At 38.6% G+C, this 144,179-nt stretch overlaps 8 protein-coding genes across 11 annotated transcripts; 5 read left to right on the top strand and 3 right to left on the bottom strand.

The window, feature by feature from the left end:
• The first annotated feature begins 44,621 nt into the window (after positions 1–44,621).
• LOC114349559 (synaptic vesicle glycoprotein 2A-like) lies at positions 44,622–59,981 on the top strand. Its single transcript, XM_028299972.1, has 12 exons — positions 44,622–44,655; positions 47,199–47,280; positions 47,642–47,721; positions 48,371–48,533; positions 48,935–49,056; positions 50,837–50,935; positions 51,965–52,078; positions 54,602–54,744; positions 55,306–55,447; positions 57,289–57,445; positions 58,450–58,577; positions 59,875–59,981. The coding sequence occupies exons 1-12, from the start codon at positions 44,622–44,624 to the stop codon at positions 59,952–59,954; spliced, it is 1,344 nt and encodes a 447-aa protein (XP_028155773.1). The 3' UTR covers positions 59,955–59,981.
• A 1,798-nt stretch (positions 59,982–61,779) lies between these two features.
• LOC114349558 (uncharacterized) lies at positions 61,780–80,770 on the top strand. The gene is made up of 9 exons (XM_028299971.1): positions 61,780–61,843; positions 65,355–65,522; positions 66,309–66,448; positions 67,062–67,201; positions 75,347–75,458; positions 76,018–76,159; positions 77,956–78,112; positions 78,821–78,948; positions 80,703–80,770. The coding sequence occupies exons 1-9, from the start codon at positions 61,780–61,782 to the stop codon at positions 80,768–80,770; spliced, it is 1,119 nt and encodes a 372-aa protein (XP_028155772.1).
• A 1,641-nt stretch (positions 80,771–82,411) lies between these two features.
• Positions 82,412–99,320, top strand: LOC114349557 (synaptic vesicle glycoprotein 2B). The gene is made up of 10 exons (XM_028299970.1): positions 82,412–82,605; positions 87,865–88,023; positions 90,335–90,497; positions 93,743–93,864; positions 94,325–94,566; positions 95,205–95,353; positions 96,068–96,179; positions 96,882–97,165; positions 98,155–98,282; positions 99,247–99,320. The coding sequence occupies exons 1-10, from the start codon at positions 82,542–82,544 to the stop codon at positions 99,318–99,320; spliced, it is 1,497 nt and encodes a 498-aa protein (XP_028155771.1). The 5' UTR covers positions 82,412–82,541.
• A 1,390-nt stretch (positions 99,321–100,710) lies between these two features.
• On the top strand, positions 100,711–111,409 carry LOC114349556 (solute carrier family 22 member 5-like). The gene is made up of 8 exons (XM_028299969.1): positions 100,711–100,847; positions 104,159–104,280; positions 104,866–105,107; positions 105,838–105,986; positions 106,727–106,838; positions 107,585–107,868; positions 108,415–108,542; positions 109,015–111,409. Exons 1-8 carry the CDS (start codon positions 100,711–100,713, stop codon positions 109,077–109,079), a joined length of 1,239 nt encoding a protein of 412 aa, XP_028155770.1. The 3' UTR covers positions 109,080–111,409.
• Positions 111,410–115,059: 3,650 nt separating this feature from the next.
• LOC114366794 (uncharacterized) lies at positions 115,060–120,638 on the bottom strand. 2 transcript variants are annotated; one of them, XM_028323771.1, is made up of 5 exons: positions 119,842–120,638; positions 117,129–119,490; positions 116,817–117,052; positions 116,144–116,655; positions 115,060–115,779 (listed from the first exon to the last, which is right to left on the bottom strand). In XM_028323771.1, exons 2-5 carry the CDS (start codon positions 119,483–119,485, stop codon positions 115,447–115,449), a joined length of 3,438 nt encoding a protein of 1,145 aa, XP_028179572.1. In that variant the 5' UTR covers positions 119,486–119,490; positions 119,842–120,638; the 3' UTR covers positions 115,060–115,446. The 2 variants fall into 2 exon arrangements, with proteins under 2 accessions (XP_028179572.1, XP_028179573.1); XM_028323772.1 differs by having other exon boundaries at positions 120,117–120,638.
• A 100-nt stretch (positions 120,639–120,738) lies between these two features.
• l(2)k14505 (ATP synthase mitochondrial F1 complex assembly factor 2 homolog l(2)k14505) lies at positions 120,739–123,408 on the bottom strand. Its single transcript, XM_028323779.1, has 6 exons — positions 123,146–123,408; positions 122,462–122,655; positions 121,812–121,922; positions 121,418–121,598; positions 121,094–121,209; positions 120,739–120,908 (listed from the first exon to the last, which is right to left on the bottom strand). The coding sequence occupies exons 1-6, from the start codon at positions 123,234–123,236 to the stop codon at positions 120,756–120,758; spliced, it is 846 nt and encodes a 281-aa protein (XP_028179580.1). The 5' UTR covers positions 123,237–123,408; the 3' UTR covers positions 120,739–120,755.
• A 161-nt stretch (positions 123,409–123,569) lies between these two features.
• Positions 123,570–127,036, top strand: Maf1 (repressor of RNA polymerase III transcription Maf1). The gene is made up of 4 exons (XM_028323778.1): positions 123,570–124,283; positions 124,454–124,574; positions 124,673–124,950; positions 125,024–127,036. Exons 1-4 carry the CDS (start codon positions 124,078–124,080, stop codon positions 125,085–125,087), a joined length of 669 nt encoding a protein of 222 aa, XP_028179579.1. The 5' UTR covers positions 123,570–124,077; the 3' UTR covers positions 125,088–127,036.
• A 2,237-nt stretch (positions 127,037–129,273) lies between these two features.
• Positions 129,274–135,524, bottom strand: Pcif1 (Phosphorylated CTD-interacting factor 1). 3 transcript variants are annotated; one of them, XM_028323774.1, is made up of 8 exons: positions 135,142–135,524; positions 134,068–135,052; positions 132,942–133,082; positions 132,493–132,669; positions 131,430–131,698; positions 130,657–130,867; positions 130,500–130,558; positions 129,274–129,603 (listed from the first exon to the last, which is right to left on the bottom strand). In XM_028323774.1, exons 2-8 carry the CDS (start codon positions 134,995–134,997, stop codon positions 129,384–129,386), a joined length of 2,007 nt encoding a protein of 668 aa, XP_028179575.1. In that variant the 5' UTR covers positions 134,998–135,052; positions 135,142–135,524; the 3' UTR covers positions 129,274–129,383. The 3 variants fall into 3 exon arrangements, with proteins under 3 accessions (XP_028179575.1, XP_028179574.1, XP_028179576.1); XM_028323773.1 differs by having other exon boundaries at positions 134,068–135,103; positions 135,142–135,523; XM_028323775.1 differs by having other exon boundaries at positions 134,068–135,103; positions 135,300–135,523.
• Between the last annotated feature and the right edge of the window lie 8,655 nt (positions 135,525–144,179).

Below are 144,179 nucleotides of genomic sequence, written 5' to 3'. Positions count from 1 at the left end.
CACCGCAATCAGCCCCCTTCCCCCCACTGCCCACCTGATTACAGGAATATACGGGAGGGGGCCGTAAACAGAGCTTTTACGTTATAGTTCTAGATTGTTTGAATGTTATGTAAGTACGATAACAGTTTTGAAAAAAAAACCTACGATATTATTCCGCACGTAGACGCGTTTTGCTACGCGCTACGAAGCGCCGTTCGTAGCTCGTAGTCATAGCGCACATAAGCGAAGCTCGAAGCTCGTTGCGTTATTCGAAACTACCTAGTTGCATCGAAATGGTTTAATAAACTTTTGATATTTTATATTTCAAAATGTCCTTCTTCATATAGTTTTAGATAGAGATAGATTTCACAGATATAGGTGTAGGTACATGTACCCACTTTATCATGATATACTAATTATGACGTCCACTCCTAAACCACTTTATGTAGATAAAATTAATATGTTTCATAATAAGTTGTGGAAAACGGTGTAACGCAAGAAAAGTTCAAAAAGCTTGTATTCATAAAATAATTGTTTCATTGTACTCATTTAATAATTTCCTGTTTCAACGAAAACTTGTTCGACGAATATCAAACTCACCCTTCCGTAAAATGGTTTAAAATTCGTCATATCCGATTGGGCTCCAGCCGGCGGCGCCCCCTGGCGGGTAAATAAAGTCCGTTGAAATCAGCGGCTCTGCGATAAGCCTGGATCCGCGCGGATCCACAGATTAGCGCGGGGATTTTTAACATAGCCAATGCGCTAAGCAGTGGGCTCATCTTTTACACACGGTTTACTGATTTAACATGCTTCAATAAACCATTTTAGCGGGGAGAGCCGCTACCTTTCCCATGTTCCGGTATATCTGTTTTCTTTCAGGTTACTGTACAAACCAATTTCTGTCACTTTAGTCTGCTGATTTTTCTGTATCTGTACACCATTTATTTATTTATTTATATTTGGGAAACAAACAATTTTGATATTCAGACAAATAATCACCATAGGTATATTGATTAGCTCTGTGATCATAAGACACACTTTTTTCCATTTGTCCTCTTAGTGAGAATCTAAGTGCAGCATTACATTTCTTTCAGACAGTAGATAGTCGTCGCGCACATCGTCACGCCTACGCACGTCGCGTAGAACGTACATACACACATAGCTTTTTATAGTAAACGTACTTTCTACATTAGAGTTCTATTATGATCTAGGCGTTTCCAAATTCGTGACGGCCGCTTTTTACGATTATGTACCGCGCTACAAACAGATTTTATTTGCGCCCTATACAGTGTGAGTCACGTTAAAGTGTACATATGAAAATAGATGAAACTAGACCTATTTTTATCGACAAAAAAGAGGTTTAAATTTTTTTGAGATTTTTTTTTTATTTTTTATAGAATTTTTTTTCTACCAATTACTTATTGTAAAGAAAACGTAATAACTTTTAAATTAAGCGGTATATCCTGATAAAATAAAAACAGTAATAATGCTAAATAACAGGCAATACTAAAAAAATACATAAAATACACAAAAAATGCCAACAAATAATAAAAAATGATACTTTTTGAAAAAAATCTGCTTAAAAATTCGTGTTTTTTTGGTTATTTGATAAATTTCTCCAAAAAATGCCCCTATAACAGGTGGTTTTTATTATTTTGTATCATTCTCTATCGTATTACCTTTGTAAAACCAAAAATCGCATGTCTCTATCCCTATCACAACATTTGCTATGATCGTTTGAACTAAGCCTCTCCGGGCGCGCCATTCAACGCTTCGTTAACAACGAAACTGAAAATGGCTCTAGATTTGTAATTTTGATAAAGACAAGTTAGATTTCAAGTGAAAACAAAAGATTTCGAAGTAACATAAGCATTTTAGTTAAAATTAAAATTGTCCCTACCTGTAGAGGAGAATAATGTTGTGATAGGCCTTTGTTCAAACTATCATAGCAAATGTTGTGATAGGGATAGAGACATGCAATTTTTGGTTTTACAAAGGTAATGCGATAGAGAATAATACAAAACAATAAAAACCACCAGTTATAGGGGCATTTTTTGGATAAATTTATCAAATAACCACAAAAACACGAATTTTTAAGCAGATTTTTTTCAAAAATTATCATTTTTTATTATTTGTTGGCCTTTTTTGTGTATTTTATGTTCTTTTTTAGTATTGCCTGTTATTTAGCATTATTACTGTTTTTATTTTATCAGGATATACCGCTTAGTTTAAAAGTTATTACGTTTTCTTTACAATAAGTAATTGGAAGAAAAAAAATTCTATAAATTTTTTTAAAAAAATCTCAATACATTTTTGACCTCTTTTTTGTCGATAAAAATAGGTCTAGTTTCATCTATTTTCATATGTACACTTTAACGTGACTCACACTGTATTTGGGGACAATCACGAAAACAAGTATCACGAAGTCAATCACTGGTAGTTCAGATAAAAAAAAAATTCATATTTGATAAACCTTCGGTTGCCTCGGTGGTTAAGTAAGGTATCCATTGTTTATAGTGCATCATTCATTTCATTATAACTTTCACAAAGGAATAATTATTAACTATAGTTTCTTTCGCTTATACCTAATACTTAGTAATATAAAACACTGACGTCTTATAATCTATCCTTGACTAAATGCGTTGCATATGCATAGCTGCAGTGTATAAAAGTCCAGCTAAACAAAGAAGCAGAGCGTTGTAGCTAAAATAAGTGTTGTACCCACAAACATGTTACAGAATTAGATCGATACGAGTCAGGCGCCTTTACTCGCAACATCTACCCGATCCGATATTTTGATGTTATCTTCTCTAATCCTAATGGAGTAAAAATGGCGGCGCAATGCAGGCGATATTAGCCGCACATCTCCTGCGGGATTAGTCGGCGGGATCCCGGATGCGGGCTCCCGCAGCTGTGGCTTAATATCTTGCGTTTAACATCTTGAGCCGGGAAGCTCTAGTCATTATTCAGTACCTACCCACAGATAGACTTATAGCATAATGTACACGATCCTTAATAAGGCATTGTTATTAACTTGCCTTATCTGTATTATTTTTCCGTTCCGTTCTGAATTCAGACCAAAGATTACATTGATATGGATTTTCATTCTGTAAAGTTGTATTTTGGGGCAGTGAGTGCAAGAAAATGTATAATACGAATGTATACTGTCTAGTGCAGGCATAGTACGTAGTCTAGCCACGATGTACATCGGTGGTCAATTTCAGATTAGCGTTTTATTTCTTTCGTAGGAGCTCGTTTACAAACACGCCTTGTGGCAAAAACACGCTACACTCAATGCGATACGCGTGAGCCTGCGACACTTCGAGGGAACACGCGCGCACGCGTTCGGTTTATTGAGGCGCGAAATGCGGCGCGTGTGCCGAAACGAGCATAAAACGCGTCAACGTCACGATAAATCTAAAAGAGCCCTGAATAATTTATTAAAGGTACAGGACTTTACGGGCATAACTTTGAACAATTTGAAGGTACTTGATATATGTAGGTTCAAAGACAACAATGTAGGCAGCTGAAATACTTACTATTATAACAAAATGAAGCAAAGCAACCACAAGAATGCTCTCACTAGCTCACACGGGGTCCCAGCATTATTCGCAATACAAATAAGAACTTGTGCTCGAATTACCTAATTTTAGCCTCACTGTGCCCTTTGATGTTATCTAGTGTTTCATCCATTACATAATATTGCGCTTAGTCGTCGTTAGTTTCTCATTTCTGAAAGCCTGGACTTATGTTTGTTAGTGTTAAAGGCGAGTCTATTTAAAGCTGCCGTGGGCATTCATATTTATTCAAAATTCAACATTCACAGCTCTACACTTCAATTAACTAAAAAGTTAACTGAAAGAAAGATAGCGATTTTAGTTGATGCTGCTGCCTATTTTCTAGAAATCGGTTTTTAGATACAGTACGAGTAGGTACTCGGTATGAATGTAGAGTCGTTATCGAGCGGTGGAAAAATCCATTTACCACAACTGTGCGATTTCCAAATAAAGTATTTATAGGCGGCACATTCGGTTTAGTGCCGCATCTATCTAAATGTAGCTGTCACTGCGCGCCCGGGCCCGCGCGTAAACATTTGAAGGGTAAGAAGAGCCGTACGCGACACAGCGCAGAAGAAATCATTCTTACACTTTTATTGCCCGCAGCTTTGTTGGAAATTGCATGGTTTTGCTAAGAGAATCAAACCTTCTGATGGACTTTCTAAAAGATGGACTTTGTTCAGGTAGCTGTCTTCCAGACCGTAATGCCGAATGCGCACAAACTTATTTAAAGCTTAGCGGCTTCAGGGAAGCTAAACCTGTAAAAGTATACTAAACGCCACTACACTAGTCATCATGGTGCAAAAATATGAAGTGAACTGTGGGAGCTTTTCCCGTGTGCGTTATAAACGCGAACATAGCCTTTGATATTCTGCAAAAATCTGGTTGTCAGCTACAATACACTCGACTGTCTGTCTTCCCCGCCCTGTGCCCGCAGCCCTTCGCAATTTATCACCCGCGGTTAGGGTCGGCAGCGGTTTATGTGCGATCCGCCGCGATTCCGCGCCGACGCGTGCGACGAGCGCATTAACTCTGGGAATGAATACATGCTTTTATTTGTTCGGGAACACGGCGCGGTAATACGTGTAAAGCCTCACATTCGGTACCTATGTCGATGGAATCTCTGTTTGTACTGAAGGAAAGTCTCTTTATGGCTTTTGTAGGATATTATTCGTGACGCCAAACTAACACATGAGCCATAAACTACGAGTACAAGTTACCAAAGTACGCCTTCACTACATTTTACGCCATAAAAGTTAATTTCTCTATAACTTCAGAAAGAGTAAGTCCAACAGGGGATTATTTAACCTTGTTGCATTTAAAAATATTGTTTGCCTTCAAGATTCCCGGTCGATCTTCATTATTTAAAACAGCTTAGTTATTAAAAAGAACGGACCGCTGTAAAGCGGGAGCTGAGGAAAAATTGTAGAGCTAGTTTTGCATACTAATGCCAGCAGACAGGTCGTTTAAAATGCAAATCCAAGCGGCGGCTATTTTTAATTTTTACGATACACGGACACGACATGCAGTAGGGCTGCCAGAAACAATTAATGTCTTGGCCGAACAAATTATAATCCGGACACTGTTAAAGTGTAGCAATTTTAAACCATTTTAATTGTAAAGACTTTTGTAATAAAATATGCTAAGTTTCTGAATAGATTATACATCATTTGGTTTTTAAAATGCTCTCTTACATGTCTCGGTACGTTTTTAACATTAACCCTACTACTTCTATGTCGAGAAAAGTAGCGCAAGACAAGTCTATAATGTGGTGTACTACGAGATGACTCGACAAAAAACCAACCATGTTGTCTAGTGCCTCGTAACACATGGAATGTACTTCCCTTCTTGGAGAACATGACAATAGGTGGGTTGACTGGCGCCTATTTATTGTTTTATTTATGTTTCCGAGATCCGGCGCGTGGCAGCCCCGGCCGATTCTTTGTTGCGTCGATCGCTACCCGGTTGTTACGCTCCGCTTGGAACATTTATATTACACGGGAGTGACGTACTGCTGCTTGTTTGTTTATGTTAGGCGTTGGCCAGTTATGAGGACTTTGATTTTACTCGTATGTCATTCAAGTTACACGATATTGTAGGTGCAGATGCAATTAGTTTGAAATTCAGATTTTTCAGATCTTGTAGGTTTTTATTTTTTGCAATCTAATTTAGGTTGTTGTATTCTAGAGCAAAATAGGAAAATGTATTTTTACAGTTTTTTTCAGTCGTACTTACTTCGATCGTGAAACGAAAATCCGAATCGTGGCGGCTTTAACCAATAGCTGAGCAATGAATAAATAAAGATCTTCACTTCACTTAATGATATGTCCAATAAATTTCCACATCCAACCTTCATCTCGCCGTGACCCAGTTCCTGGCGGAGGGCCCTTCGCGTCGATGCCACCGTGCTGTCGTCCGAGGGCTCTCAATCATCCACTCGAGACCGACCTCTGTCTAAGACAAAAAGAAAATGGAAACTGCAACTCAAATGTTACTTAAGGTGATGTTAGAGATGAAGCTTTTAGGAAAGTTTCACTTTTAGTGTTTGAAAAAGAGAAAGAAAGTAATAAAACTAAACTCTCTTTTTTGGACGTCGATCCATTTAATCAGACAAAGCACATAATACTGAACAGTTTCATTAGAACAAAATGACGCATCAATATTAATAAAGTCGCAATAGGCCCCGTGCTCGGTCCCAAACGAGGAAAGTTGTATGATCCGCGCAGGACGTTTTACTGCCCAAGTTAGCGCCCGCGCCGGCTGGCCGGCATTCGCCACGGTTAGGGTTCCACAATTTAGAACTCTGCCATGCATAAAAATACTTATTATGAGGAGGTGTGCTTACGCCTGTTTGTAAAGACATTGAGATTATTGAGACAAAAAGCTTGTAATTCCTACTAAACTAAACCAGGGACTAAGAAGTAGGTACCTACCACAGAAGCAAATAGAATAAGATGTTCTTCAAGTTACTTTTGAATTCAATTCAGGGGAATGTTTGCTCAAGAAATATTTTCCAAAATAACTATCCCAATCTCGCACACAGAATACGGAATAGCCTTCGACTCACACTTGGCTGTGACTGGTTCTATATTAAATCCGTGCGATGTTTTTTCTAGCTCGGTACGTGCCCGTGCCGACCACGTTTTATGAACTTTCTCCCTTGTTCTTTTAATATCAGTTTCGTGTTTGTAGTTTATGAATATTGAAGTCGCGTACCGAAGCTTCCAAATATTCAAAAGGAAAAATGATATTTGACAAAGTTAGATGAAATAGATTTTTATGTGAACACAAAATGTTTCCCCCTTACTAGGTACGTCGTGTTTATGGACTTTACTAGATTATTCTTTATGTAACCAGGGAGTGTAATATGCATGAATACTTAAAATTGGCTTGGCAGTCAGTGAGCAAAAAGAAGCAGCCAGCCCTTCGTCATTTTAATACGACGTGACAGCACGTCACCACACTCCACGCCACTGCGTCACGCTCGCGCCCGTTGTTTGCCCATGGCTTTGGTTTTAATTACTTTTTAACTTTTATGTCAACTTGGACTTCGTTTAAAGTTATTCATTATATTAAAAGCAACATCAATCATAATCAGAATAAACTTAGTTTTATAGAAGAGCAAAGAGAAAGAAAGTTAATTTATTTATGCATACAATGCTTAATGAAACTTAAAATACAATATATCTAAATAGCATGACTCTAAATAATCATGGTTTGCATTTGAATGTTTTATTAGTTCTCTTGGAAATTCAGCGAATTCGCCCGGCAGCGCTAACAGCAGTAACAGCGCAGCAAACTATTTGTTTGGGAAACAATTTGCATTAGTTTCCCTGACAGCCGAATGGGATGGCCAGATGAACCGACTGATAGCACCAGGGTTGTCTCCTTTACATAGGTTTATTTTATCCTTTCTATTCAAGATAAAACTAAACTGTAATACCGATAGTAATAACGTTAACTTGCCATCACGTTTTATATTAAGTAGTAGTAAGTAAATATTACCAAACCTAATAAATAAAGATAATTAATTAGCTTCCTAAATATATAATCGCAGACTTGGTGAAAAAACTAAGCTAACCTATGATTTAGGTTTCGTTTCGATTTCACTGTCGATCAAACTGTCAAATCACATTACTAAAAGTGGTAACCAAATGTAGTAGTGTAAATGTCAACAATTAGCTTACTAGAACCGTGAGTAAAAGCATATTTTAAGTTTTACACAATAAAATTAGTGCTTGGAAACCCTACTCTCCTATCGCTGATACTGTAACATTATTCATAGCTAATTTGAATTCACTAAGGGCCAAATTGTTTATTCATTCGTTTATTAATGATGCTCTCTGTGAAACGATAAAGGTAATGACGGGCCATGTTCTTCTATGTAAATATACGTTTACATTATTCGTAGAATTTGAATGGAAAAAAACCTAATTTCTTACTTACGCTAACTGAGAAAATGTAATTTCGTTCTTTACCCACTTTTCTCGTAATAAAGGTACAAGGTAAATAATTTAATAGACCCAGAAACATTTCTCGCAAACATTTTTGCTATTTTATTTTTTTGCCTGAAGATAATATGCTTCTTAGACTAAAAGCCCGTTTAATTCGTTTTCAGGTAGCGACTTGACCTCAGATTATGTAATTACATGATTTTAGTAACTCTATTCTATAGTTGTCTCTGTTAACTCTAGTCTCATTCCATTATTGCTTTTTAGAAATATAAGCCCTAGATTTGGACTACTGCAATTTATTTAAGAAAATAATTTTATTTTCGAAATGTATTGCTGAGTCATCCTCTCGGAGCTCAATTTTACCTTACAACGGAATTATTTTATTTAAAAAAACTTGCTTTTCTCATCTTTTCTGCTGCGCCAATGGACTATCCAAGTACACCATTTTGCGCGATTCCCCGACATCTACTCGGGATGTAAGGCCATCGCCTTGGTACAGTGTCCAGCTGAAGGAATCCTAAAGTACCTTATCAGTTATACAATAAGGTTGAAATCGAAGAGGCGGTTGACTCTGAGGGCGACTGTAACAGGGTGGGGCAATATGATCCGTGATTTACCCCGGCTACGAAGTTGGATTTGTTAGCTACAAGTGGGGCCAAAGTTTGATAAGCTCAGCGAGGCTTGAGATATATTCGTGTCGTGTGTGATATTTCCAAATTGGTGCACACTCTGAACTGTCAAACTCGATGTAGGTGTATTTTTATTTTGGTAAAAAACATTACAGGTAATAATAATGATATACGAGTACCTACTTGTTAAACTAGTATTTTAATTTCTTTGATGCGAGTACTTAGGTATTATCAAGTGGTTGTGAGAAAAAGGTCCTTTGAAACCTAACACCTCATCAATAAACTAAGGAATCAGCTTTGGATCCTATGCATTCTCAACAAAGGAAGATCACCCGTGAGGTCGGTCACTCGTCTGTAGAAGTTCCATTAGTTGCGAGCATTAGGCATGCATACTCCACGCCACATGGGGCCCGCGCGCGACGTCATTACCCCATCATTAGCGCGGGCGGTGCGGCCGCACTGTTAGCGACTGAAAAACTAGTTTACCAACGGAAAATACACGCTAATATTTAAAAAAAAACCTAAAATTCACCCTAATGATTTCAATTGTAATGTTTAAGGAGACACACATTTTTTTTTTCAGTTGAAAAAATTGAATTATGAAACTACCTACTAGAGTTAGAAGAACACGACATGGATATTCGTGTTCAAAAACATACATACAAGCTACTTACCAAAAATATTTCATTAACCTTAAATCATTTGGCCATTTATTCAATTAAATTCCCATGAATAAGTACCTACCATTTCTTCATTTCATTTGAAAGTAATTTACTAATGTAGGTTTGAAACAGAATTATAGATAAGAAGCCGATCACAAAATTGCCGGTAATGGGCTAATTATGTTATTTAGCGCAATTACTGCCGTGAACGCTTCATTCGGGAACCGAACCTACTGTATTATGTACAGCACATTACGAGCCATTAACTTGATGGTACGGTTTAGTAGGTACTTATCTACCTACATTTATTTCTAACGGTTTTAAAATATTATGTTTAGTAAATAATATTTTATATTGTTCTTACAATGCAATGCTGCGAGCTATGTCGGTTACTTTGGTTCTCCTGCGGATCTCCTAATTTCTGACTCGATCACGCAGGGAAACTCCAAGCATGGCCCGCTCCATCGCCCTTTGAGTGACCTTGAGCCTTCTTATGAGACCCATAGTAAGCGACCGGCCCATTGATGCAGGCAGCGCAGGACCGTGCATTGTGGAAAACCTTGGAGGAGGCCTTTGTCCAGCAGTGGACGTCATTTGGCTGAAACGAACGAACGAACGAACGATTGTTCTTACACACAATATCTAAAAAGTTTAATACCAAAAACTTTTAACACATATGGTGTAATTCTGATTATAAATTTTAAGAGTTCGAGAGGCAGATTTCGTAAAAATAAGGTTATTTTCTATGGTAAGTTTTTATCTCATACGAGTATGCAGACAGTGCGGCCGAACCCAAAACCAAATAGCGAGTGAGGCATACTGCGCCTGACCCATTTCCTCTGAGAGGCGTTTGCCAAGGGCCTCCAACATGGCGGACTTTTAAGCTGGCCCGTGATAATAATTATAAGTTCTCATGACGCCTAACTGCACAGTTCCCATCCCATCCCATGTCCCATGACATACCTACGTTCTTTACCTTTAAAAGTTTGGTCTATTTTCATGAAATTAAAACATAAATACTTAGATATTAAAGAGCTCAATAAAGTTGATATAACTTTGCTTCCCCAACTTCAGAGTCTTTGCAAGATACTACGTTTATATTCCAGGTGATTTCATCCCCAAAGATAATTGAATTGAAACTTGCGCACTTTGTTACAGGTTTATAATAATAATAATAATATCAACATGTATGGAAGTGAGCACACCCCCCGCGCAAGTGCGCACGAGTGCACGTAAAAACGTTAGCTCCGTACAAATTATTTATTTNATAAAAAACTTTCGGGAGAGTTGTTTTTCTCGCGAAAATATTTCTTAGGGCGTTAATTGCGGTTGGTAATTGCAAAACACGGCACAAAGATGTGGGCGAATTACTTTTATAATTTAATTAAGGCCGCCGGTTCAGCCTTTGTTCCCGCCGTCGCGACCCGCCGGAAATAATTTACATATTACCGGTTACAGTACATGTACAGCCTGGCTGTACCAACCAGCTCTCTTGAAACACATTTCATTAGGCATTTACAATCTTCACAAGCAATGATCCTTGGTCTCACTTAAAGTCTTAAATACTTTTAACTGTTTAAGTAATTATATGGCCCTTTGAAATTCTTTGACCACTTGCGAGATTATCATAATATCTGGGTTTTTACTTCGTTTCCGACAATAAGTGAATGACAGTAAGATAAGAATATCACATTATCTAATTATCATTATTTTATACTCAACATACTCATTATCTCTTTAGCATAAAATACACTCGCGAGCAAAACTATGGAATCACTTACATGAAGTTGTTTCCACGCGAACTTGTGTACTAACGAATTTGTTAGGAACAAAAAAAGTGGCACCATTTTGAAGATTAAACTTTTATCTTTGAACTGATACCAAATTCATTTAAATCACACCAGTATTTAAAAAGATATCCCGGCTGATGTGAAGAAGTAACGAAAAAGACATGTATGAACTGTTTGATACGTCGCGAGTTGCGGCCTATTTACCCCCTATAAAAGCACGCGTTTTTAGATTTTTGCTTTCACACGTTGATTCATACACATCTCCGCTNGATAAAAATGTAGTGGTGTATTGCTACATACCTTTGTCTGTGGGCTGAAGATGTGGATCACACTCCCGCTTCCGATGTGTAATAATAACCAATCGAAGACTTGTTCAAGTATGTATTTCTCTCCCCCCGCGCAAGTGCGCACGAGTGCACGTAAAAACGTTAGCTCCGTACAAATTATTTATTTCCCATAGTCAAAAGTGCCAATTTGGGTGTAAAAACCGGTTAAATATAGTGCAAAAGACAAAATACGCCCAGTGAACTAATTTCCAACTCTCTAAGTGACTAAATAGTGAGTGAAATAACGAAATCAAAATACCAAAATCGCCAAGTAAACAATTAACTTCGAGTGTCGTTTTGTGTGACTAACGGCCGAATACTGAAACACTACTCAAATCTGTCACGCAGCTGACGGGCTCCTAAATTTAAGTATCCTTCAATTTTAAATGGTATTCTCAAACGCCACTCAACGGATTTGAAGCCGTGATCAGCTAAGCAGCTCTCAAATGTTTACCTACTGGCAACATTTACCAAAAAAAAGTATGTTTTCATTTACACAAATGATAACTTTACGTTTTTTATCCATTACACGCAGCATCGTTTGGTTATGTATTGTCTTTTATGGAAATATACTCAATCAACTTAACATAGAACAGTTTATTTTTAGTTTCTATTTTATATAAATCTCGTTTTATCATATAAAAAAATTAAAGCTTGCATTTTTATTTAATTAAAAAAATAATTTTAAAGGTGATACTTTTTATTGTTGAAATCCATTAAGTAGCGATCGTGGACCGAAAACGTAACCACAATTGACATTTATCATTGTTGACAGAGTATCAAATTGACAAATCAACAACTCTTGGAAATGCTGCTATGCGATGTCCCCATATACCTCAGAAATAGGCATGTTTATGTAAAGCGATTTCATAGGAGCTATTTTGGTTGTTACTTTGTGCACTAGTACGATGCACAGTTGGCTGTTCGATGTGGAAGATATCACCTAGTACACGTTCATAACTTCCCGTTGCGTAGAACAGTAGGGTTATAATAAGTATTTGGTCCAGTGGTTGTATGGCGTTTGGTGAGGGGTTTCAAAGAGCTTCCAAATTATGAATCCAGAAACAACACCGTTTCTTTAGAGACCCGAATCCATCATCAGGACCCTGGGCATCATCTAGCACTAAAGTGCTCGAAAAGACAAATCCAACGAACCCAAGTTCGATGCGATTCCGCCGTTTCGTTTAAGAGTTCCTATGGTCACCTCTTGACTCCATCATCAACTCAGCTAAATGGTCGGCGGTATAGCCAACAACCTGTTTAGAACTCTTTTAAGGATTTCTCCACAATCACCCCCATTCTCATATTCACATTTCGAGATGAATTAATGTAAGCAAATCGAATCCGCTGGGTGAACTAGATGGGCGAAGTTGAAGATCTCTACTTACACTTGGCCTGCGGAAGAATATGGAGAAAACAAAGCTTATGTCCAATGTCCATGTTGCGCCCTACCCAGTTTCGGTTGGGAGCTCAATTCTCGAGATTGTTGACAAGTATGTCTACCTCGGTCAAACGATTCAGCTGGGTAGGTCCAATTTCGAGAAAGAGGTCAATCGTCGAATCCAACTCGGCTGGGCAGCGTTTGGGAAACGACGCAACATCTTTTAGTCCAAAATACCTCAGTGCCTGAAGACTAAGGTCTACAACCAATGTGTATTACCAGTGATGACTTATGGTTCGGAAACGTGGCCTCTCACTATATGCCTTATACAGAAGCTCAAATTGCACAGCGTGCTATGGAGAGGGCTATGCTCGGTGTTTCTTTACGAGATCGAATCAGAAATGAGGAGATCCGTAAACGAACTAAAGTCGCTGACATAGCCCGACGGATTAGCAAGCTGAAGTGGCAATGGGCAGGGCACATAGTACGCAGAACTGACGGCCGATGGGGCAGCAAGGTTCTGGAGTGACATGCAATAAATAATTTGAATTTGGAGTGGAGGCCGCGTACCGGAAAACGCAGCGTGGGACGTCCACCCACAAGGTGGACCGATAACATCATAAAGGTAGCAGGAAGGCGCTGGACGCAGGTCGCTACCAACCAGGCATGAAAAGCATTGGGGAGGCCTTGCAGCAGTGGACGTCCTATGGCTGAGATGATGATGATGATGACTTACACTTGCAAGGGATATTTGCCGATTTAGCTGCTCTTTAAAACTCAGCGATATGGTGTTTCAGAATCAGCGTCTCGTATAAAACTCACTGGCCGACTAGCGAATTCACTTACGCATGCGGCATAACGCGTTATTGTGCGACGAAGTGCGGGTGCGTTCAATCAAAACTTCGCTTGTTTTGCATCCATGATGCATTCAGTAGATATTTTGGTTTATGATTTTATGATAAAATTTTTTGGGGTAAAATATTCGAAAAAACCGGATTTCAAAGTCAAAATCCGGATTTTTTTATAGCTTCAAAATCCGGATTTTTCAGATATTTTCGAATTTCGAATAATCCGGATTGCAATCTCTAGTACTGTATCACGCGCACAAGTGATAGGTTGTCAACTGATCTCTGTCACGTTAGAAGTAATATGGTAGACGTCAGCAGTGTGACGGTGAGTCAGTGAATCGTGCATACGGCACTCATAAAGGTGATATACAAGTACAGCGTGTCCATAATCATCAATTTCTCGACATTGCAACCAATCTGTGCTTGATTCTGAAAACAACTAAGAATCAGTATTGTCAGACAAACCAAAAAAAAAAAAAAATTCATACAATTTAACAAGCATAAACAAAAGAGATTCGATCCAAACATAAACATAAAAGAGATAAACGAAATAACAGACCTCAAATTCTTAGGTGTATCAATTGACGAAAATCTAGACTGGAAAAAGCATATAGTTAGCGTCTGTGTTCGAGTCAATAGGTTTGTATATGCCCTTAGACAAGTGAAAAACGTTACTTCTAGAAGAACCGCCATTATGTCCTACCATGCCTACATTGAATCCATCCTTCGATACGGGGTTATTCTATGGGGTAACAGTACAAACAAAAATATGGTATTTATAGCACAAAAAAGGTGTATCAGAGCCATATGTGGAATTTCTCCTCGCGAGTCCTGCAGGCCACTATTTAAAAGCCTCGGACTACTGCCATTCCCATGCCTGTATATTTATGAAGTAGCAATTTTCGTACACAAAAATCCGGAGCTCTTTCAAAAAGCGGGTAATTTTCATCTTAGATATCCCCATAGACTGATATTAAGTGATATACCAAAATCAACAAAGTATGGGAAAAGCTGTATTTGTATGTGTGTTCGAATCTATAATAAAATTCCAAATGAATTTAAACTGCTCACTATTAATTTGTTTAAGAATAGACTATATAAATGGCTAAACCAACATAGCTTCTATGACATGAAGGATTTCTTTGCGACATATATATGAAAGTGCCAGATATGAAACTTCAGCATCCGATGGCTCAAATCATACATAACAAAAGACACACACAGTATATCAATATTTTTATGGTCCCATAAAATGCAACGGTCAGTTGAACTGACCGAGTATTGTGTATTTGAACTGGCCGTACTTATCCAGGCTGTGGCCGCGGGAAGTTTAAAAAGAACGAGTCATTGTCGTGTCGGCGCGCTGCGGTAACGCGAGCCTTTCAGCATGCAAGATAGATCACTTATCGCGGACCCCTCTTTATTGCACGTAATAGTTCACCAGAACTATAAAGGCTATAGTTTAAAGCTTCAACTGACAGACAAATAACTTCAGCGGGGAAAACAATCTGACTCTAATTTGAAAACTGTAATAACGACGAAAGAATACAGAACACGAATCATGAATATAACTTTATTTTAACCCTCTCTATTATACGAAGCGAATTAAACTCTGTGAAAATATGGGTTTATTGAATGGTGGATTTATACTTGACATCATCAGGTTTTTTACAGTTCATACCTACGAAAATTACGGGCAACTTATTTCTGATGGGCACTTCTTTTTCAACATAAGTTTAATTTTTCTTTAACATCCTGTATTTGCGTAACCCAAAGGGGGTTTTGAAACATTACGACAATGGTTAAGTACCTATATTTTTGTGTAAGGGATAACACTTTTATCACGGATATATTTTATGAAGAACTTTTATGATAAATAAAAAGGAAATAGGTTTAAATGACCATAATGGGCATATTGTCAGCGTTTACTTTTATATTTCCTACTGACGCCTGAACAAAGCGATATGAATCCTTTCAGCCCTTTTTATTTCTATTAAACCGGTTTGGGTAATAAAAAAGATATATTAACTTCACCTTTTTGATAGGTACCTACCTAAAAACTAATAATAGACAGGTATAATACAAATTCTGCGCATAAATACTTAATGTTTGCGAAAAAATTATATTATCGTAATCTATCCTTTCTTTGTTCATCAATTTAATATCTTCACTAAACAAACTCTCAGTGAATAACTATGATGTAATTGAAAGTTACTTTAACCGGTAACCGGTAAGTGGCAGCTATCAGCTGCAAGATAAATATAAGTTACCTATTGTAGCTTATGGTATGCAATGTGATCTTTTACGCTCTTTGCCCATAAAAAGCTTAGCAACACGCAAAAAAGTCGCGGTCAGCGGAAACCTTCTGTTCTTACTTCTTAGCTCTTCTTTTACACGGGCTCTAATAATATTTTATTTGCCTCAAATAAAGTAAAACGCCAGAGGCAATATAAACATAGACGCGATAGGTTTACGAGGCATTCGGATATTATAGAGTTTTTACGAGGCCCGTCGGTTGGCCGTTACAGGGAAACGATCTTCATTTAGCGGCACTAACTTTATCGATAGTAAAGATGCGTTTAGCGGCAAATAAACCACTCTCGATGATTGTATCCCATTAAATAGTAATTCATTTCGACGGTCTAAAAGCTCTCACCATCGTAATAAAATGGTTCGATCAGGAAAACCACGTTTTCAAAATGATGAGGTTAAAACTCTTCATCTTCTTAATAAAAGTACTTTTACCATTTTCACACACTGTGATGTAAACATACCGTAGTGTGAGTTTGATCATGCCCTATAATAACTTGTGTGTGTGGACTGAGTGAGCAGCAAGCATCTTGAGCAAGCAAACAATTGATTTTAATAATTTAATACGCCCTGTTTTTTCTTTGTTATTTGAAATTGAAATACTTATGAAGCGATTCCATTTGAACCTTTTTATACCTTTTTTGTTTCAATACTTATGATATGTATGATATGCATGCCTAATTCATTCCTTTGTGTTTCTTAGTACCCAATTTTCGCACTCGCTACGAGTATTGTTTACTCAATAACATATTGTAATCGTAGATAATGTTTTGTATGTCCTAAAGGCGAAGTAATTGAAATTAAAATCAATAGGTGTCACTGAAAGAAAGATTGGATATATTATTATCGATAGAAACCGTGGCCGTGACAGTTTAATTACAGAATATAATCAAAAATCCTTGCTGAAAAGCATTTACTTTTTTTTCTGAAAAAGAATAACAATGAATATCAATTTATCAAATAAAGGGATGTTCTAAGAATTTTCTTGTATTATTTATAACTAGCGGACGCCCGCGACTTCGTACGCGCGGATCCCGTTTTACCCCCTTCATCTATCTTACGCGGTTTAGTTTTTTTCATACAACTCCCGTCCCCGTGGGAATTTTGCAATATCCTGTTGTAACTAAGCTTTAAGTTTACTAAGGTACCTGCATGCCAAATTTCAAGCGTCTAACTAAGCGGTTTAGATTTTTTATACAAAAGTATTTTCCCGCTAATTCCCGTTCCCGTGGGAATTTCGGGAACTTAGTGCACCTCTACGGTACCTAAGCTACGTCCCTTCCAAATTTTAAGTGCCTACGTTTAGCCGTTTAGGCTGTGCGCTGATATGTCAGTCAGTCAGTCAGTCAGTCAGTCAGTCAGTCAGTCAGTCAGTCAGTCAGTCAGTCAGTCAGTCAGTCAGTCAGTCAGTCAGTCAGTCAGTCAGTCAGTCAGTCAGTCAGTCAGTTTCTCCTTTTATATGTAGGTATATTTAGATAATCATAATAAATCAGTAGCTAGAATGGTCGCATCGAGTTAGCGCGAGATTCTGGTGCAAGTTTGAACGCGGTCGGAGCGGTCGGAGTGGTCGGAGCGGTCGGAGCGCCCTGAGCGGTCGGGTCGTCGCGGAACAAAGAACCGTATTATTGGCTCCTTTGTGTTGCTACGAGCTAGTGACGAGAAACGTATACACAACAAATATGCCGGTATCGATATTAAATGTAAAAATAAATATTTAAATATCCACACCGGTACAGATCAACTGAATCTTCGTGAAACGTGCTGTCACATAATTATATCATCATCAGAAACGATTCACAATAATGACAATAAAGGTCTATAGATCCAAAATCATAACTGAACTGTCCTACCCGTGACATTGACAACGGGGCGCCACCATCAATACCGGATCGCTGGTTCCGATTTTTGCCATGTTGGAAACTATTAGTTGAACGATGGTGGCGTCCCCCTGTCAATGGGTTTGGTAGGACAGTTCAATTTAGATCATCTATATCAATGTTACGCTTAACCTAAACTTACGAGTACCTTTTTTTTTTTACGGGGAAAAAATGCGTTGAATCGCATACCTACCCTGCGGGGACAGGGTAGGTTATGTGGGGCTCACCACGTCAGAAGGACGAGGCATACCCACTAAAAAGACCCCGGTGCTCCGTCACTCGCCATAAGTGGGAGGAGACTGTGGGTTTCCGGACAAAGCCTTCTCTACCACAGCCCCTCCCGGCGATTGCCCGCCTACATGGCGGGCCCTACAAGCCCCCCAGGACGGGGGGCGACAGGAACAGCTGGAAGCACACAGCTGTTCCCGTCCGACGGTGGTGGTGACCTGTGCAGTGCAGGCGGGGGCGCCCCCACGCCCCCGGCCCGCTGGCCATCACCGAGGAAAACTTACGAGTACCTACTGTAACATAAAGGAAAACAATGGCTTTGGTGCAGTTTTGTAATCTAATCAGCTTTTGCACATTGAAATATAATGAATATTTTTATATTTTTTATGCTACATATTGTAGACAAATAATTGGAAACCATAACGGTTGGCGACCCCATCACTAGCCTCGCCCCGAGTCGTGAATTTATGCGATGCTCCTTTGTCGGGCTGCTTCGTGGACTTTTTAAAATTTACACCGCGTCCGGGCCAGGTACGGGCGGGAGACCTTATGAATACCTTGAACACGCTATGATGAAATCCACCAGTTATTTAGCAGCAATGTCATATAACTTGACGAATTTTAAGACGTTGAAAATCTAGTAGTTGAGTTTAATTTCACAGACAGGTATTGTAATAAAGTTACGGCATATTTATTTTAAAAAATCTGAAATATCATTCTAAGTAATACCACAGAATAATAATAAGTACTACCACAGGTAATACACTCGGCATCAAATAAATCGCAACTCCCACAACAAGCACTTCTCAAACGTATGCATCCCCATTTTCCACCAACATTGGTTCCATTTGAAAGCCTAGTTCTTAACTTCATTTCATTAAAGGAAAGGTATTTACCCCAAAAATGTGTTTTTAGAAGGATCCAGAGTCACTTCTTCAAAAAATAGGTAGTTACGCTTGAGACAACTTTTATGGCTAAAAAACTGTTAAATTAGGATTAATCGCTATCCATCTGTTGAAAAGGACACGTAAGATCATTATTTGGTTTTATTACCACAAAAATTGGTCTAATTGATCCCAGAGGTGAGCCCCAAGTGAGGCCTTTTTTCAAGTCACATTTATGGTACCTGTTATTTGTTTAAAAAAAATGTGTTTTTCTTTAATTTTATTTATTGGGCTTTCAAATAACACCAATATTGTAGGGGTACCATGATTGTGTCAGAAGAAAATCTTTAAAGATCGCGTCGCGGAAGGTGCGATTTATTTGATGTTGAGTATATTTTTGGTATCTACAAGTAATTATTACGTAGGTTTTTTCGCTAGTTTTTATTCTATTCTCTTTTTCCTTATCGCATCAATTTCCCAGAAATTATAAACATATTGTTACACCCGACCGATTTGTAACTGTCCCGCGGCGCGATCAATCATGGCGTCGCGCCGCCATCCATCAGATGAGCGCTGCATTAACCGGTGCTATGGCCAGTGCGCTACGACGCGCTACGGAAATTGACTACGGACGCTACGAATTTCTCGTAGCTCGTTCCCAGTTTGCACCATATAGTAGAGATTTTCAGAATCATTGCAAGTGCTTTTTAATTAATTTCGTTTTGGAGATCGTAATATTGTAATTGAAACTGAATTATAAAGTTGACTAATTCGAGTACCTAATTCATTTTATAAACAGTACAAAAATGATGCTTTCTCGTACTTTGAAAGCATGGTGAAATTGTTCAGACAATAAGTAACTCTATAGAAAAGCAACTTGACTTAATATCATCACAAAATACGAACTATACCTATACATACATATATAGTAATAAATTACATAAAATCTTAAGAAATCATTGGAAACACTTCATACAAAAGAAATTTCCCAGGTAACTAAAGAAATTCATTTCAACTCAGAAGTTGCGAGAGCTGCATAACAAACAGGAAAAAAGTAAACAAGTAAAGGTCCTTAATAACGTTGGACACAAATAAAACTTTCACTGTTCGAGAAAAAGCTAACGAGTAACATAGTTTGAGTTTATTTCCCTTTGTGCGTGGGGACATCAGTCCGATGCTACACTGCAAGAGCTGAACTAGGCGAATTACACGATAACGCGATGGGCTTCAAAGTAGGCGCACACCGTTGATTTTTCGTCGGCCGATAGTTTAGTCGGGCAGTTGATCAGTATGGGCATGTATGGGAGTGCGCACACTACGCCGATTAAATTTGGCCGATTCTTCATACAAATTAAAATCGGGCACAACTATCGGCCAACTAAAAATCAACGGTGTGCGCCTACTCTCAATGTTTATACCTATCAATGCTCTATCTCTTCCTATTAGCCAACAATAGAATACATTTTGATAAGTCTGATTTATATTTATAAATATATTTGTTAACATTATCAAGTACCTTGTCCTAGTCACGGCTTCTTTGTCAAATTCATATACCTACATTATCATTATCGCATGTATTTTAAAAACTCCCAAAAGCCCAGAGGCCATTAACGCCACACCTATTCTGTAATTTTATTTGAAGTCCAGTGCCTGGTTAGTGCTCCCAAGAGAGCTTGTCGCAGTCGTTTAATTAGCAATATGACAATTAAAAAAAACTGTTTATTCTCTTAATCACAGGTCAATATAAAAGTGCTACATGACCTATCAATGTAGAGATCGCACAGGACTTCGTCTTTCCAGGGGTTGCTTGGACGACCAACCGGTCGACGGCCCTAGGCGAATTACACGATAACGCGATGGGCTTCAAAGTAGGCGCACACCGTTGATTTTTCGTCGGCCGATAGTTTAGTCGGGCAGTTGATCAGTATGGGCATGTATGGGAGTGCGCACACTACGCCGATTAAATTTGGCCGATTCTTCATACAAATTAAAATCGGGCACAACTATCGGCCAACTAAAAATCAACGGTGTGCGCCTACTCTCAATGTTTATACCTATCAATGCTCTATCTCTTCCTATTAGCCAACAATAGAATACATTTTGATAAGTCTGATTTATATTTATAAATATATTTGTTAACATTATCAAGTACCTTGTCCTAGTCACGGCTTCTTTGTCAAATTCATATAGGTACCTACATTATCATTATCGCATGTATTTTAAAAACTCCCAGAAGCCCAGAGGCCATTAACGCCACACCTATTCTGTAATTTTATTTGAAGTCCAGTGCCTGGTTAGTGCTCCCAAGAGAGCTTGTCGCAGTCGTTTAATTAGCAATATGACAATTAAAAAAAACTGTTTTTTCTCATAATCACAGGTCAATATAAAAGTGCTACATGACCTATCAATGTAGAGATCGCACAGGTCCTTAGCGACTTCGTCTTCCCAGGGGTTCCTTGGACGACCAATGGGTCTACGGCCCCTTAGTAATCCCAAGTACGCTTGCTTTACCATCGATACTTATTGACGGAGACCAAGACTCACTTTGGGTCGCTACGCCATCTCAGTTAGTTAGCTTGGCTTGGTATATATTGGCTTTTTATATTTGATCGATAGGGGATTCGAACATTGAGAAAATTATGTGAAAATTAAAGACTGCCAGGACAAGGTCTGCACTGAACGTGGCTAGGGAAATAGTTTTTTCATGCAGGACAAGACAGGTATTTGACCGCAATCGTACCTTGTAGTAAGATGCAGTCTAGGGTGGTACATAGGCACTTACAGGGCAGATANAATTCATATACCTACATTATCATTATCGCATGTATTTTAAAAACTCCCAAAAGCCCAGAGGCCATTAACGCCACACCTATTCTGTAATTTTATTTGAAGTCCAGTGCCTGGTTAGTGCTCCCAAGAGAGCTTGTCGCAGTCGTTTAATTAGCAATATGACAATTAAAAAAAACTGTTTATTCTCTTAATCACAGGTCAATATAAAAGTGCTACATGACCTATCAATGTAGAGATCGCACAGGACTTCGTCTTTCCAGGGGTTGCTTGGACGACCAACCGGTCGACGGCCCCTTTGGTGGTCCCAAGTACGCTTGCTTTACCATCGATACTTATTGACGGAAACCAAGACTCACTTTGGGTCGTTACGCCATCTTAGTTAGTTAGCTTAGTTAGGTAACCCACATGCTTTTTATATTTGATCGGTAAGGGATTCGAACATTGAGAAAATGATGTGACTAAAGACTGCCAGGACAAGATCTGCACTGAGCGAGGCTAGGGCAATAGTTTTTTTTTATGCAGGACAAGACAGGTATTTGACCGCCATCGTACCTTGTAGTAAGATGCAGTCTAGGGTGGTACATAGGCACTTACAGGGCAGATATTATCTGCCCTGTAAGTGCCTATTCACTCTCGCCTTGAAAAGGCCCGGATTGTAGTGTTCAGGAAAGACAGCAGCAGTCAGCGAATTTCAGTCCCTAGCTGTTCGCATTATAAAAGAGTCATCGAAGAGTCATAGTAATTCTATTGTGCTTGACAAACACATCCCTCGCTTAGCACATCTCTGGTGGAAGAGCAGTCTATAAGGCCGCGGATCGCTGCGACGATAGCGCCACGCCCGCGGCCGCTGCGGTCTTTTTGAACTTTGCTCTGCGATAACCGAGCGCCTCGCGCTGCGCGAGATGTTTCTGCAAATCGTTCTAGAGTAAAGGGAATCGTTAAGATATCATTACTACCTACTAGCAGGTAGACAATGTAGATACCAAACCTTCTTCTAGATTAAACATAGCTTTTCCAGAGGGCAATGGAAAAAGTTCATGTTCACAGATTCAACTCCAATCTATACCTAAATATATCGAAATAGATTCAATACTCCCAAATCTAGCTTGTTGTACTCATTGTATCGGAAAAATGGGTAGGTCACGTGCAAAGTTTAATTTTGGTGCCTTGTCAATCAGCGTGCAACTGCAGTATTTCGTTTGGGGGCGTCCATTAATTACGTGAGACAATTTTGGCTATTTTTCAACCCCCCGCCCCCTTTGGTGAGATTTGGTGAGATTTTGCCTGACCCACTCCTCCACCCCCTAATCTCACGTGATATTTTAAAAAATCCGAAATTCAATAGTTCTGAAGTAATTTAACTGAGAAAGATTTTTTTCTGTGTGCTTAGTGCGAGTTGTGGTGCGAGGATGCTATAAATTTTTTTTAATTTCATCATTTGTTATGCATTTTAGTGTTCACAAATACAGATGGAGGCATTTTTAGTTTTATTTGTTTAGACTGTATAGAATAAAATGTCATTATCATCATAAAAAATATCATTTTTTTTACTGAAGATAATCCAGTTTTCTGGAAATTTTGCTCTTTACTTGCAGAAAAAATTACGTGATATTTCCCGAGACCCCCCTTCTCCCCCACGTGAGATTTAGTGAGGTTTTTGTTGACCAACTCCCCCCCACCCCCCTAAAAGTCTCACGTAATTAATGGACGCCCCCTTTCTTACAACGCGCTTGTTAGTTCCGTTTTTCAGCTGGTCCTAATTTAAGACAGAACCGTTGCTGTAACACGCGCACGACACCAGACGTCGCGGCGGAACTAACTACACGTCGGAATTAAAACATAACATTAGGTACTCGGCCGCTGTTTATGCCCTAACTAGCTGACCCGGCGAACTTTGTTCCGCCTTAATGGCAATAAATAAGCAGACTTTTTTTTATTTCGAACGGGATAAAAAGTATCCTATGTCCTTCTCCTGGCTCTAAACTACCTCCATGTCAATTTTCAGCTAAATCGGTTCAGCCACGGTAATACTATCTATGTATATTACCGTGGTTCAGCCGTCCTTGAGTTATAAGTGGAGTAACTAACACGACTTTCTTTTATATAAATAGAAGACAACATGTGTCGCCGTTGTTTCAATTCCCTTACATTTTACCCCATATGACTCACTTGTGCATTACTTATGTAACACTTATTGAATACTAGCTTTCCGCCCGCGGCTTCGCCCGCGTGGAATTTTGTCTGTCACAGAAAAATGTTATCGCGCGCGTTTCAAAAACCGGGATAAAAACTATCCTATGTTCTTTCCCGGGACTCAATCTATCTATCTCTAGCCAGATTGTATCAAAATCGGTTCAGTGGTTTAGGCGTTAAAGCGGGGCAGACAGACAGTTACTTTCGCATTTATAATAATTAGTATAGAGGATAAATAGTATAGATGTAACCAGGTCATTTAGTCTTTACCTCTAATGGAGGATGTTCCTACCTAATTTACAATGGCAAAGGGAGGATTTGATAGAATATTTTTCCCATTAATTGCCAATATAATATTGGCAATTACAAAAACAGACAAAAAATGAGATTCATTTATTATTCGCTACTGTATGCTAAGGTTGAAAACATTTTGTCACATATCTCTTGGCCGTGTGGCCTGCGCCTTAGATAAAGCATTAAGGGTTAGGTAGATTGGGGTTAGGAGATAATAAACGGCAGCAAACTAGACCTTCGCAGCGCGGGTCGTCTCCGGGGAGTGCGTATTGCGGACCTTTCGGGCCTTCATAATACATGATATGTTTATTCAGAAGGTTATGTTGAGTTATGAAACCTCTATTGCCAACTATCTTAGCCTAACAATTTCAGTTACTGTCGCATGAATTATTTCAGTTGATTTTTTAGCGTGGTCGCATTTTAAGTGTAATCTACTGTTCCTTAGTTGCTAAATGAAGAGTACTTTCTGTGTAAACTCTAAACCAATTCTGTATCAGTATGATTTAAAACAATCAAAAACAAATCAGCTTTGTGCAGAATTAATTAGACCGTAACCTAAACCTTGCAATTGCAAAAAAGCTTATCAATTTCCAATAGGCACTTTAAAAACAAAAGATATTCTGAAGTTGTGTTTGGTGAATGTTAACAAAGTGCGAATTACGTAACAGTGTAAAACAGGGCGCATACTCTACAATAATATTTCAATACAAGTTTCTACATCCGTCTCTTTCGCACAAGCTAGCATCAGAAAGAGGTGGATGGAAATTAAAACATCGAAATCGGTTTTCATAGTAGAACCTTGCCATTCGCTCGCGTGCAGGCCCGCGTGCTTTCACGGCACTCGGCTTTCTCCTCGGGGCTGATATTAAAAACAACACAATATTCCACGAATAAACTACGAGTAAAGGCTACACACCGGAAACATAGAGCTATTGAAATAATTACACTTCAGAATTTGACTCGGTTCATAATGTTTCTCTAATTTGATACGTGTTGGTGGTATCATCTGAAAAACGTTTATATAACATCGTGTAATACCTACTACATACATACCTCATACGTTATTGATTGCGTAATTATCAAGGAATTTATTTTAAACCATAAGAGAAAATTAAACCAGCACCGCCGCTTGGCAACAGCGCGGGATCTATTCCGAGTCGATCAGAAGTTGCGACCTTCGGTGGCTCACACGGCGCATCTATATGCACTTTATGTATTAAACTGTGCAACATATTACATACTTATGTACTTACATTATAGCTGAAACCATAATACTGTTGATATGCAAAGAACTGACTACTATAAACTTGAAGTAGATATCAGCAAATGAACCTTTGCGCTTCATAAAACTTTTCCAGCAATACGTGCTTGCGTTTTTTCAACCGTAGGCATAATTTTAGCGTATCGCAGTACTTTCAGATCGAACTCTGACCTTAATATCGGGCGAGCGTTTTGATCCCGGCCATAAAGTCAAACGGCGGAGCTAACTAGCGCCCTCTAGCGCTGATTGAAATTCAGATGGAGCGTGAAGCGGGCTAATGAAGCTGAGCAAGTTTTATGACGACACATTTCATTAACAATCAGCCAAACTTAACTCGCTGCGGTAACCTCAACTTATAAATATTTAACATTTTACAATGTTTCCCTTACAAAATGTTGTTCGAGTTAGCCATTTTCGTATTTATCTACGTGTTTACGTGGAACTACATAACACTACCTACTTATTTTTATTACCTTTCTAAACTAAAACTCAGTAAACTCTACATTGGTCAACTTTATTGTGATTATGTTAAGTAAATAATTTCATACACCAAATGTTGAAAAGTGCGTCTATCAAAACGTTTGCGAAAAGGGATCAATACACTTTATGCTAACATTGCGCCATGGCTGTCGAACACAATTCGGGTAATGTGGCGATGCGAGCCGCAGCCGCAGCCCGCCATGCCTGAGTGTGCCAAGGTTACATTATCATTACCAAACTCCAGACGCACGCGAACTATTTTTATTATTTGAGGACAACCAAAAAAGCACACACCACATATTCATGGTTAAGTGATTCATGAATACAATCCAAGGTGTTGCATTAATAAAAAGCTGTCCCAGCACGCACCAGAATAACTTCTGCTGGTAATGCTGAAAACAGCATAAGACAGTCGTATCTTCAGAAAAGTCCTTACAAATAAACAGCTTAGCATTTTCACCTCAAAATGATATTATAGACAACTCGGCAGCCGCCGGCTTCGGCGCAAGGTTAACGGAAGCGTTGTAGCGGTAATTGAAAATCGATTGCGAATTACGTTACGTGTGCATCCCTCGCTTCCCACCGGCCAGACTAGCACCCGCCCCGGTTTTACACGACCTTTTTTGTCTTTTATCAAGTTGATTGTAACGATACTGGGCCAGATTTTAAAAGAACATTTTTAAAGCCAAACAATTTACACCTTTTGAAACACATTTCTTAAATTTATCTTATCACTAGCTGACCCGGCGAACTTTGTNAATGGATAGTTAACACTGGCCGTGTGTACTTATTTCACTTACTTATTTTTTACTTGTTTAACATCTCTTTAAAAAATTACATAATTTTACCCCAAAAATGGGGGTGTCACACGGCGCTAGTAACACTAAAGGGGGTAGAGGGGCGCGGGAGGGGAAGTATTTTGGACACAAGTTGCCGCGTAGAAATGTTATCGAACACTCCTTCTGGTTTGTTCTGTATTCTGAGCCCACTATAAAACATGTTCAACTCTGAAAGAAAGCAATGTTCGATGTGCGCAATGCGTCGTGAATCGCCGAAGATAATGTTCTGAAAATGAAACGTAATTTCTGAATGTCTAGACAAGAGATTTTTCTTTAAAGGTTCGGACAAACCAACGCGTGCAGCGATGGCGATGGCGATGGCGACCACTGCGCGTGCAAAAGTTGTTTCACACTGCCGCGACCGGGATGGCGATCACTGCGCGTGCAGGTTGTCACTGTCATCACAATTGTACGAATATTGTCACTTTCGCTTATTGTCAATCACGCCTATTCGGCAAAATGGAAACTGAATTAAATGATTTGTTTGAAGCTTTTGATGCAATTGAGACAGTGGAAACACTTTTTCACTCAAGATTATTCAGGCGGCCATATATTATAGAATAAGACAGGATTACATGCGGTATAGGTAGTAGGTATTGGTTACTCATAACCAAGCTATATTTCTGGCTTCGTTTGTAGTCCCTAGAGCCCTAACAATTTAATTAGATTTAAAGAAAGATTTGATAGGAAGGAGGACTGCACTAAGGCTTTCTTGGCCTCAGTGGGGGAAATGAAACACAACGCTTACGGTTGATATCTGGTTTATTACTGTTATGCTATTGCTATATACAAGATTTACATAATGTACACAATTCAATGTGTCCAGTCCAATGTGCCGTCGGTGTAGAGTGCCTACGGTGCACGTTCGTTCAGGGTTCATGGGCCAGTCGGCTAGCATGTTGTAGGTCGCGGTCGATGCCGACGTGCTCGTACAGTATCCTTGTGGGCAAGTAAGATTATAACCAATTCATCTTTTTCCTTGAGGGAAAAAATTTGCCCCCATTACCTTTTACCACTGTCGTTCTTATCGTTAAATCGCTAAAAACTACACAGAACTCAACACAACATCTATCAAAATCAATTTTCGTTTTCATTTTTGGTGCAACAGTCATCTTGACATTCACTTTTTTTAAGGCAAAGGAAATTACATTATGCACCCAAACCACAGAGTACATAATAGTCCAAATATCTTTTTTGTCTTTAATAATAACCCAAAAATACAAAAAGACATCAGTTTTGGACAACTAGGTATTTCTAGTGGCACTAAATTAATGACTGAGACGTTTGATAACTTTAATTAGATTTTTATTTATGGCATACTTAGAATTGCTCTAGGGCCTTTGAGAAAGCTGCAGACATGTACATTCTTAATTATTTTGTTCTGCCGATAATATCCCAATTTTATTTATGAAGTTGAAGAAGCAGGTTCTCGAGAAAACTAGAATATTTTTTTTATTACATAAAAATAAATTCTGGTATTGATACTTTATTCTAAAACCTTTTTTATTATTCAAGTAGGTCAGACTAGTGGTATGTTATGAATAATTCATTTTTGATTGTGTAAAAACTTTTTAACAGATCCTACTTACTATTTATTACATCGATTTTAAAAAACAGAAACGTCACAGTGACAAATGTCGCGATCATCGCTGATCGCTGCGTGCAGACGCTGCATAGATCGCCGCGACCAATGACAGGACGCGTTGATGTGAACACATCGCTACAAATTCATACGCGCTGTCTGGTCGCCATCGCCATCGTCATCGTGCACGCCGGCTGCACGCGTTGGTCTGGTCTAACCTTAAAAAGGCTATTTAGCCCATGTTACTGCATAATTAGTAGTTACATAAAGTACAGGTGAGATATTTTCTATCAATATTTATATCCCGCTCTTGTGGGTTGTAGAACGATTAGTCGTGTTTTTTATTGCAGTAATGATTACAGTTAAAAATTTGAGTTAATCCATATTAGACCAATTAAATAAATGATGATCGCCAACAGCCCTTTGTAATCTCTAGCCAGAGTCATCTGCTTATATCTAAGCTCATAAAACAAAGCTTTCTGCCGCCCTCTACCTCATAATACCTTACACGTCTTAACTTTTATGTTTTGTATACCGCGGTAGGTCTTAACCGACATCCACCTACGCCGTACCAGCCGGAGCCCGCGTGGGAGCCCCCAGCGACAGCCGAGGGCGCCCGAGGCGACCTTGAAGCCCCTGAGTTAACTGGCCCGCAAAAAATAGTGAACCAAATAGTGCCCTATTTCAGAGCAGTCGCAAACTTTACTGCGTATTCGTAGAATTTGATTTGATTGATCTTTCGGTAAGGTTATAAGGTGCAATTACTTTCGCTATAATACTTGCAATTCTCAAAAATATTGCACAGAGTAACTTTTGTTTTAAAAGTCCACTTACGGATAATCGAGTGACGCTATAACATGAGTCCACGACGACTACAATAATTATCTATCAAATATTCCATATCCAAATCAATACATCCATGTATTACATAGGCAGAGTCTTTAGACAAACATTTTATATTTTATCTTTTTAGTTCAAGTTCAAATAAAAAAAAATACTTTTAAGAATAAATTCTTACTTAAATAAGAGAACATCAAATATTCTACTCCGTATATAAACTCGAATGCTAAATAAACGTACAAACATAAACGTCTATGTACCCAACTACAACTTAACTTTCAGCATTACCGTTCCAAGTTGGCCGCGCCGCGAATTCGTCGGTCTCGCTCCAATATTGACTGTACCGCCAGTAAAACTAGATAACCCTTTTTGATTATTAAATATACCACGCATAAGTTTCACTTCAGATCTACACCTTGTCTGGTGATGTGTACCATTAATGGAACACCAAAGATGTTTCCAGGCGAGGCAGATTCCCCACGGCATACTTCAGCCTTGTATTAGCATAATATGGAATTTACAAATTAATTCTACTAGCTTTGAAACTTTTTCAGCTAAGAGCTAGAGGTCGTTACAGTAATAATTGCTAAAGTAAAAACAGGTTATATACGAAACAAAGGAACTCTGCCGCTCTGAAAACGGTGTTGCTAAGCGATCACTTTGTGAATATAATGTTACGTACCTACTTAAATTGTTTGTTTATTTGCATCATAATAATATCGTAATGTATATGTAGCAGACAGAAACTGGGTTCAACTGAAAAAAAAAGAAAGTAAGTAAGAAAGCATGTTAGTAATTGGTGAATTGCTAATTGACACAGAAGAAAATGATCTTTAGTTTCTTAAGTTAAAAGTGTTTCTGTCAACTACAAAGAACGAGCCGAAAAAGAAATAGACGGGATAATGCTTGCTGCTTCATTTAGTTTTTTTTTTTTCATGTTTAATATTCAAGTAATCTGTAAGTAAATAGTCATTGTCGCATCTAAAAACTATTAAAAATCCTAGAACAAAGGCAGCCCACAGCTTCGAGAGCGAGCACCCATCTGGGAGCAGCCTTGACCCGGCCGGCCGCTGCGGAGCTCTGCACTTATACTGCATCAGCATTTCAGGAAACTTCGAGAAGGAACTTTATTCTTCAACGATAATAATGATATTTTAGGCAGCAATGGGTTCTATTGTTGATATTGGTTTTCTAGTTGTTAAGTATATCGGGAAAGACTTAAAATCATTAAGATTTAACATAATTTACACACTGCCAAAAAAGTATCCGAAAGGCTTATTATAGAGCATAATATTCAAACTTAGATGTAAACATAATCAACCATACGAGTAATTATCAACCTATACATTATTGACAGCAATTTTCAATAATTATCAGGAACCGGAGTTTTAATCGTTGATAAAATCAGACAAAGAGGAGGGTCTTTATTTAAGCAACCGCTACGAACCCCTTGGAAAGTAAGAGTAACCAACATCGACTCGACAGACATATTGATCAATTAGTCGCCAGTACATGTTTTATTACGCGGTTACGGCGCCTCATTGATGAAGCAGCAATTCAATTACGTCCTTATATCTGTTGCTACTGCGGCGGGAGCAGGGAAGCATTTCATTCTCTTTTATTTTACGAGCGAGCGCAACGGAAAAGAAATGAAGCAATAATTGCTACCACTACGCCTTCGGCCACTCGCTACATCCTTTTGTACATACATCAACGCTTTACTTAATATCGTGTCCCAACTTTGGAGAGTAAAATCAGCAATGTACAGGGAACAAATGGGAAATTCAATTTCAAGGAAACGGTTTAAGGAAGGAACGCCGTCGCCGCACGTGGCTTCAACCAGCGATCGATAGTACGTGCGACAACTGTTGCGCTGCATCGTCCGTCCTTATTGCTCTCACTGAAACGCTGCTTCACCAGCGAGACGGCAGTCAGGACTCGGGCACGAGCTCATGGCGCAAACCTCACGCATCGGTATTCCCGTCCCTGTCGGGTGGACGTGGGGTTGTGTGTATCGGAGTGGGACGTGAGATGCGGCATTGCATGCTCCTAAAACGTCACAAAGGAGGTCGCCGGATGAATAACAATGCGGACTGCGGAATGATGTCCTTATCGACGAGCGAGCTGCGCGCCGAGCGCCGAGCGCCGAGCGAGCGCGGCTTCTTGCTAATTTACGAATTTACGAGCATAACGCGTCAAACGCGGGCACATGCGCCGTGCAAGAGCCACATGGCGGAGGATGACGGAAGATTGTGTGTGGAAGCGCATTCCGCTTGCCATTACAGACACTCCCAAGAAAACTTCGAGAACATTCCATCTAACTTTACGCATGAATCAAGTGTTTTATTTAAATAAACACGTACTTAGAAAGTTAGTTCAGTATACTCAATGTTTTAACTCGATTATAAATGTTGCTTTTAGTTACTGTAGTCTGTACCTACAGTAGGCATTGGATTAGATCCCTTTTGTACCCTTTGCACCACCGGCCTGCACCACTGGTGGTGCAAAGGGTATTTTTTAATCCCTTTTGCACCACCAATAGTGCCGCCCTACCATTAACTCTAAAACGATTATCTATAATCATATAATATTAATATTATAAAGAGGAAAGATTTGATTGATTGTTTGTACTGAATAGGCTCCGAAACTACTGGACAGATTTGACAACATAACATAAAAATTAATAACAACCATTCATACCTACATACAACGAATAATATTCCTAAAGTACCAGGGCAACATAATCATAAAGGAGCTATATCAAATTCTTCTTGGTTGATCCGAGAAATAAACATGTATCATAAAATAGCTCCTATATGGTTATGTTGCCCTGGTACTTTATTCGTTGTATGTAGGATGTAGGCCCGGGGTTTTGTGGGTCTGAAGTGAAATGTTTATAGGCACTTACACACACATAAATTAAAACTTTTAGGTAGGTTTTGATTTATTTATAACAATTAAATTATTAAGTATTTTACAGTCTACTACTAGTTTTACAGTCGATGGTAGCACAGCACTATTTGTTGGTGGTGCAAGAGGGATTTAAAAATACCCTTTGCACCACCAGTGGTGCAGGCCGGTGGTGCAAAGGGTACAAAAGGGATTAGATCGTATGAGATAATCCTCCCACATCATAGACGACCACACCCTGGAAGGCTAGAGTGCCTGGAATCTCATAATATGCTCTCATAATTTTAATGAAAATGGTCCAAAGAACATTAAAATAAGAAAAGTCATCTCACAATACATAAAGCTAATCGATGTTTTCATATTCAAAGCAGCTGTTCCAAATGAGTTTAAAAGACAGATCCCTCCTTTTTAATATTTAGGGAACAAAACGGAGGCCGTGGGCATACATATTTCGCCTTTTGGTAGTCCTACAGACGAGACCGGCATAACATTAGAAGCTTGGTTGACAGCGGAAAATACTCGTAGATGAAATTAGTTTATCCCTAACCGACAAGAGGTGCTTACGAAGAAGTTTTTTTTTTTCATAAAAATAATAAAAATTTTTCATTCCTCTGCGAATTTCAATTGAAACTAGAATAAAACCGTCAAAATGTATTATGGAATTTGTAAGAAAATTTTGAATAAATACTACTAAGTCGCCAAGAGCTCCACAAGAGTCGAACCTTAATGTTACTTAGAACCGCGAGAGGGAATCACGAGGCATTGTTGCTCTCCACTGAATAAATAAAGAGTTATTAAGTCAAATTGTTTAATGATAAGCCGCGTCTTGGGAATGAATATTAATGCCTCAGCGACGAACAAAGGCCGTAATAAGGCCCTGAAGAGGCCGCGACGCTTATTTGTCTCTTCGGCTTTGTCGAACAAGCGCACAACCTATGAGATCTATTATGGGAATGCGGGCATGAAATGACAAGAAAATTCTCTTGTCAAGACTTTGTTTCATGTGTATTAGATTGTTACACCAGTTTACTTAATACAAAGCACTTCTGAGTCGTTTACACGTCTCACATTTATACACACATAATTTGACATACGACTTCAGTTAATACGAGTCCACTACAAAATTCAAGAGCGACACATGCTACCGCGACATGGGCGTGACAAAATCAGGCAATGTTTGACCAGGCTCTACAATCCACTTGCTTGAGTAAACATAGGCTGTACTAAAAACGACTTTGATAATCTACTTACTCTACTCGACTTTCTCTCACTCTGTCCTATGCCAATAGTAAAGGATAAGTAAGTAAGGGTGGCTAACGTCGAAATTATTTTACAAGGCAGACAAATCAGTCACTGTTTCCAAAGCAGACTGGTTCGTACATATTTGAAACGTCGTTTTTCCGATGCCGAATCGAGCTTTAGGGAAGGGCGGCGTGTCGGGGCTCAATCTTAATCGTGCTTTGATATTTATTGCAGCGATTCACGATTTTTGGTATAAACAACTGTTTACGGGACAATATTTTGTAAAGAAATCTTTATTTTTCTTACTTTTGCTCATGAATACAATTCTCAACGTCTACGTGAAACAATAGAATGCTCAATGATTGTTTTATTTAGTTTTTGTTTAGTTTTAGAAAGAAAGGATAAATATTTATTTGGTACTTTAAATAGAATTATGCAAATTGACATAAACATAATTTTAGTATAGTATATTTCAATTACGCTTACATAACCCTTGAAGATCTCGTAGCTCATAGCAAAATTCGTAGCAACTACGAAATACTACGAGCTTCGTGGCTAAAACATACATGCTTCAAACTCTTACTTTGTACTTTTTCTATAACCACTTCCACTAAACTAGATAATATGGTATCGATAATAACAGCAGGCAAGTAATGATAATGAAAGCATTGAACTACTTCACACTAATTCGACTGATGCCTTCCAAATCTTATAATCTAATAATGTATTAATAAAATCTACATATACAAAGCCTAAATAAACATAATATTTAAGCTTGCGGACAAAGAGAACAATGAACACATTTTTAAGAATAGAATTTAAAATTTAATAAATAACGCACCCCACTCTGGATTCTGTCACCAAAGCCAGCCCAAAAATAGAAAGAATACATTATAATTTAGGCGAAAAGGCAAAGTTAATGAAAATTCATGCGGCGGGCCCAACCGAGGTCCGGCGGGGGACTGCATTTGAGTGAAATACAGTTTATTTTGATGTGTCCCCATTTTTTTAATTGGGAAAATAAGTATAACTTTTTTATACATTTTATTGTTGCGCAAAGTTATTATGAATATAAAAATCTATAAAAAAGTTGTAGTAATATTATTGTACTTTCGGAAAATATAATATTGTGTTTTTTTCCAAAAGTAACAATTGCAAACGCCACTGTTTGTATACTTAATTGTAAATTATTAAATTTATGTCATCCCGAGTCTTTTATTTAACCAATCACCTTTTTTTACGAGCAAAAACGTCGTAAACCTGCCTAAAAATGTTATAAAATTTCAAATTACAATTAATTTCACCGCCGAAATGTTAAACATAAAACGTCGGCCCCGAACATTGGATCCTTATTTATGTCAGGCGCAGCGCGGCAAAGTGACCGCCAAGATGCAAGCACCACAAGCGGGTGTACTCTACAAAACCATTTCTATGCTAACAACTATGTCCATCTCTCACACACATGGCAACATCTTCCAGTTAATGGTAGAGAGGGTTGGAGCCGAACTTATCCAAATCTGTTTGCAGAGTAAGACCTCTAGCTTTTAACCGGATCGAGGTCGCGCGGCCGTCGAACCCCTCCGAATAGTCTTGGTTTTAAGTAGATAGCTTCTTTTGGGAAACGACACTATATTTATTTTGTCACTGTGCTATGTATTAGTATTAATTTGTTATTAGTACAAACCTACTTCCCAAGTATTTTTGTGTAGGTACACAGAGAAACTGAAAGTAACTCGACTTTTAGTATAACCACCAAACTTTTAAGGCACATGTTCTACTTATAGGATATCATAATCCAAAATTGGCCAAGGAAAGTTTATTGCTTTGCATGCGTACTATGTTGGTTCACAAATCTGCCTAGCGGCGCGGCAGACTCAAGGCCCGCCAACGCACCCAGTTAATTGCCAAGCCTTTGTCTCGCCCTGCTCTTGGCTCGTGGCACTTGGCACTTGGCAGTTGGCACTTGGCACGGCCGCCGCCGCACTCCTCGTACTGTCGTGTTGATCTAGATCCCGTTGCGGTATTTTTTTGGGATTTCGTTTGCATAATTCCACTAAACACAAACGAGAGGCAATATAAACACCCCCATGTGGTGGAAGTAATATCTTGTTAGGATAAATTTTAATATCACGGTATTGTAATTTATTCGCTATGAAACTTAATTTACTAGTTAATTAATTCTCAGTAAGTATAGCTAGATAATTAAACATCTCGAGATACTTCAGTAAAAGGAAGCTGGAGCGAAAAACACTGATCGCAAACAGTAGTAATTTCTTTCCAATTACTTAAGAAATCGATTACTGATGCAATCTAATTAATGAAACTCTCTTAAAAAAAACAATTGTGCCGATAAACCAGGTTCAAGCACGGCTTAGCTATAATATGGCTTTAGCCACTCAACACAATTGTCATTACTCTAATAAGCGACTAATTATTTACAATATCGGTAAGCTAAGACCAAGATACCAAAGATGAATTGAATTAATGAATTTATCCAATATTTTCGATTATACCTAAATCTGCTTATATTTTTATCTTGTTTAATCCTAAACAACATACACCTGACCGACCACGGCCCTTTACAGTTGCGACAACGATCAGTCCTTCGAGGCTACAATTGGAGCGTTTATGGCCCAGACTGACGTGAAAAGGTCTAACTACAGAGTCCGTTACTCCGCCTGGGTCCGGCAAGATTTCCTGTAAAAGGCACTGCGCAAAACAATATCACGTTTTTCGGAAGTAGGACACAAATAGTGAAGTCTAGGTTTATGTAACCTATTTTGGTACGCCGTTGTAAAAAAGGTAGTTTCACATAGTCTCCTCCTTTCGACACTATTCTATCTACGCCAGCTTACTACATTCTTTCATCCATTATTGATCACATTGTCTTACCCCCTTAGGGGTTGAATTTTGCAAAATCCCGTCTTAGTGAGCGCCTACGTTCTAAAGGAACCCCCATGCAAAATTTGAGACTTCTAGTACTTTTAGTTTCTGAGATTTTGTGATGAGTGAGTCAGTCAATCGGTGACCTTTCGATTTTATAGATATAGAAAGTAAGTTTACAAGTGTGTCATTAATTTTTGTGCCATCTTGTGATTCAAGCACAAACTTGTCATTTTAGACAGATAAGATTTTTTGTTAGCACACTTGCCTGTTCGTTCGTTCGTTCGTTTCAGCCAAATGACGTCCACTGCTGGACAAAGGCCTCCCCCAAGGTATCTCTTAAAAATGTCAAGAGCAGGGCAGGGTTCTTGTCAATCAGAATAAGGTAAAGCGCCGAAACCAGTAAATGTACAATGAATGCTATAAAACACTGGGCAAAAACAGTTTGCGCATCGCTAACACCGTTTCGCGGAAGCAGGAAAATAAGATTTTCATGTAAGCATGTTTGTGTTACGAATTCGTGATATTTGAGACGCTCCGTGGGAATTGCTTGTTCAATTTCGTCATGTATGTGGTAAGCGAATACTTTTCTGATATAAGATGACAGTGAAAATGATTATTATGGACACATAAGGCAATGAAGTTCTTGGCATTATTATTTATTTCAACATAGATTTCGTCTTCGAGAAACGAGCATTGTTATTAATGTTCAGTATACTGTATTGTTGATTGAAAATTGTTCTTTTGCAAATTTTAAACGTAGTAGTAGTAAAAGTTTATTAAATAATATTGAGCTAAAGTTAAGTAGGTATGTAATTTAAACCATTTAAACGTTTAAAATATGTGTGTAATTTTTTTTGTAAATTATGAACCAGCACTTGAAAAACTACATTTCAGAAAATTCCGTCCTTAGGGACAAACACAGACCGCCATCAGGCGGCACATCTCCCGCCCGCCCAAAGAAGCCGTACGCGGCGCGTGGGCAAACCGGATTACACTTGCCTGAAATAGAGCGGCCTAATGCCTGCTCGCACGTCAAATTACCATCAATTCTTTATCCTTTCGGCGATAATGAGGTTATCATAGGGCAAGGCGGTTTTATTTTATAGGATCCCATTATATTGAATGCGCACTTTAGCGTGTAAGAAAGTTACTAACGTATGAGTACTGTTACAAAATATACTGACGTAACGTTCACTGGTTCAAGTTGCAGCTCTCGACTTCGTAGTGCTGGCGATTTCTTACGAAGTGGCTATTTTCTTATAGCTTACCAACCAACATTATAATATCAATATGTCTGTGTTTTCGCCCTTAAGTATGTTATTGTAATATTTTTTCAAGTGTGGCGTCGTCACGCACCCCTGTGTACCACTATCTAAATAACTTGTCATGATACGTTATTACGAGTTTTATTTGCTAAAACTAAGGCATCGATTAAGAAAGCATACTCCAACACGTGCACAGAACTAGACACGGGGCTGGTATAATGCCTCCCTCAAAACACAACCTCCCTATTCCCCATTATATTCGAATCTAGGCCGACTTCAGTAATTTCCATCATAAAAACTCGCTAAGTACGTGTTAAGCCATGCACGATGCAGGGTTCCGCAGAAGCCGAAGCCGTCATTAGAGGAATCAATCATGTGTTTTCGAATTAGAAAATTTTCGAAAAGCGATTCAATCACCTCTTTAGGGTCACCACCTAGCCTTGTTTTAGATAGGTGTGGTATTTTAGTTCGTCTTATCATCTGACACCCAGTTTCAACTTATTTGGTCAACGTCATCTTAGACATCGCCTGTAAAAATACTATGATATTAAAGTCGCTTGCATGCTTAAAAAAATATTATGTAGTTGACATAGTTACACAAAAAAACTTACATAAATCATTTTACTTCCCAAGTTTGTAGAAATATGGTAAACAAAATAACCGTTTTACTTAGCAAGAGTATCCGAGTTAAACTACGGTCAGACGGACGATTCCTTGTTTTACCACGGCACCCTAAAAACGTTAATGTGCATGCATTCCCCATACATCACTTCATCGTACTCCCCAAGACGTGGATGTTGTAGACCGCAAAGTAAATTAAAAGCTAACAGCCTGGAACGCGGCCGCGGCCACACTGGCAGTGTTTGCCCAGCAGGGCGCGCGTACACTGGGGAAACAACAAATATCTACATTTTTTTAACACTCATAGTATTATTATTTTTTATTTTTTTGCAACTACGAGTACTTATATAAATAACTTATTAAACTTCGTCATCAGATCATTGGTCTCCGCGGCGCAGGAAGAAAAATCTATCTGATTTACCAGTGGCAAATGGAGGATTAACCCGTTTTCACCATCAATCCCTAATTTTTAAGGGTCACTTAAAATTACTGATTAATGGTGAAAACGGGCTTAAGATCTACACTTTTCAGGCTAGCAACGGGTTGGGAAGGAACTTGAACTTGAATGTCATTGATTCATCTTGAATATTCATCAACAATTCCTATTTCGTAGATTGTAAAAACTGTAGTCACAGACATAGAACACGTCTTTATGTCTTCATTTTTTGTAGGACAATCAAGTTGATTGAAGCCAGCAATAAATAAACTGGAAACTACAATAAATCTTACAAAAGACATCAATAATAACATGGTGTGTGCTTCCGCCCTAAGTTACGCCACAGGGCGCGGGCGCGGGCGGCAGGAAGGCGATAATAAAATAAGGAAGCCCATCCGACGGGCTGCTAGCAGACGTACTTCACCGTAGATTTGGGGTAATAGTGAAGAGCTTTTTGTAGGGTTGAATTTGTTTATAGCCATAGGAACGTATAGCTGAACAGCATTAATGCGGTTACGCAAAAAAGCACTTTACAGCACCATGTTACTGTAAGAAAAACGGCACGGAAGACCAATTATGTTAATAAAAATGGACAGATAAACAGTTGTTGTTATTTTAAAATTACATTGATTAAAATAAAATAAGAATACATGGCAAGTTAAAGTCTAAGACTAAATCTAAGCTCCAAATAATAATTCAATTCATTCGTCCGTTTGAAGATATTATAATCAAGAAAATATGATATTGCTCAACTGAAATGTCTTACATTCTAATATTATTAAGTTGTATGTAATAATGTAATGTTAGGACTTCGTAGAGACTATGAAATTCATATTCATATCATCGCTGCGTTTTTATTAAATTTGTACCAATCCGTAATCAAAAAATATGTGACTCAAGTCACGTTTCAGACGGAGATATTTTCTAAAAACATAAATACCTATGTGTGTGTAATAAAAGCATCTTCAAAGAAAATGTTTTAAAGTACGGAAAAGCTTCCTCTCATTTGCGTTTTTATCCATTTCATCGCTCCTCGCGATACCGAGTGACACACAGTCAGAGCTCAGCTAAGCACATACCTACATATATTCGTAACTGCTGGACTTTTAATTAATAGTTTAAGTCAGAATTAAAATCAAGTTTCAATTCCTAAGGCTTAGATCATAACTAACAGTTATTTATCAACATTAAAATCAACTAGTTCATTAGAAAAATCAAGGTAAAATGGCTTTTAAGCGTTATCTGTAAAGTAAGAAAGAATGTTCCCTCAACTATAATATGTTTCAATCTTTGTAAATGTAGAAATGGAGAGGATTAAGGCGATTACATGGCCGAACGACCTTGAGCATTAGAGCGAGACAACGCGCAACCCGCCGCGCGCCCGCGCTTCTTGCCCGATACCAAAGTGCGCTCAGAATACAGATGCGAAGCGCTGCCAATTCTAACATAACTGCCTACGGGAATGTTAACTCGATGTTAATTTACGCAGATCGAAAAAAATTGCGATGCTTATTTTGTGTTTAAAAACAGAATTTAAAAAAAGAAAATAAATCATTATACAGAATAATAATATTTTATCGTCAGCATATTTTCAAACTGAAACAAAATTGAAATAAATGATTATATTTCAATTAGACATCATTATACTTTAATTAGTACCATAACTATGAAAAATAAATAGTTATTTCCTCCTGTAAAGTTTGCAAAAAGAGACATACCTAAGCAGTTTGAAAGTTAGGCTGACGATATTCGTGTGTCTAAGTGAGCTTCTAAACAGTTATTAAGTGTGTACGAGTACCTAAATGTAAATGTCTGTCTGTGCAGGTATTCAAAATATTGGTCAAATATCGGTCAACATTGAATAAAATATTTTTGATCATCGAATACAATTTAAGACTTTACTTTCTCCGTTATTATTTTTTGGTAAAATCGAGAGAAAAATAAGATTTTAGATTTTTGCGTTCCATTTCAACTAAAATAGATAAACACGGATTGAGCGACATTTTTATATGAGTTACATGTCAAGTCTTGACTTACTTGACTTATGGTCCTATGTCCCCTAGATGTCAAGTACGAATACGAATACTGTGTGTCGAGGTAACGCCACTACAATGTAACATTATGACAATATGAGGGTAAATCAAGCCACATACAAAAACAGACTTCTTTTTCTATGCGGTTATTATTTTTGATTTGATTTTGAAATAAATCATATAAAAAAGCTATGAAAAACAGTATATCAGAAAAGATGGAGATGTTTGAAGAAACTTTTGATGGATAATTTTTTGTATTATTTTCACATTTTCATCACTAAACTTTGATTTTTTGTCGAAATCCAATATCTAATTACTACAAGTGATATTTAGTTATTATCGTTGGAAAGAAGAGATAATTAGATGTTTTTATTGATCTTAAAAACAATCTACTAACACACATATTTTAATTTTTTTAATCAATTTCAAGTTATGTTTGTTNTTGACCAGCCTTGGATGGGTTCTGCATGGATGCAACACTGGAAGAAGTGATCCAGTGAAGTTAGTGCACCACAGCAGATTAGTGGAAGATGGAACGGAAGCCTTGGTTCACCAACACTTCGAGAAAGAGGACATCGGAGTGGAACCACGTCGGCCATGCAACGACGCCGACAAACGGGCTCGCAGCGTCCTGGAGAAGACCAACAGAGGGTATCAGGCGCACCAGCGTCTCATTAAGAAGAAGTTGGACAAGAAAAAAAATCGTTTCGAGACGGGGGAAGAATACATCGGAGAAAAGAAGAATTCCCAAGTTGTTGCCACTGTGAAGTGCGGATCCCAGCGACGAAGAAAGACTCACGCCGAACCACTTCCTCATCGGAAGATCCTGCGGAGCGATGGCGCCGGGCGTGTTCAAGGACCGCGACTTCATCGGGAAGGCGAACTGGAGGACAGCGCAGCGCTTGACGGACCACTTCTGGCGAAGATGGCTAAAAGAGTACCTGCCAACTTTGATGCCAAGGAAGACAGCCGGACGGGAAACAGAAGACCCTCGAGTCAGCGACGTCGTTTTTATAGTCGACGTATCGCTTCCAAGGAACACTTGGCCACGAGGGGAAGTACAGCGCCGGGTATACCCTGGTCCGGACAGAAGAAAACGAGTCCTCAACGTGCGAACACCCGGAGGAGTGCTACGGCGACCGACGCGACGAGTGGTAGTCCTGGTTCCTGCCAAGACGTCGCATCCAGAAGAGGGAGTGCTTCGCACTGCGGGGGAGATTGTTAGCGACGTCAACCGAGAAAATACGCTAATTTATTAATTAGAATCGATTAGCAACGTTAACAATCANTGGCCAACTTTTGAGCAAATTTCACCTGTGTGCGACGTTTTCAAATTCCACCAAGTAAAAATCAAAAGCATCGAGCTTAGCAACAAAAATATTATGGTATGCTAATTGTTTGAAATAAATTGTACTACATTATTAATTATTATTAGGTACATAAAATGTATTAAATTATTATGTTTTGTAAGCTTGATTAAAAACATTTAAATAAATAGATAAAATCATCTTTATTGTACCCAACACAAAACGGTCAGTTGTGACCTAAAATAAGAAACAAAGAAGAACGGTCACACCCCATACAAAAAAAACCCAGACCCGACAGAAACGAGACATACCTCAGTTTTTTTGTCATGTCTTAATTAGTTAAATTATATATTTTTTATATTCGAAATCTATGTACCTATAACACCAAAATATTACCCTTTGTTTTTGTTCAGGCGTCATACAAAAACTAATACAAAATGCCTATTTATCACCAAAATTGGTAAATGTATGTACCTAAATGTCTATTACAGCTATAGTAATCAGGGTCTAATGATGGAGCTGGAAGGTAATTCGCAGTAAAACGACACAATCGCATCAAGTTTGGGTTTGGTTCAATTTTAATTTCTGTGATGGCTCTGGGTGTTAATATGTATAATAAGATTGTATTTACAAAAAAAAAATGTATTTAAGTATGTTTATATCCGTTTTCTAGTGAGCGGACACTGTAATTGTACGTCACGCGGGGTCACGTGACCGTCGGCGGGACTCAATATTTAAGCGAACTTTGAATGCCTATAAAATCATAACTACTGGGTATTTTTGAATGAAATAAAAACTAATGTATTTGTAAATATAAAAGCCTAACTGTAACATAGGTTTCAAGTGATTTTGCATACCTAGTAACATTCGGCCAACTAAAAATCAACGGTGTGCGCCTACTCTTACATGTATACACGTGTAGGTTATGTCACTGACCGCTATTGACTTGGTTTATACGAGTAGATACAAGTTTAGCCTAGGCGCAGACCACCGATTTTTAGTTGGTCGATAGTTGGGCCCGATTCTAATTTGTATGAAGAATATCGGTCGATACCTAATCTCTGTTAATGTGCGCACTTTCATACATGTCCATACTGATTAACAGCCCGACCCAACTATCGGCCATCTAAAAGTCGGTGGTCTGCGCCTAGGCTAAATACAACAATGATATAAATTAATGAGGGTTTTCGCGATTGAAAAATCCGCCAGATGGCAATACGTAGACGCGAGGTCCAAATGCTGCATGATTGGTGGATTTTGTCAATTGTCATATCTGTCAATGTCATGTCAATAATAACCAATCATGCAGCATTTGGACCTCACGTCTACATNCCCACATCAGTTCAGTATGGATCCCGAAGACGAAGAAAGCCTAACGCCGAACCACTTCCTCATAGGAAGATCCTGCGGAGCGATGACGCCGGGCGTGTTCGAGGACCGCGACTTCATCGGGAAGGCGAAATGGAAGACAGCGCAGCGCTTGACGGACCACTTCTGGCGAAGATGGCTAAAAGAGCACCTGCCAACTTTGATGCCAAGGAAGACAGCCGGACGGGAAACAGAAGACCCTCGAGTCAGCGACGTCGTTTTTATAGTCGACGTATCGCTTCCAAGGAACACTTGGCCACGAGGGGAAGTGCAGAGGGTATACCCCGGTCCGGACGGAAGAGTACGAGTCCTCGACGTGCGAACACCCAGAGGAGTGCTACGGCGACCGACGCGACGAGTGGTAGTCCTGGTTCCTGCCAAGACGTCGCATCCGGAAGAGGGAGTGCTTCGCACTGCGGGGGAGANTTTTCGCGATTGAAAAATCCGCCAGATGGCAATACGTAGACGCGAGGTCCAAATGCTGCATGATTGGTGGATTTTGTCAATTGTCATATCTGTCAATGTCATGTCAATAATAACCAATCATGCAGCATTTGGACCTCACGTCTACATATTGCCATCTGGCGGATTTTTCAATCGCGAAAACCCTCATTACGCTGACATGATCAAACTGTGAACAATATCATTGTAGTGTCTTTAATTGACTAAACAGGTTTGGTATTTATATTTTAAACCTCTTTTTAGCACTGGTCAGTTAGCAGATTGCTTTATTTTTAACAACCTCCTTTTTGCACTGGCCACTAAGAAAAAAGTTTAAGATTTTCGGAAGATTCCGCTAAAACAAAAGACGCTCATTTGTTTTTGTTAAAAAATATTTTAAATAATGATGAGTTAGTTTTTGTGATGTGTTGATTCAGTACAAATTTTAAAGAGATGAATTTTAATTTATACGGTGAAGCCATCTGTTTCTGTGAGTACACATCTACGAGTAATACTGATGTAAGTAAATATGAACTTCATATCCTCAGGTACTTACTACCCCTATCTTTACATAGTTTAAAAAATGTAACTAAGCCAAACGTAAGCTAAAATCATTAAATAAATAGGTCAGTGGTTGATAGAGGCAAAGTTATTTTAATATCATCTAGTGAACAGGAACACGACTCAGGAGCATAAAATGGATGCCCACTATTTTTCATATTAATAAAATTGTGATAAGAATAGTCTATGGTCTGATGAATAAACCTACTTTGACCCAAAACTAAACAGATTTCTTAATTTTATTCTTCGTCTAGCGCTGTGTCATTCATCACGTCAACATTGCACATTGCGATGGTCTTGTCAAAACCTGTGAAGTAAAAATGTCGGTAAAATAATGTCAAAGTTCCATGACAACTTTTGAAGAAGCTTTTGAAGAGACTGGTGAGCATAATATTTACAAAAAAGTACAGCGAACCAGTGCCTGAAACCTGAAAACAGTGCTTTTTTACTAATGTTGTTCCTTCGACATTGCTCGGGTAGATTTTTTAGTTTCAAAAAGAGTCGTAAAATCTAAATAAACTCCGCTAAAACACTACTGTTCTCTACCATGGACCTATAAAAAAAGTCGGACGGAGTCTCATCAACAAAATACTGTGACATTAGGATACACCAGCTTGCCTGTACGTACAGGCCGGCACGCACACATTCACACCCTGATACACCACTTCGAGTGCAAACTTCACACAGTTGACACATTTAAGCAGCGAAAAAACAACACGAATACGACATGTCTTGTGTGATGAAATTGTGTAAAAACCGTNACCTGCGATAAGTTCTGCATGTGGCTTTTTAGACCTCATAACGCAGTGAGCGTGTTAATAATGTTACTGACCGCTATTGACTTGGTTTATACGAGTACAAGTTTAGCCTAGGCGCAGACCACCGATTTTTAGTTGGTCGATAGTTGGACCCGATTCTAATTTGTATGAAGAATCGGTCAATACCAAATCTGTGTAAATAAATAAAAAAATAAATAAATCATTTATTTGCTCAGAAACATGGTAACAAAATGGTCGATAGAAAATGTCAAGTCCAACATGTTTTGTTCAGGGTAGGCATGCAAATTTTACAAAATTAGAATCTACATATTAATAACAATAATAAATTAATTAAAAAATTGAAGTCATTATAGGTACAAAAATCAATCACTCAGAAATTCTTTGACAGTATAAAAACATTTATCAACTAACCATTCATAAAGACATTTTTTAAATTGGTTTATTTTGACATTTTTTAATTGGTAATGTGCGCACTTTCATATACGTCCATACTGATTAACAGCCCGACCCAACTTACATCTAAAAGTCGGTGGTATGCGCCTAGACTAAATACAACAATGATTTAAATACTTAATGAGGGTTTTCGTGATTGAAAAATCCGCCAGATGGCAATACGTAGACGTGAGGTCCAAATGCTGCATGATTGGTTATTATTGACATGACATTGACAGATATGTCAAAATCCACCAATCATGCAGCATTTGGACCTCGCGTCTACGTATTGCCATCTGGCGGATTTTTCAATCGCGAAAACCCTCATTACGCTGACATGATTAAACTGTGAACAATATCATTGGCATTGTGGTGTCTTTAATTGACTAAACAGGTTTGGTATTTATATTTTAAACCTCTTTTTAGCACTGGTCAGTTAGCAGATTGCTTTATTTTTAAAAACCTCCTTTTTGCACTGGCCACTAAGAAAACAGTTTAAGATTTTCGGAAGATTCCGCTAAAACAAAAGACGATCATTTTTTGTTTTTGTTAAAAAATATTTTAAATAATTATTATTATGAGTTAGTTTTTGTGATGTTTTGATTCAGTAGGTACAAATTTTAAAGAGATGAATTTTAATTTATACGGTGAAGCAATCAGTTTCTGTGAGTGCACATCTACGAGTACCTAATACTGATGTAAGTAAATATGAACTTCATATCCTCAGGTACTTACTGCCCCTATCTTTACCCCCTCATAGTTTAAAAAATGTAACTTTAAGCCAAACGTAAACTAAAATCATTAAGTAAATAGGTCAGTGGTAGTAATAAAAATGTAACATAGAGGCAAAGTTATTTTAATCATCTAGTGTAGGTACCTACTCCAGAACACGACTCAGGAGCGTTAAAATGTATGTCCACTATTTTTCATATTATTAAAATTCTGATAAGAATAGTCTATGGCCTGATGAATAAACCTACTTTGACCCAAAACTAAACAGATTTCATAATTTTATTCTTCGTCTAGCGCTGTGTCATTCGGCACGTCGACATTGCGATGGTCTTGTCAAAACCTGTGAAGTCAAAATGTTGGTAAAATAATGTCAAAGTTCCATGACAACTTTTGAAGAAGCTTTTGAAGAAACTGGTGAGCATAATATTACGAAAACGTACAGCGAACCAGTGCCTGAAACCTGAAAACAGTGCTTTTTTACTAATGTTGTTCCTTCGACATTGCTCGCGTAGATTTTTGACTTTCAAAAAGAGTCGTAAAATCTAAATAAACTCTGCTAAAACACTACTGTTCTCTACTTTAATAATATCATAACAATTTTCATGCATAGCCCGTACCCCTGCCGCTTTACATAGGTACCTGGTTCTAAAATGCATTATGTTTGGTGCTATTGGGTGCTATTGGCTTAGACTATTGTTATGACCACTGCAAATGACTTTCCCGTGCTTTTACCTGGTACGGGACTATCCCCACCTCTCGTTCCCATTGCTGCAACTCCTGTGTAGCCAGGATCTACAGCTTGACCGTCAATAAACCCAACCAGTAAAGGTCAAGTTTGTCCCGGGGGAAAGTTAAACGCTGTCATTGGACCCGCAACGAATTTACCTGGTAGGGTTGAGTAGAATGATCTAAGCAGTGGGCAGCTTATGTCAATATTATGCTTTTCTTTAGTGTGCTTCAAATACTTTGCTTTTCTTCCAGGTCATGGCGCGTTCAACTACGTAGTGTTGGTGACATGCGGGCTAGTCCTGTTATATGCGACGGTGGAGTCACTCGGTATAGGGTAAGTTAAACTTATAACTTATCTGCCACGAAAAGATTACAGGTCGTAGCACGAAGCAGTCAGACAACAATTTGAACTGCTCTTACAAAAACTTATAACTTTACAAACTGCATTATAGCGTCGCCGCGTCGGTCCATCTTGCTGGGAAAATGTCTCAACTGCGTTTCTAGATACGACCGTCATTTGCCACTCACGTTGACCTAGCTAACCTCAATTGCCTGAAAACTTCATAACATTCCTTTAATAAAAGCCAATTGTTTTTACCTCTCCCTATTATACATGGGTTAAACTGCTAATCCTGGGAAATATCTTCCTGATTTAATCTTATGAAAAATTCACATAACTTCTGGGTTTGTGACAGGTACATCATCACAGCAGCAGAATGCGACCTGGGACTGACTGGAAACGAGAAAGGCTTGATCAACGCCGCCGCGTTTATAGGTAATTCTACGTCGTAGAGTCTACGAAATACAATAATTAACAAACTGATTGTTAAAACAGTTTCTAAAGAATACCGGCACAAATATCTAATTGGTTTCACACGTTAACATACAACCTTGAAGAGCAATTTTTATGCGATTATTTAGTTCCAGCTATTATAGTATATATGACCACAAAGTATTCTACCAGTAATTATTCTCTTCTATCTTTGCTATTTACTTTATTTCCACGGCAATACAGTTTAGCGGAGTCCAGTAATACAGAATCCTGCAAAACTCGACTGTCATATTATTATGAACACACATTTATTTATTTGCTTGAAATTCGAATAACAAATTCGAGCGGATCTGTTTTTCGCGGATTCCGCAAACTGGATGTTCGCGAGAACGCCAATAAGAATTAAAACACGTAGTACGACTAAACGAGAGAAACCGTTCCTGCAAAAAGGGATATCTTCATATGAACAAGCCCTTATTAGATAGGTACAGAGCTAAAAGGAGAAATAAGACCAGATCAACAAAAAAAAATTAATCCATTCTACCTAGAACTGACGCAGTTGAATCTATACCGTAAAATGAAGAAGTGGAGGAGGCTCATAGTCCAGCAATGGACTGTAAAGAGCTGTTGATGATGATGAAGGGATCCTCAGGTATATTCTCGACGGCCATCATCTGGGGCTACTTGAGTGACCGGTTCGGGCGGCGCGCGGTCATGCTGCCGGCCATCGGCGCGGGAACGGTCGTGTCCTTCGCCTCGTCCCTGTCCGGCAACTTCTGGACCTTGTTCATACTGAGGTTTCTTACAGGATGCCTGTAAGTATCTACTATCAAATACAAATATCCAGGTGCATTTAAAAGTAGAGAAAAATATTTGAACGCCTGAAGACTTTTTCATAGCAAATTCTTCCCAGTTCAAATTATTGCGTGAACCTACTTGTAAGGTTTATAAAATCTGTAAGTAGTAGGTATTTTCCATATGTTCTGACCAGACTACTAGAAAAAACTTTCAGTAAAGTAAAAAGTAGGGTAAAAAGCTAGTCCACAGATAATTATTTTACTTCTGCGTTGCTTGTGCATTCATAAATCCATGTTACAATAGATTGAAGTATCTTTTTTACAACATAAATGTGGGTAGTAACTTAATTGTGTCTCATTTAAAAATTAAACGTTGGCTTCTTAGTGCGTGGCATGTGTTTTATTTCTGTACTATGCAGGGTATCTGCATCAAGTGCAACCGTGTATGCGTACCTCGGCGAAATGCACACGGACTCCCGCCGAGCGTCCGCCATTGCGTTCGGGTCCACCTTCATCGCGTTCACTTTCATCGTATTGCCTGGTAAGTTTCAGGCTAAATCTTCGCTTAATTAATCAATTGCTGGCGGATTTCTAATTAATCTGTCAACAATTGAGTAGGTACTTTATTGCCAACTTTTTATTTCATGTAAGTAAAATGATTGTACACTTTTGGCTTGGTGTGCGCAAAATACTCTCGACCTCTTTATCTGTCAATTACGTACTTTACATTGATAAATAGAGTGTCTATTTCCTTTAATAAATATAAATAAATTAAAGTATTTTCTGCGCACGGTCCCCTTAACTATCTCTCTATCTATCAATTTTAGGTGCTTTCTATTAGTCAATAGGATGTCCATTTCCTCTACTGAATATAGGTCCCATTGATCTTCCCTGAACGGTCCCCAACAGGCATCCTAATGTCTCCCTACCACCTTTATTGGGCAATTCATCCTTCAGAGAGTCAATAATCTAAATCAATGGGTACCGTAGCTTTAACGACATTGACCCTTCGTTCGTATGAGTTAGTTCGTATGCAATTTTATTAAAATCCAATTTTATTAAACATACCTTGTTGAACATGTCAGAAACACTTTTTTGGATTACAATCTAGATTAAAACTGTATTTATTGTTGGTTGTAAATGTACCTTGTTGATTGTACTCTGTATGTGTGTTTTGTACAAATAAAATAAAATACCATCAAAACAACCTATTAATAGTATAGTAATTACGAATGCTCAATGAATACACGCGTCGTCGAGTCTACCACGGGTTCTCCATATTCCCTAGCATATCTATAGCTAAAGCTATTTTAATAGTATGCTCTATTTCTATACCCTTACAGTCCTGTTTTCTTATACTGTTGGAAATTGCGAGAAATTAATAGCGAAACATTTGGCAAACAAGTGCCCTAACTACCAGAAATTGGCACGCGCATTTAAACGTTATGTAAGGAGAAAAATGTACAATGACCTACATTGAAGCAGGCCTTGAGATTGTATTATGATGTTATAAAATATGACAGGAAAAACATGTCTATTGAATGCCTACTATAAAATTTTCACGTTTTTTTTTGTTCCATTTTTTATAAAAAAAAATACGTCTAATTTTAATAGAAAATACCTACGATTATGAATCCGCGTCATCCTCTCCTCTATTTTGCTATGCCCGACAGAGTCCGAACTGTCCAATATTTTTTTGAGGATTCTAAATATGATGTGGAATAAAATTTTAAAGATCTTTGTAACGTGTGGAATAGTAATAAACAGTTTGAAAAAGCTTTAGCTTCTGAAGTCTTCAAATGTACGTTTTAGAGATAATCNTGCTACCTAATCGGGAAGGCAAACTGGAGGACAACGCAGCACTTCTGGCAAAGGTGGCTGAAGGAATACCTGCCAACTTTGATGCCGAGGAAAATAGCCGACCGGGAGACCGAAGACCCTCGAGTCGGCGACGTCGTATTAATAGTCGACGCGACACTACCAAGAAACACTTGGCCACGAGGGGAAGTGCTGCGAGTGTATCCTGGACCGGACGGCAGAGTAAGAATCCTCGACGTGCGAACACCCGGAGGAGTGCTACGGCAACCGACGCGACGAGTGGTAGTCCTGGTTCCTGCCAAGACGTCGCATCCAGAAGAGGGAGTGCTTCGCACTGCGGGGGAGANGAAGTCTTCAAATGTACGTTTTAGAGATAATCAGAATTATTTACCTTCTGCGGATTCAAATTGCAAACCTAACAGCATTTCAATTTTAGCTTCAACCAGATTATTTATTCAAATTCAAATTCATCATCATAACCAGCTTTTTTCCATCTACTGCAGTCATGGCGTGGCTGATCCTCTCCAGCAACTGGTCGTTTAACCTCATCAACGTGAAGATGGTGCCATGGCGAGCGTACATCTGGTCTTGGTGCACACCTGGTATGATTTTTGACTTTTAGCAGCAAATAAAATACACTGATATATTACAATTTCAAAGATACTTATGCCCGTATTCACAAACATTACTATGAGGTTTCACAGTGCGCGTGGACGCACAGGGTGATACCTATTCAACGCTGTGCGTTCGATTAATCAACCGTCGCTTGTAAATACGGGCGTTATAGTAGGTACAGTGAAGAAAATGACAGTATTTTTAAGAGGTTGAGAAAAAAATTGCAGCTTTCGACAGAAGACGCGTACAACATTTTTTTTTTGAAAACTTATAAAACAATATCAAGTTTATTTGAAACAGACCAAATCTTACAGGTCCACTTATTTAGAATCAACTACGCCAGATGTCGAAGGTTCTATCCCCGTAGAATAAGTTCGTTCGTTTCAGCCGTCCACTGCTGGACAAAGGCCTCCCCCAAAGTTTTCCTCAAAGACCGGTCCTGCGCCACCCACATCCAGGCACCTCCCGCGACCTTCACCAAATCGCCGGTTCACCTACTGGGAAGCCTGCCCACACTACGTCTTCCGGCTCGTGGTTGCCACTCGAGAACTTTTCTGCCTCTTCTCTCTGCTCTACGAGCTATGTGCCCCTCCCACTGCCACTTGATTTCAGCGATTCTGTGGGCTATGTCAGTCACTTTGGTTCTCCTGCGGATCGCATAAATATTTATAACTCTCATAAATATTTATAACTTTGTACATTTTAAAGCATGTAAACCTTTGAAAAAGAGGCTGACAATAGTGACTGAGTTTCTTGCGCTGCTTCTTCTCAGCACTGACCCATTTATTGTCCTGAAGCAGTGGTAGGGTTAATACTGGGACGTGTAAAAGTGCTTTTTTTAAGCCTATTTACAGAAATAAATGAGTTTTAATGAGTTTTTAATGAGTTTTTGATCTCCTCATTTCTGATTCGATTCGAAATAAACCACAGAAGAAGTTCAATACTCGTATTTTCTCTACAAATCTTGGATTATCTTTACCTTCCCGTAAGACTAAACCTCTTCTCCTCATCACCAGGGGTTCTGGCAGCGATCATCATGGTGTTCTTGCCTGAGAGCCCGCGGTTCCTTTACGCAGTTAAAGGAGAGATCAAAGCCATCCCAGTCTTAGCCAGAATCTACGCTTGGAACCATAAGAAGAAGAAGGAGGATTATCCAGTAAGACTTCTTCATAACCTTTGTGTTTACTGCATGCCACTATTATATAGGGTATTGGACACAAGTATGAAAAGCTGACTCGTTTACATTTATTTGCTACATTCGATTCGAAGTTGATGTGAAATCAATACATTCGATTAGTTCGCTTAAAAACAAAGTTGTGAGTACGTCAAACTTGAGCATCTCCTTAAAAACACTATAGAGAAACAACGTATTTAACCGCATAAAAAAGTAATTATATCAATTGACTGGTGGATGCCCTAATAATAGCTGTCACTTAGAGTTATGGAAAGGTTGACGCTTGGAATTACATTTATCAAGCTTCAGAACTCATTTATCAAACAAAGCGTGAACTCTCATCAGCATTGTTACGAAGGGCTTTGCAGGTTCGCTTGTTACTTCGTTAGGCAGAGATTTTGCAAGTTCCTGAGAATTATGGTAATATCAACCTTATTACCTACCAGGTGAAGTCCATAACCCTGTCCACCGCGTTAGCCCAGCGCGGCTTCTGCAAGGCCTTCAAAAACTTCGGCCAGCTGCTCAAGCCGCCGCTCCTCAGATGCGTGCTCATCTCGCACTTCTCCATGTTCATGGTGTTCTGTCTGTAAGTACTTTTATAGTTGAGAATTTGTTATCACAATTTCCGAAACATCATTTTCAGCTATGTATCTATCATCACGGCTTCTAAAACATAATTTTCAGCTAGTCGAATAGATTTAAAACATTTTCACTGACTTTTGAAAACTTAGCAGCCTTGATTTTCTTCTTTCAACTCCCTTATGTCTCTTTGGATATCTGTCAACCAGATAGTTGACGTCTGCCAAACTTAGCAGTCGGATTCTGTAATATAATATAGAAAAAAAAAAACACAGACACAAATACAAACAAAGGATTAGCCCCTCTACCACACATTCCCTCATATCCCAACAGAGAAGTAGGTATGTCTATTCTCCTATTTTAGTTATATCTTATAGTTGGAATCAGATGATGACCTAGCCCCTGTCAGGAGAATAGAACTTTATGATTTGATAGAATACCAACCAACTTAAGTATGTTGTTCTATAAAAGGTTAAGGGCAGATAGTACATTACAGACAATAATTATGGCAAAGACGCCAAAAATCCTGTCGCTTAACTCTGGTCACATTAAAACTAATTAAAACACCATTATTTTTCAGATAACGGCGCCTATTTTTATTTATGTAGTCCAATTGCTTACGAGTTAGCTTTATCTAAATTAGTTCAGGTAATGAAGAGCACCAGACATGGAAATGAGATCATTAATTGCTAAGTATTCTTACTACTGGCACAAGTCTACTATAACGGGTTTTGGGCCATATTATATTTACGATTACAGGATAGAATATTATACTTCATTATTCACCAAAAGTGAAACGTAAGAAAAATGCCAAATCGAAACAACAGAATTAGAGCGGTCTTATTGCTAAGAAGCGATTTATTCCAGAAAACCTTTAACTAGCTAGCTAGCTCAAGACTCCATCTACTTAATTGATTAACAATTTATTGCTAAAACCTTACTAACATTAAATCGAATTATTGTAAGGCAAATTGAGAACGAACTCCATTTCAAATTAGTTTTTTTTTTTAAGTTGTGTTCCGATTTTATTCTTTTGGTGTCAAGTGTCAACTGCCCAATTCTTTAACGCCAATCAAATTTATATTTATCCAAAAATATATCTGGATATATCAAACCCTCTTTCTTAAAATAGCGGCGTATTTACTTTGAAATTAATATAACAGAAACAATTTGAGGCCATCAAAAGGAACTTGCGAGAACACAATTTATGTCAAGTGCTACCCGCTGAAATTCAATGAATCAGCGCAACAAAATCGCAATGATTGCAATTGATTGAAATCTCATACATTGCTATTAGGTCATCTGCTAATTGAAATAACGAAGTGCGATGATTTCAATTTTGAAGCGTTTTATTAAATTCCTTATTAGGTAGTAGGCAGTTAAATACATAAAAGGCCTGCCATGCACGGATAGCTTGTATTCGACAGCTTCAAGTTACAACTGCATAGCAAACTGCAGTACACAAGGTATACGAAACCGCCCGAGCAGTCACAACTGCTTCCGTAGTGCTATGAAGTTGCCCCTCATCATAGCACTGGCTTCATGTCCAACTCTTTCCTAGTCTTCGCTGTACGGCTCTGGAGCGGCCTTCCGGCCAAATTGCGCAAATCTTCTTCCTTTATTTTCAAAAAGGTCCTGCGCTACCATTCTAAGGAATGACCTTTTTTTTCTTCCTTTTCTAGTTATCTCAGACATGAGTGTTGTGTACATCTATAATATTATTAAAACTTGAAGTTGTCTATACTTAGGTACTTCTTCAAGCTGTCTATGAATGGTGGGCATACGTTTCACAGTTTGATGCTATGCGAAGACATTAAGAAGTCCACAAATTAATGAGGCATTTCCTGAGTGCGGGTAGCACAGGACCGGTCGTTGTGGAGATTCTTGTCCAACAGTGGACGTCCCTTGGCTGAAGTCATGATTTGCTTCAGATCCAGCGGGCTCTATACGTGGATGCCCAACATCCTGAACGAGATGCTGTTCAACGTTCACAAGTCTGTCAGCATGTGTGACATCATGGTGGCAAAGCAAAAAGCCGCTGCGGTTGGTTCGATTTATTTGATAATTTAATACTAGCCCTAAGTTAATTTAATTGTCCATTCCCCCGAAGCGATGCTATGAATTTACATGAAATACACGAGCATCCTCAGACTTCTTCACGGTCAAAATGTATATAGCTCTATGTGACTTCGAAAATTGATACATCGACGACTTTACACCGAAACCTTCAGAGTGCGATAGCTTATTTCTTCGATAGTTTTTTGTTCGACGTCTCTAAGCATCGAGCATCTCATTTCGATACCTTGTTTCACCAATTTTCGTTAGTCCTTTTCAGAAGCGAACTGAAGTGCATTTCTCAAAACTCACATTATATTGTTTTTTTTTTATGTAAGACAAAGCAGATATTTGACCGCAATCGCACCTGGCTGGTGTTAAGTGAGATGCAGTCTAGGATGGTACATTATCTGCCCTGTAAGTGCCTATTCACTATCGCCTTAAAAAAAAGCCCGGAATATAGTGTTCAGGAAAGACAGCAGCAGGCAGCGAATTCCAGTCCCTAGCTTCATGTAGTAGCATCATGACTACAACTGGTGATATTTTCAGGTTTCCACCCAACGCACCTGCAAGCGGAAGACCATAAACCCCCTAGTGTTCCCGGTGTCGATCGCCATGGGCGTGATCTGCGCCACCACCTACGTCGCCATCGGCTACATTATGCGCACGCGCAACAAGATTTGCATCTACTGTAAGTTTTTTATTTGTTGTTGTTCGTTCGTTCGTTTCAGCCAAATGACGTCCACTGCTAGACAAAGGCCTCCTCCAAGTATTTCCATAACTGCGCTGCCCGCATCCAGGTACTTCCCGCGACCAGATCGTTGGTCGACCTAGTGTTAATAGTATTCCTTTAAAGCTTATCAGCTTTTGCCCGTGGCTTCGCCTGCCTAAATATTGGTCTGTCACAGAATGAATGTACTATGTAAAAGTCCCTAAATTAATAAATAGAGAAAAAAAAAAGAATGAATGCACAGTCGAGAGACATCCGACTGCTTAATTTTTTTGTGCAAATATGATGTTACTACCTTGAATGCTGTACCTTACATTTCTTCTACGTAGGCCAATCCTTGGTCATTATTTTCTATTCATAAATTCTGTCAGTAACTTAATATTTTGCTCTACCCTCGGCAAAAGATTACATTTCCCTAATGTTTGCATATTTCAATTACATTTTTCAGTCTTCAATACCGAAGCGTTCATTCATTAATCACAATACAAGTACTTAGTGCAGGAAAACAAGTTGATTAAATCCATTAGCAGTGTCATGAATTTGCTTGAAGATGTCTCCGCAAATATAATTTATTATCTTACTCAAGTGTTACACTAATTCACATGCTCTACAATTACTATTGTGCATGCATTTTACTATATTTAGAAACAAAAATAATGTTCTTCTGATTAATTTCGTTGCGGGTCCAATGACAGTTTAACTTTCCCCCTGGCTACACAGGAGTTGCAGTGGTGGGAACGAGAGGTGGGAATAGTCCCGAAACAAAAATAATACACTATGTTGTTTATCAAGATCTCAAGCAAGACCATTGTCGTAATTACGAAAAGACTACTAATCTCATTAGATGTATGTAAATAGTAAATTACTGGACTCTACAATTACATATCTAGAAGATATTTGTAAGCACATACATTTCTATGATAATCGGTCGAGTAATCGCACGTGGTCCTTGATTACTTTCATTTGAATGTATCAATATTCATCGTCTTAATCCTTATTTACTTACTTATTTACTCGCAAGCATAATTATTAATCAATCTATAACTTTTTTCCACACTTTGTTTTATACTCCTGTGCTACTCAAGGGTCGACAGAGTCCCAATTTTCAAGCATTAATTCGATGTAATATAAAGCTCAAATCGACCAACTGGAATTTCCTGGTTGACTGTTTTCTTTAAATTGTGTAATAGGTTAGGAAAAATCGCATTGATGAGGTAGGTACATTGCAAAGGACATAGCGATCGTTGATCGTCGCATTTAACTTTATGTTGGCGTTGGTCCTAACTAACATAAGTTGTGGACGATCACGAGCATCCTTTTTTTACGGTGGTAAAAATACATTGAGACACACCCGCCACTGTGGTCAGGCGACGGGTTATGTGGGTTCTCCGCTCCAGAAGGGAGGGGCCTACCCACTAAAAATACACCATCTCCGTCTCGCTGAGCATAAGTGGGAGCCCGTGTAGCGAGGCCTGTCCCGACGAGCATCCTAGAGTCTAGGATAGGTATGGTCTAGGACCTAGACCAGTCTTTCCCAAAGTGGGCGATAACGCCCCTTGTGGGCGCTGCAGGCTTAAAGGGGGGCGGTAAGAGACTCCGGAAAAAAATCGGGGCATGGTTAGAGGCTTGGGAGGCGATTTATAATTTCATCTACTCTCTCTCTCTTAGACACCGACTGATCACTCGACTCTTGACTACAAAAATGGGGGCGTTAAAAAAGAATTTATTCGCAAAGTGGGCAGTAGACAAAATAAGTTTGGGAACCGCTCACCTAGACCATACCTATTTGTTTATTTTCCCAGGTTCAGTGCTGGCAGTCTGCTCGCTGATGCTGGCAGCGTCCAGCGTGCTTCCCCAGCCGATAGTCGCCATCACGTTGTTCATCGTCGGCCTGTGCTGCGGCTGCGCTGCCTCTGTGCTCGCCGCCATTGCTGTGGAGGTGTTCCCTACCAGTGTGAGGTGAGATATAATTTCTATCATTATGTAGGCGTACCAACCATTTAAAAAAATGTTATACATACCTAATGGGATCTTTACTTTATATGTACCTTTTATTGGGTAAGACTCCGATACTTCGGTGCAGTAGAACTAATGAAAATGCCAATGCATTGGGTGTTTACTTTCAAATAAATCGTGCTATTCTCTTTCTAGTCTAGCCTCAACCCAATGTATCCGCTCCTGAATGGGCAGAATCTCTCACGTACCTACAATAGCCCAATTGAGAAGCTAAGTCCGATTGGATTGCCCTGCTAACCTACTGAATATGTTCCTTCTAATTAAACACAGCATCCTAGTTGAATTGAGTGTAGATATTATTCTTCTCCGATGAAGAGCCCTTGCCCTGTGCATTTTGTACAGTCACGGAATGAAAAGGTTCGTCAGTTTTCAAATTGATTCCTTCAACGAATCGCGAGCACATAATACCTTTTGAAACTATGATTGGGATTGTTCTGTAATAATCTCAAATTAGAGAAAATAATCTTTAACTGTTTGTAAGTAAAGTTCAAAATTATTCAGATCAAAGTTGTTTGACGATTTATCTTGTCAAGAAGATTATTATGATTGATAAACTAAAACCTTCTTGTTGGTTCAACCTGCCATTATTATGTCCATTAAATAAAAAAAACTATTGTCAATTGGACAATGTCATCATTGCATTGCACTGATGGGATAGAAAAATAAACAAGCAAAACCTTATTCGTCAGCAAACGTCATATTTATTTAAATGTTAGCAGCACTGTTTCTTGCACTGTTATGTTGGCAGGTTTGACTCTTTGGTGCAAGCGAAAACCGACACTAAGGTGACGAACCTTTTCATTCCGCAACTGTACATGGCGCGAAGGTGGACGTCAACGTGATGGGCAATCGTTGTGTTATATTAATATTACCTAAAGCCATAATGATAAGTGTTTTTTCTTATCTACGTCCTCAAACCACTCAAACTGCCTTATTTCTTAACCTAGAGCCCTGGCCCTTTGCACTCTGTACATGGCGGGGCGGTCGGGCGCAGCGGTGGGTGCCAACGTCATGGGCCTGGCCATGCGCGAACACTGCCTGCCGCTGTTCTTCGCCAACACACTCATCACTGCAGGTAAGAAGCTATGAAACCATCTTACCTAAGTCTGTCGCCGTAACAACAATGTTAACAGCATTGTTGTGTTCCGGCAGTTAGAGGTAAGATAGCCAGTTCCTCCGTGGTTGAGGATTCCGGGTGAAGCTCGCTTCCACCTTCGGCCTGATCACCACCATCAGGTGAGATACAGGCCAAGAGCTTCCTCGTTGTGGATAAAAAAAACACACAGGCGAAACAATACTCTTAACTTTTTTAGTATAGGTCTAACGCTTAAGGAATGGTTTCCACCAAACCTGAGCGGTGCAGAACGGAGCAGAGAAGTTTTTTAAATAACCAATCAGATTCAATTGCACATCTCCGCCCTGCTCCGCTTCTGTGGAAATTGAAAGGTAGAGAAGTGTTGGGCACACTTGTTTTTCTATAGATTTTTTTTATAGGAGCCGCACGGGAGGGTTGTCATTGATATATTTAGAAGTGACAGAGCATATAAATCTGAAGCACATTTGAAGTCTCGCTGACGTTTGACATCCCAAAAACACCCTCCCGTGCCTCTTCCATACCTCAGTCACTGATTGAAGCGCTAGAACTAAACTACAGGCAGTAATTTTTCAAATCCTTTTGACAACATCTGTTTTACAAAACACGACCAAACCTCGATTAATTCATTTATTATGACATGCATGGCATGTCCTTTGATTGAACTAATATTGACTCTACCAATCAAAAGCCTCAACCTATGCTTGAATTCAAACTAGTTTTAAGCTTAATTCTATAGTCGCTGATGTGTGTTGGTGTATCGACCGAAATTTTAGTACTTATGCAGAGCAAGCTTCATCTTCGTGGTCTTCATCATGTGAGTTAGCTTATAAAAAAAGTTACGATACTTAATAATAGCAATCATAACAGAATACGCAAAACATTATTATAAGAAAAATGCATGATAGATTATTTTCCTGTAATAAATAAATAGGTAATAATAGTGATAATGTCAGGCGTCCAAGAAATTAGCTCTTAGAGGTTTAGCAACACTTAAAAATAATACTTAATAATTGTTTTCTATATTGATTGCATATTACATCCTGTATAATAAATATGATTACCACTCTAGTAGTACAGAAACTGGAGGGAAGTCGAACCATAACTTCGAACTCCTCCTATGTTCTTCTGATTAATTTCGTTGCGGGTCCAATGACAGTTTAACTTTTCCCTGGGACAAACTTGTCAAGCTGTAGGTAGATCCTGGGTACACAGGAGTTGCAGCGGTGGGAACGAGAGGTGGGAATAGTCCCGTATTAGTACAGAAAATGTTTTACAGGGTCAACATTACTGATGCTGCTGTGGCCAGACCCAAAGGCAGTCAGGGCGATCATGGAAGAAAGAGGATTTGCATATTGATGAAGAAGACAACATTTTTTTATGATTCTGAGGTACGTACTTTTGTTGTAAGTTATTACCAATAATACCGTTAGCCCCTCGTACTAAGCTAAAGGCTGGGGCAGGCCTCCCACTGGGTGGACCGACGATCTGGTGAAGGTCGCGGGAGGTGCCTGGATGCGAGCGGCGCAGGACAGGTCTTTGTGGAAATCCCTGGGGGAGGCCTTTGTCCATCAGTGGACGTCTTTCGGCTGACACGAACGAACGAACTAAGCTAAATGCTTGTATCAGGTGGGCTCCACCAGCTCACCACAATAGTCGAACGTCAGCGGGGTTCGGACCCGCGTTTCTCGAATGGCGAGTCAGTCAATCAATGTTTCTTCTTCTTCCTCAATCCCTCACTGATGATGATCGCCACCACAATTATAGTGTTCCGCCACAATCTGCGTTCTTATGCTACGTGGACCGCAAGATGCAAGCATCCGCCCACCGTCTTCAGTTAATTTCACATAATATTCTAAGAATTTTAGAAAAGATTTTAAAAGGTACAATAACTCAAACGTGTCGTCACAGTGTCGTCGTCCTCAACAAATCAATTGCAGCTAGAAATACACGAGGACACAGTTATTAGTACTCTGAATAAAATGCAAACAAAACATTTTAATAATTCTGCCAAAATTTACTTTAAATGACTAGCATTTTACACGTGAACATTATCACTTTCTTCTCTACATTCGTACACGTATATTTCTTTTGTATATAACTACGTCACGTCACCATTTTGGCCTTGTGCAAGACTTTGTTCCTATTTGGCACTAAGCCATTTTGTCGTATAACAGCAGATTTGTTCTTGCTTTAGTACATTTCTGATTTAATTTCAGTACGATTAGATTGTCTATGTAAGAAATGGGCTATGTATATTGAACATGAGCATGGGTGTCGTTCCTGAAGATTGTTCTCTCAGTTTTCCCATACTGAAATACGGTTTGGCTCGTGTAACGTACAACGCACACTGAAAGAAGCGAATGCAATAAATATTCTAAATTATATTCGATAATTCTTTAAGTATACTTTTTATTAAAACTCACGTATTTGGTATGCGATAGTAAACACGTGAATACAGCTCGGGAAAAGGCACGTGAAGTTAATTGATAAAATTATAATACTACGTTGTATTTGTACGACGATTGTGTACTTGTTAAACGCATACTCGTTTTTAGATTCGTAGCACTTAACTTATTAGGTTTGTACAATAATCACTTTATGCGTGACGCTTACCATCATAAAAATATAGAGTTAGTACATAAGTACAAAAAAATACGTAAAATCAAGATGAACTAGACTTTTATCATTCCTATTCTTCCTCCAGCGCTACTAATAAGGCACCCACTGAAAATCAGTGACTTGGCAGTTACACTGTCAAGATGGTACCTACTTTTTCGCAACTTTATCGTTTCACTTTTTTCTATTAATTATTTGTCTTTTGTTGCCAAATAAAATTATTTTCATTCTATCTTTAATAAATTCATTTATCGTGCATTACTTATCGCGATTATCACAATATGTAGAGCAATTTAACATGTAATCTTGTTTGTCATTTGTTTTCATTAATTGAAATAACTTTAATTGCATCTTAATGAGCTACTGACTCATACAAACCATCTGTAATATCTGTCAAACGTCTTCACTATCTCATGCTTCAGCGTTAACCAAACCCAGTGTGCGTCGCGCCTTCCTCGCGCGTCCACGCTCGAGCTTTTATTCAGTATCCGCCGAGGCGCGCGGCCGTCCGCTGCGTTGACGACTAAACGCGAATGCGATTACTGAGACACGACTAATCGCAAACATGACGGCGGAAGACGTTAAGGGAGACGCTGGAATACCCTTCGAGGATGCACTGGAGAAGACCGGTGAGATGTTGCGATTTGAAGTCTTTGTTTTAATTTGGAAAGTGACTGTCATTATTGTTTGCGAACTTTGTTCGGGAAAATGGTCTGATGCTTTGTTTTTGTTTGAAATCAGAATGATTAAACAATTGTTTTTTAATTGAAAATTATACTATTTTAAAATACTTCTTGTATAAAAATACAATATGTAGCTTCTTTTGACCTGCCATTGCCGATTTAACTGTAAGTGGCAAGTACGAGTATAAAGCGAACTTGCATGTCAAAGACCTGCCTGCAGTCTTACACACGTTAATAATTATGCCTTTGTCATGATTCGTGACCAAAAGCTGAAAATTACTTCAGAAATTCCATAATAAAATATAAGATTTTATATTTTTAGTTCAATAAAGTAGTGATGAGTCCATCCTTTTTGGGGTAAAATTACTGTTATATTCTTATAACTTTAATAAAGACCATTTCCGTTTTTCTTGACAATTTAGTTCATAGTTTTGGTGTGTAACAATCCGATTTTGTAATACTAGGATTAACTACACTCGACGTCAAATAAATCGCACCTCCCGCGACAAGCATTTTCAAACGTATGCATCCCCACTTCTCACCAATATTGGTACCATTTAAAAGCCTAGTTCTAACCTTTATTTCATTAAAGGAAAGGTTTTTACCCTAAAAATGTGTTTTTAGAAGGATCCAGAGTCACTTCTTCAAAAAATAGGTAGTTACGCTAAAGCCAACTTTTATGGCTATAAAACTATTAAGTTGGGTTTAATTGCTATCCATCTGTTAAAGAGGACACGTGAAATCATTATTTGGTTTTATAACCATAAAAATTGGTCTAATTGATCCCAGAGGTGAGCCCAAAGTGAGGTATTTTTTCAAGTCACATTTATGGTATATGTTAATCATTTACTAAGAAATTAAATGTGTTTTTCTTTAAGGATATTTATTGGGCTTTCAAATAACACCAATATTGTTGGGGTAGCATGATTGTGTCAGAAGAAAATCGTTAAAGTTCGCGTCGCGGAAGGTGCGGTTTATTTGATGTTGAGTATATAATATAACAATGATATTGAAAATTATAAGCATACGGATTTGACAAATGTATTTGGAAGGACCAAAACGGCTGAGCCCAGTCCAGTCTCGGCTATCATTTTCAGGATTCCATTCCTGCTTGCCCTTAGTCTTTGTAACACAAATACAGGAAAGTCTTCCCTGTATGTGCTGAATGTGTGCATCGGCAAATATGTGAGACACAATTACAATGTAGAGGTAGTTTCAAAGTTCTGAATAGGTTTATATTGACCTCGTAGCCCAGTTGCACTAAGTGCCCTTATTTTCGGAGAAATAGTATTTGGTATTTTTAATTCTATCTTTCATTTGGTATTTTTAATATACATGCATACTTCTCTCTCGCTCTTCAATCTGAAAGAGCATTTTTCATTGATCTTTTCACAAAATTTTCATGATATTTATTCCAGTAGAAAAATAATCATATGATTTCCGGTGACTAGTAACTTCCTTTATAGGTCACAATTTAAGTATAGAAATTAGATAAACGTTATTGAGTTGATTTTATGTAACATTTTGTGCAATTTGTTTCCTGTTGTGGCGAATAGAAATGGCATTCTGTAGATGTCCTTATTATTTTCCTATTATTAAATTATGTAATAACACATAAGTAACTGAATAATAACAATAATAATCATTTTAGTTGTCAATTTCCAGCTTTTTATTGTCTTAGCCCCGATTCGACCAAACTTTTATCCGAGAATAACTCCTGGTATAACTGGCACATTGACAGTTTCACTATGAGAAATAATAATATGTCAAAACTGACGATTTATTCTGAGATTAATATTTACTCTTGTTTGATCAAATCCACCCTTAATACCTTAGATTCTATGGTTTTAATACTGTAAGGCTGAGTTGCACCATCTTACTTTAACTTTGACAAACGTCAAAAATCTGTCAAACTCCATACAAAAAGTACCAGTTATCGTTATAGTTACGGTCTAAGTTAGGTGGTGCAACTCAGCTACTCTTCGATAGTATTTTTGTGACTGACACATGCACAATTTAAGACATTTCTTATGAAAGACATTTCAAAATATTCCTTTTTAAGAATATAATACTAAACTGTGGGTATTTCTTACTGAAATCCATATAGTGAGTCAAGCCCAAAGGCTGATAAAATTAAAGAAACTCATGTAGCGATTTATACCGATTTATAATCTTTGTTTTATAACATTGTTAAAAGCATACAAATGTTTATCTTACACACTGATTAGTGATTACTCATAGCCATAACTTGCTGGACAAATTCATTAAAAGGTATTCTTAGAAAGTTATATTTACATTTGAATAAAATGCGCAAAATTAAACGTACCTACACGTTTTTCCCTTTTTTTATGAGGCAGTATTAAATAAATATTAAAATACGTTAATTATTTAATTAGCTTCTCTTTGTATTAAATTATGTATTTTTGAAACCACAATATTATTTTGTGTTCATAATTATGTTTTCAAATTTTTTTTCGTAGTTCCGAATATTTTTTATTAATAGTTATAGACTTAGTTCGTGATGTCTTTTTGTAATTGATAAAAATTTAGTACTATTGGGAAAGAGTCAATAACGAATAATTATTAACATTACCATCAGGTGAGATACAGGCCAAGAGCTTCCTCGTTGTGGATAAAAAAAAAAAAAAAAAAAATTAAATGAACATCGCATATTATATCGTGTCACACGATTTTGCTATATTTAAACTATTATCTCACGTTTTGCGAAATTCTCACCACTCTTTCTTGAATAGTTACTTAATTTGTTTGTTTTGGTTACGTGCTGAGTGTTTATTGTTTGAGCCGTCTTTTGTGCCGAACAGCTGTTAATCAGGCACTTTTGTTGTGAGTGCTGACGATGGTCGCTTAATTCATTAAATTCTTTAATTCAGCCTATTTCGGTTTGTTGCTGCACAAAGTTACTATGGCGCCTGCTAAAATTATGTGAGGGCTTCCAAAACACATCTGGAAAGTACGTTGTAAATATTACCACTCTTTATTTTAAAGGGAGAATCGACTCTACAATAGAAATCAGTACCATTTTAAAATTAAATGTTAATGTATTCAAAATAGAGTTTAGTGTGTACAAGGAAAAGTACAAAAATCACCATTTCCCTGGAGCCATAGGCGGCTGGATGAAATTTCTTTTCAGATATAAGATTATAAATATTAATCATAATTTACTGTGTAAATATCTCTAGGTACGACAAAAACCTACACACTTGAATGTGAATCACGAAAGCATAAGATGTGATGTGAACAAAGAGTTCGGTTACATCATTTTGTAGATTCGATCAACCTCCTCTGAACTTTTTTATGAATCAATTATGCCAATAAATTTCATAAATCAACCGGGATATGATGCAACACGATTGCGAACTTTAATAAGCTTCATTGGTGAACCCAGGTGACACCTCTGCATCATCCTAACCGGTGGGGACATGTTTACTCCTCCCAGATTATAATGAACCTTATGTCAATAAATACACTTGCGAGCAAAAGTATGGAANTTTTCCATCTACTGCAGTCATGGCGTGGCTGATCCTCTCCAGCAACTGGTCGTTCACCCTAATCAATGTGAAGATGGTGCCATGGCGAGCGTACATCTGGTCTTGGTGCACACCTGGTAGATTTTTGACTTTTAGCAGCAAATAAGTGACACTGATATTCACAATTTCAAAGATACTTATGCCCGTATTCACAAACATTACTATGAGGTCTTACAGTGCGCGTGGACGCACAGGGTGATACCTATTCAATGCTGTGCGTTCGATTAATCAACCGTCGCTTGTAAATACGGGCGTTATAGTAGGTACAGTGAAGAAAATGACAGTATTTTTAAGAGGTTGAGAAAAAAATTGCAGCTTTCGACAGAAGACGCGTACTGCATTTTTTTTTTGGAAAACCGATAATACAAGATCAAGTTTATTTGAAACAGCCCAAATCTTACAGGTTCTTTAGAATCAACTACGCCAGATGTCGAAGGTTCTATCCCCGTAGAATAAGTTCGTTCGTTTCAGCCGTCCACTGCTGGACAAAGGCCGCCCCCAAAGTTTTCCTCAAAGACCGGTCCTGCGCCACCCACATCCAGGTACCTCCCGCGACCTTCACCAGATCGTCGGTCCACCTAGTGGGAAACCTGCCCACACTATGCCTTCCAGCTCGTGGTCGCCACTCGAGAACTTTTCTGCCTCTACTCTCTGTTCTACGAGCTATGTGCCCCGCCCATTGCCACTTGATTTCAGCGATTCTGTGGGCTATGTCTGTCACTTTTGTTCTCCTGCGGATCTGAGGACATTTCTGATTCGATTCGAAAGAAACCACAGAAGAAGTTCAATACTCGTATTTTCTCTACAAATCTTGGATTACCTTTACAGTCCCGTAGGACTAAACCTCTTCTCCTCATCACCAGGAGTCCTGGCAGCGATCATCATGGTGTTCTTGCCTGAGAGCCCGCGGTTTCTTTACGCAGTTAAAGGAGAGATCAAAGCTATCCCAGTCTTAGCCAGAATCTACGCTTGGAACCATAAGAAGAAGAAGGAGGATTATCCAGTAAGACTTCTTCATAACCTTTGTGTTTACTGCATGCCACTATTATATAGGGTATTGGACACAAGTATGAAAAGAAAGAAAGAAAGAAAGAAAGAAAGAAAGAAAGAAAGAAAGAAAGAAAGAAAGAAAGAAAGAAAGAAAGAAAGAAAGAAAGAAAGAAAGAAAGAAAGAAAGAAAGAAAGAAAGAAAGATACATTTATTACAAAAAAAAAGAAAAAAAAGCTGACTCGTTTACATTTATTTGCTACATTCGATTCGAAGTTGATGTGAAATCAATACATTCGATTAGTTCGCTTAAAAACAAAGTTGTGAGTGACGTTAAACTTGGGCATCTCCTTAAAACACTATAGAGAAACAACGTATTTAACCGCATAAAAAAGTAATTATATCAATTGACTGGTGCAGGCCCTATTTATGGCTGTTGTCACTTACGAGTTATGGAAAGGTTGACGCTTGGAATTACATTTATCAAGCATCAGAACTCATTTATCAAACAAAGCGTGAACTCTCATCAGCATTGTTATGAAGTGCTTTGCAGATCCACTTTTTTTGGCAAATATTTTGCAATAAAAGTTCCTGAAAATTATGGTAAATCAACCTTATTATCTGCCAGGTGAAGTCCATAACCCTGTCCACCGCGTTAGCCCAGCGTGGCTTCTGCAAGGCGTTCAAGAACTTCGGCCAGCTGCTGAAGCCGCCACTCCTCAGATGCGTGCTCATCTCGCACTTCTCCATGTTTATGGTGTTCTGTTTGTAAGTACCTTTATAGTTGAGAATCTGTTATTACAGTTTCTGAAACATCATTTTCATCTACATTATCTATCATCACGGTTTCTGACCATCATTTTCAGCTATTCGAATTGAGTTTAAATTATTCTCATTGGCTTTTTGAAAACCTAGCAGTCGTGATTTTCTTATTTCATGTGTTTTTAGACCCTTGCTATCCAGATAGTTTGCGGTCTGCCTAACTTAGCAGTCGGGTCCTTTGATATCAACAATTTACGTTATGTCATGCCCTCCATCACACATTCCCTATAAGTCCAAAAGGGAAGTAGGTATTTCTCCTATTTTATCTATACCTTACCTATTCGGAATCAGATAATGACAGGAGAACAAAACTTTAATATTTGATAGAATACCAACGTATAATGATTGCTCTATAACAGGTTAAGGGTAGAATAAGAGTATAATATTATATATGTTGTTGGTATGCCATATAAATAAATAAAAAAAAAAAAAAGATAGTACATTATCGACAACAATTAGGTATGGCAAAGACGCCAAAAATCCTGTCGCTTAACTCTAGTCACATTAAAACTAATTAAAACACCATTATTCTTCAGATAACGGTACCTATTTTTATTTATGTAGTCCAATTGCTTGTGAGTTAACTTTATCTAAATTAGTTCAGGTAATGAAGAGCACCAGACATGGAAATGAGATCATTAATTGCTAAGTATTCTTACACTGGACAAGCCTACTATGACATGCTTTGGGCCATATTTCCGATTACAGGATAGAATATTATACTTCATTATTCACCAAAAGTTTCACTTAGAAAAGTGAGAAAGAGTTCACGTAAGAAAAATGCCAAATCGAAACACAATTAGGGCGGTCTTATTGCTAAGAAGCGATTTCTTCCAGATAACCTTTAACTAGCTAGCTAGCTCAAGACTCCATCTACTTAATTGATTAACAATTTATTGCTAAAACCTTACTAACATTAAATCGAATTATTGTAAGGCAAATTGAGAACGAACTCCATTTCAAATTAGTTTTTTTTAAGTTGTGTTCCGATTTTATTCTTTTGGTGTCAACTGCCCAATTCTTTAATGCCAATCAAATTTATATTTATCCAAAAATATCTCTGGATATATCGAACCGTCCTTNCTACCTGCCAGTTGGAGAAAATTAGCAAAATCTGTGGATTTCCCGAAGACAGGGATAGCAATAGCGTGTGAAAGCGGGACGGAGATAGCCGCTCCCCATAAATACGGAATGGACCGCTCCAGCTGGCATGTATTGTTTTGTTCAGTTCAGAGAACAAGTGCTCCAAGCAACAAGTGATCTGAAGAAGCAAGAACTGAGAAAAGGAAGCGAATAATAAACGCGAGAAGTCTCAGCAAGTGAAATAGTGGTTTTATTCCTGCAAGTAGCACCTACTACGCCTGACATAGTAAGGGCAAGCTCTCAACGGCAGTCATCATCGTCCGGTCAGCGCTCTCGAACACACACAAACGCATACAGTCCACTGCAATCCACCACACTAACAGATGCGTGTTGAACGTCGATGTTTTACGATATTTATTTTTCTAGTCACTTACAGGCAATATTTTGTCGACTGCTTCGTTAAGGCGATTTATTTTGATTGTGATGGAAGTCATAATTTTACGGAAATAATGATTAATATCAATATGAATTATGCAAATAATAAAATGACTAATTGAATAACAGAAGGCCTGTTTACTTTCGTTACCAACTGCTCAGTGTGCAATTTTTTTGGGCAATGTAGACAGAGACACAATTTAAAAAAAACATGTTTTTGATGCGATCTACGATTATTATTTTTCTCTACTACCCTATCACATCACATCCCTTCTGTCCTATTTTATAGTCTTTTTATATTTCACTGAAGTTTAACAATTGATGGTCTACGAAAAAGGGGTATTCATTTTAAGCTTGTTGATCTATTCTTTTCATACGGGTTCTTGGTCAGTCGAGTGTTCGATTCCCACAACAAAAAGTTTTTGTAAAAGTTGTATTATTGTAATCTTTTATTTTTCTGCATCTCTGAGGTCACTGTCGTCTGTGGATTGATAATTATGTTGACTTTGATGCACTTTCCATAGCTACTCGTGGTTTGAGGTGAAATCTTGTGCATGTGCTTATGTAAGTCGGAAGACAATACAGTAGGTGGTTGACTCAAGAAAAGCTTTTAGTTATTTAATTTACTTGACGTTCTGTCGCTTTTACAAAGCTCATTGTGCAACATGAAAGCTGCGGTTTGAATCAAAGGGGTTGCCATTAAAAGCTTGTATTCGCTTTCTTATTTCCTTATTTACAATCAGTATCTATTTCTATGTATTTTGCGGTTTTGACAGTTCTACCAGTTTACCGCAACGAGATTGTTGTTAATTCAATGCAAGGGTTGGTTGGTAGAGTTTTCTAATTTGATTCTTACACATCGATCGTTACTAACATTAAAGCAATCAGGTGATTGTTCGTTGCTATACAAGTGATAGGTTTAATTTCCTATGCAAACATAGCATGGGATCTAACCTTGGGATCTAACATATAGGTACGATTACGAAGCCAAAGCTACATTAATTGGATATTCAAATGATTCTGAAACGTTAATAGATTGAGTGTCATTTCAAAATAGGGCTTAGTTGTGAAACAGGTAGGTATTATGTCATGTAGGTACTCTAGATATTCTCTTTGTAATCGTCTTATCAAGCGGCCACTAAAAAGCTTCACTTTCTCGATAATTGTTGCCAACTTTAGTATTGTTTGACTTATTGTTGTTCTTGCTGTTATTCCACGCAGCGAAGGGGACGTATTCACTGACATCTTTGTCATTCATGAAATTAAAAGTTTATTTGATTACGATTATAGACAACTTTGTCTAAATTAATAAAAAATATCGTCCATTTACGATTATACATTTGGCAGGTACTTCAATTTTGCTTCAAACCATAATAATCTTCTTTGTGAGATTGATTGACTGAGTTTGTTCCGGCGTTTCTTCTCAGCACTTGCCATATGTTTGTCTCGAAGCGCTGGTAGGGCCCAAAAGATAAGGAGACATGTAAAGTGCCCCATAAGGGCTACCTTTTTCTTTTTTTATTATTTTCTATTGACGTTCATAAGTGCCACTTGTGGTCTAAACTGAATAAATATTTTTGATTTTGATTTTGATTTTTTGATTTTGATAAGCAATGTTGCCACTAAAGAACAGGAAAGTGTTTCTTCTTCTTCCCCGGTCCCTCACTGATGAGGATCGCGACCACAGATAGCGTTCCTCCACACGGAAAGTGTTTAGTTTTACGTAAAGATTTTATATTTGGTTAAGTTTGAACTTGTGTTTAGAAAATATGTAATGCTTTTAATCCGTAATCCGCTCCTGTCTCAAGATCACAATCACGATATTATATTGTTACAAATTGACAATGAAACAGTCTTCTTATCTTGTGAAAATTACGCGAACGATACTCGATCGTTTATCACTTTTTGTGAGATACTGCCTTTGTGGGAGGCTTCCAGCGACTGGGACCGCAATTAACTGGGACCGCGGTCCCAGTCGCCGGATGCGTAAAAATTAAATTATTTTCTTCCGGCGACTGGGACCACTCATAGATAACTATAAAGAAAATATTATTCAATCCAAAATCGGTACAGTACTAAAATCCATGAGTGCATATCTACTACATGACATGTGTGTTGGATTAGTTGGGTCTATCATACCTTACAACATACATTATCTTAGCTATAAATATTACATTTCTCAGTAAAGTTAAATTATCAAGATATCACAATCTTGAATTCTAGAAACATCTTATAGCTGTCAATGATAAGCACTATCTCGCTATGTTACGTCTCCCAGTTTATTCATAAATATAGGAAGATAGTGTAAAAATGTAAAAACCAAGAGTCAAAGTCTGAATCAATAGCTGTAGATACAGCTTTTAGTCCGGGCAGGGTTCAGATATTTAATCTGAATCATGAGTTTCTAATCAATAAATCATTAAGTCTGCATCACTTTTTCAGTTCGAGATGTAGGTAAATCTTTTCATTAACACACATTCACGTTTCTAATTTTTGATACTATTGTAAAAATAGCAACTCCATGTAGATTGCTCTTTTAATGTATGGAATTAGTTACTTTAAGTAAACATCGTTATGGTATTTCACATTGAGTTAAGTAAGTGGGTGCTCTACCATAGACTCTATCATGATCCACACTTTCATGGCCATGATTCTAAGTAATCTATGGGAACAATTTGACAATCAGTCGGTTATTCCAATCAATGGGCGCGTAGGAGGCGGCACAAAGTGCACTGAGTCACTGTTAGGGTGACAAGGGCATTCGGAATTGTCGGGACAAACCGGGAGTGATACCTGATGATAATGGATGAATAATGAATGATTACAATTGTGATGACATAATTGTTATTATGTACAATGAACCCACTTGCAAAAAGTATAGCGCCGAATGTTAAGGCGTAAGCTCTGGTACATTAAATGAATGAAAATAAGTAGATAAATATGTGTTTGGCAAAATTGAAACCCTTTCGTTTAGCAATTGTTTCTGCGATAACACATTCAATGTATTCTGCATAACAAGTGACAGGTAATCGATGCATTAAGCAAGTGGTTCTTATGGTAAGGGTTTAAGAATGATTTATCCTTGACTCATCCACAAACCATCCGATTTATTCACTAATCAAAGTCCTGTAAAAAGTCGTCCATGATATGGCCACCCTAACTAAGCGTCAGATCACTGCACACTGAATGTGTTTATCCACACACTCCCACGTGTTCAGCGCTGCACTTGTGGGTAGAATGATAGAATGCTTTTGACGTTCGTCAACGCAATACACAACCTGAACTACACAGGTAGGATAGGACTATTCTTAGGCAAAGTACAGCCACAAGCTTAAAAGTTGTATTATGTAGACCTATTTATAGCATACGTAATGTAATACCATAGTTAGAGGATCTTACGAATAAAACATAAAATTTTACACTTTCGCGTTCCATTTCGACTAAAATAGAAAGACACGGGTCTTAAAACACGACATGAGTAGTTATTACATAATGTAACTCATTAATAAATGTCGCGTTAAGACCCGTGTCTTTCTATTTTAGTTAAAACATAAAAGTCAATAAATAACTACCATTTTACTTTTGCTGACCGTACACACAATTACATCACCGTACACATAGTAAGTACCCTAACATGTTGATATCGAGCGAGACTGCTCACACTTGCATCTGCATATGAGCGCTGAATTGCAACTTACAGAATTATGTCGTCTGCAAAAAAAATTTGGTAAAGGATCCTCGGTTTTGCGCTTTGTTAGTTAGTTTTGGATGATTATTAATCAATAACTCTTCATATAGGTACTTTTTTTTCAGGTTTGTTGCGTGTGGGCTGTTAGTTATGTTTTTCTAAAACAACATATCGAGCGGTTAGAGTTAATTGGCGGCCAAGCTGCCAATCTTGGCTATAAAATGATTGAAACGAAGTGGTATTATTTTAACCTACTTCTTTTTCCTGAACATTATAAATGAATTCAATACATATACCTAAGCAAACCAATTGGCAGCACACGTTGCGTGCCAGAAACTTGAATGCTATTTTACTTACAAATGGATCTTCAGTGTGCAATCTCCACATACCGATGCCGCGGCTTGGCATACGCGCTACTTGCTGAATTTGATTGCATTCGACAAATTAATTAACCGACTTATTTGGTTCTTACAAGTCGACCGATTCAAAAGTATTTTCTAAGACAAGTGATTTAAACTTCACCTATAAACTAAAGTTCTTCTTCATTCATGCTCGTATTCACAAATATTACTATGAGGTCTCACAGTGCACGTGGACGCACAGGGTGACACATGAACCAATCACAGATTTAATGCTGTGCGTTCGATTTGCTGCTTCACTTACGCAAGCATCGTTTGTGAATACGGGCGTCATTCATATCTAGGACTTCATAATAAGCAATAATATCTTCCATTTACATAAAGCTTCTAACAGAACTTGCGAAAATACAACTAAAGTAAATGATTTTACTTAAACGGACGCCAAAAGTTAATTTAAGAAATTCTAAAATTGTAAAAAAATATATTAGGTACCTAAAAGCCAGCCTGAAAAAAATAGAAAAGAGGTTTCAGCAAAAAAGTTTAATGTAGTGCGTAAAGCCCGTAGTCCGCGTTATGTCACCAAATTTTTTAATCCTGGTCATGACACGAGCCTGTGACTAAGTCTGTCGGCGCCTGTCGGCTCCTAATTTATCTCTGGCTACCCACTGACTCACTGCCACGAATGTTCCCCGAACGCACTTTATTTGGACTTAACATTTCTGACTCAAGCACACAAGCAATGCACCCACTCGTACGTTCTTATGGACATATCCTGATGACGAAATTCTATAATACATTCAAGTATAACTAGAAATGTATTTAATAAACAAACAAACCTCGTTGGTTATGTTTTCTCTATAGTGAGGCGTGATTAAAAGTAAAAATAAAATAAAAATTAGGGACTCTACCAAACTTGCATTACCTATCCCCTGTAAAAAAATTAAAGCATTTTATTAGTTTAATTTGACACTGGCAGTGTAGACACTGGCCATTAGACACGCAAAATCATAATAGAAAAGAAAACTGAATAAAAGAAAATTTCAAAACAATTGCGCATCTGGTAGATATTTTCGCCATTCAATAAAAACACCTCTTAAATTGCATAATTTTTAATTCAAGATAGTGGCTTTAGAACTGTTTCATTTTTATTTAGTTTAAACGTTATCGAACACATTATTGCTGATCTAAAGGGCCAGTATCTAACATTCAAAGCTTGTTAACATTTAGAAAGTGATGGCCGAACGAATTAAAGCAAGGAAGTAACCAATAATAAGGAAGCTATATTTGTAATTTCGTAAGAGCTTTCCACCATTAATCTGTCAAACGTGTATTGAGTGATTAAACTGTTAACAGTAGATTGGATTAAAAAAATTATAGACATTATTATTATGAAGTTAAATAGCATTCTTCCTTTCTCGTAAGCTATAAATGTATCCTTTGTATTGATTCCATTCAGAGAAGTGTGAGAAAAATTGATAAGAATAACAAATCCATTGATAATTATTATTTTTCAACCGACTTCAAAAAAGGAGGAGGTTCTCAATTCGACCCGTATGTTTTTTTTCTATGTTTGTTACGCGATAACTCCGCCAATTATGAACCGATTTGAACTAATCTTTTTTCGGCGTATAGGTAATACCTCAAGGGTGGTCCCATTTAAATTTAATAATAGAAAAAACAACCCCCAAGGGTGGAAAATTGGGGATGGACTTTTTTATACGCAATATCTCCGCCGATTATAAATAAATTTGAACGATTATTTTTTTGTTGAATAGGTATTATCAAAAGGGTGGTTTCATGCGAATTTGAAGAAAATATTTCACCCCCAAGGGTGGAAAATTGGGGATGAACTTTTTTATACGCAATGTTTTTAATTTTTAGTTTTTTTTTTTTGTGTTCACGCATTTGAAGTCGGTTTTATTTTTAAAAAAAGTTAATTATTAACGATCTGAAATTCCTTTTAATTTGATACTGGCCACTAAACACGGACAAACATAAAAAATAATTCTGAAATTCAAAGCTATTCCTTTTTTAAGCAATGACACTTTCTTTCTTTTCTCTAAAATAGTTTAAAAAATAAGAACCTCATTTTGTATTTGTCATAATAAAGAAAAAAAGTTGAAAGCGCGGGAAACGTCAAGCTAGGCGGTTGTCTCAATTTTTGCTTTTGCGTTTTTTATAAATTATCTAGTAATTAGAGATCAGTTAAGTAGTGGAGTGTAGTATATTTATGTTTATCTTTCTATTTATTTCATAGTTAGTGATTTTGGCANAACTGCAGACGAAACCGCCCGAGCAGTCACAACTGCTTCCGTCCGTACACAACTTGAAGCTGTAGATAATTACTTTTTCAAGCTGTCCACGAATGGTGGGCATACGCTTCATGGTTTGATGCTGTGCGAAGGCATTAAGAAGTCCACAAAATAATGAGGTATTTCCTGAGTGCGGGTAGCACAGGACCGGTCGTTGTGGATTATGATTGACCAAGAGTGGACGTCCCTTGGCTGAAGTCATGATTTGCTTCAGATCCAGCGGGCTCTACACTTGGATGCCCAACATCCTGAACGAGATGCTGTTCAACGTGCACAAGTCTGTCAGCATGTGTGACGTCATGGTGGCAAAGCAAAAAGCCGCAGCGGTTGGTTCGATTTATTTGATGATTTAATACTAGCCCTAAGTTAATTTAATTGTCCATTCCCCCGAAGCGATGCTATGAATTTACATGAAATACACGAGCATCCTCAGACTTCTTCACGGTCAAAATTTATATAGCTCTATGTGACTTCGAAAATTGATACATCGACGACTTTACACTGAAACCTTCAGAGTGCGATAGCTTCTTTCTTCGATAGTTTTTTGTTCAACGTCTCTAAGCATCGAGCATCTCATTTCGATACCTTGTTTCTCCAATTTTCGTTAGTCCTTTTCAGAAGCGAACTGAAGTGCATTTCTCAAAACTCACATTATATTGTTTTTTTTTTATGTAAGACAAAGCAGATATTTGACCGCAATCGCACCTGGTTGGTGTTAAGTGAGATGCAGTCTAGGATGGTACATTATCTGCCCTGTAAGTGCCTATTCACTATCGCCTTAAAAAAGCCCGCAATATAGTGTTCAGGAAAGACAGCAGCAGGCAGCGAATTCCAGTCCCTAGCTTCATGTAGTAGCATCATGACTACAACTGGTGATGTTTTCAGGTGTCCACACAACGCACCTGCAAGCGGAAGACTATCAACCCCCTAGTGTTCCCGGTGTCGATCGCCATGGGCGTGATCTGCGCCACCACCTACGTCGCTATCGGCTACATCATGCGCACACGCAACAAGATTTGCATCTACTGTAAGTTTATTTCGTTAGTTCGTTTCAGCCAAATGACGTCCACTGCTAGACAAAGGCCTCTTTCAAATGTTTCCACAACGACTGCACTGTCCGCACCCAGGTACTTCCCGCGACCTTCACCAGACCTTTGGTTGACCTTTTTTTTACCCAGGAAAATGGCCTATCCATTCCTACCGCCGGGGGACGGCAGGTTCTGTGGGGCTCAAACCCACTAAAAACCTGGGGTGTTCCCTCTGCAGCATAGTGGTCGGCGCCTTGGGTACTAGGAACTACCAAGGCGCCTCCCGCGGATGTACCGCCCAACGCGGCGGGACCCAACACACCACTTAATGGGGGGCCGACAGGATTAGCCGGTACATCTTTGGTCGACCTACTGTTACTGTACTGACCTTTATAGCTTAATAGCTTTTGCCCGTGGCTTCGTCTGCCTTTACATTGGTCTGTCACAGAATGAATGTACAGTCAAAACTCAGAATTTGCAGTTTTAATTCGAGAAACATCTGACTACTTATTTTTTTTGTGCAAATAAAATGTTACTGCCTTGAATGCTGTACCTTACATTTCTTCTACATAGGCCAATCCTTGGTCATTATTTTCTATTCATAAATTCTGTCAGTAACTCAATATTTTGCTCTACCCTCGGCGAAATATTATTTTATTTTCCTAATGTTTTCATATTTCAATTAAATTTTTCAGTCTTCAATACCGAAGCGTTCATTCATTAATCACAATACAAGTACTTACTGCAGGAAAACAAGTTGATTAAATCCATTAGCAGTGTCATGAAATTGCTTGAAGATGTCTCTGCAAATATAAATAATTTATTATCTCACTCAAGTGTTACACTAATTTAGGCTTCTATTCACATGCTCTGCAATATTTTACTATTGTGCATGCATTTTACTATATTTAGAATCAAAAATAATACTACATTATGTTGTTCATAAAAGGTTGTCGTAATTACGAGAAGAACTGCTAATCTCATTAGACGTATGTAAATAGTAAATTACTGGACTCTACAATTAAAATATCCAGAAGATATTTGTAAGCATATACATTTCTATGATAATCGGTCGAGTAATCCACACGTGGTCCTTGATTACTTTCATTTGAATGTATCAATATTCATCGTCTTAATCCTTATTTACTTATTTATTTACCCGCACGCTCAATTATTTTATTAATCAATCTGTAACTTTTTAGTAAATTTTAGGGTCACAGAGGTATAATATGACTCAGAGCGTTTTCCAAACTTTGTTTTAACCTCCTGGGGTCGAATCTGATATTCTAGGGTCGACAGAGTCCCAATTTTCAACCATTAATTGGATGTAGTGTAAAGTTTATCAAATCAACCAACTGGAGTTTTCTTCTTGACTGTTTTCTTTAAATTGCGTAATAACTTAGGAAAAATCGCATTGATGAGGTAGGTACATTGCAAAGGACATGGCGATCGTTGATCGTCGCATTTAACTTTATGTTGGCGTTGGTCCTAACTGTACTTACAACATAAGTTGTGGATGATCACGAGCATCCTTTGGGTGGTAAAAATACATTGAGATGCACACCCGCCACTGTGGTCAGGCGACGGGTTATGTGGGGTTCTCCGCTCCAGAAGGGAGGGGCCTACCCACTAAAAATACACCATCTCCGTCTCGCTGAGCATAAGTGTGAGCCCGTGTAGCGAGGCCTGTCCCGACGAACATCCTAGAGTCTAGGATAGGTAATACCTATCTGGTATATATACCTATTAGGTATGGTCTAGGACCTGGACCATACCTATTTGTTTAAATCCCCAGGTTCAGTGCTGGCAGTCTGCTCGCTAATGCTGGCAGCGTCCAGCGTGCTTCCCCAGCCGATAGTCGCCATCACGTTGTTCATCGTCGGCCTGTGCTGCGGCTGCGCAGCCTCTGTGCTCGCTGCCATTGCTGTGGAGGTGTTCCCTACCAGTGTGAGGTGAGATACGAAGGCTGGTCGTTAGACCGATGGTCTTCAGAAGAAGTAGAGAGTGGCGCCACTAGCGATAGAATAAAAAGTGGGAGATTTCATTGAACTCCTTGTCATTACCTACATCCAATAATTAGCTGATAAGTAATGATTCTTTATGCCATGCCATGCCGTGCCGTGTGCCGTGTAAAGTTTCATTTGGTCAACTTGGATTGTATTTATAAGGAGTGGAAATAACCCCAAAATCATCATTATAAGTTACCTAAAAACCTTATGTTATTTTGTCTTGTTTTCGTACGCAAATACTGATTTTACAAGTCCTTTACCTACCCATGTAGGTAATGCTCTGTTAATTTGTCTTGTCTGAGTCCACTAATACTGATTCTACCTATCATTTCTTATTCAATATGTAGTAGTTAATGTGCTGTGTTATATGCGCATATAAGTTTTAAAGAAATAAATAAATAGATAATGTTTTTTGCTCTTATCTACATATGCCAGAGTTTTTTTTTTTTACTTTATTTTCCAATGTAGAGCCAGGCCCTCTGCAATTTATACATGGCGGGGCGGTCAGGCGCGGCGGTGGGCGCCAAACTTTTCGTTCAGGTTAGAGTGTTGAAATTTTGGTGTTTAAAATATTACCTAAAGCCATAATGATAAGTGGTTTTTCTTATCTACGTTCTCAAACCACTCAAACTGCCTTATTTCTTAACCTAGAGCCTTGGCCCTTTGCACTCTGTACATGGCGGGGCGGTCGGGCGCAGCGGTCGGCGCCAACGTCATGGGCCTGGCCATGCGCGAACACTGCCTGCCGCTGTTCTTCGCCAACACACTCATCACTGCAGGTAAGAAGCTATGAAACCACAGGCAAAACAACCTTTTTAGTATAGTTAGTTCTAGCGCTTAAGGTATGGTTTACACCAAAGCGGAGCGGTGCAGAGCGGAGCAGAGAAGTTTTTTAAATAACCAAGCAGATTCTTTTAATTGCACATCTTCGCTCCGCTCCGCTTCTGTGGAAATGGAAAGGTAGAGAAGTGTTGGGCACTCTTGTTTTTCTATAGATTTTTTTTATAGGAGCAGCACGGGAGGGTTGTCATTGATATATTTAGAAGTGACAGAGCATAAAAATCGGAAGCACATTTGAAGTCTCGCTGACGTTTGACATCCCAAAAACACCCTCTCGTGCCTCTTACATACCTCAGTCATTGATTGAAGCGCTAGAACTATACTACAGGCAGTAATTTTTCAAATCCTTTTGACAACATCTGTTTTACAAAACACGAGCAAACCTCGATTAATTCATTTATTATGACATGCATGTCCTTTGATTGAACTAATATTGACTCTACCAATCAAAAGCCTCAACCTATGCTTGAATTGAAACTAGTTTTAAGCTTCATTCTATAGTCGCTGATGTGTGTTGGTGTATCGACCGAAATTTTTGTACTTCTGCAGAGCAAGCTTCATCTTCGTGGTCTTCATCATTTGAGTTAGCATTAAATAAAGAAAAGTTACGACTACTTAATAATAGCAATCATACGCAAAACAGTATTATAGGAAAAATGCATAGATCGATTATTTTCCTGTAATAAATTGGTAATAATAGTAATAATGTCAGGCGTCAATTTCAAAGAAATTAGCTATTCGAGGTTTAGTAACACTTTTAAAAATAATAACTATAATAATTATTGTTTACTATACTACTTATTCCATAGTTACATTACTTTAAGTATAACTACTACTCTAAACTGGAGGGAAGTCGAACCATAACTTCGAACTCCTCCTATGTTCTTCTGATTAATTTCGTTGCGGGTCCAAAGACAGTTTAACTTTCCCCCGGGACAAACTTGTCCCTCACTGCTTGGGTTTATTGGCGGTCAAGCTGTAGATGCTGGCTACACAGGAGTTGCAGCGGTAGGAATGAGAGGTGGGAATAATCCCGTATTAGTACAGAAAATGTTTTACAGGGTCAACATTACTGATGCTGCTGTGGCCAGACCCAAAGGCAGTCAGGGCGATCATGGAAGAAAGAGGATTTGCATATTGATGAAGAAGACAACATTTTTTTATGATTCTGAGGTACGTACTTTTGTTGTAAGTTAATACTAATAATACCGTTAGCCCCTCGTACTAAGCTAAAGGCTGGGGCAGGCCTCCCACTGGGTGGACCGACGATCTGGTGAAGGTCGCGGGAGGTGCCTGGATGCGAGCGGCGCAGGACAGGTCTTTGTGGAAATCCCTGGGGGAGGCCTTTGTCCAGCAGTGGACGTCTTTCGTCTGAAACGAACGAACGAACTAAGCTAATTGCTTGTATCAGGTGGGCTCCACCAGCTCACCACAATAGTCGAACGTCAGCGGGGTTCGGAACCGCGTTTCTCGAATGGCGAGTCAGTCAATCAATGTTTCTTCTTCTTCCTCAATCCCTCACTGATCATGATCGCCACCACAATTATAGTGTTCCTCCACAATCTGCGTTCATAAGCTACGTGGACCGCACGATGCAAGTATCCGCCCACCGTCTTCAGTTAATTTCACATAATATTCTAAAAATTTTAGAAAAGATTTTAAAAGGTACAATAACTCAAACGTGTCGTCACAGTGTCGTCGTCCTCAACAAATCAATTGCAGCTAGAAATATACACGAGGACACAGTTATTAGTACTCTGAATAAAATGCAAACAAAACATTTGAATAATTCTGCCAAAATTTACTTTAAATGACTAGCATTTTACACGTGAACATTATCACTTTCTTCTCTACATTCGTATACGTATATTTCTTTTGTATATAACTACGTCACGTCACCATTTTGGCCTTGTGCAAGACTTTGTTCCTATTTGGCACTAAGCCATTTTGTCGTATAACAGCAGATTTGTTTTTGCTTTAGTACATTTCTGATTTAATTTCAGTACGATTAGATTGTCTATGTAAGAAATGGGCTATGTATATTGAACATGAGCATGGGTGTCGTTCCTGAAGATTGTTCTCTCAGTTTTCCCATACTGAAATACGGTTTGGCTCGTGTAACGTACAACGCACACTGAAAGAAGCGAATGCAATAAATGTAAAAATGCGAAAGTAACTCTGTCTGTCTGTCTGTCTGTCTGTCTGTCTGTCTGTCTGTCTGTTACGCTTTCCCGCTTAAACCTCGCAACCGATTTTGATGAAATTTGGCATAGAGATAGTTTGAGTCCCGAGAAAGAACATAGGATAGTTTTTATCCCGGTTTTTGAAACAGGGACGCGCGCGATAAAGTTTTTCTGTGACAGACAAAATTCCACGCGGGCGAAGCCGCGGGCGGAAAGCTAGTATTCGATAATTCTTTAAGTATACTTTTTATTAAAACTCACGTATTTGGTATGCGATAGTAAACACGTGAATACAGTTCGGGAAAAGGCACGTGAAGTTAATTGATAAAATTATAATACTACGTTGTATTTGTACGACGATTGTGTACTTGTTAAACGCATACTCGTTTTTACATTCGTAGCACTTAACTTATTAGGTGTGTACAATAATCACTTTATGCGTGACGCTTACCATCATAAAAATATAGAGTTAGTACATAAGTACAAAAAAATACGTAAAATCAAGATGAACTAGACGGCTACCTAAGTAAACTCCGACAAACTTTACTTCGACATTACGTTACTCCGACATTTCTGAATATCGATATGACTTTACTTCGACACTACACTACTCCGACAAAGGATATTCGCCTTTGTCTAAGTAGTGTAGTGTCGAAGTAAAGTCATGTCGATATTCAGTAGTGTCGGAGTAACGTAATGTCGAAGTAAAGTTTGTCGGAGTTCAGTTAATGGTTTCAATTTATTATTTAATGGACTTTAGTGTACAAATTTGGTGTTATTTTGTGTTCTAAAGTGCAATGAAGTGATAAATTATAAAAAACATTGAAATACTTCGAATTTGAGCGCGCATCGAGTGTCGAGTGGGTTGTCGTATGAACAACCCGCTTTGGACCCGGTGGCGTCTCGAAACCTGCTTACGGGCATACTTAACTCCACGGAATCCATGAAAAATCAACTCGCAACTTTATCGTTTCACTTTTTTCTATTAATTATTTGTCTTTTGTTGCCAAATAAAATTATTTTAATTCTATCTTTAATAAATTCATTCATCGTGCATTACTTATCGCGATTATCACAATATGTAGAGCAATTTAACATGTAAGCTCATTCATTGAAATGACTTTAATTGCATCTTAATGAGTTACTGACTCATACTCCAAACCATCTGTAATATCTGTCAAATGTCTTCGCTATCTCATACTTCAGCGTTAACCAAACCCAGTGTGCGTCGCGCCTTCCTCGCGCGTCCACGCTCGAGCTTTTATTCAGTATCCGCCGAGGCGCGCGGCCGTCCGCTGCGTTGACGACTAAACGCGAATGCGATTACTGAGACACGACTAATCGCAAACATGACGGCGGACGACGTTAAGGGAGACGCGGGAACACCCTTCGAGGATGCACTGGAGAAGACTGGTGAGATGTTGCGATTTGAAAATTCTTTGTTTTGATTTGGAAAGTGACTGTCATTATTGTTTGCGAACTTTGTTCCGGAAAATGATCTGATGCTTTGTTTTTGTTTGAAATCAGAATGATTAAACAATTGTTTTAAGTTGAAAATTATACTATTTTAAAATACTTCTCGTATAAAAATACAATATGTAGCTTCTTTTGACCTGCCATTGCCGATTTAACTGTAAGTGGCAAGTACGAGTATAAAGCGAACTTGCATGTCAAAGACCTGCCTGCAGTCTTACACACGTTAATAATAATATGCCTTTGTCATGATTCGTGACCAAAAGCTGAAAATTACTTCAGAAATTTCATAATAAAATATAAGATTTTATATTTTTAGTTCAATAAAGTAGTGATGAGTCCATCCTTTTTGGGGTAAAATTACTGTAATATTCTTATAACTTTAATAAAGACCATTTCCGTTTTTCTTGACAATTTAGTTCATAGTTTTGGTGTGTAACAATCCGATTTTGTAATACTAGGATTAACTATAATATAACAATGATATTGAAAATTATAAGCATACGGATTTGACAAATGTATTTGGAAGGACCAAAACGGCTGAGCCCAGACCAGTCTCGGCTATCATTTTCAGGATTCCATTCCTGCTTGCCCTTAGTCTTTGTAACACAAATACAGGAAAGTCATCCCTGTATGTGCTGAATGTGTGCATCGGCAAATGTGAGGCACAGTTACAATGTAGAGGTAGGTAGTTTCAAAGCTCTGAATAGGTTTCTTATATTGACCTCGTAGCCTAGTTGCACTAAATGCCCTTATTTTCAGGGAAATAGTATTTGGTATTTTTCAAAATATACATGCATACTTCTCTCTCGCTCTTTAATCGGCGGATTGACATAATATACATTAAAAAACTGTTAAACCATCTTGACTTCACGTTAGTCTTTATCTGAAAGAGCATTTTTCATTGATTTTTTCACAAAATTTTCATGATATTTATTCCAGTAGGAAAATAATCTCTATGATTACCGGTGACTAGTAACTTCCTTTATAGGTCGCAATTTAAGTATATAAATTAGATAAACGTTATTGGGTTGATTTTATGTAACATTTTGTGCAATTTGTTTCCTGTTATGGGGAATAGAAATGGCATTTTGTAGATGTCCTTATTAATTTTCCTATTATTAAATTATGTAATAACACATAAGTAACTGAATAATAACAATAATAATCATTTTAGATGTAAATTTCCAGCTTTTTATTGTCTTAGGCCCGATTCGTCCAAACTTTTATCCGGGAATAACTCCTGGTATAACTGGCACATTGACAGTTTCAGTACGGGAAATATGTCAAAACTGACGATTTATTCTGGAATTAATATTTACTCTTGTTTGGTCGAATCCACCCTTAATACCTTAGAGCCTTAGAGTCTATGGTTTTAATACTCTAAGGCTGAGTTGCACCATCTTACTTTAACTTTGACAAACGTCAAAAATCTGTCAAACTCCATACAAAAAGCACCAGTTATCGTTAAAGTTACGGTCAAAGTGACTGACGCATGCACAATTTTAGACATTTCTATGAAAGACATTTTAAAATATTCCTTTTTAAGAATATAATATTAAACTGTAGGTATTTATTGAAATCCATATAAATACTGAGTCAAGCCCAAAGCAAAGGCCGATAAAATTTAAAAAAACTCATGTAGCGATTTATACCGATTTATAATCTTTGTTTTATAACATTGTTAAAAGCATACAAATGTTTATCTTACACATTGATTACTCATAGCCATAACTTGCTGGACAAATTCATTAAAATGTATTCTTAGAAAGTTATATTTACATTTGTATAAAGTGCGCAAAATTAAAAGTACCTACACGTTTTTACCTTTTTTAAGAGGCAGTTAACATTAACATTGTAATAAAAATTATTATAAATATTAAAATACATTAATAATTTAATTAGCTTCTCTTTGTATTAAGTAATCATGTATTTTTGAAATTACGATATTATTTTGTGTTCATATTATGTTTTCAAATTTATATTTACGAAAACTTTACAAATATTTTTTTTATTATTTTATGTTTCGATGATGTCTTTTTGTCATTGATTTAGTAATAGGAATGAGTCAATAATTAATTCTTTTCACATTAAAATTGAATGAACATCGCAAATATATCGTGTCACATGATTTTGCTATATTTAAAATATTATCTCACGTTTTGCGAAATTCTCACCACTCTTTCTTGAATAGTTACTTAATTTATTTGTTTTGGTTATGTGCTGAGTGTTTATTGTTTGAGCCGTCTTTTGCGGCGAACAGCTGTTAATCAGGCACTTTTGTTGTGAGTGCTGACGATGGTCGCTTAATTCATTAAATTCTTTAATTCAGCCTATTTCGGTTTGTTGCTGCACAAAGTTACTATGGCGCCTGCTAGAATTATGTGAGGGCTTTCAAACCCCATCTGGAAAGTACGTTGTAAAATTTATTACGTCTTTATTTTGAGGAAAGAATCGACTCTACGATAGAAATCAGTACCTTTTTAAAATTAAATGTTAATGTATTCAAAATAGAGTTTAGTGTGTATAAGGAAAAGTACAAAAATCACCATTTCCCTGGGGCCATAGGCGGCTGGATGAAATTTCTTTTCAGATATAAGATTATAAATATTAATAATAATTTACTGTGTAAATGGGTATTTCTCATCGCTGCGGTTCTCATCGTCACCTTCGTGGCAAATTTTATTTCTAACTTATTTCAACTTTTTGTAAACAAAAATTGTAGCGCTTGATGTAAAGATTGTATTCTCAGTAAATCAGTCAAATAGTGAGTCTCGTTTGGAAGCTTTAACGTTTTGAATTTTTTGATGCCACGAAAGTGATTCTGTACTTCACAGCAATAATTTTTTCAAACTTTACTACTGTAAATGACTCTCAAGTGTTTATAAAACATATATTTAGTCTTATTTTCATAGATAAATAGCAATAACATACTATAAATAGGTACCTACTTAAAAACAAGATAAAATTTTACCGATAACGTCACCTACAAAGTTACAAGATTCTACGCAATTGGTTTTAAGGGTGACACTGGTGGCATTCTGAAATGCTAAAGAAGCAAAAAACGGATTATCAGTACCTCAATAAAAAAGAACTCTAACTGATTATCAGTCCCTCAACAAAAATATATTTTTTATTTAGGCCAGAGGGCCTCGTATTTTTGTTGTACAACTTTTAACTCAAACTTCAGATTAAATTTATCTTACAAACAGATACACAGTCACATATACAGACATACATACAGTCATACAGACAGACAACAAAAATACGAGGCCCTTATTTATTTATTGATGTACTGATCTCTACTTACCACGTATAATTTATTAGTTATTAAAATATTGTAAAAACATAAACACCAGTCACTATATTTTAAAATAAACCAAAGCAAGAAATCACTTTCGTGGCCTAAAATCACCTTCGTGTATAAAACACCACGAAGGTGATGCCACGAAGGTGACGAAAATTTTAGTTTTTTATGAATTATCCTTAAATTTGAATTTAACGGTTCAAGTCGAATACTACACAAATAAGTCTAACATGTTAAGTTTTCAATGGCCTAAGTTTCAATTAAATTGATTAAATTTTAGAGGTAGAAAATATTGTTCAAGCAAGCGACGGTATGTCTATGGATAATCACAAAAAGTTACGTATTTTTTTCGCGGAGCGACGATCGACCTGTCTCACCTCCCCAATAGCCGGAGCACAACTGACGTTAACCGAATAGAACGCTGTGATTGGTTGCTGGTGTTCGGTTTAACGGCAATCTTGTATTATTACTCAAAATTTTAGGTACCTAAAATCGTGTGACCAACGTATTTCGCTTTCTCAATTCGAAATAATTATAAGAAGATATTTTTTTGACTATTGTGTGGAAAGTATATTTAATTACGATGATTTTAGTATATGCTACACACAAATTGAATGAAAATTGTGAATGCAGTAACCAAATGTTTCATTGAAACCGAAGGTGTGACACGATGAGAACGCGAAAAATGACCCCGTTTTTTATCGTTTCATGTGATGTTTTCGTATTAGTTTTGCTTCTATTACGATAAAATTTATTTTGTATGTAGCTAAATAGATATTTTATCATCTGATTTCAAAGTTATTGTTCTAACTTATACCGTTTATGAACTATTATTGTGTGACCATCACATTTGAGTGTAAATGAGAAGTACCCAAATATCTCTAGGTACGACAAAAACTAGTGTACCTACACACTTGAATGCGAATCACGAAAGCATAAGATGTGATGTGAACAAAGAGTTCGGTTACATCATTTTGCAGATTCGATCAACCTCCTCTGAACTTTTTTATGAATCAATTATGCCAATAAATTTCATAAATCAACCGGGATATGATGCAACACGATTGCGAACTTTAATAAGCTTCATTGTTGAACCCAGGTGACACCTCTGCATCATTCTAACTGCTGGGGACCTGTTCGCTCCTCCAAGATCATAATGAACCTTAAGCCAATAAATATAAATGGTTATAATCCCAGGTTATGATTTTCCTCTACAAAATCTTACTGCTGGCCAAGCATAGGCCAAGGATGCGCGCCGATTTGCTTTGTTGCTTTGATGGCGCCATTTTATAGACCATTTACACGATAAGCCCATTCGTTTTTCGTTTAAAATCTTCAATAAGAATTTATCAAGCCCGGCTGCTCGCTGTTCTCTGATTTTATTAAAAGCCTTATGCCAATGATAAATTTTCCTAGTTCAGGCACATGTATAATCTTACTGTCAATTAAGTTACTAACAAAATAAAGATTTTATTTATTATTTTATCCTACTTTCCTACTAATATTATAAAGGCGAAAGTCTGGATGTCTGGATGTCATGATGTCTGGATGTCATGATGTCTGGATGTCAACATGTTTGTTACTCTTTCACGCAAAAACTACTGAATGGATTTTGTTGAAACTTTACATACAGTATTACCTACTGTTTATTACCCTGATTATGTGACAAATAAATTTCAATAAATAAATTAAGACGTGTCTAAAAAGCGCCATCTATCTTAATTGGTTAAATAATCTACAGCGCTGGACAAACTACAGTTTTTGACGTTCGTAAATATTCATGCCGTGAAACGCCATCTATCAACATGATATGTAACGGGGGTAAAACGAGGTTTACGCGTACGAAGTCGCGGGCGGCCGTTAGTTATTTATAATAATCGTTATAATCCCAGGTAATGGCCTCTACAACATCCTGCTGCTGGCGACATGTTCCCTCATCCTGCTGGCCATCGGCGTGGACATGTTCGGCTTCAGCCTGGTCATCACCGCCGCCTGCGACCTGGAGCTCACGGTCATGGAAAAGGGGATCATCACCTCCGTTCCTTTCGTTGGTAAGTGCTTCAACATTATCAGGTCATTTAGAGAATAGAGACCTATTACAAGAGCAATGACTAATTTACCAAAGGGAAAATAAGGATTTGGCCTCCATTTCTTTGATTGGTAAAGTACTCATGATCCTCATGAAGTCACCACTACCAGGAGCACGATCCTTTAATTTACCGGAGGCAAATGCAGGATTTGGCTGACACTCCTCTTAGGTCAGACGAGTTCATTAGTGCTTAGCAGTCGATATGAGTAATGCTTAAGTTATTTTATCAAGCCTTTGCAAGTAACTTCGCGGTGTTTTAGGCGATCGAACCCAACTTGTAAATTAAAAATAGAAATATTAGAAGTAGTAAATAGTCAAAAGTACCTATTTTTCATTGATTTTGAACCTTGTGCTATCTCACTAAAGTTCAAAATTAATTCTTAACACGTTGAGTGCGAAACCAGGTCTATAGACCTTGTGTACGTCTCGCTTACCGTGCGGCTAAGAAAATTATAGTCTTCCTTGTCGTGCGAAAGGCATAACTTCAATTGGGTCCGGTGTAGGAAAGTGATGAATATATATCTATGATGTATTCTTAAANGCAAAAATCTGAAAACGCGTGCTTTTATGGGGGGTAAATAGGCCGCAACTCGCGACGTATCAAACAGTTGGTACGTCTTTTTTCTTACTTCTTCACATCAGCCGGCATATCTTTTTAAATACCGGTGTGATTTAAATGAATTTGGTATCAATTTAAAGTTAAAAGTTTAATTTTTAAAATGGTGCTACTTTTTTATTACTAACAAATTCGTTAGTGCACAAGATCGCGTGGAAACAACTTCATGTAAGTGATTCCATACTTTTGCTCGCGAGTGTATTAATGGTTTTAATCCCAGGAAATGGCCTCCACAACATCTTACTGCTGGCCAAGGATAGTCCTAGGATGCGCGCCGCGATAAGCTTTGATGGCGCCATTTTATCAATTTTACGCGATAAGCCCATTCGTTTTTCGTCTAAAATCTTCGATCGATAAGAATTTATCAAGCCAAGAATTTAACCTAGCCTCTAGTTCTCTGATTTTATTACGAGCCAATGATACATTTTCCTAGTTCAGGCACATGTATAATCTTACCGTTTATATTTTTAAGATTAGCCTAGAGTTTAAACTGTCAATTAAGTTACTAAATAAAGATTTGATTTATTTATTTATAATAATCGTTATAATCCCAGGTAATGGCCTCTACAACATCCTGCTGCTGGCGACATGTTCCCTCATCCTGCTTGCCATCGGCGTGGACATGTTCGGCTTCAGCCTGGTCATCACCGCCGCCTGCGACCTGGAGCTCACGGTCATGGAAAAGGGGATCATCACCTCCGTTCCTTTCGTTGGTAAGTGCTTCAACATTGTCAGGTCATTTAGTCTCCACAAGTACAGTGAAAAGTTTATCAAACGAGGATTTGGCCTCCATTCCTTTGATTAGTCAGTGCTCAACTGCTCATGATCCTTATCATCGTCTGGTCATTTATACCCCACTTCCGCACGATCTTTTAATTGCCAGATACAAATGGATGATTTGGTCTTCATTCATTTCATTTGCAATTGCTTCATCATCATCAAGTTATTAATAACTTAGTAGAAGTCTCAACTACAGGAGCACGGCCCTCTATTAAACTAGCAGGATTTGGCTTAAACTCGTCTTAGGCCAGACGATTTCACTTAGCAGTCGATATGAGTAATGCTCAAGTTTTTTATCAAGCCTTTGCAAGTAACTTCGCGGTTATAGGCGATCGAACCCAACTTGTAAATTAAAAATAGAAATATTAGAAGTAGTAAATAGTCAAAAATACATATTTTTCATTAATTTTGAACCTTGTGCTATCTCACTAAAGTTCAAAATTAGTTCTTCCACCACCAGTTTAAAGGCCGGACCCGCTCCGCACGGCCAATCTGTATGAACTTCTAGGGAGCGTTTTAGAGTAATGCGGTCCGGAGGAACCGCTCCGCTCCCTAGCAGTTCATACAAATCGGCTGTGCGGAGCGATCCACACTGACAGTCCGCGTGACTAAAACCAGCCATAAAGTATAGTCTGGTCCGTGAGCACGTAGAATTTTGTCCAATGACCCCAAGCTACCCATCCTTATCTCTCGCGCGTAATTATGTTGCTATCGCGCTCGCACACTCACTGCGGGTGCCAGTCACACAGTCGCGACAGCAATACAATTACGCGCGAGCGATAAGGATGGGTAGCTAGGGGTCATTGGACAAAATTCTACGTGCTCACGGACCGGGCTTTAGACGTATTTTTGTTTTTCATTATCATTACCTTCCCAGGCATCCTGTTCGTGTCGTACCTGTGGGGCTACATCTCGGACACGCGCGGGAGACGGCTGACGCTGGTGGTGTGCATGCAGGCTGGCTTCGTGCTGTCCTGCCTGTGCAGCGTCACGCCCAACTGGCTGGTGCTGGCCTTCATCAAGTTCCTGGCCGTTTGCTTGTAAGTATCATTACACTCTCAGGATCATTACACTCCCAGGTGACGTCAACATGAAAAGTGCGGGGAAACAACTGCGCGAGAGCAGTCGACGGCTTGAGCAACGGGACCATCCCTACCTCTCGTTCCCACCGCTGCAACTCCTGTGTAGCCAGAATCTACAGCTTGACCGTCAATAAAAACCCAACCAGTGAAGGTCAAGTTTGTCTCGGGTAAAAGTTAAACTATCATTGGACCCGCAACGAAATTAATCAGACGAACATTAGAGGAGTTCGAAGTTAAGGTTCGACTTCCCTCCATTGCAAAGCGGATGACAGGTGACAAACAGCTTGAGCAGTCAGTATACCTGGCGACTACTTGACCGCACGATGTTTCCGTGCTGCGAACCGCCCGAAGCAGTCGTAACTGGTCTAGCGGTTCCATATTTGTGTTCGTAGAATACTGTAGTTTGCTATGCAGTCGCAGCTTGAAGCTCGATAGCTTCAATTGTCAATTCGGCCTGTGGGGCTACATCTCAGTCACGCGCTGGCAGTAGCTGACGTAGATCGGCTTCGTGCTGTCCTGCCTGTGCAGCGTCACGCCCAACTGGCTGGTGCTGGCTTTCATCAAGTTCCTGGCCGTTTGCTTGTGAGTATCCATCCTCAGGTATCCTGTTTGAGTGGTATCTACGGCAAGTCATACTTGGACAGCTCGAGCAGTTAGCCAGTGATCAACATACACGGCCCACTCTTGCAGTTATAGTTAGTAGCTTAAAGATGCCATTGATATCTGCTGGAGCAGTTGGATTAAATGCTGAACAAGTCAAAAGTGCACAGGACGTGCTGTCCTGCCTGTGCAGCGTCACGCCTAACTGGCTGGTGCTGGCCTTCATCAAGTTCCTGGCCGTTTGCTTGTGAGTATCATTACAACCGCCTCTGTGGTCTAATGGTAAGACCACCTGCTTCAGACGCAGAGGTCCCGGGTTCGATTCCCAGTGGGAGCAGATTTTTCTGTTCGGTTTGGTTAGTGGTAGGGCTTGTAAAAAAGTCCGCCTGGCTAGCTATCACCATCTTACCTAAGTCTGTCGCCATGACAACAATGTTAACAGCATTGTTGTGTTCCTGCAGTTAGATGTAAGATAGCCAGTTCCTCCGTGGTTGAGGATTCCGGGTGAAGCTCGCTTCCACCTTCGGCCTGATCATCACTTACCATCAGGTGAGATACAGGCTAAGAGCTTCCTCGTTGTGGATAAAAATAAAACTCTCAGGATCATTACACTCCCGGGTGACGTGGAATGAATAGCGCGAGCGACGGTAAGGCGGTTATCACACTGCGCCGCGCTCCGCCGCGGTACGCGGGACGACAGATTTAATCATTGTATGCAAGTACCTCAGTTTATATAGAAAACACGCGCGGCACAACACACTGACAACGCGTCTGCGCGCGGGATTTTTTATATGAAATCACGCGCTCCGCGGCGCAGTGTGATAATCGCCTAACTGTTAGTCGTTTGTGTGCTGAGTAAATTTAGGCAAATGCAAGCCAGTCTATAAAATACCTAGTTACTAGCTACAACATGACTTGTCTCATGATATGATCAATTGCCTCATATGAAATCATGATAATTAATAGCCACTTGACCGGCAACTAAATAAATTGCCTCTGTAGTTCAACAGTCAGTACAGTTTGTTATATGCTGAAAACTATAAAAAATGTTCAGTCTGATGTTCTTTAAGCCCAGAGCCCCAAACAAGGACTTAATAACCCTTCTGGCGCAGTCGGGTAAAAAGGGAAATCCTTCATTTGCGATTGTAATGTTTTTTCCTGAAATTTTTATTACTTTTTGCTGACAACTTTAATGGTCAACTAAGGCCCAGAACAGACAGTGAAACGCAACTGCAACTTTCTGAAGATTCTGATGAATAAGACTGAAACTGAAAGTTTCAAACTGGTCGCGTCATATTGTGTGGTCTCTCAACGGACGCTATGGCAGAAACTTAGATGCAACTCAAAAGTAACTAGCAGTTGCAGTTTCGTTTCACCGTCTTTTCTGGGCCTAAGCCCAAAGGGCTGATTATGATTAACTTCCTCGTGTATTATTAATATGACCCGCGCAGTTAATGGTGATCGACGCGCCGCAATTGATGCGAATGCCAAGAGCGTTGCGCGCGCGCTTGTTTACAAGGGCACTATTATGTAGTCGCTCGAGATTCCGCCCTGAAACATTTTCGTTTTTTATGAATGACTGCGTGCGGGCTAAATATATTAGAACTGAAAAAACTTGGCTGAAAAGTATTTTGTCAAAGTAATTCTTTGTAGTAATGTCTGTATTCTTTTCTTTCATGAGACATGTTGTTGACACTAGAAGCATTATGGTATCAGAATGAAATACTACTGTGGAAATCTTAATGTTCCAATCGAAGCACTAAATCATCAAGTAGCAACAAAGTGTTCCCTTGTAGTGATTCCTTTAGGTACTGCAATTTGTGATAATAAAATAGAGCAAATTATTATCTTTGGAACTCTACATTTACTTGTGTTTGCAATCGAACTCTAAAGTCTAAAGTACACCTGTCGAACGATTCCAAAATCAGCTACTTTCAAAATAAGCCCCCTAATCGCGGAAGTCTTAGATCTAGAACTTTCTCGTAAGTTCCATACCAAAATGTAAATTTAATGCCGGTTCTAATTTCGTAGGGAATTAGGCTTACTTATTTTTAAATTGAAGGCCCGGGACGTGTTCAGTAAGAGTGCTCGAGTGTTTACGAGAAAAACCGCATAATTAAATTTTTGTTTTTGACGAAATCTTAAATCAATCAAAAGCTCTAAGGACCAAGACCAAGGCATCCTTTAAAACCACTTTTGACTGATTGCAGTCAAAAGCGATTTTGACTGATTAAGAGTTTTGACTGTAACGGCAAATAAGCCAATTTAATAAAATAATCAAAGAGCTATAATGAAAACGAAGCGGTCACATGAATTATGTTTTTGATTTATTTGTAGGTACTATTTGTCTTGTGGACCAAGAATTAAAATGACACTTAACTACATTGCTATTACATATTTTGAAAGACACATAAAAGTTAATTCAATAACTTTGGCGAGCTAGCAACAGAGTGTTATAAAACATTTTCAAATTCAAATTGCTTATTGCATGTCACATTACCATGAGATACCATACATCATATGACATTCTTGTCACATGTGTCTCAAAGGTTCAACACCTGTTGGTTCCAATGTTCCAGTTTAACTTTATGTATACCTTTCAGTTCCTGCGCTGCCAACTCTGCCACTTATACCTTGGTAGGGGAGTCCTGCATCCAGAGGGTGCGGAGCAAATACATGCTGCTGATGACCTGCCTCATCTTGCTGTCACCTGCTGTTGCTGGAGGTTAGTTATAGCGTAGAGCTACCCATGTATAGATCGTTTCATCCACGAAGACGCGCCCCACCAATTTTTGGTCGAGGGAAGCGCGGGGCCCGGGGAGTTTGAGCCGAGCAATCCGAGCGTCATTATTGTAGTGTGCATGTGCACTAATGGATACTTTAGCGTGTATTTACCACAACGATAATACTCAAACATTAGCGGAAGAATGATGGGGCGCGTCTTCGTAGATAATTTATCTATACGGGGTACTTGTGCTAGTTAAAAAATCTTGAAACTAAGATGCTTGATGCAAGAGCTTGAGCATTCTTACCAGTAGTAGGCCCAGGATGCGCTCCATGATAAACGTTTATCGATTGTAAGATGACAAGTGTTGTCGTCTAAAATCGATAAGATTTTATCACGGCGCGCATCCTAGCCTGGCAGATGGCGTACCTAATACCCGAAATCTTCAATAACTTTCCAGTGCTCACATACCCCACACTAAAACTGCAGTTCGAGGCGGACCTCTGGTTCGGAGTCACGTTCCGGCCGTGGCGGCTGCTCACTATCGTGCTTGCACTGCCTTCGGGGCTGGGGGCCATTGCTATCTACTTCTTCCACGAGTCGCCCAAGTTCCTGGCCAACAGGGGACGAACAGACGAGGCACTGGAAGTTCTGAGGTCCATGTACGCGATCAACCATAGGAACTCTAAGGACGAGTTTGGGGTAAGTCTATGTATGCGATCAACTACAGGAACTCTAATGATGAGTTTGGGATACGGTGTAGATAAACAAAGAAGAAAAAGCTAAGGTAAGATAAAACTTTTGCGTCCTTGAACCAAAATCTCTTTAAGTAGTTGGTGTTCTACAATTTGTCGAATTACTATCATTTTCACTGACAATGCACGCTCCTACCAGCAAAGATACATTCGCTGATATTAAAAAAAAAAACAAGAAAACGCATGATTATGTATCGTGAACATGAACAATAAAATATGAATCATCAGATCTTAATTTATTTATTTGCTTGTCACGTGGGTATTAACAGGTGTTAAAATAATATATTCACTTTAAACACATAATTCTTTTTTTTAATAATAGATTATGTGATGGCAAGGTTACTAATGAATCATCACAATGTAACCATTCAAAAATCCACAATTTTTAGATAATATTGACACATAGAAGCGGCAGGAAGGCTCTGAACGTAAGCCGCTACCAACCGATCAATCTGAAAATCATTGGGGGAGGCCTATGTTCAGCAGTGGACGTCCTATGGCTGAAATGATGATGATATCGTAATTATAAGATTTATTTGCATTTAGAAAAGTCCGAAATAATAGGATCTCTTTTCAAAACTCCAGGTGAAATCCTTGAAACTCAGCGAAGACATGGCCAAGCAGCAGACGACGCTCCTCAAGGCGATGTTTGAACAAAGCGCGCCGTTATTCCGCGCGCCGTACCTCTGGCGCACGCTGCAGCTGTTCTACATCGTCTTCGTCGTGTACATCACGTGAGAACAGGTTTCTTTCACTAGCATTCGTTCAGGAATAACGCCCAGCCGCTAGGCTAGCTAGCTAGAGCCCTGTAGTACACCCGTCGTACAGTCGCGACAGCAATATAATTACGCGCGAGCGATAAGGATGGGTAGCTTGGGGTCATTGGACAAAATTCTACGTGCTCACAGACCAGACTTATGCGGACAATATGCGTACTACAGTACAGGAAAAGGCTTACTGGCTAAACTGGATTCTGATGGCATAACTAGTCAGGATTTTAATGATGAGAAACCCCTGGTCTTATAAGGACACAGGAACCATATTTTCATAAGGAGAATCCAAGTGGATTAGAGAAGTTACATTTATAATTCTGGACAAGAAATTGTTGAAGAAAATAATATTTTTGAAGTTATTGAATCGAACTGATTTTTGAGTCTCTTTTAATGAGGGCTATCGTTTTTATACTTAACAGTTGGCACGCCTGGCGATTGACAGGACCTTACTCTACAGTGGCGCCATCTTGATGAGTGCAAATGCGATAGTCCTCCTACCACTTTCGCGCTCACCAGTTGGTGCCACTGTCTTCGCTACTAGCAAGTGACAGGACCTTACTCTACAGTGGCGCTAACTGGTAAGCGCTAAAACGATAGCCCTCATTAAGCACTCTATGTCGAGGTTACTTTTAGGCTTCTTTTCACAATGATTCCAAAACAGAATTTTGTCTGCAGAAACAACAGCTTCCTCGTCTGGCTCCCCCACATCTTGAACCTGATCCGGTTGTCACTAGAGACGGGTTCAGCTGCCGGGAACATCTGCGCTCTCATCTCCCCGGAAGAACAGGTTCGTATAGATTCTGATGTACTCTTGTATATTTAGTCATTTTTAACTGTCTAAACCAATCAGGGAAAGAGTAGAGCATGTCAGAGTGTCAGAAGTGACAAATGGTCGGTTGAAGTGACATGAAGCAAAAGTAATATTTGTCATAGTCTTCATAATTTTGGCGATAGCGATGCTCATCCATCCCTGCGGCGTTGACATATTTATCTTTTTTTTTTAATACAGATCTGATAACTATTTGCCATAATCCCAACTAATATTATAAATGCGAAAGTAACTCTGTCTGTCTGTCTGTCTGTTACGCTTTCCCGCCTAAACCTCGCAACCGATTTTGATGAAATTTGGCATAGAGATAGTTTGAGTCCCGGGAAAGAACATAGGATAGTTTTTATCCCGGTTTTTGAAACAGGGACGCGCGCGATAAAGTTTTTCTGTGACAGACAAAATTCCACGCGGGCGAAGCCGCGGGCGGAAAGCTAGTATGAAATAATTAGGAACAGGATAAGTAAGGAAAATATTTTTTATTATTTAACAGACCAACGATCTGATAAAGGTAACTAGAAGCACCAGAATGCGAACATCGTAGGACCAGTCGTGGAAATCCTTAGAGGAGGCCTTAGTCGAGCAAATAGTGTCTTTTTCCTCAGGAAAAAGACACATAACGTCATTGGGTTAAAATGAGATCATTTAATATCTTCTTTCCAGTCACCAGACGTCTGCATCGGCACAATAGAGGAAAACGTGATGGTCACCCTCATAGCATCCCAATCCGTCTTCTCATTCTTCAATTTTGTCATATCGTACCTGCCGAACCGGCGGAAGGCCGTGCTAATTACGATCTTGTGCCTATCGTCGTTGGGTGGAGTTTGCCTCAACCTGATGCCGGAGCCGATCTCTTCTGTGTTCTTCTTCGTGCTGTTCACTTGCACGTGTCTCGGGATGGGCATCTTGGCTTCGTACTTCGTGGATTTGTATCCTACTTCATACAGGTAAGTTTAATATTGAAAAAAATATACACCGTGTTTTAGTGGTTGTTTAAAATTGTTTAAAATGATTCTATCTTACTAGTACCATAGATTAAGGAAGTTTTTTTTAATTCAAATAAAAAAATTGCCTGTACGGAGCGTGTGCGATTCAGTTTATGCTGTAAGTATTATAGTATTAATTTCGTGAGGCAGGCAATATCCAAATACGTCACATTTTTTGTAAAAAAGACTATTGTTTCTTAGGCTTTCGAGTTGGATGATATTTTTTTGATTAGTTGAGAAAATTTTTTTTTTTTAAAATAACTCGCACGATTCGATAGTACTACTAAGGGTAATTCTGCCGCGGGAAAACAACCACTTTCACGGTGTATACTAGCGGCTATTTATTATGCAATAACATTTTCGTTAATCCCACCTTAAACTAAATCAAAGCTAGCGAGCTAAGGAAAGCATTGGGGGAGGCCTATGTTCAGCAGTGGACGTCCTATGGCTGAGATGATGATGATGATGATGAAGCTAAATCATACTCATAATCGACTATTGATGATAAAACAAGCGACCGAAGGTTCGTCATCAAAACCATTGGGCACCTATTGCCAATGTCATTTCCATCACTACCTTAATTAATAAACAAAGAGGTTTCTAAAAGCACAATGCCCATAAAACTGTATATTCTAATATTACCAAGATTATCTAAATTCGGGTTAATAGTAACTTTTTGATAGATTCTATCTTAGAACTGGAACTTTTGTTGATTCCCCAAAGAGCTCTATTTAGGAGACGTAATCCAATCTCATGGGCCAATCATCTTAAACCAATCGCGTGGGCAGGCCTCCTACTAGGTGGACCTACGATCTGGTAAAGGTCATGGGAAGAGCCTGGATGCGGGCAGCGCAGGACCGTTCATTGTGGAAAACCTTGGGGGAGGCCTTTGTCCAGCAGTGGACGTCATTTGGCTGAAACGAACGAATCCAATCTCATATTTTTTCCAGAGGGATGGTGGCATGCCTCAGTATCATGGTGGGGCGAACGAGCACCTTTATAGGGATCAACCTGGTCGGGAAACTCATCTTCCGCCACTGCCAAGTCACGTTTTACCTCTGGTCGCTGCTTGTGCTAAGTAAGTTCTTACTTCGGGTCTTTTCCCACTTCTCGTTCTGACCTAGTACTAGAGGTGGGAAATATACAGCTATACCGCCGAAACCTAACCGATGAAGGCTAAAGTTTGCCATTGGACTCGTGAGGAAGCTAATCAGAAGATGAAGAGTTCCACTCTCTCTAACTGTTACCAAATTCGTCGAGGCTGTCCTTAAAGGTTTGTCCTTGAACCTTTGTTTGTCACCTGTCATCCACTTTGCACTGGAGGGAAGTCGAACCTTAACCAGGCCTCTTCATCTCCGCGAGTTTACATCGAAAACAAAACACGCACGATGGCCCACCTACAGGATACTATTCGACAAGGCCTCACATACGAGCGAACATTGACTCACGCACGCGTATTCTTGTGTATGATGGAAGAAAGTAAAGAAAATGGTGTACTAAATAACTGTGCAGTATTTAACTGCCTAAATAGTAATAAATACACAGAATGTACTTTTTTAAGTTGCCTCAAGACACTGAGAGGTNTATCTCCTCCTTTTTTGAAGTCGGTTGAAAAAAGGTAGCCCTTACGGGGCACTTTACATGTCTCCTGGACAAAGTTCCTCCAAGGATATCCACAACGATCGATCCCGCTGTGCTCGCATCCAGGTGTTTCCCGCGACCTTCAACAGATCCATTACTTAGTACCAAGATTACAATCAATTAGATAACAATACAAAGTGCACTCAAAAACAATGATACTTTATCAAAGTATCGATGATTGATTATAACTTTATTTTTAGATCAATATGCCCTGGAAAAGACCAGACAGCGTCCCCAAAGGGCAAGTTTGGAGCACCTTCAAAGGTCGGGATAGGGATGGAAAACCTGGTCTATCGTAAGTATGTTTTAAGTACCCTCTTATTTCGGGAACTTCTATCATCATCATCATCATCATTTAAAAGGCTTACCACGATTCACGATAATCCGCTTCTTTCGTCCAGTCGCTGCTTCATCTAAAGGTTTTTCGTCAGTTCTATTCGTTATAGTAGTTGAAGTTATAATAGTGCCTGCCTAGGGAGCACAGCTGCCTCCCCCTTCCCTGGAAACGGTGTTCCTCATACTGTGCCTAAACGCAATCCCTTGCGTTCAGGCCAGGGTCCCCCCTGCCTAGAAATTCTAATTTGCTGGCACATAAGATGCCCATGATGTAGGTCCATTTTAGAACACACACGACAAAAAATTTCTACGTACCTCCCAAGTAACATTTTACTCCATTTAAGAGTTCACATTTAGTTCCAATGTGTACTTAAAGCATTAGTACAGTTCACTCGTGATGTATAAGCTGTATTATTGCAATTAATTACACCTATACCTGTCTAAGGGACTTATAGGAGTGTAGACTAGTGTAGAGTTATACTTTTATACGATTGTTGGTGTTATAATACTCTAACAACTATCCTTTAGTCAGCCGTCTGACTAAGAGCATTATAGGAGGGTAGAGATACGGCAACCGCTGTTTAACGGCCTACTTGTACGATGTTATAGAGCTAGCATTTTAATAGAACACACGTGGTCATTTATAAAGCCAAAGGCTGTTATGTTTACTTGTTTTAGACTGTTATACAGCTAGTAGCTGTAGTAGGACTTGTTTGTGTTAATAAAATAACCTTTTTTTACTATCTGTACAAAAGTGTTTCAATGGTTCGCATGTGCACTGTAGGCTGTTAAAAGGACTATATGTGTTGTCCATTAACATCAATAGCAGTTTATTTGTCCACAAGTACTACTCTTATTTGCTTTAAGCTGAAAATGAATGTGAATGTGATATTCTATTACACTTTTCCCCAAGCCTGTTTTTAGTTGTATTTATGGTGGTTCTGTACATGATGCAGAGGAAAATATTATGCCTGAACATAAATAAATAGAAATAGTAGTAGTAGGTACATTCGATTCAGGAGCAGTTCACTGAATTTACCATGCATTCTTGTATGGTGTATCTTATAAGAATGGGTATACAAGATTGCGTGGTATATTAAACAAGGTAGTGACGTGCTAATATCTAGACTTACATATTAAGATACTAGTAGAAATGACTCGCATACATAAATTTGAATAACTTGGATTGACCAGTCCCCGAAAGCAGCGCCTGTTCACAGACATGACGAGTGAACCAGCCATCGCTTCACTCGACCATATTAGAGGGAATGTAACGACCCGCCTCAGGAATGTAACGACAGTCAGTATACCTGGCGACTACTTGACCGCACGATGTTTCCGTGCTGCGAACCGCCCGAAGCAGTCGTAACTGGTCTAGCGGTTCCATATTTCCGTTTGCTTGTGAGTATCCATCCTCAGGTATCCTGTTTGAGTGGTATCTACGGCAAGTCATACTTGGACAGCTCGAGCAGTTAGCCAGTGATCAACATACACGGCCCGCTCTTGCAGTTATAGTTAGTAGCTTAAAGATGCCATTGATATCTGCTGGAGCAGTTGGATTAACTGCTGAACAAGTCAAAAGTGCACAGGGCGTGCTGTCCTGCCTGTGCAGCGTCACGCCTAACAGGCTGGTGCTGGCCTTCCTCAAGTTCCTGGCCGTTTGCTTGTGAGTATCATTACAACCGCCTCTGTGGTCTAGTGGTAAGACCACCTGCTTCAGAGGTCCCGGGTTCGATTCCCAGTGGGGGTACGTGCTCACCGACCAGACTATAGCTACCACCAGCTTACCTAAGTCTGACACCATAACAACAATTTTAACAGCCTTGTTGTGTTCCGGCAGTTAGAGGTAAGATAGCTAGTTCCTCCGTGGTTGAGGATTCCGAGTGATGCTCGCTTCCACCTTCAGCCTGATCATCACTTAGGTACCATCAGGTGAGATACAGGCCAAGAACTTCCTCGTTGTGGATAAAAATAAAACTCTCAGGATCATTACACTCCCGGGTGACGTAAATGAAAAGCGCGGGCGGCGGTAACTGCGCGAGAGCAGTCGGTATACCTGGCGACTACGTGACCGCACGATGGAATTTCTGTGCTGCAAAGCTAGCTAGCGGTTCCATGTATGTGTTCGTAGAATAATGTGGTTTGCTATGCAGTTGCAGCTTGAAGCTGTCGATACTAACTGCTCCAAGCTGTCTGTATGGCCTGTGGGGCTACATCTTGCCCCTGGCCGTTTGCTTGTGAGTTCTTTAGTTGTCATTAAGACCTTTTCAAGGAGGCTCTTGGCTTACATCTTACCTGATGAAAAGTTATGATCAGGCTGAAGATTTAAGCTAGCATCATCCAGAATCTTCTACCACAGAAAAATTGGCTATCTAACCTCATTTAACTTCAAAAGCACAACAATGCTTATTCTCGTGATAAATAAGGTGATCATCGTTATAATACTTACTCATTTCGTTAGTCGTTTGTGTGCTGAGAAAGTTTAGGCAAGTGCAACAGTCTAATAAAATACCTAGTTTCTAGCTACAACATGACTTGTCTCATGATATGATCAATTGCCTCATATGAAATCATGATAATGAAGAGCCACTTGACCGGCAGCTAAATAAATTGCCTCTGTAGTTCAACAGTCAGTACAGTTTGTTATATTAGATGCTAAAAACTCAAAAGCGACAAAAATGTTCAGTCTGATGTTCTTTCAGCCCAGAGCCCCAAACAAAGGACTTAATAACCCTTTTGGCGCAGTCGTGTAAAAAGGGAAATCCTTCATTTGCGATTGTAATGTCTTTTCTTGAAATTTTTATTACTTTTTGCTGACAACTTTAATGGTCAACTAAGGCCCAGAACAGACGGTGACACGCAACTGCAACGAAACTGCAACTTTCTGAAGATTCTGATGAATGAAACTGAAAGTTTCAAACTGGTCGCGTCATATTGTGTGGTCTCTCAACGGACGCTATGGCAGAAACTTAGATGCAACTCAAAAGTAACTAGCAGTTGCAGTTTCGTTGCAGTTGCGTTTCACCGTCTGTTCTGGGCCTAAGCCCAAAGGGCTGATTATGATTAACTTCCTCGTGTATTATTAATATGACCCGCGCAGTTAATGGTGATCGACGCGCCGCAATTGATGCGAATGCCAAGAACGTTGCGCGCGCGCTTGTTTACAAGGGCACTATTATGTAGTCGCTCGAGATTCCGCCCTGAAACATTTTCGTTTTTTGTGAATGACTGCGTGCGAGCTAAATATAGAACTGAAAAAACTTGGCTAAAAAGTATTTCGTCAAACTCTTTGTAGTAATATCTGTATCTATTATTTTCTTTCATAAGACATGTTGTTGACACTAGAAGCATTATGGTATCAGAATGTATAGCCTGACCAGGAACATAAAAACCCTCGCCATGTTGCGGAAAACTAATGGTACTAATTTCTTTTAATGGCAACAGTAACTGAAAACTTCATTGACATGTCACCTTGCATGTCAGTCTATTGCTGTCAAAGTGTAAACAAACTTTATTTTAAATGTGCGCAATTGATTTTGTGAATTAAATTGCTAAAATCTTTTTATAGTCGTGAAAGAAAAGTGGTTCACAATGTGTTAAAGTATTTGTCGAAGAGAAATACTAAGGGTTCGGACAATATTTTCATTGAATAATGTTTCCGACAAAGGTTGTCAAATTGACTGTCATGTTTATCGTATAGTACAGTCCACTATGAAAATTAGCTGTGGTTTGTTTCAACTACCTATTTTAAAATTTTCTGTCACTTTCTAAGTGTTGAATTTTATGGAATTGGGAAAGAAGTACCGAGGTTGAAGCGTTCATGACCAAACATTGCAGTTGAATATTCAAGTTCTGAATTTGATTATTGATGAATAATAAAATAAATCCTACTAGCTCGATTGATGGTTTCATTTAATTTATTTAAACCAGGTTACCTATAATAATATTTTTTGGTTAATTTATGAAAATATCTTAGCCCGTAATCCTGAATCCTGATACATAAAGTTAGCCTATTAATTTAACACAGGTACGACTGTACTCAGTGTTGCACTATCAAATGCGATTGACGCGCCTCTATGCCAGGGTTTTTATGTTCCTGGTCAGGCTATAATACTACTGTGGAAATCTTAATTTTCCCATCAAAGCACTAAATCATCAAGTAGCAACAAAGTGTTCCCTTGTAGTGATTCCTTTACTGCAAATAATTATAAAATAGAGCCAATTATTATCTTTGGAACTCTACATTTACATGTGCTTGCAATCGAACTTTAAAGTCTAAAGTACACCTGTCGAACGATTCCAAAATCAGCTACTTTCAAAATAAGCCCCCTAATCGCGGAAGTCTTAGATCTAGAACTTTCTCGTAAGTTCCATACCAAAATGTAGATTCAATGCCGGTTCTAATTTCGTAGGGAATTAGGCTTACTTACTTATTTTTAAATTGCGTGCCCGGGACGTGCTCCGTAAGAGTGTTTACGAGAAAAACCGCATAATTAAATTATCATTATTTATCTTATTTTTGTTTTTGACGAAATCTTAAATCAATCAAAAGCTCTAAGGACCAAGGCATCCTTCAAAACCACTTTTGACTGATTGCAGTCAAAAGCGATTTTGACTGATTAAGAGTTTTGACTGTACCGGCAAATAAGCCAATTTAATAAAATAATCAAAGAGCTATAATGAAAACGAAGCGGTCACATGAATTATGTTTTTGATTTATTTGTAGGTACTATTTGTCTTGTGGACCTAGAATTAAAATGACACTTAACTACATTGCTATTACATATTTTGAAAGACACATAAAAGTTAATTCAATAACTTTGGCGAGCTAGCAACAGAGTGTAATAAAACATTTTCAAATTAAAATTGCTTCTTGCATGTCACATTACATCTTATCACAATCTTGCCACATGTGTCTCAAAGGCTCAACACCTGTTGGTTCCAATGTGCCAGCTTAACTTTCAGTATACTTTTCAGTTCCTGCGCTGCCAACTCTGCCACTTATACCTTGGTAGGGGAGTCCTGCATCCAGAGGGTGCGGAGCAAATACATGCTGCTGATGACCTGCCTCATCTTGCTGTCACCTGCTGTTGCTGGAGGTTAGTTATAGCGTAGATTAGATACCCATATACACACTTGTGCTAGTTAAAAAATCTTGAAACTAACTAAGATGCTTTATGCGTACTTACCAGTAAGCCCATAATATTATTGGCAGGTAGCTAATAGCTCATGGTGCTCATTTTTTCATAAAGGTTACTAAACCTTTGTTTGTCACCTGTCATCCGCTTTGCAACGGAGGGAAGTCGAACCCGCAACGAAATTAATCAGAAGAACATAGGAGGAGTTTGAAGTTAAATCAAACTCCTCCTATGTTCTTCTGATTAATTTCGTTGCGGGTTCAATGACAGTTTAACTTTCCCCCGGGACAAACTTGACCTTCAATGGTTGGGTTTTAATTGGCGGTCAAGCTGTAGATCCTGGCTACACAGGAGTTGCAGCGGTGGGAACGAGAGGTGGGAATAGTCCCGTTTACCAGTAGTAAGCCCAGGATGCGCTTCATGATAAACGTTTATCGATCGTAAGCCACACTTGTCGTCTAAAATCGATAAAAAATTATATCACGGCGCGCATCCTAGCCCGGTAGATAGCGTTCCTAATACCCGAAATCTTCAATAACTTTCCAGTGCTCACATACCCCACACTAAAACTGCAGTTCGAGGCGGACCTCTGGTTCGGAGTTACATTCCGGCCGTGGCGGCTGCTCACTATCGTGCTTGCACTACCTTCGGGGCTGGGGGCCATTGCTATCTACTTCTTCCACGAGTCGCCCAAGTTCCTGGCCAACAGGGGACGAACGGACGAGGCACTGGAAGTTCTGAGGTCCATGTACGCGATCAACCATAGGAACTCTAAGGACGAGTTTGGGGTGAGTTTAACAAAATCTAGCTATAGAACTGCTTTTTCCGTGAAGTCTCCATGTTCCTGGGGAATAGGGGCCGGCCGGACAAGGCATTGGAAGTGTTAATGTCTATGTATGCGATCAACCAAACTCTAATGATGAGTATAGGGTATGGTGTAGTAGATAAACAAAAAAGAAAAAACTAAGTCAAGATAAAACTGTTGCATCCTTGAAACATAATCTCTTTAGTTGGTGTTTTACAATTTGTCGAATTACTATAATTTTCACAGACAATGCACGCTCTTACCAGCAAAGATACATTCGCTGATATTAAAAAATAAAGAAAATGCATGATTATGTATCGTGATCGTGAACATGAACAATAAAATATGAATCATCAAATCTTAATTTATTTATTTGCTTGTCACGTGGGTATTAACAGGTGTTAAAATAATGTATTCACTTTAAACACATAATTCTTTTTTTAATAACAGTTTATGTGATGGCAAGGTTACCAATGAATCATCACAATGCAACCATTCAAAAACCCACAATTTTGAGACAATATTGACACATGGAAGGCGCTGGATGCAGGCCGTTACCAACCGAGCAATCTGAAAATCATTGAGGGAGGCCTATGTTCAGCAATGGACTTCCTATGGCTGAAATTATGATGATGTTAATATCGTCATTAGAAGATCAAAGAATTAAAGATAAGGCCATAAAGAATTAATAGGATTTCCTTTCAAAACTCCAGGTGAAATCCTTGAAACTCAGCGAGGACATGGCCAAGCAGCAGACGACGCTCCTCAAGGCGATGTTTGAACAAAGCGCGCCGTTATTCCGCGCGCCGTACCTCTGGCGCACGCTGCAGCTGTTCTACATCGTCTTCGTCGTGTACATCACGTGAGAACAGGTTTCTTTCAATAGCATTCGTTCAGGAATAACGCACAGCTGGCCTAGCTATCTACGTGGCATTGTCCTTTTCTTCATCTAAGAGTTGTAAGGCGTAAATCTATACAACTGACATTTATTGATTTGGCACACTGAATGCGGTCTGTGGTCCGCAGTTTTGATCAGGTCAGGTTCAGGTCCGTCGGGTCCCGAGGGCATAGTCAGGATTTTAATGATGAGAAACCCCTGGTTTTAGAAGGACACATGAGTACCTAATCATCCCAACTAATATTATAAATGCGAAAGTAAGTCTGTCTGTCTGTCTGTCTGTCTGTCTGTCTGTCTGTCTGTCTGTCTGTCTGTTACGCTTTCCCGCTTAAACCTCGCACCCGATTTTGATGAAATTTGGCATAGAGATAGTTTGAGTCCCGGGAAAGAACATAGGATAGTTTTTATCCCGGTTTTTGAAACAGGGACGCGCGCGATAAAGTTTTTCTGTGACAGACAAAATTCCACGCGGGCGTAGCCGCGGGCGAAAAGCTAGTATTTTCATAAGTAAGTTGCTTTTAGAGGTAAAATAATCCAAGTGGATTAGAGTAGTTGCATTTGTAACTTTAGACATTGATGAAGATTATGTTTTTGAAGTTTTTGAATCGAACTGATTTTTTAAAAGTCTTATTTTATGTACTCTTATGTCAAAGTTGCTTTTAGGTTCTTTTTACAATGATTCTAAAACAGAATTTTGTCTCCAGAAACAACAGCTTCCTCGTCTGGCTACCGCACATCTTGAACCTGATCCGGTTATCGCTAGAGACGGGTTCAGCAGCCGGGAACATCTGCGCTCTCATCTCCCCGGAAGAACAGGTTCGTATAGAATTTGATGTACTCTTGTATTAGTCATTTTTTAACCGAATTCAAAAAAAGAGGAGGTCCTATGTTCGGCTGTATGTGTATTTTTTTAACTGTCTAACTAAACCAATCAGGGCAAGAGTAGAGCATGTCAGAGTGTTAGAAGTGACAAAAGAAAGCAAAATTAATATTTGTCAAAGTCTTCATAATTTTGGCGATAGCAATGCTCATCCATCCCTGGCATTGACATATTTATCTGATAACTATTTGTCATAGTATGAAGTTAATTAGGAACAGGATAAGTAAGGAAAATATTTTTTTATTATTTAACCTTTATTTATTTTATTTATTTATTTATTATTCATTATTGAGCAATTACATATTTGATCCAAATAGCGTCCTAAATCCTTTTTAGGTTTGTCTAGACACTATTGTTCTCTATACAAATAAAAACAAACGTTTTAGTATAAGCATTCACAACACTTTCAGATATACAAAATATTATTTTAGCGAGTGCGCACTACGAACTACCTTACACTACCTTAGTCGAGCAAATAGTGCCTTTTTCCTCAGGCAAAAGACACATAACGTCATCGGGCTAAAATGAAATTATTTAGAATAGAATAGAATAACATTTATTTTGCTGCCACATGAATACACATACATAGATAAAACAAACGGTCAACATTACAGAACCAGTCAAAAGAATGACAATTAAAATTAAAATTAATCGGGACAGTTATTCATTATCTTCTTTCCAGTCACCAGACGTCTGCATCGGCACAATAGAGGAAAACGTGATGGTCACCCTCATAGCATCCCAATCTGTCTTTTCGTTCTTCAACTTCGTCATATCGTACCTGCCGAACCGGCGGAAGGCTGTGCTAATTACGATCTTGTGCCTATCGTCGTTGGGTGGAGTTTGCCTCAACCTGATGCCGGAGCCGATCTCTTCTGTGTTCTTCTTCGTGCTGTTCACTTGCACGTGCCTCGGGATGGGCATCTTGGCATCGTACTTCGTGGATTTGTATCCTACCTCATACAGGTAAGTTCAATATTGAAAAAAATATTTATTATGCAATAACACTCGTTAATCCCACCTTAAGCTAAATCAAAGCTAGCAAGCTAAGGAAAGCATTGGGGGAGGCCTATGTTCAGTAGTGAACGTCCTATGGCTGAGATGAGGATGATGATGATGATGATGATGATGATGATGATGATGATGATGATGATGATGATGATGATGATGATGATGATGATGATGATGATGATGATGATGATGATGATAATGATGATGAAGAAGCTAAATCATATCTAGACTATTGATGATAAAACAAGCGACCGAAGGTTCGTTATCAAAACCATTGGGCACCTATTGTCAATGTCATTTCCATCACTACCTTAAAAAATAGAGAAGTTTCCAAAGCACAATGCCTCTAAAACTGTATAGTGTAATATTACAGAGATTATCTAAATTCGGATTGATAGTAACTTCAAGATAGATTCTATACATTATTGCTTTCTGGAACTTTCTCTGATTCCCTAAGAGCTCTATTTAGGAGAAGTAATCCAATCTCATTATTTTTTCCAGAGGGATGGTGGCATGCCTCAGTATCATGGTGGGTCGAACGAGCACCTTTATAGGCATCAACCTGGTCGGGAAACTCATCTTCCGCCACTGCCAAGTCACGTTTTACCTCTGGTCGCTGCTTGTGCTAAGTAAGTTCTCACATTCTTATTTTCCCACATCTCGTTCTTACCTAGTACTAGAGGTGGGAAATATACAGCTATACCGCCGAAACCTAACCGATGAAGGCTAAAGTTTGCCATTGGACTCGTGAGGAAGCTAATCAGAAGATGAAGAGTTCCACTCTCTCTAACTGTTACCAAATTCGTCGAGGCTGTCCTTAAAGGTTTGTCCCTAAACCTTTGTTTGTCACCTGTCATCCACTTTGCACTGGAGTGAAGTCGAACCTTAACTTCGAACTCCTATGTTCTTCTGATTAATTTCGTTGCGGGTCCAATGACAGTTTAACTTTCCCCCGGGACAAACGTGACCTTCACTGGTTGGGTTTTCATTGGCGATCAAGCTGTAGATCCTGTCTTCACAGGAGTTGCAGCGGTAGGAACTGTTGCCAAGTAATTAAACGGACTCGTATGTGCTGACTGAAAAATTCCTTTAATTTTCCAGGTAGCGCTATAGCAGCCTGGTTCCTGCCTCCGGACAAAGCGCCAGTTAAGTCAACAGTAATTTAACGTTAACAGTAAAGACGGAATGAAATTGTCTGTGATTTTAGAATACTATAGATTTATTAGCTAAAGGAATTTCAAGAGGCATTTTGGATGTGAGGAAATACGAACTTTGAGTTCTGGAGATACGAGTATACCTAATAGGTATCATGCAGGTGATTTCTTGCTTGAGTAAGCTCTTCAAACAATATACAGCGTGTTCTTATTCATAAAACACTTACTATACTATTAGATGCTCAATATAATATGGTGCAATTTTTAGCATTAGACTATTGAACAGTTATTCTTAAAATAGAATTACGTTATGACATGTTATTAATAAATATTTTTTTCTGCAGTTCTACATAGCTGTAGATTGGTACCGGTCTTTATGGGATCGTAAATGGGAATAATATAGGTCAGGTATGGTGAACCTTTATGTATCAAAGTGCCACTTTTCCAAAATAATATTTGATGAAGTCATAGACGTGCCATTAAATAACACCTAATGCTATCAATGAGGGGTATCGTACAGTGGCGCCACTGGCGAAAGACATGACCTTACCCTACAGTGGCAGAGAACAAAATTAAATAAGTACGATAGCCTATAATCAAAACACATTGTTTATTATTTTATTGTATGGTGAATTTTGTGATTGGTGGCGTGCCCTAATCATTTTGGCGCGTGCCGTCAATGGTACGCGTGCCATTGGTTCGCCATCCCTGAATAGGTAATAATAAATACTTACTATCTTCATGATGACAGAATGAGTCTGATGATATAGATGAACTACAATGTACTGTCTCACATTGACAGGGGGCGCCCCCATGGTTCAACTTTAAAGTTTCCACGTGGAAAAATCTGAATCAGCGATCCGGTATTGACGGTGGCGCTTCCTATCAGTGTCACGGGTGGGACAGTTCGTTGTAGTTCATCTATCTATAGTATCTAATGCTTGACTGTGATTAGATGACTTCCAGGAGAATATTCCTGACGTGGATATCGATTAAGGTTCTCAATGATTAGCTGTATTTGGTCTTATAAAGCCCGATTCACACTACTAACACAAGTGGTGTGTATCCTGCCTTAAACTCTGACCGAAGCTTGTTATTTTAAATATTAATAGGCAGTAATTAAATATTAAAAATACATAATAAATTCATCTTTAATTGAAGTTTATTCGCTTATAACTAAAATAAAAAAGGTTCTAAGTACATAAAATATAATAATAGTCGTTTCTCTTATTTATATTCATCACAGATCGGATGATAGCTCTTTTACAGTTTCAGAAAATATGTTGTATAAAACTTTATTTTGATTTACTTATAATATTCATGTTTATATAAAGCTCGTCGTGTATTTTTTAAATATTATTTTTTAATTTGTTACTACTCAATAAAATATTTATATTGAATATAATGTTTTATCTACGTTAAAACCTATTAATTAACATCAAGCGCAAATTCAATTTCAGTAAAGGCTTTATATGTACACCACCAGTTGGCGCCACTGGCTAATTAAGCAGTGACGCCAACTAGTGAGTGCAACTAGAACTAGTAACTACAAACTTCAAAAAGTTGTATCAAAATATCAATTTGATATATTTTCGAGATTTTTATCCTCCATTTCGAAGATTTAACTATTTTATATTTACTATAAATAAATATTGACTTCAATCATTCAAATATAACTCTTAAACCTAACATCATAAGCGCGTTTCCTTAATATTAAAAGGAACTTACAATTTGTGCATTTACATCTCTTCACAAAGCATCATAGGCACATCAATGACATCTTTCTTTCTAGTTTGCTCACTAGTTTCTTTATTATAAGGAATGTTTTAATAATTTTTTTGTTGGACTATCAACAATAGAACTATTATGATTCACAACAGAGATCAATTGTAATAAATAGTTCAATAATCGATTTTTTATTTTAGTATTTGAGTTTGGCAACCATTCATTCGCCAAACAATTTAAACTAGTCCTTGCAAATATTTTTGCAAATTCAATTTCAAATAAGGAAATAGATAAAATGTTATTATTTTAGCTAGCATTTTCTTTCACTATTATAATAATAGTATTCATTATGAATAATTTCTACTCACAATATTTCATTAATAACAGAGGGATGGATATTTCAGAATAACCTTCTAAAATTGACTTATTATGTAAAAGCGTACTCAAGTACGCATATCCAAGTCTTGTCGTAACTGGTATCTACATGTGCGTAGATATATACCTGTCCAGTCCCGTGGTCTTGTCTCTGGTCTCCTGGTCCTCTTCCTCGGTCTCTGCCGTGGGATTGTTGTCGTCTAACTTTATCACCATGATGGCACCAATGGAAACTGAAAACAAATATATAATAATTATTGATTGATGATTGAACAAATAACGTAACTCTAACGGAGTCCCGGTCCTACCACTGCAACTCCTGTGTAGTCAGGATCTACAGCTTGAGCGCCAATAAAAACCCAACCAATGAAGGTCAAGTTTGTATTTTACCTCTAAATAATTGGGTAGAAGATATATCAAGCAAGACAGCAGCTTCTTTAAAGAACACTTCATTGCTCTAAAAACGGTCTATCCCTCTTTGNCCACTTTTATCACCTGGATTTGATCACCCGGGTGATCAAAGTGGTCTCCAAGTGACACTTGTGTTCTTTGATCACCCATGGATAAGAAAAGCACTTTGATCACCTAGGTCATCATATACATGGGTGATCAAAGGACACCAAAGTGTCGCCTTCAATCCACTTTGATCACATCATTGGAATAGAATAGACCCTAAAAACCGTCTTAGTTTTCAAATGGCTGTAATTTTAATAAACTTAAAATCAATAAATTGTCAGACAGTTAAATTCGCGAGCTAATGACGTCATGACCCAGGGAACCACTAGACCAGGCTATCATCCGTGAAATGAAATACTTTTCTTTTCGAATAATTTGAAACAAGTTATTTTGGGTACACTGACAAACAAGTTCATTCACATTGCAGGTTAAGGTCAATGCCGATGTTTGCCCATTATGTAAGGACGCCTTCGGTTGATTGATTACTTTGTTGGCCTAGTGATTAAGCTACATTAAAAGGGAAAGCTTTGTAAGCACAGACAATGCCATAAAGTTACTTTAGACGAATTTTCTATTGTATCGACCTTTAAAAATGAATTCTGTATTCTAGTACCTACCCATTAGGCGATTTTGTACTCGAATTAGCATACATAGAAAATAGCTCTTAAAAATAGGCTAGTATTTAGTTTTAAGGCACACAAACACTAAGCACGAAAGCATGCCACTATTGAGCAATTGCTTGATGTGTGTCAAAACATTGCTTAATAATAAGCAGGCTCATTTCGAGTTGTTCGCGTGCTTACGCTTGTTTTAAGCATGCTAACAATCATAAAATTTTGTGAGTGCTTATGTGTAACTGTACCTTTGTAAACTGTCTAGAGTACTAATAGTCCAGTAGAATTAGCTTTTAAATCGGAAATAATTCCTACAAAAGATTTTATTGCTTTAATGGCTTCATTGGTTGCCCTTTAAGACTCTCCTAGGTTTTCGACTTCGACGGAGTTGTGCTTAAGTGGTGGGGGCCCCCGAAAGGGGCGCTTTTTCGGTTTTCCGATTATATCGCGTAAAGGACTTACCTTATCGAAAAGTGGTCTTCCTGACGGTTAAAGGGCATTTAATCCTGCATTAAATAAGACCAAATTCATATTTTTTGGACAAACCGTTCTCGTGCAAATGTTCGGCAAAGTAGAAAATATGTGTATAATTAATGACCCTCTCCACGTCCAATAGCTCGTCACCCGTATGCTCCCAAGCCTTGTAAAGGGTCGCCTTAACCAGCGTATCCCTGTCTAGGCTCACGAGTTGGATTCGCTTATCCTTGTTCGTTCCAGCCGTTCCTTAACTGCGGTTGCTGCACCTCTTCCTGGCACTCTCCTGAACGACTCTGTGTTACCTACTGTGGCTGCCCCTCTTCCTTGTACCCTCCTGTACGATTGCATTGCTTAGCCATATGCTTGGTCTAAGGTTCGACGCCACAAAATCAACTTCGTACGCGTGAAAATAGTTTAAATACTATTTTCCGTACTTGCAACATTTTTCTTTACTGCTTCGCCTATATTAGTCGTAGAGTGATTGTATATATCCTATAGCCTTCTTCAATTTATGAGCTATTCAACACAAAAATAATTATTTCAATCAAACTAGTAATTCTTGAGATTAGCGCGTTCAAACAAACAAACAAAAAACTCTTCAGCGTTTTAATATGAACTTGTTGTTGTTGATTTTTGGCGTCGAACCTTAGACCAGGCATACGGCTAGGCAACGTAGTCGTGCAGGAGGATACAAAGAAGAGGAGCAGCCACAGTAGGTAACACAGAGTCGTTCAGGTGAGTGCCAGGAAGAGGTGCAGCAACCGCAGTTAAGGAACGGCTGGGACGAACAAGGATAGGCGCATCCAGCTCGTAAGCCTTGATAGGGTTACACTGGTTGAGGCGCTCCTTTTCAAGACTTGGAAGCCTGTGTGTAACGAGCCATTGGACGTGGAGAGGGTAATTAATTATACACACATTTTCTACTTTGCCGAACATTTGCACGAGAATGGTTTGTTCAAAACATATGAATTTGGTCTTATTTAATGCAGGATTAAATGCCCTTCAACCGTCAGGAAGACCACTTTTCGATAGGGTAAGTCCTTTACGCGGTATAACCGGAAAACCGAAAAAGCGCCCCTTTGCGGGCCCCCCACCACTTAAGCACAACTCCGTCGAAGTCGAAAACCTAGGAGAGTCTTAATGGGCAACCAATAAAGCCGTTAAAGCAAGTAAATCTTTTGTTTGAATTATTTCCGATTTAATCAATTTTTGTGTTTAATTCTACTGGCCTATAATTGAGTAACAAACTAGAGAAATACTTCAATGGGAATTAATTGAGCGTAAACCCTCAATTACTTCCCATTGAAGTGGTCCCATTCCTTTTAATGGTTTCGATCTATTCCACTTTGATCGTGGACTTCTTATCCATGGGTGATCAAAGGACACCAAAGGGCCGCCTGGAACCCACTTCGATCACCAAGGTGATCGAATCCCTAGGCGTCAAAGTGTACAGCAGGTCTAGTGAGTATCTACTACCTAGGTTTTAAAGTAGAACCAGGCCTGTTCATCTCCGCGAGTTTACATCGAAAACAAAACACGCACGATGGCCCACCTACAGGATACTATTCGACAAGGCCTCACATACGAGCGAACATTGACTCACTCACGCGTATTCTTGTGTATGATGGAACAAAATAAACAAAATGGTGAACTAAATACTGTGCAGTATTTAACTGCCTAAATAATAATAAAAACACAGAATGTACATTTTAACTTGCCTTAAGACACTGAGAGGTAAATAAGTAGTTAATATTATTCATGATAATTCATTTTAAATCATGAGTATTTCCTCCGCCATTTTCCGCAGTTTGGCACCTCACGTCACTTCATTTTACCGAAGTCAGCCCTATAGCTTCGGCGCAGTGCCGATCACTGACGTTTGTCAACAAAATGGTGCTTGACACTTGAGACAGGCTAAATTAAACACCATATTGTTAATGACATTGAGCATACATTTTTTTAAATACCTTCGCGAAGTAAAACTTCTGTATAGTTCCAAAATACTGAACTGTCCTATCGATGACATTGACAGTGGGGCGCCACCGTCAATACCGGATCGCTGGTTCTGATTTTTTGCCATGTTGGAAACCATATAGTTGCACGATGGTAGCGCCCCCCTGTCATTGAGTTTGGTGGGACAGTTCAGCGTGGGTCATCTATACGTATAGTTCCAAAATACTGAACTGTGCTGTGCATGACATTGACAGCGGGGCGCCACCGTCTATACCGGATTGCTGGTTCCGATTTTTGCCATGTTGGAAACCATACAGTTGAACGATGGTAGCGCCCCCCTGTCATTGAGTTTGGTGGGACAGTTCAGCGTGGGTCATCTATAGTACTTATTATTATTCTGTGACATAAGCCGGAAATGTAAATTCAGAAACCGGGCCACAATAACCTAAAATAAATAGAATTACCTAATTCTCCTAAGAAAGAATTTCCAGTTACATAAATAATAATGCTGGTAGTATCTGTCAATTTGTAGATAAAGGTCGTGCAGCGAAAGTTGATGAATACTTGATGATGACGATAACTGAATACGGAATATTATGTAGGAAGTTATCCTTATCAGTCACACTACGTACTTCAGTAGGTACGACGATCATCTTTGCTTTTGTTGATCGCCTCAACTCTCGCTGCGCGACGAACTTTGCTAAACGAATATTAAATTTTTGTTATAACAGAGACCAAAAATGCTAGTCTGTCACAATAGATAATAGACTATAAAAATGTTAGTGGCAGTATCCGCACGAAGGGTGACACCTTTTACCATCCACGCCACACCGGCAGCCGCCGCTGGTGTCCCCGCGGCCCGCCGGCCCCCACCGGCGGCCGCGCGTGACCCAGCATATCTCCGTTTTGCATGCGGAGCATTTCACCCAGTCACAGCCCCACTTCTTAGTAATAATGGCACTGCACTCGGGGCATTGTAGTGCTTCACCTCGAGCTATTAAAGAGTCGATCAGTGCACGAGTCCCCTCATCGGTTTCACTAACAGCGTTAGTGGCTGCAGCTGCTAACAGTTTGGCGCGGTGTTGTTCACAAGTTTCATTTTCATGAATAGCCTGAAATATGATTAATATTTATACGTTTTAATTACGTAATCACAGGCTTAGCACAGATAGCATATAACTAGGTAAATCAAACGTAAAGACCACAACTCATAGCTAAGTGTAGCTTTTTAGGTAAATAAGGTTTCTTTTATTTATGTTCTTCTTCTTATATTTAATATGGTGTGCAAGTGCATTATAGACAAGTTATTATGTTGATATGTAATTTATAAGGGGGCGTCCATTAATTACGTGAGACAATATTGGCTATTTTTTAATTTCTCGACACCCCCCCTCTCCCCCACGTGAGATTGAGTGAGGTTTTTCTGGACGCCCCTTAAGTCACTACTTAGTACATAGGTATGTATTAGCAACTTACTTGGCAGGGCACACAGTTGGTGTGTTTGCAAACCGGGCATGGGAATCTTCTGACGCCTACTTCACACATAGCCCAGCCCGCGCAGTCGCGGGTGCGGCAGTGGAACGCGTTCCTGGAGCCGCTCTCGGCAGCGGCGAGGCCCCGCGCGAGCCATCGTTCGTATTCTTCGGGGCTGACGAGCGCACGAATTTCGCGTTCATGTAATTCGCCGGGACAAGCCGTAGCTGGACATAAAACTGCCGGTTCTTCACAATGACGTATAACATCTGAGAGACAACCTTTACAAAATGAATGTACGCATTCCCGCAGGACCACCCCGTCTCCAGGTTGACATTGTTCCATGCATATTTCACATTCGAACTCTTCAGCATTAGGAACTAGTGCTTGTTGTTCTAATTGAACTAATTCGTTATACACGTCACTCGACTTTTTCTCGATTGCGTTATTTTCACCCTCTTTTGTGTTGATAGCGTTGTCATTTTGTTCAAGATTAACTTGCTCCGCATTTTCATCTGTAATAGTTGAATTGAGAAAATAATTAAAATCGTATTTAATAATTAATTACAATAATAATATGATCTTTTGTACCATATTCTCAAGGACAAATAGATCCCACCAAAAACANCCCCTAGATAAATTAACAAAAAAATACCATGTATAGTAATTAACTTACCAGCTTCCACCAAACATAGATAAAAAGGCGCACTAAGAGATGGCCCAGCCAGGGAAGCGAGTGATGTGTTGTCGTTGGTGCACAGCGTCCGGCCGACGATCCACCGCTGCAGGCGCGAGGGCAGGCCGAACGACTGCTCGGCCCGCCGCCGCAGCTCGCCAACCACAGCCGCTCGTCGAATGACTAATTTAATTGGTCCTCGGGTTTTCTCTTTATCTTCAACCCATACGTTGATACTGAAATAAGTAAGTAGATAACTACTGATGTCATGATATGGGATTTAAATAAAAATGTGGCAATTTTGATACTTACGCTATGTTATCAGCGTCATTTTTTGATGGCAGACCTTTTGACGTTGTGGGCCGTAGAGGAGAAGCATTTGATTCAGTTATACTACTTTTAATGACGTCTGCGCCAGTTTTTTGTACTCTTTCTTCTTGGACTTTGATAGCAGATGTAGTCGGCACATTCACTACTTTTGGCGAATCTTTAGCTTCTGTTAAAGATGATGTCGCAGCCAATGATTTTTTAGAAGGAAGTGGTTCATTGATTTTTGATTTGTCATTTTTGGTTTGGTCTTGAATATTTTTTTCCGTCTGTATTTTTGAGGTAGAAGGTTCCGATAAAATTTGCGAAGTAAAAGATAAAACAGAACATGAAAGTCTCAGTTGAGCTAGTTTAGATGCAGCTTCAGCAGCGGCGCGTTCATCTCCTTTTGCTATAGACTGTTCCAATTGGTTCACCAATTCTCGCCGTCGTAAGTGTTGACTTAACCTTTCAACATTAGTATTTTCCTTTTGTTTCTCATAATGTGTTGGAGTAGTTACACCGTTTTGGTCTAGAGGCTTCACACAACTTAATTTTCTAGTACCATCACTAACACATGTTTTCTTTAATTGCTCATTACTAGAGATCAATGGTGGTGAAGGAGCAGATGCTTGATTCCTCTTAAGATCAGAATTTAAAACTATGTCTCTTACAGCTTTAGCTGTTGCAAAATTTGTCTGACTAGAAGTTTCGGACTTTACCAATTTTGGGTATTCTTCTTTGCTCACATTTTTTGATACATCCTGTGTAGACGTTGTATCTTTTGGGATATAAATAGGATTCAATAATGAAGATATTTTTAAAGGCGTATTCAATTTTCTATTTTCAGAAGAACCAATATCTATCCGATTATTGCTCATACACGTTTTGGGATTTGGTCCCGCTGCATCTTTCGTGGTTTCTTTCGAAGTAAGATTAGATTTGTTTTCAGTTATATGAAGTTCTTGTCTATTATTTACTTTGAATAGTCCATTATTTGAAGAAGATTGCGGAGTTTGAGCAATGGAATTCATTTTAGTTTGCATAATGGTTACATTGCATGAACCACCTGTTTTCTCAGCAACTTGCGCAGTTGGAAAAGAGGCTCGCTTAGATTTATTATTAGTCTCGTCTACACTTACAGATCCTATCCGTAAAGTTGGAGCCTCAATTACCAACGTATCTTTATTTGAGTTGGTTGAAAAAGCACCAGATTTTAAATGAGTATTAGAAACTTTGGTATCATGATTTGTTTTTTTCGGAAGGGAATCTTTCATTTCCTTTAACATATCTTTCAACTTCTGCTTTTCGTCTATTCTACTATTGCTTGTGGATTTTCGAGCATTGTTTTCCGTTTGGGTATGTGTGGATGCATTTTTATTGCGACTCTCTTCTAATATAGACGACATCGCATCTGTTGCACAAATACAAGGCTTCTTAGTACACTTGGTGCAATTTACATACATTTTAAAAGACGCAATATTTGTTTGATGATTTATGTTTTCGTTGTTTCTTATTTTTTTATTCTCTATAATTTCAGCTGCCTGTGCGTCCAATTCACTAATGCTAGGGAGGACTTTAATTGAAGTTATATCTACAGTCGTATTTTTCTTTTTATTTTCAAATATTTGTTTCAAAAAATTCTTTTCAGGCTTTATTTTAGCATCTCTGTTATCCTTTTTTGTGTATTTTTCTGGCTTACAATCAGTTGAAACATCATGACACGTCGATTCTTTATCTTTATGTGCCGCCTGAGCATTCATGTGGATCGTTTTGTCGGCCGATTGAATAACGTTTTCCTTAGATTTCTCTGTGAGTTTAATCGGTGGCTGGGGCGCTGGTCGCTTTCTGGTTCGTTTAATAGAAGCCGTCGGCTCAAGCACTCGGCCTGGAGGCTGCGGCGCGCGGCGCTTGCCGGGCACGTGCGCGGCGCGTCGCTGGTAGCACTCGCTGGTGGCTCTCCGTTCCCGTTCTTGCCTGTTGCCAGTCTTTCCTTGGGCAAGTCTCGCTGTGGGCAAAGTTGAGGCGTCGTACCCGTTAACGCCTTCCCCTCTGAAAAGGCCGTATTTTCTATGAAGAGTTATATCTCGGTCGTACTGCCTCCTTATGTTGCGTTCGCGCAATCTTTGCTTGTAAGTGTCGGTGGGCGGGCCGGGTGGCGCGACGACGACAGGGGGCGCGCTGGCGTGGTAGTGCGCCGGAGTCAGGAAGGCGAAGCTGACTGCGGTGCGGTCGGAGCCAGCGCTGGACAAGCTGTCGCTGGAGGAGAGGTGGTCCTCGCGGCGCAGCCACGACAACAGAGTCCAGAATCCACCAGACAGGGGACGAGGGCGAGGTAACCCAATTTCCGCGTCGCCGCTCATCACCCCTGAAAATCAATGAAATAATATCTCATTATTAAGTTCAGTAAATATTATGATTCCGCGTTTCGTAGGGCATGTTAAAACAACAAAACGGTCTGATTGAGGCACATGTGCTATGAATGGTTCTGACACCAGGATCATGACTGTTTGATCGACCAGTTTTATCATGATCGGTCATGAGATTTTTATTCCATTAATTTAATACGAGTAGACAAAATCTTAGTGATGCGTTCGAGCGACACAAGTCACTTTTGTCTTAAAATGTTGTAGAACTTTTACACGACAAAAATAAGAATTACCTATAAGGTCTAAGGAGAACAAAGTCTATTAAAATACTTATATCAATAGTTACTTACTTCCGCTCTAAATATTTTAGGGCGTAGCTGAATCAGAATCGCGAAACTAACACATATTAGCCTCGATTTGCACTCCCACTTCTACACTTATAGAAAATTTTGATCAATTTAAACTTCATTTGATTTCGTGTCGGCACGTTTGCAATTACCTTTGCAAAGAGGTACACACATGAACGCTCATAGGTGTATTAATTTTTAAAAATCTTTTGTTTACATAATAATAAAGGAAATAAATTGTACTTGAATGAAAGCGATAGTATCAAATAAATACTAACACGTCCCGCTTGTAACAAAGCGAGGTCGAGCGGCACTGCGGCGCGCGCGCTCCGCCCGCCCAGCTATATTTAGCGTAACTTCGCGACTGTTTTTGCTATTTTAATTTCATTCTTGTTCGCCGCGATGCGTTGCAGAGTTGACCCCGCTTAAATTTGGCTGCCAGTTTGCTTTCTCCCTGATTTTAGAATACTTCCTACTTCGCAGAGTTAGATACTGTTAACTTAAAAGTTATAAGTATGTATCAGTATGCAATATGCATGTTATAAATTAGGTAAATATCAATGTAAGATTACAAAAACAGTAGGTAGATTAACTTTTCAAGCTATTAACAGCTTGCTTGAACATAACAATGCATAATATAATAAATGATATCATTTGATTTTGAATAGGTGAAGCCTATTAGCGACAAAAATCTCCCCACTGCATTTACGACAAAAGTAGCCGATAAACAAAGAACCTAATAATATAAACGCAACAAGATCATCCACGTGAGTCACCCGACTGTACCAATTCACCGTTTAATGGACAGCACTTGGGCGCAACTCAAGACAATGAGTTGATTAGTAACACACAGAAAGTAGCACAGTGAACTAGAACAGGTCAATAAATAAAAAGAAGATGACCAGAATAATTGTAGTTTATTGAGTGGTTTGTTCGCTCTGTGGCGTCTTAGCTCGTGCCGAATGCGACTCAGTGGAGCATTGAATAATGAGCAGGGACGCAGCCACTCGCGCCGTTAGCTCTGCTTGGTTTAATTCATGCGCCCACGGAACTCGACCCCATCGCGCCAACTGAAGCAATCAGAAATACCTAGAGTTCAAATCTCGTAAAAGTTACTAAAACCCCTTTAATCTTTTCTACGTATGGTTTATGAAACTCCGAAACAAGACACGTATTTTCAAAGCATTTAAGGAAGTTCAAATTTAAATACCATTTGTGCGAATATGTATGTTAACATGTTGTATTACTCACTGACCTGATATTCTTCTTCAAGACGTGCAAGTAGGACAGCTTCTGTCGGTTCCAAATAATTATCAACACATGCTAGCATCAAAATAGGCGACTTCAGAGCATCAACTCCAAAACTAAAAGCTGCAAAAAATATGCACATTTTTATAATCATTCACAATATTACATACCTATTTCATTTTAAAAAAATGTGAAGAAAGGCACATTAAAATTAATTTCTACTGACTCAACTCAGCTTAAATGGCTAATGCATAATATGCCTATCCAAGTAATTTTTTGTTGTAAAATTGCATCCCAATTGGATATAAAATATACAAACAGGTATACATACCAGTAAGTGCTGGGAAGTCATAAGATAGAAAATGTCTTGCTAAAACAGCTCTAGTTTCAGTTGTAACTGGAGGTGGCTCCAGGCCATGTGATAATTCTTGCTTGATATTATATCTTTCTTGGAACCACTCCAATACTGGAACCCACTTTTTAAGTTGTAGATTTTTCAATTCTTCTTCTTCCTTGAAATAACATTACATAATTAACACAGTCCTTTGCCTTTTGATGTTTTTATAGTATTTTCAATGGTTTGGTTGAAAAAAGTAACATTCCATGTTTTATTTCCATAGGAACACAAGACAAATGGACATAGGATTCTATTTCGCGTTCTCTTCACAGAGCAAGGTGAAATTTGTTAAAAAAATAGGTTTGTTTTTTACTTTTAATCAACTTACATCAGAATGAAAAAGAAGAGTGTCCGTGGGATAACAATCTAGCAAATAACTGGCTATGTCGTGAGAAGTAATCTTTCCTGGATTGTCCAATGCTGTATTGCATAAAGCAGTCTGAAAAATAAAATCAATATTAAAAAAAATATTTATTTCACTTTCTATTTTGCCATAGCAGGCGAGATCATATTATGACATTAAGGTTGCAACATTTGTAAGATTCATGTCCCTTGTAATGTATACCTGTCTGTGATGACATGACTTTTATAATGAACAAAAGCAAAAATACATTCTCAAGATTAGATTTTTATTCAGTAAGCAAGTATGTGTAGTAGTAGTAAGTAAGCAAGTATAATCTAGTACCGCCTTGCTTTTCTAATAACACATATTTCTGAATTACAACCTAGATCTAAGCAACATATTTTTGTAATGATGTCTTTTCAACCGACTTCAAAAAAAGGAGGAGGTTCTCAATTCGACCCATATGTTTTTTTTTTAAATTATAATTTGTCATGTTATTAAATAAAACAGCCTTTCAGATTAAAGCTATGCCTCTTAAGAGTAAAGTAAAAGAAAAAGTATGTCACAAAAATGTCTAGAGAGAGCATCAGCAGTATACATACTATAGAAATCATAATTTATTTTATTATTATTACCAAATGCATAGTTGGCTGAGCAATAACTTCTGTTTGTGAGTCCCATTCAGCTGCTATAGCCCGTGCCAAAGGCTCACTTTGGACGACAAATACACGCCCATTGGGTGTTTTCAAACGTCGGTGGTCTAATGTAACTTCCCATTTATTTTCATTTTGCACAATGCTTGTACTGCGGTAAAATCTTTTACGTGTTGCTAAAAAGAAAAAGCACATATATTAACATTACACAAAATGTATTCTATTATTAAATTATTTTGATGTAAACCATTAGGGTATGCTTTGGAATGAAAGCATACCATTATAAACCAAACTCTGACGGTCAATCTTTTAGGGTTAAAAGAACCTTGTTCATAAGTTAGATTACAATACAATTAGATTAGATTAATATTTTTAAAAAGAAACTTAAGATAGACATAGCAGGCTAGCAGCTACTAGTACCAGTGCCTAATTTTTAACTTATTTATTAAATATTTTAGTATCTCATTATAAGTGAAATGTAAATTTCTTATGAGAATAAAGTTATTTAAACCTAAACCTATTAGGACTTGATAGCTAAATAGCTAAAAATAAATAATTTTAAAGGCACCAACATCGTTAACGGTTTCATACAAAATGTTGATCGAAATATTGATAAAAAATATGTAATACAGTCGTGAAAAAACAAAGATAATCGCTTCTACATACCATAGTTTTGATATCTGAAACAGCTAGGACAACGAGACCGAAGAAATGTTGAAATAATCGTATTTGTAGGAAACATTTTCAAAATACTCATTCTTACGAACTGTTATTTTATGAAGTCAGGAATATACTGCTTATTGCTATATTTTGCTTAAACAATTTGAATCTGGGGAACTATCATTTAATAAGGCTTACAAAACATAAAAATTATTAACTTTTACAAAATTACAAATTCCACAGAGGCCAGAAGCAGATTGTTTTGACATTGACAATTTGCTGACAGATGACAGCTGCTTACCGGATTTTTTTACTCTATTGTCTATGGTTAACCCCTATTACGTAACTCTAACTAGGGTGTCTGGAAATAGTTGGTAACTGTGTAACTGTCAGAAAGTACAAAAAAGCAGTGCCCACCCCACAGTGCCTCTTTTTTGTCTATGGTTAGATATGGTCGATCAAAACGAATGTTAGTGTTTCTTTGTGTACTTCTAAAAATTCTGATAAGAAATCGCTCTTATTTGGTTCAATTAGTGTAACTAACTGTGGTTCAACCGTGTTAATACATTTTGTGACGATGTCTTCCATGGATTTTGATCTTTAACCCTGAATTCGAAGTGATTGTACTTTTGTAGGACAACAAGTGAAGTGAAGCGCTCCTTGTGTAGAAGCCACTTATACAAGCTAAAAATAAATTTTGCTGTCGTCCATAACAATTTGTAAAATAAAACTTTTTCTCTTATTTGTGATGTTCCCGCATTCCATCAGCGTGAACGAAGAACAGAAGACGAATCTGATACCGAAACTTCTTCACTCGAAAAGAAAAGGAATATTTATACCCATGTACAGAAGTAGTGCCCTTTGCTGCACAAATTCAATATTACTTTTGACAGCAACAAATTTGAGCGGGTAAATTTTTAAAAGCTATAACTAGGAAGATGAAACTTCTTGAGAGTGGCCGTTTGGAAGCTCTAAGCAGAGCTCTATCAATATTGAACGGTGACAGTGTTGTGCAGGGACGAGTGGAAAGTTACAGCTGCAAGATGGCTGGTACTGAAAAAGCTTTTTACAAGCGGTTTACTGCTGCTGGAGAAACCACTCACGACCTTCAAGCATTGTCACCACCAGAAGGTGTCACATACAGGTATAGTAAGTCTTACACCCAATCTTGAGTCAGAGGGTAGGCTTGCATGAAACAGTACCAACATTCGAATTCTAGTTGTCTCATAGCATGTACTTTTATGATGCCATAGATGAATTTGGTAAAGAACACAAAACCTACTTTATACTAATTTTATTCATGGTCTATTGCAGCCACAGTCTATCAGGAGATGAAGATGGAGTACTGTGTGATACTATTTCCAGGAAAACATTATTTTACTTGATTGCAACTCTTAATGCTGCTTTTCCAGACTATGATTTTTCTATGGCAAAGGTATTTATTTTTTATGCCATTTAGAAAAGTTTGTTCCATTATACTTTGTTTTTCTGATGTTGATAAGGATTGCATTAAGAAGTTCTTTTTTTTTCCAGAGCAGTGAGTTTAGTGCTGAGCCTTCCCTCAGCTGGGTTCAAGGTGCAGTTGATGCTGCCCTGTCAGCAGTGGGCGGGCTGCGGTGGAGGCAACTGCGACCTGCTCTATGGGCTGCAGTGGAAGAAGAAGTCCTCCTTTCAGAGTGTCGCATTTATAGCTATAACCCTGACTTAGCTAGTGATCCTTTTGGAGAACCTGGCTGCCTATGGGGGTTCAACTATTTCTTTTACAATCGAAAGTTAAAAAGGATTGTTTTCCTGACATGCAGAGCTATGAGGTATGTATACAGTAAACACTTTTCATAAATTAATTTTAAAGAAAGGAAAATGAAAAATTTTTTTAATTTCTAGCCCTGTTTGTGCTGTTGATTCTGGGGTAGACTTCGCTATGGATGAAGATGAAGAATATAACTGAGTTTGACAAAACCCATACTATAAGGCTTCTTGTTTGAAAGTCTTATCTTGAAATTATTTCATCATTAAGGAGGATTCTGTTAAAGCACTATAATTTAATCCAATCTACTAGTGGGTAACTTTTATGTTTAAATAATGTACTATATTATTAATAACATGTCAATATAGTTACATTTAAGAAAAAGTATAATAACTAGATAAGTTTCAAAAAGATTTTAGTAGGTCACTAGTAGAACAGATAGCTGTTTGTTATGTAATAAGGCCCGGTTTCCACCAAAGCGGAATAGAGAAGTGTCAGGCCGTCAAATCTTTCTATGCGGCGGCGCGGCGCGGGGACGAAAGAAGTGGAAATAATGAAATCTGATTGATTATTCAACACACTTCTCTGCTCCACTCTGCTTTGGTAGAAATGGGGCTAAGTTAGTTTTAGCACTCTACAGTTACTTTAAATGTCAGTGATTTTTTAACTTTATGTAAAAAGCTATACTATTACATAATTTCGAATAAATGTATGTATAAACTAACAGCCATTATTAATGATATCTTGATTCACTGTTATCTTTAAGCTTCTTATTATTTTATTTTGCTATATTATAAGAAATACAGTCAGCAGCAAAAAATATGTCTCAGCCTTTATCGTCGATGTTATAGCTATTGTGGCACACGCACATTGTAAAGAAGCTATGTTTTTGTATAGAAACCAAAAATATACTTACAACATAATAGAAAAAAAAGCAAAGAATTTTGAATTAATGTAATTAAATTACTATTGCTTGTAACATATTTTTTTGTCATAGCCAAAATTAATTTACAAATTCTTCAAATGATAATGCATAAATAAAATAAACACAGGTACATAATAAGTACTTTTATTATTGAAGGATAAGTTAGGCCGCATTTCTTACCACTGACTGTAACATGTTTCATTGCTTGATCACAACAGTAGAAACTTGGTACTAACTTTATTATTTTATTGAACTTGCATTAGATTAGTTAAGTGTTCGTCCAGTGATGCTATTTGTACTCGCAAGAGCTTACAGACGTGCGACATTATATCGGCGACTGCTTGTGATAGTCGTAGGCGACTGTCGGCGACAGTCTCTGACTCGCGCCTTTCGCTCTCATGGCATGTCGATACTCACTATACGTGTCAATTTCATATATCGAGGCATGTATGAGGGTAATAAATTAATATTAATGGCGATGTTATCTTTGAGGTGAAGTTTCGCGAGGCAATTATACTACGCGGATTTTAAATCTCGGAATATGCGAGGCTTAGGTTAGCAATAAAAGCAGAAGTTGACTTCCGCAAGCTGTCAGCACTGTAAATCACAGCTATTTACGCAATGGTAAACAAACAGTTTGCAACAGCAGGAAGTCAACTTCTGCAAGTTTTAATGCTAGTCTAAACCTCGTTTTAGCGACTACCCAGTCTTCGGGAGTCGCGATGCATCGGGGACCATCGTCCAATTTGAATATCTGCCGTCGACGATAATCACCGATATACTGTCACTCGTCTGTGAGCTCCCTTGGGTCTTGACTCTTGACCTAGCACTAAGCGACATGATTTATGTGATCACTTAGTTTTATGTACTGGTTAAAATATTTCATAAATGTATGTCACGACTGTAAAACTAACCGCCTAATACCCGCAGTGGGCGCAACTCGAAATCTCATTTTCTCTTTGTCATGCTAACAGTCAAAACTTAGTCAAAAAGATTTCCCGCCTCTTCAGGTTGTTAGTTTGGGTTCTATGTTCCGTAGGTACTCTTGACGGCTTGTATAGCTTGCTAGAACAACCCAATACGTAAACATTTGCAAATTTTATTCCACTGCTTCACTGACAAACAAATATTTGCCTGATATATGGACACCCAATATGAAATGTTTCTATCACCATCAGCACTAAAATAGAATATGCTAAATGTAAAATAAAATATTGTCTACTTAGTGAATGTGTATTCATTTCTCTCTTTATTCTAAAAGCGGCTACCTAAATAAACTCCGACAAACGTTACTTCGACACTACTGAATATCGACATGACTTTATTTCGACACTGCACTACTCGGACAAAGGATATACTGCTAAGCTAAGCTCCAATTGGCGTTAACGGGGATTAATGAACAAACAAAAAAGTTCACTTATCCCCGTTGACGGGGATTGTCAATAAGCCCTATAATAATATTCATATTGAGTGTTGGTTCCAATTTCTTCGGCCCGGTCTACTAGCATCATCTTCGTCTTGTCTACATTATAAATGAACAATGTATTGTCGTTCCGGCATCGGCAATTCGAAGAGTGATAAATGGCAAAAAATATAGCATCGAACGTTCTTATAGGAAACGCCCATCAACTTTATTTTCTAATTAGAGGAAAGAAAAGAGCAATTTTTTTTTTCAGAAAATATAATGAACAATAAAAACATAATAAATCTTTATCGATCTATACAACAGAAAAGAGACTTAAAAAAAGTCATTAAAAATAAGATTAATATAGTAAAAATCATCATCCCTAAAAATATTTACATCGCGGGTGCGCAAGATTGGAGGCTACGAATAGTTAGCGAATTTATCGCGCCCGCGCCGAGTACAGTGATGCGTACTATTGCGTGCGGTTTTTTTTAAATTAACCAGGATTTAGAGTCAAAATAAGTCAATCGAAGAAAGAATAAGAAAATTCGCCGTATATTTTGACTACTACAAAGAAACCGTAGACAAAAATAGCGCAGCACTGTGCTTCACGTGCGTCCGCAAAGTCCTAAATCTGGGCCACATTACCCTTTATTATTATAAGAAAAACTCTTTGACATTGTATTTACTTTTACGATTATTTATTAATACTCGGTTACACAAGTAAGAAACGTCTAGCTTGCCAAACACTGGATCTAATTCCATGCATTTATTTTTAATTAGGGGAAATGAGTACCGGCTCAAACCCGGTTAAATGCAGAAAGGTTCCACATTTCAAAAAAGAATAAGTTTCAATAAACGGTGTTGTTACGGGGCATGCGCAGTCTATGACGGCGAGACTATGACGTTGCAGCTGCGTCATTGTACTGACTTACTTTTTTTCAGTGATAATTTTCAAATTAGAAAGAATGAAAAGAAATAGGGAAAGAAGATACTGATAAATGAATATAATATGTAGTTGAGCATGGAGCAATTTTGCGTTTACACGAAGAAAGTGGTTGAATTACTACATCTAATGGCGTCATTTTGTCGCGTTACAGGCGTATTACCCGCGTACCGAGGAAAAATATAATGAAATTTAGAAACAGATGAAACAGAAATTGGTTTGAATTGACAAGATCAAAAGAATATATCTATTCGGACCGTTTGACCGAATATCTATACGACGACTGTCGGCATCGGAAGTGTTATCGCAGCGTTTGCTCAAGCAGACAAGAAACGGCCGGTTCAGATACAGGGTTTATGTACACGTCAAGAAGTTTCTATAAATACGATATCGACTGGCGGGTCAGGCCCGCTCAGCGTGTGGAACGGGGTACAGTCGACGGCACATCGGACTACATATTTTTGTTGCAAAGAGCCCCTTTTACAACAAGATGAGTAGGTATTCAGCACGACGTGCCGTCTGGACATGTCAAGAAACGTTTTCTGAGATACCCGGATTATGCAGAACGGGGGTGAACATCATGCGGAGCAGGGTAACGCACTCGGCGCCGAAGCCTCGACCGCATCAGTCGAATAATTGAGTAGTTGAACGCGTCTGAACACCAAAAAAGACAATGCCGGAAATTGGCGTCTTTTTTTTTTCGCGCGGCCATCGACCAAACTTTGTTTTTTTATTACAAAATAGTGTAACAAACCAAACTTACTATGGCATGTATACCTCTAAACTCAGTCTGAACTGAGTTACGAGCGTTAGAAGTTTGATGATTTTCATACTAGATTTGCTTTTTGCGCGCAAAGTTTTGTAAGAAATTGCAACAAAATAGTGACATTGTATGTGTAAACAAACAACACCATCCATTAAAGGCTCCAGACATCAGCATGGAGCAGAATCAGCGCAATAAAAAATAGCGCAATATTTTGTTGCAATTTCTTACAAAACTTGCGCACAAAAAGCAAATCTAGTATGAAAATCATCAAACTTCTAACGCTCGTAACTCAGTTCAGACTGAGTTTAGAGGTATACATGCCATAGTAAGTTTGGTTTGGACGCCACTTTCCATACAAAATCTGGCATTGCCATTTAGTCGAGCAGGTCGCCGAATCGTTCAGTCGATCGGGCGAGCGAGCAGCACCCCTCGCGCCCCCGGCGTGCGCGCGCGGCTCAGCGCTTGTCGGGCGGGTGCGGCGGCTGCGGCGGCGGCGCGGGCGCGTCGGGCGCGGGCGCGGGCGCGGGCTCGGGCGAGCGGCCCTTGGCGCGCGGGCGCCAGGCGTCCAGCAGCGCCTCCACGCGCTCCTCCGTGGGCCCCCAGCGCGCGAAGCCCGCCGCGTTCTGCAGCCACACCACCACGGTGCCGCCGCCCCATCGGAAGTACACCTCGTTTCTGCGACGGAAATTTCGTGTTTTTATACACCACTACATTTTTATCACCGAAAAAATTTTAACAGGTTATGTAGAAACGTGTGAAAAATTTAAAGCAATAAAAAAAGAAATGTTTTTCATAAAGTTAATTTTTTTTATTAAATTTTCTTTAGTCCGTATTTTACGCGTCACAGCTGGGTCACTCCGCTGCTCGCTAGAGTAGTCGTACGCGCTCGCATATTGCCTCGATCTGTCTGTCTCGCTCACGCCTCGACCACGCTTCCAGTGTTATTATTACATACGTAGCTAACTTAGACCATGTTGAGTTCTAATAAGTATTACATTATCTTACGTAAATATTGGTAGCGACGCGTGTGTCCTTAAATTACCAATTTTGGGAGGAAATTTTGAGTAACTTTATATAACTTTTTTTTTTGCATAAATAGGATCAGTATCAATAACATATTACCCAGAATTTTTTTTTTTCGGTGATAAAAATTTTGTGGTGTATTTGTCCCGGCGCCGAACCGCTTTTTAATTCAGGCATCGATCTGCTTTACACCCACCCGAGACTATGAAGACCAAGAGCATGTCGTAAAACAGGCCTCAGCACTACCAAATAAGAAAAGTGGAGGACGCCACCTGGTGGTCCACGGTGGCCAGGGACTTGGAGCGTGTCCGGACAAATGTTTCGATAACCCAGCACCGACTCTGTTGGCTTCTCAGAACAAGGAGAGCCGACCACAATTTTCCCATTATTTCATAAAGGGCTAGGACAAAGAAGAATCTACTTTACAAAAATAATCCATTGTATGTATACGGTGCATGACTTGAACGCCGCGACCGATTTTCTGTAGACTTGACTAAAATATCAAAATTTAAAAAGGTAGATTGCAGGTAATAAAAACATAAACTTACTTGGGTAGTACGTGTTGGAAGCCATGACGATATTCATGTTCAAAAGCTGGGATCACCACCTGAATGTAACAATAATAAAATTTAAAATAACTTTATCATTAACGACCTCTAGTTACATCGTAAACGAATTCACGTTGTATAAACAAAAACAACAAACCTGTTTTCTTTTAAAGTGACTGGCTTGCAGCTTGTACAGCGCATGGGTTTGTCTGTCCGGCCATTCAGGCAGGACTACCACGAAGCTGAGGGGTTCGGCGGAGTCTTGCAGCAAGCGCTCCATGTGGCGCAATGCCGCCTCTAACAACTCCTCGCAGTATGGCGGGTGCGCCACCATCGATCCCGATACCGGGCGTAGCTCCAAAAAGGGGCTAGAACAAAAACAAACCTCATTGTATAATCTTGCAATCTTGGATGAATAAACCACTATTCGTCCAAGCTTGCCATATATAATACATTCATATTGGATAGCAAGAAATAACATTTAGACGACGCGACCGTTTGGGGTAGTGGTGCTATGCCAGAGGTCGCGGGTTCAATGCCCGCACAATACAAACATTTCTGTTTGTATTCGTCTGGATGTTTTTATGTATTCAAAACATCTGTAGTCTAGTAAAGTAGATAAGCTTTAGTTTGGGACTTAATAGTATTCTATAAAATGTCCAATGTTAATCGCTACATACTTAGTATAAAACAAAGTCACTTTCCGCTGTCTGTACCTATGTATGCTTAGATCTTTAAAAATACGCGACGGATTTAAATGCGGTTTTTTTTTTATAGAGAGGAAGGTTTATAATGTATGTATGTATACTTAGCACCCGTGCAAAGCCGGGGCGGGTCGCTAGTTTATTATAATTATGAAAATCACAACGGCATCATCACACAACAAAAACAAAATAAGAACAAAAACGATAAGATAACAAGAGAACTTACCCGCGCGACCCAAAATACGAGTCGGTATCGGCGAACGCAGAGCAGTACTGCCTGAAGTAACAGTCGAGCGGACTCGCGAAGCACTCGAACGTGACGCCGAAGCAGCGGTGCAGGCACTCCAGCACCGGCACCGGCAGCGCCATCTGCGTCAGCTGCGCCTCGCCGCCCGCGCCCACCCACGCCGCGTAGCGCCGCAGCAGGCACCACACGCGCGAGAGAAACTGCTCGAACTTCTTGTCGTCGAAGCAGCTGTACCTGTATAGGCACTCCTGGAAACGGTTTCGGCGAATTAGCGTTCCTGCACACGATGCCGTCACCGCGCCGTCGCCACGCCGCCTCCGCTCGCTTTCCCTCCCTCTGTTTGATTGATTCATTCCATTACCGGCCGTGTAACGTAGGGAACGCACGCGGAGGCGGCGGCGCGGTGGCGGGCTTCGCGCGACACGTATCTACAGTGTAGTTGCGCGGCGTCGGCGCGGTGACGGCACCGTGTGCAGGAACGCTTAGGGCCCTCGCCCACGGCGACAGCATCGCTACTAACGCGCGTTAGTCGCATTTGCAACGCACTACAGAAGTGATGCTAACGCGCTATAGCAGCGCAACTGCATCGCTACAAGTCGCTGTGAAATATAACCCTCCTTCTGGCGCAGTCGGGTAAATAGCATGCATTTTAAATTATCTATTTATATCCTAGGGTAAATTATCTTTAATCTACCCCCATACTAGTCTTTCAAGGGTAGTCGTCTTGCCAGCTCAACGCCAACGCGATTTTTTTGAAAAAAACACTCAACCCCTCATCCCGATGCACTCAGCGTTGGCGCCGCGGCGCAGATGCGCAAGCGATGGCGAGACGACGAAGATCGAAAGATGCTAGTGTTGGGAGGTCCCAAATTCGATTACCCAGAGACAATACAATAAATTAACTATACAAAACTTTTAAGTTAAAATTGTGTTTCTAGTAATACACATTTGCAATCACCAGGTTACGCCACTGTATAGTAAGGTCCTGCCACTCAATATTGCCATCAACATAACTGAATTAGAAATATCTAATGGTTCTCACCAATTTCTGAAGGTATGTAGCGTTGAGGACCTGGGTCTCTCCCAAGTACCGCAGCAAGGCTTGGTCGCGGTCGAGGAAGTGCTCCACGAGCGGCGGGCGCGGCGCCGGCACCGCGAACTGGACGGGGTAGCACCACACCTTGCGCAGCGCCGCCTGTTGCAGCGGGGCAGGCAGTTCCTGGAAGTTAAGTTATATTTTGTGAATAATTAACAACTTATAAATAAAAATTAATAAGAATGAGTAATGACACTGCCGGTGCAAAGTAAAGTTTATTTTTTGTCATTGTTAGGAAACCAATAACGTAGCGTCAACTTTGAAGGTGATGGCGCCGCTCATCGTCAAGTTAGAGTTATACCAGTTATACAAAGGGTACAGGGTTCTAACTATTGATGTATTATTAAATAAGTGTAATATTGAGAAGTTGTAGACTCGAGTTTTTTTTTTCTTACCTGTATTCCATTTTCCTTCAGCAAAGCACTATGTTTCTCTCGAATTTTTCGTGCATATTCAGCTGATAAGTGGTAGATCTTTAAACAAATTCCTTCTACGGAAGCCTTTACTGTCTCGGCTAAATGCGGCTGGCACTGCCTCTGAAAACGCAGAAGTTGTACTTTAATAATTATGCCGATCATCGGCAAAATTGTAATTGTGTTGTGCATACACCTTTTTTTAAAGATTGAACAGCATTCATACAGCACGATGCGCTGCATTGAACGGCGCGGAAATATGCATGCAGTGATCATTAGGGGCACTGCATGTAATATGCAGCGCAGTATCACGCACCACCACTCAAACCTTAACACGACCTAAATGTAGCTCTCACTTTATTTGTTACTGTCGCTCAAGCTTGCATCTCGCTTTGCATAGGAGGAATCGAGACATTCAAAACTTCCATTAATGTTGCAAGAAACTAAGGTGCTGCAAATCAATCTAAACACCACTGTAGCATCAGAAAGGTGTAATAGGTGCTTACCAAGTCGTCGACTATACATAGATATTATTGTAAAATCGGCTAGCTTATTATGCTAACTCGGAGACAAATAAGGAGGGTATTTTATAGCGCAAAAAGCATAACATAAACAGCTCATCATCACAGTGCTCACACCCTCTCACTTGCTTTTAAATTACACACATCGGAAGCTAGGGATGAAAACAACTCAGTCAAAGAGCTGAGCACTCATGCAGCATCAAGCATGATTGCTTGTATTGTAAAGTGTGCATTGTTTTTAATAAAAAAGTTCAACTCTAAAAAGAGATCCCCAAATATTCATTATTTCTGGGTCACCTTTATATTTTATGCAAGCAAGATCTCTAGTCCAGCATAATATTATTCAGGTAAGAGCAATTTAAAAATTATGCACCACTGAGTGCATATTGAGAAACATTTGGAAAGGCTAAAACAATATTGTCAATATTATGTGTGCATTTTGTTACCACATTTCACACTCATGCTGAGACAGGGAATTTTTGCTGCTCTGATTGCATTATTTTTATAGGGCTTACTATTATTTTGTATGAGTAAGTATAAATATTAAGTTTTTTAAGCCATTGTAAGCTTTATTCTAATTAACTTACACGCAAATGTGCTAATCTGTCTTGAAAATCATCATATGTAGCCCCAACTGTGCGCCTTAACCATTGGAATGTATCTTCAGCATTCCATTTAACAACTTTGCGACTCTCTGGTGAGGCATTCCTAGATTCAATCATTTTTTTTGCTGCTTCTGCATATCGAGACAACTGCTTTCGAGCATCGCCAGTGAACTTTGGATGAGTCAGCTTAATTGGAATATCATTCATGATTTCCTCATACATTGATCGGGAAATTTCTGGAAAGCAGTGACTAGGTAGCAGAGGATCCGAACCACCTTGGTCATTTACTTTCCTTTCCATTAACCATCGATTGAATGAATCTTTCGGGGCATCTATGCTCTCTCTGGTATGACAAAGCTCTTGATAACACTGCCTTAACTTATTAGCTAAGGTAAATCTAAAACCCTCTATTTCTGGATGAGGATGTGGACAGATAGTAGGAGGACGTTCATAAATAACAACATTAGTAGCGACTTCAATATCCCAGGGCCCAGCCAAGACAAATTTCTTGGGCGGGGGTCCATTGTCCTCAGAAGGACGCCGCTTGCTGGCGCTCGGCGTCATGCTGCCAGCAGCCGGTGGGCCAGTGTGGCATATTCCAAGAGGATCTGTTATTGGATCAAAATCTCTCTTTACTGCAGGTAATTCCCACATAGATTCACCCGAAAGTTTATTCCAAAAGTATGGCCTGTTTTCACGTTTTGACCAATACTTTCTCCATCCTTGTTGTAACAAATCTGGATGTAAATCAGCAGCAAGATGTGGGGCCAACGGAGCTGGCGCGCCTGGTGTCTGCGGCGTGTCAGCGCTTCCTCCGGGCGAAGACTGGATTTCAGGCGAAGAATCACTATGAGTAGTCGAGGTCTCCCAACTTGAAGAACCGGCCACCACTTTATCACGAACATCATTCATATTGGCGCTTTGTCACTTGTAAACAACTTATTAAAATTCCACTTCCAACTTATTACTAAGATAATTTATCATCAAAAGAAATTTAAATTCATTGTCTAATAAGGATCTAATAAGCACAATATTTTCATTAAGAAATTCACATACATGTTAGCGCCAAGAAACATTTGATCTAAAAGAAACTCATGGCGATTGAAATCCGTCATATTTCATGTAAAATTAAACTTTGCAAAAACTGCGTAAAGTAACTAAACCAAAAAGTTGATAGCAAAACATTGAAATAAATCGTGTTTTGTGAAATTCACTAAAATAGCGTAGCGTAGCCCCAAGCTCCGCCATCACAAAATGACACCACTGTGATGACACAAATCAAATATGACACTTTAAAAACGGCGCAAAGGCAACAAAATTCCAATAAGATTAATCCTATGGAATAATCCTACGATCTTTTATTAAATTCCTAATTAGATTCCGATTTATTAATTAGATGGTCGAAATGCCTTTTTTTATGGAGTTACAATGGATTCGGTTTTCGATTCGATCAAAGTGCCACTTTTCTAAACCCATAGTTTCTTTAATCTTTTAATGAAAAAAAATAGCACACTTATCGAATTGGAACGCAATCACCTCACCTGCGCTTAGAGATGGGTTTCCACCCGGGTAAAAACCCACATGAAGGTAAAAACCCAATAAAAACCCGTTTCATTCCACCCGTGGGTGTTTACACCGGGTGAAAACAAATAATGTTATAATTCTTTCAATTGGTATCTTTTCTTTATTTTTATTGAATTTTTCTCATTTAAGTTTATTAATTAATAAGTAATAAGTCAAATTTAACACTAATATGCATTTATATCGTGGCCAAATCGTAAAATTGATCACGTTATGATGATATTGTGACCAATTATTTTATAAAATGGTGTTAGTTCAAGAATCGTTCACCGATTTAGAAGAAATTTAGTAGGAACACAATAATTTGTGATCATGGCAAGGACATGGAGGGGGAGGGGGGGGGGGGTGAACCACTTTTCTTTCACGACTATAAAAATATTTTAGCAATTTAATTCACAAAATCAATTGCACACATTTAAAATAAAGTTTGTTTACACTTTGACAACAATAGACTGACATGCAAGGTGACATGTCAATGAAGTTTTCAGTTATTGTTGCCATTAAAAGAAATTAGTACCATTAGTTTTCCGCAACATGGCGAGGGTTTTTATGTTCCTGGTCAGGCTATAAAACAAAAACATCGAAAACCGAGGATATTTAGACCAAAAACAATTTAGAAATTGACAGTTGACTGACGGATTTGGATTGAGATTAAAGAATGGCAGCATTACTCAGTATCAAATTTATACACATACGCATAACTTAGACAAATTATTTTAGTAACATATCTAACTTTTGTACATTTTATAATATACATTTAAGTACATAATTATGTTTTTTTTTTCAGATTTCCTAACAATAGCACTCGGAGAAAATTGTGGTTATCCGTTGTACCATTGAAAGCGAAGTTTTATAATAGTGCAAGGATTTGCAGTTTGCATTTTCAAGAATCAGATTATGATTCAACAACCAGGCGACTAAAACAAACAGCAATTCCTACTATAATAACAAATCAAGAAACACTAGCACCAGGCAAGGTAAATAGTGGACATAATTTTAATTATCATAAACCAGTGTTGGCAAAAAGTTAATCTGATTAATGATTAAAATCATAATCAAAATTTTTTGATTATGATTAATTAATCATTAATCAAAAATTTTGATTATGATTAATTAATCATAATCATTAATCGTTAATTTGATTATTTGATTAACTATCTACTATTTTAATAAGAAAAGGGTTGGGGGTGTATGAAAAGGTACCCGCGACTTATAAAATGTCTAGCAAAGGGGGGATCAGGAGTTGTACTGTCGTTTTCCCAAAAAACTGCGTCAATGTTCACTACTCAAAACACTTATCGCACTAGTTTTGTTTCTCACAATTCCTTCTATTCTTCCGGTATCCTCCAGCAAAATTGGGTCAGGAAAGAAGTTAAGCGGGCTGGCTGACGATAGGGGAGAAGACTTATATTTATCTAGGTATCACCTGTCATAGAATTGTAGCCTAAAACCAAACATCTAATATTAGAATTCAATGTTTTAACATTGTTTTCGATAGAACATTTAAGAAGTTAATCAAGTTAATCAAATTAATGATTATTGATTAATGATTAACAAATTAATCATGATTATTTTATTTTATTTATTTTTATTTTATTTGTTTAACAATGTTTCAACAGCATTAAATTGTAAGTTATGATTATGATTACTTTATTAATCATGATTATTTTAATCAGGATTAATTTAATCATGATTAAAATTAATCAAATTAATTAATTGATTAAAAAATTAATTGATTAGTGCCAACACTGTCATAAACAAGTATGAAAATATTTTATGGCATTTTTTTTTTACTATTTATTATATTTTTCAGACAATAAGTTCATTACATGATGAGTCTATGGTGCAAATAGCTAATGTGACCGTACCAAGCACTAGTTCCGGCATTTGTAAAAGCAATTCTCCACTTATGGAAACCGGATATGACGAGTCTATGATGCAAATAGCTGCTGTGGCTGTATTACCAAGCACCAGTTCTGGCATTTGTGAAAGCAATTCTCCACTTGTGGAAACCGGATATGACGAGTCTATGATGCAAATAGCTGCTGTGGCTGTATTACCAAGCACCAGTTCTGGCATTTGTGAAAGCAATTCTCCACTTGTGGAAACCGGATATGACGAGTCTATGATGCAAATAGCTGCTGTGGCTGTATTACCAAGCACCAGTTCTGGCATTTGTGAAAGCAATTCTCCACTTGTGGAAACCGGACATGACGAGTCTATGATGCAAATATCTGCTGTGGCTGTACTACCAAGCACCAGTTCTGGAATTTGTGAAAGGAATTCTCCACTTATGGAAACCGGAGTGAAACGTGCTGGCTGCAATATTGAGAACCAAACTAGAAAGAAACAAAGTCGAAAAATTCTTCAAAATATAAGCAACCTTAACAAGTCACCTGTAAGTTTCCCCTTTCCTTTTCTAAATTAACGTTATAAATACTTTTTATGTGTAATTATTATGCATTTCTTANTGCCTTGGTTTTTTTTTTATTTGACATTTGGTGTCATTTAGTTTATTCTTTCAATCCCGCCTTTTTCGGTGGTCATTGTATGTTTTGTTTTGCTGAAATATAAGTTTGAAGCTGAAGAAATCTTGTGTTATCATTTCAAAATCGAATAGATCGACGCTAAAAAATGCATTACACATTGTGTTTAAATTATTTCCTCGTAATAATAAACATCTGCAATATTGCATCTGGTCTCAAGGTACGATTAATGAAGCATTTCAGTTAGAATTTTGTGTAGAAATGATTAAAGAGGATTCTTTGAATAAGAAATAGGTAGCAACGTAAAACTTTACCTATGTAGATTTTGCTTAATGATTTTGTATTGGCACTTAATTTTAGAACTGTTTAAAAGCCTCTACTGCGCTATAACTAACTAAACTAAAACTAAACTATTCACAAAAACGCGCCAATTTTGACAAGTGGCCATGTCCCATCGCTAAAACTTTTTATCAAAAGCGCTCGAATTTTGACACGTTAAGCTGCCATATTTGTATCCCCACGCTAAGTTATTATCTGTGCTAAAACTTTTTCCTGAAAGCGCGCGAAATTTGACAAGCGGCCATATTTATATTCCCACGTTTTATTATCTGTGATTGGGTCCTTCAACTGTCGCATATCGGCTTTGCAATGGAGGGAAGTCGATTAGCCGAGTCATAATTTCGAACTCCTTCTACTCGTATGTTCTTCTGATTAATTTCCTTGCGGATCCAATGACAGTTTAACTTTCCCCCGGGACAAACTTGACCTTCACTGGTTGGGTTTTGGCGGTCAAGCTGTAGATCCTGGCTACACAGGAGTTGCAGCGGTGGGAACGTGAGGTGGGAATAGTCCCGCTGTCGCACATTGTAACGCGTGGGTGGATAATACTACTGGGATTGGGTTTTACAACATGGCATATCATGAAACTAATAAAATAATGTTTTGATAACTTGTCCTACGATGTTGCTCTCATTAAAAGTTCAGCGACCGTTTAAATCAAATAATTTAAACAGGATTAATACTTTGTAAGTAGGTTTTTGCTATTTTAGTCATGAAAATATAAACATGAGAGTTTACAGCATTTTATGTACGTTGCAGCATTTTAAGAAAATTATATTCTTACTAGCGGCCGCCCGCGACTTCGTACGTGTGGTTCCCGTTTTACCCCCTTAGTGGTGGAGTTTCGTAAAATCCTTTCTTAGCGGATGCCTACGTCATAACATCTACCTGCATGCCAAATTTCAGCCCGATCCGTCCAGTGGTTTGGGCTGTGCGTTGATAGATCACTATGTCAGTCAGTCAGTCAGTCAGTCACCTTTGAGTTATATTATAGTTTTGAGTTAGTTATATTTAGATAAGATCCTAGTTGGATGAGACTACACTACGCCCAATTACTACCTGCGTCGTTAGTTCGTTTCAGCCAAAAATGACGTCCACTTTAGTTAGACAAAGGCTTCCCCCAAGGATTTTCATAACGACCGGTCCAGCGCTGCCCGCATTCAGGTGCTTCCGGCGACCTTCACCAGATCGTCGGTTCACCTACTGGGGGTCTGCCCACACTACGTATCCCAGCCACTCAAGAACTTTTCCGTTCCAACGGCTATCAGCTCTAAAGCTACGAGCACTTCTTTCCAGGCGGCACCACTCTTGCCAGAGTGGTCGTGGTCATCATTGTTAATCATTATGAGAAATGATCTTTGCAGTACGGCACCATTCTTCGCGAACTTTTTTCGGGTACAGTTGCGGCCTTGATCTAAGACGGGTCTTATCCATGTCATTGGTGATCTACGAGTTCAACTACCCACAAAATAACTACCTAACGGGTCTGCTGTAAAAAATCGAAAATGTCACTAGTGATAAAATTTTTGGTGTCTGTTAAATCACAGAATAACTTGTGGTTAAAATATAAACATTTTAACGCTGTATTAGCTAAAATTAGATAGATTTATATAAACCTGACACGTATTTAACACATTCTATCGTCGTGATTGGATGCACTCCAGAAAGAATGTGTTTCGAAATTGGGACTCGTTTCTATCCACAGAAACAAACACATAAAGCCGAGGAATGTTTAATGGGAAACTGAGAAATGCTTTTCAATATAGATTATGATGTCACGGTTATTATGACGAGCTGACCTGGCGAACTTCGTACCGCCTATGTTCATCAGAAATAATGTAGGATTCTAAAATTAATGGTGAAGAATTTTTCAAATCGGTCCAAGAGTTTCGGAGCGTAATAAAATAATTGTTGATATTTCTGGGAAAACCATTGAAACACGAAAATATTAACAAACGTATTGTATTCCAGGAATTCACACATTACGGGAAGAAAGATGGCGAGAGAGAGAAAAAAGTGCTGTCAACATAAAGCGTTTAAACTACGCAATAAAGCCAACCTAAAGAAACTAATTGGTTGCATTCTCATTTACCAACAATAATATTCAAAACGATGGACATGCACACTACTAGGGTGACTGCTGTTTGTTTACTAAAGACAGCTGAGTTAGTAGAAAAAACATACTACCTAGTTCAGGAAAATTTTCGTATCGCCTTCAACACAGAGTAGTAGATTCGGGGAAAGATGGGAAATGCCCCACAGATTTAATATTCCTGAACAATAATGGAAAACAATACAATTATAACAATTTTCCACAGGAAAACTTACAAAATATTAGTAAACAGACCAAAAAACTCACAAATAACCACGTTATGTTTTTGTAAGTTTTTTCATCTTTCAGTCTCCGAGGTGAAATGTATCATTATAATTAATTGAGTTGCGCGTGCGTTTAGAATTTTGGCAAAAACAAGACAGATTTTGATAACTATCGTTATGAGTTTTAGTACGTCACTACGTCAGTCTCACAAATTGTATGAGAAGGTTTTTCTATTAACCACAACGAGGAAGCTCTTGGCCTGTACCTCACCTGATGGTAAGTGATGATTAGGCCGAAGGTGGAAGCGAGCTTCACCCGGAATCCTCAACCACAGTCTCTTAACTGCCGGAACACAATAATGCTGTTATCATTGTTGTTATGGCGGCAGACTTAGGTAAGATCCTAGTGGTAGCTAGCCAGACGGACAGGGATAAGAACCTAACTATATGCCATAGTAGTACCATACCTAAGTGGTAAATAAGATGCAAAATATGAAAGCCTTAGCTAAAAATATTTCTGTTCTTTTGAGCGGGCATCGTCTCGGGCATGTTTTTTAGACCTTGTTCGATCCAGCCAAATGATGTCCACTGGACACAGGCTTTCCCCAAGGATTTCCACAACGACCGACTGGTCTCGTGCTACCCATCATGGTGCTTTCCACGACCTTCATTAGATTGTTCGTCCACCTAGTGAGAGACCCACTCACAATAATAGACCTATCCCAATAAAATACCTACTTCTAAAATTTTTGCGCAACCTTTCTTGATTATTTTTATCGATTTATGACGTCCGTTTGACTGATACCGATCATGTTTACTTGTAGGTACATGTTTACCGACTAAGTATCTTTTACTTTATCTACTAATTTGTCAGTAAATTATCGATAAATCCAGCTAAAATCAGCTTAAATTAAAACCGTAACATCCTTGGAACGCAATCGGAATACAAATCTGGCCAGTACTCCGCTTGTCACCCATCTGTCTTCAGTTCTTTACGGCACAGTTACGAATAATGTCACACCTGACAGTTACACCTTGACCTACCTATTGTTTCGGTATGGGTTAAAAACAGAAATGCACTCGAACGTTCTGGGGCACTGCACACATTCTGTTGTTTTTATCTCACAGTAGACTAACAGAACAAATTAATATCGTTGCGGGTCCAATGACAGTCCCCCGGGACAAACTTGACCTTCACTGGTTGGGTTTTTATTGGCGGTCAAGCTGTAGGTCCTGGCTGCACAGGAGTTGCAGCGATGGGAATGAGAGGTGGGAATAGTCCCGTAACAGAGACAATATTTTTGTTCATTTTGCTTAAAGGCCAACTGTCAGAGAATGCCATAAGGCATTAAGTTTGTACTGCATTTTTTGTGTGCAATAAAGAATTTAATAATTAAATAAAAAGAATTGCATAATTAAGGTAAACTAGACAACCAACAGGACCTCGATTGCTGTAGTTTATCTCTAACTAGCTGACCCGGCGAACTTTGTTCCGCCTTAATGGCAATAAATAAGCAGATTTTTTTTAAATTTCGAACGGGATAAAAAGTATCCTATGTCCTTCTCCTGGCTCTAAACTACCTACCTCCCTGACAATTTTCAGCTAAATCGGTTCAGCCGTTCTTGAGTTATAAGTGGAGTAACTAACACGACTTTCTTTTATATACTCAACATCAAATAAATCGCACCTTCCGCGACGCGGACTTTAAAGATTTTCTTCTGACATAATCATGGTGCCCCAACAATATTGGTGTTATTTGAAAGCCCAATAAATATCGTTAAAGAAAAACACATTCAATTTATTAATCAATGATTAACATATACCATAAATGTGACTTGAAAAAATACCTCACTTTGGGCTCACCTCTGGGATCAATTAGACCATTTTTTATGGTTATAAAACCAAATAATGATCTCACGTGTCATCTTTAACAGATGGATTGCGATTAATCTCAACTTAACAGTTTTATACCCATAAAAGTTGGCTCAAGCGTAACTACCTATTTTTTCAAGAAGTGACTCTGGATCCTTCTAAAGACACATTTTTATGGTAAAAACCTTTCCCATAGTGAAATCAAGTTTAGAACTAGGCTTTTAAATAGTGCCAATATTGGTGGGAAGTGGGGATGCATACGTTTGAAAGTGCTTGTCGCGCGAGGTGCGATTTATTTGACGACGAGTGTATATAGATTAATTCGCGCTTCGTCTCCAGTAGCTTTCCATTTGCATTTCAGCTGATGCGGAATAAGTTATTCCAGCAAATCAGAAATATTTAAATTAGAAGAAAATACACGACATTTTTAGTCAAAGTCAACAACCTAAAAAGACATTATAAAATAATATGACTACAAAATAAAACACATCAAAATCCATGCGTTAATCATAGATCATACAAAACTTTAACAAAACTAAAGACATCATACAAAACTCTGACAGAACAATATTGATAGCTTTCGCAATTTAGACGGTAAATCTATTGAAATAGCCCACAAATTCCAAATTTTATCATTTTAGCATTCGCTTACAAAAACTGGCAGCAAAAGGGTTCACGATAAATATACTAACGTTTCTTCGTTGCCACGCAAAAACAAATGGATTCCAAAATACAACGCGCGAAGAAAAACATCGGCACGTTCACAGAGTTAATTAAAAGTATTTTTAGGAACAGTTAAAATCTTTCCTAGTAAATACGTTGATAGCAATTCCAATGAACGATCAAAGATCCGACATTGTAGACGTATTGGTTGGTATTTTGATAAAAAAGTAGAAAATAACATTAATACAGTGTGAGTCACGTTAAAGTGTACATATGAAAATAGACCTATTTTTATCGACAAAAAAGAGGTCAAAAAATTTTTGAGATTTTTTTTTTAATTTTTTTTAGAATTTTTTTTCTTCCAATTACTTATTGTAAAGAAAACATCATAACTTTTAAACTAAGCGGTATATCTTGATAAAATAAAAACAGTAATAATGCTAAATAACAGGCAATACTAAAAAATACATAAAATACACAAAAAAGGCCAAAAAATAATAAAAAAAATATACTTTTTGAAATAATCCGCTTAAAAATTCGTGTTTTTTTGGTTATTTGATAAATTTCTCCAAAAAATGCCCCTATAACCGGTAGTTTTTATTACTTTGTATTATTCTCTATCGTATTACCTTCGTAAAACGAAAAATCGCATGTCTCTATCCCTATCACAACGTTTGCAATGATCGTTTGAACTAAGCCTCTCCGGGCGCGCCATTCAACGCTTCGTTAACAACAAAACTGAAAATGGCTCTAGATTTGTAATTTTGATAAAGACAAGTTAGATTTCAAATAAAAACAAAAGATTTCGAAGTAAAATAAGCATTTTAGTTAAAATT

This window comes from Ostrinia furnacalis, unplaced genomic scaffold (genome assembly GCF_004193835.3).
Source record: "Ostrinia furnacalis isolate ACB-3 unplaced genomic scaffold, ASM419383v2 OfSCF0694, whole genome shotgun sequence".
NCBI lineage: Eukaryota > Metazoa > Arthropoda > Insecta > Lepidoptera > Crambidae > Ostrinia > Ostrinia furnacalis.
This window is presented reverse-complemented; position numbering and strand designations above follow the sequence as displayed.

Coding starts and splice junctions, on each gene's coding strand:
- LOC114349559 (XM_028299972.1), top strand. CDS start 44,622: ATGACAACTTTTGAAGAAGCTTTTGAAGAGACTG. Junction 50,936..51,964: donor CTGGTCTTGGTGCACACCTG/GTATGATTTTTG, acceptor CCTCATCACCAG/GGGTTCTGGCAGCGATCATC. Junction 57,446..58,449: donor GTGTTCCCTACCAGTGTGAG/GTGAGATATAAT, acceptor TTCTTAACCTAG/AGCCCTGGCCCTTTGCACTC.
- Pcif1 (XM_028323774.1), bottom strand. CDS start 134,997: ATGAATGATGTTCGTGATAAAGTGGTGGCCGGTTCTTCAAGTTGGGAG. Junction 131,699..132,492: donor CTACATACCTTCAGAAATTG/GTGAGAACCATT, acceptor AACCGTTTCCAG/GAGTGCCTATACAGGTACAG. Junction 129,604..130,499: donor TTCCAACACGTACTACCCAA/GTAAGTTTATGT, acceptor TTTCCGTCGCAG/AAACGAGGTGTACTTCCGAT.
- Maf1 (XM_028323778.1), top strand. CDS start 124,078: ATGAAACTTCTTGAGAGTGGCCGTTTGGAAGCTCTAAGCAGAGCTCTA. Junction 124,284..124,453: donor CCAGAAGGTGTCACATACAG/GTATAGTAAGTC, acceptor GGTCTATTGCAG/CCACAGTCTATCAGGAGATG. Junction 124,951..125,023: donor CTGACATGCAGAGCTATGAG/GTATGTATACAG, acceptor TTTAATTTCTAG/CCCTGTTTGTGCTGTTGATT.
- LOC114366794 (XM_028323771.1), bottom strand. CDS start 119,485: ATGAGCGGCGACGCGGAAATTGGGTTACCTCGCCCTCGTCCCCTGTCT. Junction 117,053..117,128: donor AATGACGCTGATAACATAGC/GTAAGTATCAAA, acceptor TACTTATTTCAG/TATCAACGTATGGGTTGAAG. Junction 115,780..116,143: donor CCAACTGTGTGCCCTGCCAA/GTAAGTTGCTAA, acceptor ATCATATTTCAG/GCTATTCATGAAAATGAAAC.
- LOC114349556 (XM_028299969.1), top strand. CDS start 100,711: ATGCCATTGATATCTGCTGGAGCAGTTGGATTAACTGCTGAACAAGTC. Junction 100,848..104,158: donor AAGTTCCTGGCCGTTTGCTT/GTGAGTATCATT, acceptor TATACTTTTCAG/TTCCTGCGCTGCCAACTCTG. Junction 106,839..107,584: donor TCATCTCCCCGGAAGAACAG/GTTCGTATAGAA, acceptor TCTTCTTTCCAG/TCACCAGACGTCTGCATCGG.
- LOC114349557 (XM_028299970.1), top strand. CDS start 82,542: ATGACGGCGGACGACGTTAAGGGAGACGCGGGAACACCCTTCGAGGAT. Junction 90,498..93,742: donor AAGTTCCTGGCCGTTTGCTT/GTAAGTATCATT, acceptor TATACCTTTCAG/TTCCTGCGCTGCCAACTCTG. Junction 93,865..94,324: donor GTCACCTGCTGTTGCTGGAG/GTTAGTTATAGC, acceptor ATAACTTTCCAG/TGCTCACATACCCCACACTA.